A 144,179-nucleotide genomic window follows, 5' to 3' on the forward strand; every position below is an offset into this window, starting at 1 on the left:
ATGCTTGATCATTATGATACAAAACAACCTTTTTGCCATTATTAAGTAGGAATTACAGGAAAAGTTGGCAGAAACCTTGGACAAATATTTAATTGAGAACATCTTGACTCTGAATTTATTATCTTGGTGTTTTTTCTTTTACTTCACATAAATCAGGAGTTTGATAAAGCAGATCATAGTCTAATATATTATTTTATAGCATTCTTAAAAAGAAGTAAGGTATATAATCTAGATGTGAATAAATTTATAATGGAGATTAGATATAGAATTTTTATTCACCAAAGAAGCAAATTTTTAGAGCTGCCTCACAACACACCTAAGAAGGACAAATAATTAGCAGTTCTAATACAGTTAAATCAACTATAAAGGTATTAATTACACCTACACTAGTGAAGATACACTCTTGATCTTGGGGACTCAGTTGTCTACACTCTAAAAGTGATCCCAAAGTGATTCTTTGGCAGGGACCTTCTCGCAATTCCTTAGTATTTCCTAGGATGGTCAGTGAGTTTGCATCAATTGGGGAGCATTCCTCGTCCACCCTCTATTTTGGAGAGTAAGAAAAAGGATTAAATAAACACAAATGATTCATTGTTTCATGGTGTCAGCAACAAAGAACTGTTCTGGTCATATTTTATTTACCATTATGAAAATAGTTGTATAACTAGGAACTGGACTTGATGACACAGAATGTCCTTTCCAGTCCTAACATTTATATTGAGTTATCTTCTTTTAATAAATGTTCTCTTTATTCTTTTTATTAAACACATAAATCCCTAAATCATGTTATTTAAAGTACAGGGAAACTCAAAGGCAGAGAATGCTGTAACATGAATATCTCCATAGAGACTGTTTTACTAGACTGATATTTTAAGGTAGCTCAAGAGAATTCAAGACTTTCTTAAAAAGGAAATTCTTGAGTTGCAGCAAATATGTCACTTCATGTTTCCCAAATGTGAAAATACTGTACTCAGTAATGCACACTATATCTGCAGCATGGCTTCTTGTCTAAGTCCTCTTTTGGCTCCCTCTTTTAAAAAATTACAGGTATTTAGTTGCTTTTTGCCCTTATACTCAAAACAAACAACCAATGTGTAATTTAAATGTCTCTGCATTTTGTACACTAAGCTTAGAGGGAGAATAAAGAGCAATTTCCTTGGTGAATTTCAGAGCTGTTCCAGCTCAGAGTGTCCTTTTTCCTCATCCTCTGGACAAAATTGCCTGAGAAGTACTTTTCTTGAAACTCTGTTTTGGGTTCAAATAGATACTTATTTCAAACAATATTTAAATATGTTATAATGCTTATAACTATATTTCACTTATAAATACTGTTAAGTAGTAAAGTATTATAGAAAATTAGCCAAAGGGGTTAAAGAAATATCCTGAACAAAAGTGAAAATCAAATCAGTTTTATTTTTTGCCAGTGTAGATCTCTCACTATCGTCAGAATTTATCCGTATGTATCATTCAAAAGGGCAATTACCCTGAACATTCGTATTCATCTATTTCAGAATAATTTCTGCTAGAAAAACAGTACTACTGGAGTTTCCCTAATTGTCTTTAATTCAGAGTAATGGTGTCAATTGAATTTAAGAACTAATGTTGATGCAAGTTACGCTGTGATACACTGGAAGCAATGTTGTGAAAGTTAATGGGATTCAACTGGCAGGAAACTTTCAGAAACACAAGCACAGCCAAAGCACAAAATTAGTAATTCTTATATGCGAAGGAATACCAAGAAAAACAAAGCAATGTGAATTCTAAATAAAAGAGAACTGATGTATTTAAAAATGCAACAAAGGTACCTTAATAGTGTGTGCTGCCCTAAATCTATCAGCATTCTATTATTTAATAACTTCAAGTAAAATGTAGGTAACCAGGTTATCTCCTGCAACAGGTTTGCTGCCTAGGAAAACTATTTCTTTTTTTGTGTAAACATATACTAGTCAAATAAAACTCAGACATACACCCATGTTATATGGTATCATCACACCATATGGCATATTAACCAAGGAATGATATTTTTATCCCTTATTTTGTTGTAAAATCACTGTGAGAGGATAATGTGCATGTGAATAAGCACTAACACAAACACTCATAAACACCTGAAGCCCAGCACATTACAAACATCAGAAACTTCATTTTATTTCACAGATATTTCTCAATATTAATGACACTTCATAAAAGATTCACAAATACCATGGCGACTAGGAACAATAAAACCACACATACATAAAGTGCATAAATAATTTTCTATTTCATTTCTGATATGTATCAATATTTTACTTCCTTTTTTTATCACCTGCAGTTCATTGGCCAGAAATTTCAACTGTGATCCCTATTTTTTTCCCGAGTAATTGCTTACAGTTAATTTAAAACCTAGTAATGTGTGTAAGCAGTTCAAATTATTCCTTCCCGTGTTCATTACCTTGTATTTGTCATCAGAGAATTCCATCTGCTGCTGCAATGCCCGTTCATCTAAACAGCACTAATGGCACTGGAAAGCCAGCTACTTTTGAAGCAGTGTAAAATAAACTGTGAAGTAGATGTCAAAAGCTATTTCACCTGTTTTACATTCCAATCCTTGCTCTGCTTCACTTGCTTTGCCTCACTCACTTTGCTACTGAGCAGAATCAATAACAGTATTCATGATAGGACACAGACATTCAGCTCATAAGCTTTCAAGATATTAGCTTTTTTCACTTATGAAGAGTGGATGGGGAGAAAATGAAATAGTTGGCAAATGTGCTTTTCCTCCTTCTCCAACGACATCTCACTTGTATTTATTGCAGTTTGTGCAGATATTAAAGACATTTACTTTAAGGCATATATGCCAGATTTGACAGTCTGCAAAATATGAAGGACAGCTTTTGCAGCTTAAAAAAAAATATTTTTCCCCCTCTTTTTTCTTCATTACTGGTTTTTAGGCATTGAAACTTTGCCTAGGCTGTGTCTTACACTGCAGTTACAAGACAAGAAACATTTCAACAATTAGTAGTATTCAGCCTTGTCAATATTTTCTTGCGTACATAGTTATAGTGTTACCCCTGCCCCATTACTGAGGCCAATTTGCTGTGAGACAGCTCAGATCATGTCCTGTGTTCCTCGGTTTCATCCCCTGCCCCAGGCGTGACACTAGAAAAGAGAAGGGACACGAGATCTTGTTATATTGCTAATTCTGTCTTCTGCTCACCCCCCAAATTATTGCTGTAAAAAATAATGGAGTTTGATGAACTTTGGGTAGGCTGTGGGTGAGGTTAGTGGGCCAGATTACTCTAAAAAGTGGTTAAAATGAACAAAACTTACAACAGATGACAAAATTTAAATCCATGGACTGAGAATCATCATTCTTCAAAATGCACAAAAAGTTATCGTGGACTGCATTCAGTGATTTGCAGGCTAGTGAGGTCAGGACAGTATAACATGATGTAGAACAGCTCAACCCAGAATGCTTTGAAATTATGGTTTTCTGTCTATTTGTTTGTTTTACAAGGCTTTTTACTATTTCGTAGGTTTTGGGTTCCTCATTAAAAGTAAGGGTATCTGTTGGCAGATATTCATTACTTTTTGTTATTCTTTTCCTTCTTCTGACATTTAGAGCATAACAATATAATGCAGTGCTCCACTGCATGGAAGAAAAAGAAAAAACTGCTTAAAAGCTAGACTATATTGGAAAAATGAGAAATAAAAATATATTTCTATATGGATACACCATTCTAAAACAGTATCACAGTGACTTAAATGGTATTTCTCTTCATCTTCTCTTTCCTTTCATTATTTTCTTTGCTATTTCCAGAATACAAACATCCTTGACAGGCATTAAGGTTAGGAGTTATGTTTAGTCATTTAAAAGTTGGGTGTCCAGCCTTCTACAGAAGGTACCTTGAATCAACAAGGGTTTTCAATAAGATTCTTTTTACAACAGGTTTGATTGAACACCAGAGCTGTCATTTAGCTTGGTTATTAATAGAATAAGGAAGAGGAAGCAAACACAGATAAGGAATATATAGACAGGAGGTGACATGAAGAAAGGTCAAGTAATTCACTAGTTCAAACAAGGAAGATGCAAAGTCCTCCTCACATGTTGTTATCAATCCCTTATGAATTGGTTTATTACATTATTAAAATTCTAAAGCCTGGTTTAACACTCCAGCTCTCATGCACTTTATTATAGTTTGTTTTAGGCAATACTCCACTTAGCTTCAAACAGCAGGTTGGAAGTGCCCTTCCTGCACGTGCATCCTTGTCTCATGATATCCTTCCTGTGGCTGAAACAAGTCAGAACCCACAAAGCTGCTTTTTCCCTTTAATGATTACCCAGTTTCAGCCACACTTGCACTCAGTTACACCTCTGCCCAGAGACAGCAAACCACATGGGCAGCTTAGCTGTGCGCCAGGGGACACTTATGTATTTCTGTTCACCATATTATATCCCAAAGGACATAAGGCTTCCTGGCTTTAAGTTTGTGTGCTTTTATCACAGCTCTCCTGCCACACACATTCCTCAGAAACCTTTGGAGAGAAGATGCTCCAAGCCTGTTCGCAGAGAAAAGCAGCTCTGATCAGCGAGCTGGAGCTTGGCTGGGAGCGCTGTGAGATCACTGCAGTGGTGGAACCCATTGGTGCCTGCTGTCTTCCAGGAATGGGCAATCAGGAAATTGGAGTATTAAGCAGCCATTAAGCAGAATAGCTTTGTTGCAGGTCATATTTTATAGCTCCAGAAGAAAGCTGCACTTGAATCACTTATTACTTGCATGCAGCCAAGGAGACATTGGTTAGCCAGTTCCTGTGGTGGATGAGGATCTCATTCTGGTTTCTGCCACAAAACATATCCATGTGTTTTTCCACTAATAACAAATCCATATGTGATTTCCACTTTCTGTTGCACCAGTGAATTTATTATTCCTTATTTCCATATCACCTTTGAAAAACAAGATAAAATTGCTTTTTTTTCTGTACATAATCAGGTTAGGCTATATTAGTTATGTTGCTGACATTTTCACCTCTGATCAAACAGCACAAGAGGATCATAAGTACAAGATTCAGGTGGTGTCGCAGACATTTTTTCATAGAAATTCTTTCTTTGCGATTTGTGCATCTTCTGGGAAACAGAGGCCCCAGAAAACGAATGTAAACAATTGTTATCAGCTGCTGTGAAATGTAGCAGGTGCTCCTGTGATTGGTTCATGTTCTGTGTTTACAATTGGGGGCCAAACACAGGACCAGCTCGGGGACAGATTCCCTGGACACAGAACTTTGTTGTTCATTCTTTCTATTCTATTCTTAGCTTAGCAGCTCTGCAACTTCTCTCCTTATTCTTTTTAGTATAGTTATAATGTATTATATATAATATATCAATAAATCCAGCCTTCTGATCATCAAACAAGATTCTCATCCTTCTCTCACCATGGAGACCTGCTTCAGGTTGGTGTAATAAGGTGGAGTTCTTTATTCTTGCACATATATTCTATGCATAGCCAGAACAGAAAAACAGTAGTTCAGGTGAGGTCTCAAAATCCTTTAAAATTAGCATTAATATCTTTCTTCCTATAATCATAAAAGAAAACAATTCACCCATCCTAGACATGACTTAAAACCTTCCTAGTGTCCACCTAGACACAATTCTGCATTGCCTCTTTCATAGCCATGTCATATTTCATAGCCACATCTTATCATTAACCTGTCCTCCTCCATCTCATTTATATTCAGCATATGGGAAGCAACATAAAATCCTGCCAAGTGCATGACCTAGCATTTTGCATGTGTGTTCAGGGCTGTCTGGCCTGTTCTGCATATATAGTGTCAGTCCTCCCTGGTGCTGAAACTGCTCTTAGCTTTATGACACTATTGACTTTCCTCAGGAAGCTTTTAATATCTATGTGAAATAATTAATGAAACCAAAATTCGATCCTTCAGGATCTCAGCCTCTACTTTCCAACTTTACGCTTCCCTTTCCAACAGTACCCAGTATCATTTCCTTTTTCCTTATTTCCCCACCTATCTTACAGTTCCTTAAATTGTGTATTCAGATCAGTTAATAGTTTTCTATGTGACACATTTCAACCATTGACAAAAATTTTGGTAGAAGAGAACCACTTCATTCTTTGGGTAAAGAAGAAATTGGGGTTTTTATGTTTGGTTGGGGTTTGATTTTTTTTCAGTTTGCTCAGTTTTGAAGTTTTTCTTCTTGTTTTTTAAACCAGAAAAAGCCTGTCATGACCTATTATTGGTAAGCTCTTTTTGAATTAAATTTTCTTTTCTCTGTAATTCTATAATTAACTATTCATATCTTTAAAGTATTATACAAATCTAATATATTTAGAGCATCAGAGTTTTAATACAAGTCTTTATGAATTAATTAATGAATTCAATCTAAACAACAGCATTGCAAGGAACTTGCTCACCTTGTGAATTACAGAGAGGAAATTCCCTCTTGACAAACAGAAGAGGTAGATAAAGTATATCTCCTTCTTGTAATATGTTGCATCATTATTTAAAACACAAAAATTCTTCTTTTGCTGTCTTTAAGTGACCAAAGTCTGGACATAGGGAATTCTATTTCCCTTTGTGGTCTCAATTAAATCAATAGTGTACAGAATACACCCAAAGGTTGGAAAAGTAGCCTAAGGTATATTAGAAGGAACATTATTTATAGACTTTTAAAATTAAACTTTTCATGGGGAGTTTTATCCTCAGTGCTGAATGTCAGATGGTTAAGAATCACTTTGCTCTCTGTTTTTTAAGTGCGGCCCAGTGCTGAAAGGGAAAGTAACTGAGTCTTGTCCAATTTTTAAATTTAATCATTTTATGATAAAATAAGAACTTACGCTCTACATTGTTGCCAGACTTGGACATATTTCATGATTTGAGAAAAAAGAAAACACCAATACTTTTACAGGTAAAAAGATTTTTCATTAGTCAGGGGTAATATACTGTTATTTTTCAGTATTTCATCTGAGACATTCAGCAATACTTCAGGAAAAAATTACCAAAGTTAAAGTTCTCAATAAAAGACTAAACTTCAACTCTTCAACTTTAGCATAAAGCTCAACTATAAAAGGGTGAGATTTAACACTGGAAACAACAGATACTGCACTGAAGAGGGATTGGATTGAAACAGGAAAATCTCATTTTAATGCTGTCACTTCTCTGCTAAACTCCTTCAGGGAAATTATATCAACTCACTTGTTTTCCATTAAGTTCATTCTGTCACTCAATTATATTGGCATAAGTCATGACACGTCTTAAAAAAAGCAACTGAAAAACAAATCACAAAAAACATGTGAAGCAAAGAAGTTAATCACTTACAAGTGTTCCTTTTTTTTCTCCAAATTATTCACCTAAAAGCACACAGTACAGCAATAATAGAATATCTATTTGGGTTGCAATCTGGTAAAATGGTAATCAGTGCTTCCAAACTTCAGATGAACTTACCTGTTCAGTCTGAGACAGCTATTAAATCAACCCAAATTTCCTTCAGAGACTTATGACTAACCCAATCAAGACCAAAATGATCAAATTTGCAATACTGAAATTATCTCAGGTGCACAGTAATAAATCATACAGAATTCCACAATAAAAGTACTAAGGAGAGAAGCATTTCAGTAATGCAGGAGGCACAGTTCATGTTATTACACTACTTAATGTTAATGTACTTTAATAGCTCTAATGGCTCAGCATAAACCACATACTGTGCTACAGCTACATCTGTAGGATGGAGCCATTTGTTCTAACCTCAAATTTGTATTAAACAGGGCTATTAGGATAAAAGTATAGGCTAAATTTTTTCACACTATCAGCGTTTTAGTTTTTGATATGTTCTCTGAGAGGTAAATTTATAACTAATTAGCACATTTGGTATCATTAGAAGAAATAAAGAACAACTTACTCAAAATTTAATCTGTAACTAATTATTTTTTTTCTCTCCTACTCTTTTGTTAGAAATGAGAGATATGTCTATGCTACTTATCATAGTATATATTTAAGTTGCTAAATTCTATCAGCTCCATCAGCTCTACCTTCTACAAATAGAGAACACCACAGGAGTGCAAACAGATGGAAAGCAACTGAGCAACTCAATGAGTAATATGGAAAGGAGGATTTTTCTCAAAAATAGTATATAAAAAAACCCCAAGACTTCTGCATTTGAAACAGGTATATATACACACAGGATGGAATTATATTTTCAATATACTTTAGTGAAGTTACTTTGGATTTATACCAGAAGGAGACATTCAAAGGTTTGAAAGAAAAGACAGATGGTCAATCTTTTCTGACACCTTCATCCACTAAGAGAGCATTTAATTGCCTAAACAGAAGAAAGCCTTAATCAGATGGGAAACAAGGATTTCAATCTATCTTTTAGTTTTCTTCCACATCTGCAAAACAGGTGAATAGGAATATGGATTGAATCACTGTGGAAAAAAAAAAAAAAAAGATGGTCTTTTTGAGGTGTCTCTGAGCAGTAGCCATTAACTTAAAAATTATTCTAATTGTATGCTATTATAGCAGGAATGGATCTTAAGTTCTTTCTCATCAGTAAACTGAGAGGTTAAATTATGCTGTCAAAGGCAATGCACTGCCATATTATCCCCTATTAGCTGGCTTACTGAATAGAACTCACATAAAACTTACATAGATCATGTTTGAGCAAATGTGCTGCTGATGTGGTTTATCTTTTTCTGGTTTTACTTGACAGTTTTGAACTCTGAGCCAGCTTTTCCTATTTTTATTATTCATGACAGAAGCTACAGTAAGGTTATGTCACCATGTGATGGGTTTACCATGCCTGGATACCAGGTGCCCACCATGCCAATCTATCACTCCCCTTCTCAGCAGGAAAGAGGTATGGGTAGAAAAGATAGAGAAAATTTTGGGTCTAGATAAATGCAGTTTAAACAAGCAAAATTAAAGGCTGTGAGTAGAAGAATAGAAAATGAAAGATTTATTCTCTACTTCCCATCACACTATGATGTGTGGATCACTCTGTCTCAGCCAGACCCAATACACACCATTTTCATGTTGTGTTCCACTCCTTGCTTCAAACCTTATAAGCACAGAAAAAATTACAATATAAAGGTAAGTTCCAGAGGTACAAATTATAGTACCATTGCAAGGAGTACATATGGAGGTTTTTTCCCAAGATTTGACTCTTCTAAATACCTTCCCTCAGAAAAAGAGCACTACCTGCTGCATCACTGCACAGGGATGTCTGTTGCCACAGATTGTTATCATGGAGAGCAGTGTAATGTGTTCAAGAATGAACTGCACAATTCAGCGCTGAACACATCCATTAGTGGATATTAAAATAAGAACGTAGATAAAGTCTTTGGGTCAGGAAGGCATTTAGCTGCTGATTCCCAGGAACTGCAAGAGTGCAGAGAAAGAGGATTACCCAGTGCTCACCTTGTTCTTGCATTCATTTTTAAGCCTCTGCAATAGGCCATTTAGTACAGGAAAATTTTCTCATGATGTACTTCCAGTCCTCCAATTGCAAATCTATCTCCTTAAGCCTGCTCTTCCTTGTTCACCTCTCTCTTTCCCACATGCATAATGTTGTGGGAGTCTTGAAAAGAAACAGTACACTTTTAGACATCAAGGAAAATATCAACACAGACTTTGATGCAAGCAGTACTGTAAGGAAATAGATAATAAAGAGCATGTATTACTCTGAGGTTCTTGAAAATGAAAGAACCTGCCTTATTTTAATTTAAATAATAGGGACACTTCCTGACATTACTGTTCAATCTATAATTCCTTTTCCAACACTTTTAACTATGCCAACTTCAAAACAAGCAAGGCAAAAGAAAAAATTTGCAAAATATCCATGAAGATAAAAAGATTCCACTTTTATTGAAACTTTTGGTTGTTGAATCTGTTTTGTAACAAGAGAAACAAATCACATATGTATTACAATACATTTAGAACTTACATGTAATAAGATTGGTCTGCAAACCACATGCTACATATGATTGTTGCACAAAAGACAACTGATGGATAATAACTGAAAATATGTATTGATTTGTGTGCTGTAGCAACAGTATTAGTCCATTTTGAGTTTAAGACTCTGAATAAGATCTTCTATTACAATAACTTGAGAAAATACACACTTTTTCTACAAATTTTTATTCATTTTGTAGGAGCAAGTAAAGCAGATTAATAGATCAAGGTTTAAAGAATGTATGTCAAGTGACCAGATAACCCATTTATTGAATCAAAAAAATTCAAACAGAAAAAAACCATTTAGGACCAGACTTCCTCCTGATTTCATGTTCATCCTTTGGGACACAGCTGGAAGTACACAACACATAATATATAGCACTACTATTTTTGACTAGCAAGAAATCCAAAAAGGTAAAAGCAAAGACATAAAATGTATTTGAAAATTTGGCTTGAGTTTTGCTCTGGATGGATAAAGACCTCTGTCACTGGAACTGCTATTTATTTTGGAAACAGGCTGTCTGTACCTAATTAAAACCAGAACACAAGTAGATTGCACACGTATTGGGTCATATAACAATCTTATGCAAATCACACTCTGACTTCAACACGAATTTCCCACGCACTCCGTGCTGCAAGTTTTTGTCTTGAGCCCTTTAGAAGTATTGGAGGAAGTCCAACAAAGAAGAAAGCCCCATTTCCCTGCCACAAGGCATGCAAGGGTTTGTTTAATGAAAACTAACCCAAACTCTGCCCGGGTTGCCACAGTTGTGTTTCTTTGGCTCTTGATTACATGATCACCTGTCTGAATCAAGACTTTGAAATCCTGGGGAGGAGATAAATAACTAGAGACAGGGTGGCTGAAAGCAGGGTTACTCAAGATCAGATTACTGGATCAGCAGTCAAGGGAGAAGTTGCAGTCAGGCAACATCTTTCATACTCCCACAGGAGAACTCCACGAGCCCCCACTCTTCCCAGCACACACACACACATTTTCTCTGGTGCTCTTTGGAGGCAGCTGCAGCACTGTATTACAGTTTCAAGCCATGAACTATCCTGGCATGCCTGATTGGCCTAAGAGAATTAGAGCAAAATATTATTTCAGTTGAGTGGATTTTGATAAAAAGCATGTAGGTATCAATGAAATTTCCCAAGCTGTTCTTGCCTAGAGGCCTTAGGGCTGATGACACGATGCTTGGCTTCTCTTCACAGATTTGCCACTGACCTGTTTTGTGACCCTCTTTAGTGCCTCCTTTCTTTTCCTCCTGCCCAGATGTCTGCTTAAATTGTAGATGTGTCAAGGGAGAAATTATCCTCTTCCATGCATTTTTGCCAATCAAACATTGGTTTTGGTTGATGGTTCTTTTATGCTGCTAGGAAAGGAACCTCTAACACCCTTGGCCCCAAAATCCCATCACTGCCACTAAAATGACCAAAAGATGCAATAGAGAAGATAGGTTTTACTGGAACAATTTTGTAAATATTTAAATATAGATTTTATTCGCATCTGCATTTAGCACATAATGGGATGGGAAATGATCATAAAAATTTTTCTTGACTCTAATACACTTTAGCACATTATTCTGTTCTCTGATCAATCATTTCACTGTATTAATAAAATCATTCTGCAAGTGTCTTCACTAGCATATTTTTTATGTCTCCATCTCATCAGGGAAAGAAAGCCCTTGTCACCAGAGAAGCCCTGACAAGGCTTGTCATCTTTTTTCTTGTCTTTCTTTTCAGTGTCACTGGATTCGGTTGCAGATACTGATAATTTAATAGCATGTCTTTCATACTGGGATACATCAGATGTTGTCTAGTGCTTCTGTTCTGAGACAAAAAGAAATCCCTGAAGTATAACATATGGTTACTATGATTTTATGTTATATATAAGTGTATGATAAAATTAAAGATCTATCTAACTGGTATAGCTTTCTTTGTTACTTTTCCCCTTCTTTTTCATTTAACACTTGACCAAAGAAAAAATAGGCCTGATCCAAGGAGGAAAGAATCTTAGAACTTCAAACCCTCTGTGAAATGCCCTAAGTCACTAAAGTGATATACAACCTTCTGTTAGCTTGGATCACCCTCTACTCACGTCCATGCATCCATTAAATCATAACTGACTGTAAACAGATCCATGCTACAGATTCGAAAGGTAGTTTAAACACCAGGAGAGTTTATTTTCTGCACATTCTGGATTATAATCTGTGATATGCCATGAAACATAGGTAGATGGGTTTTTAATGCAATCTTTCATGTTTTATGGTTGTTCCATGAAACATATAATGAAATCTTAGTAACTAGTTGCTTTGAAATTCCACAAGAGAAGACCTAAAAAAGGGTTACAATGCTTCCTTGGCAACATTTTTAAAATATTTGTTGCATAGCTCTATCTTCTTTTACTTATGTTGATTTCTTCTTTAAACTAAACAATCCTTCTTTCCATTCTTCCTTGTAAATCTAATAAACTGGCACTTGAACTTTTAAGGGAGACTACAAATAAAATTAATGTAATATTCCAGATGTGAAAGTCTTATTGATTTAACCTGACATTAAAAGAATTTACTTCTATCCTGAACTTTAATCAACCTCACAATTCCCTTTTAAAGCAAAATTCTTGTTGGACAAATAATTTCATTAAACTCCCTACAGTCCAACTATGCCTTTTCATTGAGTAATTGAACAAACACAGGGACCATCTACTAGCTGTTTTAAGCATTTATTTACTCCTTTAAAATACTCTTTGGTCTAAATTTTTTGGGGGGGTTTTGTTTTTGTTTTTGGTTTTTTTGGTTTGGTTTGGTTTTGGTTTTTTTATTTTTTTTTTTTTTTGTTCAGCTGCTACTACTCCTGCAATATATGGCACTGAAACAAATATTTACTGTGATCTTTTCTTTGAGGAGATCTGCTTCTCCTGACAGCTTGGAAAGACTCTGCACTTGATGAGAGAACTGGTTTTCATGTGGGAATCTGATCATGCCCATCACAGGAAAAAGATGTGCCCCGACCTGGACAAGCTGGAAGAAAATGAAAACCAGCAGGTTACAGGCAGCTGTCCCGTTTGCCAGCACAGCTTTGCTGTTGGTGCTGGGGCTGAGCCACCACAGGAGCCCCTGTGCTTGCCCAGGTCCTTAGGAACAGCTCCTGCTGTGACCCAGAGCTCTGTCTCTCCCCCAGGGCTCTCAGTCCCTCTGATGTCCCTCAGCCACCCCAGCCCGGCCCCAGTGCCAGGGCTGGATGTCCCCAGTGTCCCTGGCCATGCTGCTCCTGACTGGGGCTGGGAGTCCCATGTGGCCCCCAGATCCCCGGCCATCATCCTGCAGGATCCCCTGACGTCCCTAAATGAGGCCACAGAGGCACTTAACTGGGAAATCCCAGTGGTGGCCACTGCTGTGTGATGGGAAATCTATGGGTACAATAAAAGAGGAATGGCTGCAATCAGACCCACTGGAGCTGGTCACGTGGAGAGGCAGGCATGTCTGAGCCCCTGCTGGGTCTGTTCCTTCCACACACTTCTAATGTGCACATCTCAGAAACTTCTGCTTCTAAAAATGATACAGGAAGAGGACATTTAATTAAGGTAAACCTGTCTAGATTGTGATCTGCAAGTGTTGCCAGATGAACTCTAGCAAAACAGATCAAGACTTAATTATTTACCCAGAGGACAATTAGTAAATATTTACCATTTAAAGCCTAATTAAAATAGAAGCAAGAGTACAGTCAAGTTAAGCACCCTGTCTTGGAGGTCATTCCAGTGCTTTTTGGCAAAAGACATTTATGGGAAAGCCTTGCAGATAAACAGATCTGAACGTTGACTGTAGCAGACCTTTTTTATTACAGCACGTAAATCATTTAACTCTAATCTCTTTAATTGGCCTTGATCAGACTTATGGTTTTTTCCAGGAAAAAAATGGCATGTTACAGTACCTCCGGACAATTTGGTTTTTGGGTTTTTTTTCTTGTTTTTTTTTTTTTTTTTTTTTTTTTTTTTTTTTTTTTTTGTTTATTTGTTTGGTTGGTTGGTTTTTTGTTTTTTTTTTTTGTTTTTTTTTTTTTTTTTTTTAATAAATGAAGAGATTTGAGAAAGGAATGCTGTCATGCTCATCATACACCAGTGGCAGTGGACATAATGGTTACTTCTGAACATGGTCAAAATGCTGAGAAGGGTTTTCTAGAACTCCAAAAAAGTCATCAGATATGTGTTGCAAGATACATTAGTTTTAAGTAGGGTGTTCTAGAGGTGGGCTTGAGTCAAAACCTTCTTCTGGAGCAATTCCAAACACATCATGGAATATCCTGAGCTGGAAGAGACCCACAAGGATTATCAAAATCCAACTCCTGGCCCTGCACAGAGCAGCCCCAAGAATGCCACCATGTGCCTGAAAGTTTTGCCCAAATACTTCTTGAACTCTTGTAGGCTTGGTGCTGTGACCACTTCCCTGGGGAGTTTGTTCCAGTGTCATGTGTGGAAATTGAATCAAAACCTGAGCTTCCATTACAAGGACATTAGGAATACAAGCATCTTACATGCACACACGTCCAACCAAAATCCAAATCCTAAAAACTCTGTACATTGGAGAAATAATTTTGCATAAATCCTTTATATAACCTTTCAGCCTTATGGACTACAGTAGTGGTTCTTCAACTGAATATCAGTGAGTCTGAATGGATTTATGCCTGAAGAAGTTTAGTGTGTATTTTATAAAATGGGGTTTTGTTGTGATATGTGTTTATCTGTAGGCAGCTAGAGAAGAACACAGACAAGTATACTGATATTTGTAGCTTCTGTCCACTATATTTGTCCTTAGGGATGTGTCTTGCAATTAAATGTGATCGTAAATCTTAATGGAGCTATGGGAGCTGAGGTTGTCCCCCCATCAAAGACACTTGCTGACACAGAAAAGAAATTTTAAATTTCTACTACAGTGAGAATTAAAGAAAAAATAACACTTTACTTTCCTGAATAAATATATTTAAAGTTCTGCTTTGCACTTCATGCCACAGCAGCGGCATTCTGGTTTGCCATAACTTGCCTTTGTACTGACTATAAAACTGACTGTTTCATGAATTTAGGAGAGATTTATGAGGAAATTTAGGACTAAAATCCCATTTGCCAGCTCATGACTTGCAGAATCAAAATCTATGGATCGTCCCAATTACTGAATACCATAGAAGGGAAATTGTAAAAAACTGGTGACTGAAAGGAATAAACCGAGTGACCCCAGGACCGTGTTAAATTGTTAGCACAGAGGCTGCTGAGCCCTTGGGGCAAGTTCTTGTGTTAATGTATATGTAGATCCCATGAATAATGGGTATAAAAATAGCATTTTCATTGTTTCACAAACCCTGCTCAATCTTTTGGTTCTGTGGGCTGAGTAAGTAAAAGGTAAACATGGTCCAAATTAAAGCAGTGAAGATAGCTGCCCTGTCACTTTCCCCTCCCCTTCTTTTTTCTTGGATAGATTCACAGACTCGGCAGAGAATAGGTGGGGACATGGAGTTCCATGTAGCTTTGTTTCTCTCTTGGAATGCAGTGTTCCACGTTATTGCAAGCCCAGGTGCCATTTCAGCACAGCAGCACTTTAACAATAGCCCATTTCCATATATTTCAAGAGGGGAGAAACTATTGTTTATTAGAAGAATTCTAAGTAATTGGCAGCCGTCACAAATTCTCCAGCTGGCCAAGTGCTAATGTGTTATTAGCTGAATCTCTGAACATTTTGTGATCATTATAAATAGGCATAGGGCAAGTTGTTGTTGTTTATAATGGAAATATTAAAATTAGCATACGTATGTAAGTATATAAATACACACACGCACACGTATATTCCAGTAAACATTCACTGCATCTGATTACAGAGCTTCTCTTGTTGGATTGTGCTCTGAGCTATGTAATTGAGGATTTCAGAGGGGAATTGATGTGTGACTGATAAAGGATTTGAAATGCTGTGAGTCTGACTTTAATATGTGAACCAAGCTATTAATGGGGTTTCCTATGCAAGAGGAGGAACTCTCAATATTGCATTGTGGTTTTTTTCTGGAAGCTTGAAAAAAGTTAGATTGTGTCTTTGGTAGCCAGCAAACAACAGTCTATTCATAAAGGCCATAAAAGGAGCAAAGCTACAGCTCTGTTGGAACTGCAAGGCTACAAGTGAGGGAAACAAAACTAGGCTTTCAATTCAGAGTAAGTTCCTTTAAGGCTGATTTCCTTAAAATGGAGTTTTAAGAGAAGGTTAGACCAATCACAGTGGATTAAAACTTGTTTGACCTGGAAAATTTCAGTCTATTTAGATGAGGTGATCATCAACACTTATAGTGTTATTATCTAAGCTTAGCAAATGGAAAGCTAACAACTGATTTCTAGCTTAAAAAGAGGGAGGCAACAGATTTCTTTATCAAGTCAATTTATTGCTTTTTATGCCACCATATTAAAAATTAGTCTCATAATTCCACTATGTTCCTTCCAAGAAACTTAGTAAATTAAATTACGGAATTGAATATCACTGTTCAGTTCTTCGTCTTGGGACCTACATAATGCTGGAAATCTTATTCAGATCAGGGGAGAATTTAAAATATTTTCACCATTTTTGCATTTAATGTGTAACTTCATTGTAAATATTAAATAATTTATCTGAATTTAATCAAGCTTGCAGCCGTAAATTGTAAAGGAACACTCTTCCACTGCACACACTTTTAACCTTACAGACTGTTCTCCTCACAGACCATGGCTGTGACAGTCAGAAAATTTTACTCCTGTCTATTTAAACTGTTCTACTGCCTTTCATATTTTTGAGATCTAGTAACCCATGTTTATAAGACAGTAAGCTCTTTCACTTCAGGTTGGCCTCTATAAAATCAGTTGGTTTTTATAGAATGTATATTGGTCCTATTCAAAATTTAAATAGTGGAACTGCAGCCTTCAAACTGTAATATGCAGGGAGAGACATCTCACTTAACACTGGTTTAAACTGTAATATAAATCTTTGTTAACTTTCTGAAATGTCTCAGTAGTCAAGGGACGAAAGAATTTCAGTGTAATCTATTCTAGTTGTTTTAGGTACCTGTCATAAACTGGGTAACAAAATCACTAGAGTTTTACCCATTTACTAAAGAAAAAGCTGTCTGGCTGGACACACACCTAAAGATATGTATCATGACATGTATACCAAAGAAATGTAGAGACAGCTGAAGATATGTGAGATTATTTTAATATGTGTCCCACAGAGTACAAACCCTACAAAAATTTAGAACATGCAGATTGATCTTTGTTAAGATATCTTGGTTTGCCCTAGCCCTAATCACAGTAATTTTATCTAAATGAAGAGTTTCTTGTGGAAACACCCTTATGTGTGTTGCTTAGATGTCATGCAGGCCCTTAAATCCAATATTACAACACCAGCATTCAGGTGTTTGGACACCAGTTGGAATTTTCAGCCCTCAGTAACACACAAAATATTCACATCATCCAAATTAGATGACTAATTCAGGGAGAATTAAGAAGACAAAGGTAAGGATTAAGCTCCTTTTATAGTCAGTGGGGAGAGAAAAAGACTTTTGTCAAACTCTGCTTCCTCTTGTATGGAGTAATGAAATAATTATTGGACCAAGGGAGAGCCTTAATAGCTTAGAAGCTGGAGAGAGATGTCTCCTGCAAGCAGACTTGCATTTTAAATAAAATGGAGCATTTTCAATGACAGTGAAAGTGCTTACCTGGAAACCCTTAACCTTGGCACTATAAAACAATAAGCTCTTTAGATTCAGTCCTGCAAATCAGAGAACAAACTGGAGCTCCAGCATCATCTGGCTCACCAGAGACACCAGTGATTCCATCTCTGGGAGTTGAGAAAAAGCCTCTAACCATTAACTGGCTGGGCAGAATGAGAGGTGTCTCCCTTAACCACCAGCATAGAGGAGGAATGTTCAGAATTTTGTTATCAGAGAAGGATTTTACATTTTGCTATGGCTTGGGATAAGTGCCAATACATGCAGAGCCTGCATAAACAAGGGCTCACTTGGCCAAGTGCAAAACAACTGGGGAGCATTCTTGAAACTAGTAGGTGCATGGTTTCAAGCAGTTTTGTGATTTTTTAATTTAAGGTACATATAATGAAGGTTTTATGCCTAAATAAAAATGTATTTATTTCAGCAGTTGCACAGTAAACAAAGCCTGCATTCAACACAAGGGATGAGTCACTGCTTTCAGGGAACACCCCTCTCATAGCTTTCCCACGTTGCTGAGTATACAAAGAAACTCCCCTTCCAAATATTTCCCACCACCTGGGAGGGTTAAAACATCCTCGTAGTAAAGGGAGGAGAAAAGGCGTAGGAGATATTTCACCAGAGCTCAGAAACACACAATGCCTTTTCTCCCAAGTTGTTAAAGACTTCCCACAATTTCCAAGAAGCAGCTTGTCATCATTGCTTTCCTGCGCAGCAGATTCTCTGAGAAACAGAAAGAGCTCATGTTGATAAGGATAAGATCAAAGTCTCAACAAGCACTGGTCTTCTCTCCTTATATGACATGAAACCAAATCCTGCAATGGTTTGGCTAATGCATTAGACTAACATTTATAATGCTGATACCAGTAGTACACTGTCAGACTTTTATATTAAATATTGACTCATGTTTTGCCGAAACAAAGTGGTTCTGAAATGGTGTGGTATAGAACAGAAAAAAAGACATATAAAAATTTAATCTTCAGTTTGCTTGTTTACAAGACAAAATATGCTCAGCTTTCTGCAATTGGTAGTTGTTTTCCCCCCCTTTTTGTAATAAAAGTAGAAATGGTTTCGCTTAAACTTATTGCTTTTTACTGAGTTCTTTTACTCACATTAGAAAAATTTTATGAGTTATTTACAAAAATCTTAATCTCTGATAACCTTCCAGATATCATTGTCTAAGTAGTGTTTAGGTTATTTTTTACAAGAAGGAGGAAAAATAAAAGAAGAAAAAAATATTAATATTTGCAGTGTTTTCTGCTTGGTTTAACCCAGAGAATTGCCGTGACCCAGCAGTGAGTTGAGGTCCATAAGTGTTATAACACCAGCAACACAACTAGTTATGTGAAGTTTAATTAGCTAATATGCCTCATGATCTTCTGAAAAATGATACTTTGAAAGGAAAAGGAATTAAGTGATGCTAAGTCATGGGTCACAAAGCAAAGACTGAGGAGAAGGTATTCCCCAAGTGATTTGAATGAGACATTTAAAAAATTTGGGGATTAGTAAAATACTGTGTTGTTTGGATTTGGAAAGGACCATTCAAACTGTATTTTGTGTACACCAATCTCAATCAGAATTTAAGGGCAAAAAAAAATAGCACAGCTATATCCCACATGTTTAAGCAACAAGAACAGCTCTGCAATGTAGGACTTTAATTAAACTGGTGATTATGCAAATTAAAAAAAAAAAGATGATCTCCTGAGCATCCAATACTTGAGTTCATAAGAATGGAAAATGGAGTTCAGTGTCCTTTCATGCTCATGGTTCTCAAACGTATTTAGCTGATACAGCAACAAAAGCATTTTATCCATTCTGAAGAATCAGGAACATCTGGGTCACGTGAGAGCTGGCTTAGCAAGAGAGGCAGAAAAAGCTGAGTTTAATCAAGTGAAGTCCAAGTGGAAATTATGAAGGAATTAGAGATGTCTCAAGAAAGAGTATTAGGATAGCTGCTCCTAAGTGAAATTATTTCTGTCAGTTTTTATTTCAAGACCATCATATCTAATTCTCAAAGAGTTTGCAAACACCAAAGTTACTTCAAGGCTTGTCAAAAGAACGGGGTGTATGGACCATTTACCTTCCTTGACGGCTCATATTTCCTTAGCAGAAAATAATAAACCTTGTGTAGACCCAAGATAACTAATCCATTGCTTAGATGAGTCACCCTGTATATTTTGTTGAAATGACAAGAGTACAGCCAGTCCCCTGGCTGGTTAGACATTAACCAGAAGTTAAATGCACAATTAACTTCAACCTCTATTAGCATTTAGCTCTGAAGAGATCACATTCCAATAAGTACCTGTTAATATTTTGTTTTTGTAAAGTAGACAGCTCTGCTTCCTGTAAGTCAAAGAGACACCTAGAGTAGGAAAGAAAACACAGGAGTTGCTACACAGGTCAACCCAGCAGACTGTTTGCTTGTTTACCATGGTGACAAGCTCCAATTGCTACACCAAAAAGTTAGCACAGAACTGCACCCAGAATGTAGCCTGTTCTTCAGGTGATTTTTTTTCCCTTTTAATTAAGAAGAGGATAGTGTAGAAGGCAAACATTCTTTCCATCCCTTCCAAAATACTTGTTAGCAAACTACCATTACATGTCTGAATATTTTCAGCCTCCAGGACCATTATTTTGAAACCCAAGTTTTCAGGTCTGGATTTTAAGGCATGCCATATCCCAACACAAGGAGATATTTTCTCCTCTGAAGATGGAGGTTAAGGAGTGAAAGATGTAACCCTCCAAAGCTGCACCAGTTTCAGTGGAAATAACTGTATGAGTCCTGTCTCTAACAGAAGAAGATTACAACAAATTAATTTACAAATCTTAGCTTTTCTATTTTCCTTTAGGAGTTGCTCAGATATTTTACTGGTTGTTCCTCTCAGTGTTGTTTGAGAGGAACACTCTGAAAGGACACTCTTGATCCTTGAGCAAAAGCACTGCAGAACACCAGGCATGAGGCTCAAACAACTCAAACAACTGCTTCTTCAGAAGCTACACCCAAAAACTGTGCTCTCGCTCTGAGCAGCAGGTCAGTACTGTGGGCTGCTGCTCCCTCATGGGAGAATTCCTCCTACAACATGAGCCTTGGTGAGATCAATGTCTTTAGGGTCTGAGGCAATTCTTTCCTTAGTCACAGGGTGAATTGGGACTAAGCTATCTAAGATAAATTCTATGGGAATCTGATTTCACACAAACCAGTGAAGAAAGCCACAGAACAAATGAGAAAGCTTTTCTTTATTGCTGTTATCTTAAGTCATAATTTAGTTATACCACTCAGAATGACTAAATATTTGAGTCCTTCAAAAGCAGTCAAACTCATCAGTATTGTTGAGATGTGTTTAGATGGCAGAAACTATATATTGTGCTTTTACAATTCTCCAGAGAATATACCACTATTGTGATTTACTCTCACAGAAAATCATTGCTTTGACCAGTGGCCAACAGGGAAGAATTTGATTTTTTTTTTCCCAGCAAACAAACACTAATTATACAAGTTAATCACCAAAGTGGGCTCAGGAGGTCATGTTTCACTGAATGAAACTACAGGAAATGTCCTTGGAATAACTACAGTCAATTAGATGAGTTTCAATTATAACATAAATGTCAGGAACAAGAAATGCAGATGGATACCCTAGATAAATCAAGAATGCAAGATAAAAAATGCTTTTGCAACCTGTTAAGGTTCAAATATTTTACCTTTCCTAAACAAATATCAGGTTTCTAAAATTAAGGTGGAATTAATGATGCTTACTAAGCCAAAATACAGCAATTCTTCTATCATGATCTTTTTATTTAATTTCTATTAAAGAAACATTGGAGAGGGGGTGTTTTTCCAAGGTTGCTACAAAACTCTTATTTTTGGAAAAAAACTTAGACCCCCAAGTTTTTGTATAATTATTAAAACAAAATAAAGGATTTAATATCATGAGAATTCCAGTATTTTTGAAACACTTTTCCATCCTGCCTTAGACAGAAAGGTAAAACACCAAAAGTTGTCAAAATTGTTCCATGTGTGCTCAAATGAGGAAAGGCTATTTTCAGGAATATAACACTTCGTCAGCCCACGAATCTTTTCTTGTACTAGATTTTTACTATATTAGAGAAGTAGTATCTTTCAATATATTCTAATAAAAAAGGAATTCTACAGCAGAATTTTTCCTGTAATTTGAAATGTCACAGCCACTGCATTTTAGAGTTAATCATGGTGAAGTATATTTCCTAACTAGTTCTATAATTTCCTATATGTATAATCACTTAAGAGTTAGGTCACAGACCCAATCTTAGAAAAGAGATTTCAGCCAATAAAAAGTGCATAGTTTAGAAGAAGTGTCCCGTATTCATAAATACTTGTAGTCAAATGTGGTAAGAGTATGAGTATATGATAGGCTTTAGGTGAAAACATTTTACAAAATTTCTTGGGAGCTGCTCAACTGTTTCAGTTGTCCTTGATGTTTCAGTGGATATGCAACAGCTTGATGTTTGCTGGGCCTGGGCTCATGGAGAACTCATCTATCCCACGCTGCAGTATCTGCACCATGCAAGGATATTTGGGACAGAAACTGGCAAGGGAAGACCTGCTGGGACTGCAGCTCTGTCACAGCACAGAGTGCCAGTGCACAGGGTTTGCTCCTGGCTCCCAAAGTCCCTCCCAAATAACACAAAGGGTGGCATGCCCTGGGTGGCTCACAGGCTGCATGGCATTCATTCTCTGCTGAATCACCACCAGCTCAGATAATAAAGGTCCCGCTGCTGTTTGCTCAAGGCTGTTGCCTCACTTTACAGTTTCTTCAGTACCCAGGGTGTAACTGTGGCCAAGTGGATGAAGTCCTGCCTGTGCACAAGTGAATCATTGCTGTGCTGTGCAGGAGGACGTTCTCCAGTGGCTCTAAGGTTAGGAAATACAATATATCTGACTTTGCTCTGCAGTTCTCAGAGTGATTCATGAGATCTTATCTGCCAGCCAACCCTCCCCTTTACCCTCAGACAAAACAGAGGAGGCAAAATTGGGTGTGTTAGGAATTCCTCTTGTACTAAATACTTTGGGAAATGACAGACAAATGCTCCCCTCTAGTGAAATGATTAGTGGACTAATATGTCAACTAAATGAGTAAAGCAAAAATGTGCTTGCATGTGTGCATGTGCATGCAGATAAACACCAAAATTGCACATCTTGCATCTAAACTGACATCCTCCATGCTAGAACGTTTCACTTTTCTTTGACTTGATTTATACGTCAGAGAAATACTTTGTTAAGAAGCAGTAGTGAATGGCTGAGTACAGTTAATACAAAAAACTTTCAACAACTTCAAAGTTATCTTACCAGTGCATTTCTCATTACTTATTTTTCTTCTGCTTTTGAATGTTCTCTAACAAGAAAAAAACAGCAGCCTGAGAAAAGCAAATCAACATCTTTTGTTATCATAGTGATAAATCATCTTTAATAAGGACTTATGTACTTTCCTGTTAAGCAAAACAAAAGATATTCCTAAATGCTACAAGATTCCACAAGCATTTCAAATACATCACCAAAAAAAAATAATTTAAAGAGAGAAAAAATACATAGGAGCTCTGACTACACTAAAAACATTTGGCTTGTCCTTTACATGGTGTATTTGGAAGTGCTGAGCTTGCAGAAACAAATTTGCTGATTTTTAGATTTTTATTAAAGCAGAAAGTAAAATAAAAGATCTTTTCTTAAAGAGTAGGAAAAAGATATTTTCTTAAAGGGTAAGACTACTCAAGAAAGAGTAGCCTTTCTTGAGAAAGACTATTATTATATATGAAACTGGAGGGGAACATTTTAAAGAATATTCAAAATGGACTTTTGTGTATTATTAATGACAAGACTTGAAAATGTTCCTTTTTGCTTGTAGAATATATACTATCACCTTACAGAGTCCTGGAATTGCCTTTGTACTTGTAATTTGCAAATTTTTATTCTGAGTATTATCCTCTTACTTCCTCATGAATTGTTATTGATGACTGAACAGTGAATACTAAAACTCTGTTTTGGGTTATAATTGATTGTATAAATCAAATGACATAATTTCTATTTCCTGACTAAATACACTAAACTCTTAACATCAGGTTATATGGTTTGGAAAAGCCTTTGAGGGCATGAAATTTCTTAGGGAGGAGAAGTAGCAGATAAAGAGGATTGAAATTTTTTTATATATTTTAAACCTCTTTTCTTTCTAGTCAGTGTAAGCCTTGCCTTAGGGATAGTTCCTAGAAAAATTAGACTACTCTAAAATTGCATGGCTGAGAGCACACCAGTTTAAATTAATTTTTCATTGTCAATCCACATAATGTAATTATATATGCCTGTGTGGTCTCTGTTGTAGAAAATGCAGAGGATTTTAGCATTTTGCATGAAGTACTGGAAAGTTTGACCTCTGCTTGTCTGAGACATTGTTGTCACCAGAAGAATTATTTTCCTTTGATGTTTACCTGAACCATTTGAAGAGGAGGACCAGGAAATGAAAGAGAGGACAAAGGGAAAACCTGCAAGGACATTTTCCATGGGAATTGGCATAAGAGAAGACATTTGCAGTCCATGGGGATATTTCAGGCTAATGCCCCTACATGGCTGATCCATTGAGTGCATTGAGTAGCCGGCCATGCTCACACTCCTCACTCATTGCATATTTTTGAAGTGTGAAAGGGTTAAAACTAACATTGCAATGGACTCATGTACAAACTTAGTAAATACAGATCACTGGCAAAGAGTTTGAAAAGTTTGACCTTGACCACTTGTGACTGTCGAGACCTACACTTTGGTGACTGAAGAGATTTTCTAAGGAACAAAAGAACGTAAAATACCCAGCTGTCAGAAGAAATGTTGAGGACAATTAGATGGAAAAACTTTTTGTTTTCTTCAGTAATTTTTTTTCAAATATCATTCCCACAACAGATCTGTGCTGGAGGCCTGAGACTTCTGTTCTGACAAATGCTTGGATGTGAGTTTAAATGTTCACTTCTGATGCATAACTACTGAAGGAAAATAGCATAGCATATCTCAGATGTTGGCTGGAAATCCATGAATAGAATGTAGCTATAAATTTATTTCATAAATACATAATAATCAAAGGAGGAGGATTTTTGCACTTTTTACTGCTCTGTATTTAGACAAATTCTAACTATTTTACTTTCAAAATCTTATTCTGCATTTTGAAGAGTGTGTCTGTACAAATTACAGAAAGTTTTGTATTTGTTGTTCAAGCCACGAGCCCGTGTGGATTTGTGACTGAATGTGTAGGATAAGGTCCCTACTTGTTTGGGTAGGCCCTAATAGATTTAGTTCTGATGCTTAGATCCATCGGAAATTTTCTGCCTAATTAGTAGTATTACAAACTGAATTTGCACTTTCAAAAATCAAAGTGTTTCCTCAAAATAGTAGTGGTTGTAAGCTACTTGTTAAAGGAAGTCAAATGGAAACATTTTCACTAAGGATGGAAGGCTTCAAGGAGAAACAGCAATTTCACAGGAGAGAGACTTTGATGGATTCTGAATTTCAAAACAGATTTCCAGACCTAATTTTCAAAGGACCATTCAAAAAAAAGCCATTTGAACTAGATGACACCAGAAAATACTTCTATCTTTCTAAGACATAAAAATTAGGTTTTGAGTGCAGTTGCAGTGAAAAAAAAAACAGTTTCTTGGTATAATACAATTTAATTCAATGGGTTTTGAAATCATCTCACAGAAACAAGAGCTGAAATGTGATTAAATTCCAAGAATCAATGAGAACAAGCTGCAGTAGAGCATCAAAACTGATTCTCCTCTTACTTGTGATGGTGTGGTTTGGCAGCTGGTGAATTCATACCAGGACCCTTCTTCAAGGAGCGCTGCTTTGAACTATTTTTTTCTTTTCAGAAAGAGTGTACAGGCAAAGACAGACATCAGTGCATTCCACGAATATAAATGTATTTATATCAGGGTGAGTCTTGGTACTTTTAATGTTTTTAAATTGTTAATATTGTTTTTATTTTAAGCTTCTGACATTCTCAAATCACAACCATTTCTGCAGAATGATATGAAATTAAGTAATCATATACTATGCACCTCCATTTAGAAACCATTGAGAAAAATAGGAACCATTTCTAACTTACCTTAACAGCCACACATCCTGCTGACAAATAGTTTCAGCACATTTCCCCCCACAAGAAATTCCCATATTTCTGATGATTCTAAAAGTATATCATACACATGCACCAGACATTTGTCCTAAGCAAGCACAAACCCCTTCGTTTTTAAGACAGCAATATTATCCTCAGTTTTACTGAGTAAATCTGGCTTGGAAGATTTTGTATTAGTGTCTCACTTCCTGAATTTGATGGTTCATGCGTACATATATTCAATTATCACAAGCATTGCTTTGTTAGCTAGAGCATCTTAACCCTTCATCCTGTGAGAATTTTTAAGAATTTTTAGGAGAAGCTGACCTTCAAGAAGTTATCTGCCCACTGTAATATGAAAAGAGCCTCAGCCAACTAACTTTATTAATTTTTTCCACATATTCTTCTTATATGAACACAACAAAACAGGTGCTGAAATTCATTTGCACCCAGCTCTCACAGCTACACTCTGTAAACTTACTTGAAATATATTAAACAATATATCATCACCATGAGTAAAACTGTTTGCAGAATTTTTTTTTTAATTGGAAAAAGAATATTATACTTTTTAAATAGAAGATATAACGTATTTGTTTGAAATAATGTGATAGGGTGTGAATGAAGTGCCATTAGAGTTGCCAAAAAATGTAGGATTTGGCAGGCACAGCAAAAAAATAACCATCAGCTTGAAATATCACTTTTGGCAGTACTCAGAAGTCATTAGGTTTGTATAAAACTGAGCCCTGCTACTATAAGCAAGCACAAGTAAAGTTTTGTTGAATTTGTTTGCACACAAAGTGACACTTTTTTTTTTGTTGCTCTGAAGTATAGGAATATTTTTGGCACACAGTACTCAAGCTAAACTTTTTTCATAACACCTTACCCACATCCATCTGAACCTATGAAGAAGGGCTGGAATTTCACTTTTTGACAGCACTGCCCTGAGTCCAGCAAAGCATGAATCCTAAAAGTCGTGCTGTGTTTCCAGGTACTTTAAACCATAAATCCATATTTAATTAGAAGTTCATGAAATACTGTAGAAGATAAGATCTCTGTTCTAAAAATGAAATAAAAACCTGGGCCTTTGGCTTTCTTCTCTGACTCTGGGCCATAATTTAATTAAAACTGCATATCATATGCTAAAAATCTCATTGACACGTCTTAGTTGAGGAATTCAGATTCCTTGTGGTACCTCAATCTGTGCTTTCTATTCTGCACTCATATTGTTCCATATTCTTATCCCATTTCCCACCCACCTGCATCATACACTCCTTCCTGTCTTGTTTCTCATTAACAAAGTGAATTCCTTTGAGATTTAATGCTATAATGTCGAAGTTTGAACACTGGCATCTTAATATCTTAATGGATATCTTACTTGACAGCTCTGTGGATTTCAGCTCTCTTCTTTAACAGCATATATTTGTGGGAAAAAGCTGGCATTGAATTTAAGTGCAGGGAGCTCAGGCAGGCTTGAAATGGAAACCTAGCTAAAATAGCTGTGATTTCTTCCTACTGCATTAGAAACTGAAATAAGCTTCAGACATTAAAAATAAAATAGTACATCAATGATGTAACTGGAACCCCATCCTTTATATCAAATACCAAAGTGTGATATTAAGGATTTATTATACAAATTTGTTATTGCATTTATAGCAAAGTTATGGACAATGATGAGACTGAGGTAGATTTTGCCTGTATGTCTGGGAAATTCTCTGTTTGGCTGGAGAAATATCTGTTCTTGAATCCATGAAATAGTTTTCATATTTTGGTAGTGGGAGTCTTAGGAGTGCAGTCACAGGAGTGAAGTTTAGAAACCATCTTTAAAAATCTTACAGTTTGCAAAGAATTGCAGGTACAATAACGTTCCCAGTCCCTAGAATAGAAAAGAGTAGTGGCATTTCATTTCAGACATTTTTCATCTTAGAGGGAACATCTTTAGATAGCAAAAAAAAAAAAAAAAAAAATAGATACTTGTGATTTCAAGCTGTTTCGAGAAACTACTTTGTGTTTTCAGTGTGTATGCATTTGTATCCCTTTTGCTGAGTGGGAATATGGACATGACAGGAGACTGCTCATTGACAGAAGACAGCTGGGAAGCTTGTGTTGTTATTATATATATATATATATATATATAAAATAAATATATATATACATATATATATACACACACATACATATATACACATATATATATTTATATGTAAAATATATATTATGATTTATATATAATTTATATAAAATTATATATATTACATATATAATATATTATATAACAGCTTGTGCTGTTATTTATTATCTATAAAGTTATTAATCTATCTGGGACAGTAAAATAATACTTTCCATATTAAGAAAGACTACTCATATATGAAGGTGATGTCATAGTCTTAATTTACATGAAATTGGCTGTTCATTTGGAACTGGTCTGTAAGAAGTCAATTCACATGGATTTTCCACATAATCACATCTACAGTGTTTCTCAGACACTGGACCCACGTGTATCATTTGCATGAGATATCTTAATATAAGTATTTCACAGCATATTTCCTCCTCACAGCTGTACTTCTGAAGTAGCACTTACACCTTCTGTTCTTGAAATATTGCACTTTCTCCCCAACAGCTGAATTCTGCAAGTAGGAAAATTCTGCCCACTCCCTCTCTCCCCTCAGTTTTCAGGCAGAATCCAAAGCCTTTTTATACTGATAAAAATCCATTCATTGACTCATGGGGCTTCTAACTGTACAACATCTTATACAGTCCCTGGTCAATATTTTACTGTTCTCTTCACACAGGGAGCCTGCCAGGTCAGATATTCAGGATTCATGGCACTCAAACATAACCTGATGGGTAAATCAGGAGGCAGACCCCATATTCATTCCAGTTGAAGCCTTGCTCAGTTTTGCATACACATATGCTCACAGAAATTATGCTGTAGTGAACTCTATGACAAAAATTCTTAAATATTTCTTTCAAAAATTAATGTGCTGAAAGAACTGGTGTGGAGACAGGAGCAAGCAGAAGCAGAGTCTGTCCCTGTTATCTAAAATCAGGGAAGGAATTGAATTGAAGAGAAAACCAGGAAAGGTAAGAATTTTCATACTGGAATAATCTCTGAGAATGTAGCAACAAAGATTTTGACCTTTTAGACATTGGGGTGCTTAAAGGTTAAAACAAGCATTAAATATGATGAATTTTTGTGAATACCACTGGATTAAGAGGCAAGAAATTAGCAAGGTAGTATAAGACAGTCTGGAAGCTTTGCATGCAGCAAGCTCTATTTACATTGGCAGGGGGATGGGGTTGTTATATAGGACACTTTTAATCTACATAGCAATTCACTTTCTGCTGCTAAGAATATCAGTATTTAGAGTTCTAGGTTTGGGTTATTTTGTAATAAAATCCATCATGTGAGAAGTAAAAAGCCATTTTGTTTAGAATTAATTGCAACACAAGGAGGCCCTCACAATGTTTCTGCTACAATGGTTTCAATACTTCTATTTTAAAACAGTATGCAGAATATAATTCTCATGTTTCACCACTACTGTCAGTGCATACTAAAATAATATTTTTCTGTGTTTTATTTTTGGTTCCATGGTATTTTCAATAACTACCTTATCATTACTTTTTTTTCTGTTTTCTTTGATTTTTATTCCATGATGCTATTTTTCTTCTGATGTACTCTCTTCACCTGTACAAGATGCATATTTATCTCTTCTACATGAGGGATTGAAATGGCTGCTATTGACTTGATATCTGTTTATTTCTGAGTAGGAAATCATCCCCTGCCTTTGGAATTTGATTAAAAAGGTTTGCTCAGGCACATGCAGCAATTTCAGCAGAAAGCCCCTGGGTTTCCAGTGACTGTGAAATGCAGGATCCAGTGCTGAGTGAGTTCTGCATTTTCACATGCAGTCATTGGGAGCATCCAGCCTTTGGAATGAAGTTCAGCATACCTTAACTCCAAGGACATAGACCCAGTGGGAAAAAATTGCAGTGCACAAACCCCATCTCCAGCAAGTGCCCAGCAAGGAGCTGAGGTTGGATGTTAAAGGGCTGAGGGTTAATTCCCTGCCCAGCTTCTCTCTGTGACTCTGGACATGCTGCTCAAGCATCCATAATGATAATAGGAGCTTGTTTCCAACCAGAGGTTAACTCGGCCACCATATAAAAGACCATCTCCTGGTGCTCCAAGGTGTGAACACCTGCAAAATTCTGAGACAAGGAGGCACAAGGATCACTGAGAGTGAAAAGATGACGGGAAAGAGAAAAGGCAGATGAAGTAGTTGATTCCATTCTTTAGAAATTATATTTGCCAAACATATCTTAATGTCTGAGATTTCTGATTTTATTGAGTTCTTTTTACTACAATCAGATGAGTGAATATGACCTTGTTGCAAAGCAAGCCGTTTTCAAATTTATTTTTTTTAAACCAAAGATAGCTACTTAATTTTCTACTTGCGCTAAAAACTCCTCTTTTCACGTCTTCTCTACTGTCTTGCCATATAATCAAAGCGAAGGAGTGAAAATATACCCAAAAAAGACAATCATGCCAAAGTGAAGGAAATCAAAATTTGGCATTTTATATAACCTACATTTTATATAAATGTCACAACTGTCTCCCAAATGCTTTTATAGAAGAAAAAAGAAAAGTGGACTTAAGTTCTTCTCAGGAGATGTCTTTACTGACAGCATCTGTGCTCTTCTGCGCTCACAGTGAGCAATGTGGCTTTGTTTTCCAGAGTGATTTGCTCACTTGCAGTCCAGCATTCAGCCACTTGGTATTTCTGTATAAAATGAAGTCTTACTTAAGCTCCAGTTTGCAAGTGAGAAGCAGAACTGGCACAGAAACTCTCTGTAGTCTGCAGTTGCATTATTCAGTAATTTTTTCCCAGTTTAAAGCAGACAGTTGTGCTATTTATCATAGCAAATAAAATAAGGAAGAATTAGTAAAAATGGGTAAATGCCTGTCATTCTCCTGCACATATCTAAAATATTTATTTCTGTGAATTTCATCACTTACTATTTGTGTCTCAGTTGTCTTTTTCTATGACTGTTTCAGAATGAGAACTTTCCTGTTCTTGTCTTCACAGCTCATAACTTTTATTACTAGGATCAACTCTCTTTCCTTCTCACCACATTTTAAAGAAACCAGATTTTTATGATGTGGTAAGTATTACTGAGCACAGTATAAGTGAACTCTTGCCAGAGATTTCATTATGACTTCCTTACATTTACATCCTACATTTACAGCACTGTGTTGGCTTCTAAATTTATCCCCAAAGTTATCTAGGCATTCATGGACAGAAGACCACTATTACATCAAAATTCTTATGAAACTGCTTTCCTCTGCTTCATTTCTACACTCACCTTGGTTTAGGCGTTTTTTATTTATTTTTTTTTCTCCATTTACAAACATATATGCAAGGAACTCAGCAAAGTCACAAGGTGTTTTTCTTTCCTTGTTTTTTTTTTTTTTTTTTTTTTTTTGTTTTTTTTTTTTCTGTAGGATATTATTACATCAAGAGACTGTGGTAAGAAATTACCATCTGATCTGGTATTTGTGTCCTACACTGAGTACCTGATAAAATGAACCAAGTACGTCACCAGAAGATGGATGATTTTGTGGATAAGGCTCAATCCCCCCCCAATGAACTTTATAGCGCATTTACAGGCTCATTGTGGACTGGTATATATTGCAGAAAACGTTGTGCCATGAAGAAATCCTGGGATTAGTGCCAAACCAAGGCTGCACGTCCACAGGAAATAGAGCAGTGCTGGGAGACACATCGCCTTGAGAGCCAGAGCAATGCAGGTGTGCTGGTCAGAGGAGAATGAGCTCCTCAGCAGGGTGCCCCAGCACTGATGGAAATATCATCTCCCACATTTGAAGCTTGCCTGGCTTGAGTCCATCCAACCCAGACAGTCTTGAACATTCCTTGTTCTGTCCCTCTTTCAGGGACTTTTTGCAGTGGTTTTAAACTGTTTCTATTATTGTGCTTCTTATTACTCTCTTGCAATGTCGATTTTTGGAAAATTGATGGAAAAATATTTCCTTCTGCCTGTTCAAGTTGGAATTGATCTATCTAGAAATTCTTTTCTTTTTTATATATTCAAAGAGAGCCATGCATTGTATAATCTAAATATTACTTTGAAAGAAATAATAAATATAAATCAAAATACTCATAGGCTGAGGGTAAATAAAGTCGGTACTACACTGTGAATTGGTGGTCAAAATAGCCTTGGTAATCAGTAAAACATCAGGAAAAAAAAACAGAAGAAAATGTGTGTATTTTTAAATAGATGCTTTCCCAGTTTTGCAAGACAGGAAACAAAACAATATGATGGAATATAGAAGCAATAAACTATGTTATATTTTAACTTAGTTTTTATTTTGTTACCAAGAAAACAACTCACATTACTGCAATATTTAAGCCATTACATGTTTGATTGGTGTTTTTTCATTTGTTTGTTTTTGGGTTTTTTTTTTTTTCCAAGAGGTTAGATAATTCTTTAAATATAACAGGCTGAGAAACTTTGCTCAGGCTGTGCTCTAGCTGAAAAGGCATCACAGAATATCTTTCCATGAAAAAACTGCAGATAACCAAGGTATTTCCTTTGCAATCTGTACTAATTTCCAGACAAAGCTTCTTATAATATTTTAGCCCTTTTGAGATTCAGGGAATTTAAAAAAATCTCATCTAAAAAAATCTTGGAATGATAATAATAATAGTAGTCATCATAACTAAAAAAATACATGTTACATGCATTTCTAATACAATATCATGATAGTACTTAAAATAATTCATTTAAAAAAATCAATTCCTCTCTTCTCAGTAAGAGGCCTCAGTAAAAGTTATCTTGTTCACCTTAGAGAAGGAATCCTTGTCCTTACTGTCCTTAGCTGCCTTGTTGTTTTTTTTTTTTAAACCAGCAATTTCACATTTTTGTGTATTACAGTGCAGGTTGAGATGCACCTCAAAGACCTTTTCAAGCCTCCTGAGCACCCAGCAATGGTCAAAGCCTCAGTGGAGGACACAGAGCACTGCTAAATATTTCCTCTCTTTCCTGCAGGATAGCCTGCTTGATATGAAACAAAACAGGCTGAAGGCCAAGAGACCACTTTGCCACTTTACAATATAATTAGCTTATTATTACTCAGCAAAGCCAGCTGCTTCAATTCAAACCACTGCCACCCCTGCACAACCCCTCCCCCTCACCCCAATTTGCCCAGGAGGGCCAAACTGGGCCAACTTTACTGAAATCATTGTCAGGCACTAGGAGCTCACACCCTGTGTGTCATTCAAGGCTTGTCTCTCCATCAGTATAATAACTACCTCATGGGAAGTGTTCTGGTGCTCACAAGGCATGACAAATCCTGAGTCACCCACACCACTTCTTTTAGTACATGAGTATTTGGGCATTGCCTTTTCCCCTGAAGGTCTCTCTTCTAGGTTGAGTCAAACTATTTTAACATACAAGATGTGAGACCAGCTTTGCTTTTCATATGCTTGCTCAAAATGCGACCACCAATCTTGGGGTCTGAGTTGCGCTAGTCTTTGCTCATGCAATGAAATAATATTTCATCTTCTTTTCTAAAATATACTGAAATTTATTGAACAACCCCATGTGGCTGAGGAAAACCATACTCTTACCTACTATGTTTAGAATTTTATAAAGGGGAAAATTATTTCAGTGCAATAGAACTGCTGCTCAGAGATTTAGAATGTGGTCTGATGAACAACTACCCACAAACCACGCCATTATCATCTCAGCTAAGCAAGGCATTTGGGCTTTTCACAGCAGAACAGCAATGGTAATTGATTGCAGGTGTAGCAGGCACTGGGCAGCACTGGGATGCTTCACTCCTTCATCCTGCCTCAAGCAGCAGGAGGATGCTTTGGGCTGGTCTGTTTGGCAGGAACTGAACTCATGGCATGTTTGGAAAGCAACAAACTCAGAACTTGGAAGATCTTGTTTTTGCTAATATTTCTTCTATGACTTATAAAGTTTGTAACTTTTCCTCTCTCAATAGGGGTCTACTTTATTTAGAAATATGCAAATAAAAGTTTAGATTTGTAAAATGTAGAAGGTGTAGGGAAGTCTTGGGTGTCTGAAGGAAAGGAAAAGGAAAAGGAGAAATATAGGGAGTATTTGACAAGGACTGACAGAGGGGTGTGAGGAAATTATAATGGAAAATCAACTTTCACCATATTTAAATAGTGTAAGGTCCACTTGAATTCTTTGCCTATGTAGGTCCTTCTTAATGGTATAAAAGAAACAATGCTTTGGTTTGTTTGAGAAACAGAACTGACTTCATTTAAGGACTAATATCTCGCTTGAAATAAACATCTAAAATGTAATGAAATATGCCATTCATGTAATGAAATACTTTCTTTAGTCTTAAAAAGCCTTCTTTTACCTTAAAAATATCCAAAGAATACAGGATTTTGACATAAAAATGAAAATCTTGCCCTAGAAAATGAAAGAAATGAGTTGAGTTAAGCAATTTACTTCTGAAGAACAGTAGATGAAGAATAAGGGATGTTTCTGACTCTCATTTGGGCTGGCTGATGGCTGTATCCAGTTGAAGCAAACAGTTTGTGATGAGTTAGTTTCAGGGCTGGAAGAACAACTTTTCTCACACAAAAACGTTTCCTGATTTTGGTTAAAATTTTCAATTGTATTTTTGGTGAGTGAATTAACACAGAAAAAGACCCCACAAATCTATTTAGTCTTCCAGTGAGGTGTGAGCTGCGTGTGCTACCTCTGCTCCTCTGGGGATTCTTTGGAATGCTCACCAGTTCAGAGCCCTGAGTAGGATTCTTCTGTCATCCCTGGTAGTGCACACAGGTCAGCACCATCTCACCTTTTGGTCAAAGAGGGATATTTCCAGTTTAATAACAGCTTTGTGTCCAGCATTACTGGGACCAGTGAAGCGTTGTGGTGTGACAGTGAAATACAAACTGACCTGCTCTAGAGAATGGTTTCTGGATTAAGTAAAATGGCTGGGAGGAAGCATGCAAAGAAGAACGAGAGAAATCAAAAGGTGTGGTAAGAGGCGTACTTGGCTAGGTCCTGATTAATTCCTGCTAAAACCAACAGGGATTTTGCTTACTAATTTAATAGAACTCGAGGAGGACTTCAAGAATTGAAGGGTCACAACAGTAAAAGCAAAGAAAGGGAATGGAGGCACATTAATATCTGATGCTGCTCGGGAAATTTGATGAAGATGAAACAACATGGGCAGAAGCATTTGGAGTCTTACATGCTTTGGCTTTGTGAGAGAACTATGATTATAGGGTATTTTATCTAGGACAAAATGAGAATACAAGTCAGTACACCACGTAGGGGAGATGTAGTTAGTAAATTGTTACCATGTAGCAGAGAATGAATAGAGAAAAAGGAGGATTCTGCAGGCTGGAAAACATAATTCTCATACATTTGTATGCTATAGCTCATTCTCCTTGTATTTTAGCAAGCTGGTACTGAACGTAGAATGGTCACTCATTTGCAATGCCTGCAGCTGCACAAGGGACAAAGTTGTATTATAAACTCTAGCTTTACATGGTTGGGCTGTTTTAAGGTTTCCAAGGACGTGGAAGGTGTGTGCACTCCTGCAATCACCACTCCTTGTGGCCTGGCAGGGAGATCTCTCCATTCCTGGGTTTCCCAGCTGTGTCTCTGGGCACAGGTCCCTGGAGGAGATCTGGATGTGCAAGCTGGTTTGCTTTCTCTGATCCTGGCAGGATGAAGCACGCAGTGTCACTCTGGTTCTCCCTGACCCCCTGCTCCAGGTGTGACACCAAAACAAGGCTATATTGACTAGCACACAAGGCTAAGCCCTCAACCACATGACTTAAAGCAAAAAGTTATATGTAAGATAAACAGATAGCAAAATTTTCTCTCCTGCTTGAACAGCAGCTCCCTTGCTCAGCTGGTTCAGAGTCCCTCACCAGTCATGACTACAAAGGCCAGGGATCCAGTTTGAGCTACATCTGCCAGGTGGATCCTACGGTCTCCAGACCAACTCCCATTCCAAAATCTTTTTTCCTTGGAGTTATACTTCAGGTACAAATGTCCACGACTTTTTCTCTAGGTTTCATAAATATTTAGCCACTGCAGGAGTAGACTGTGAAAATGTAATTGAGAACTCTTTTAGGAATTGGTACCACAGGTGTTCTTGCTCCAAGTTATCAGCCTTTGCAAGCCCAGTTAAGGCCACTAAAACACGTCAATTGCATGTTATACAAGACAGTTGTTTTGTGCGTTTCATGGTGCTCTGGATTTTGGTTGTGGTTGCAGCCTCCATTAGAGACTACAAAATATCTAACCCAGTAAGGGATGATGAGAGATGAATTGACATACACAGTTGTATTAGCTCAGGTTGTAGCATCATGCTAGAAGGGTTGATTCTGGGATCCCCCCTGGATGAGTGTTTAATGTTTAAATGCCAATATAAAAAGCTCTGGCAGAATTCAAAGGTTCCCAGTCCTCAATGTCCTGTGAGTTTTTATACCTCCTCTGCTGAAGCCCAATGACTTCAATGTCAGTTTTTCATCTGTCAAAGTTGCTATCAACAAATATCAAATTTGTTGGTCTTAAATTAAAAAGTTCTAATGTAACTTTAATGAAAGATTTAGTCAGTGCTTGTTACATTTCTCTCAGCTGTTGTTGTGCAAGGCATTACAGAAAAGAACTCTGTTTGTCAAAAGACTTCAAAATCAGAGAGAAAATTAGTACCCAAATTCTTTCATTGATAAATTGCCAAATTCTATTTTGTCATGGACGTTGGGAATTGTCCTGATTTACTGAAACTAAATAAAGATGGAGGACTTCTTGGAATGTTTGATAATACTGTCAGCAAGTGAACTTCACTGCTATAGCTGCAAAAAACAAATACCCACTCAAGAAATTTAGATGTCAAGAGTAAAGGGACTGAAAAAAAAATTGTGACTTTCTGCTTGCATTAGATTAACAGCTCAGCTGTTTTAAGAAAAAAAGGACAAGTTGTTAAAAATATACAATTGATGTAACTTTTATAACTGTAAGTATACTTCTGTAAATCATAGCTTACATTGCTTTGACTTTGTTGCATTCCCATATCTGTCACTCTTTCCTTTTCTGCTTATATAAAGAAATAAGCTGTGTTACTGACAATTTTCTTTATGTTCAATAAAATCTTGAAATCAGAAACTCACTTTGAAACAAGATGTTTTAATTAATGATAACAAAGATGAAGATCATTCCGATGGGAAAATATTAGACGCATTTATTGTTCTCCTCAAATAAGAAATGTATTGCAAAAAAACACCAGAAATTCTTAGCTGATCACCTTCCTCAAATATTCAAAAACTAAAAAACTGCCATTTTTTGAGTAAGGACTCATGGAATTGTCCTAAGGAAACAAAGATGTACTCTTAACACTGCTACATCTGTTGTAGTTAATATGTAAGGCCTTAGATTAATTAAGTTGAGCTCTATTTTCCCTCATCTTTTATTGATCCCACCTGGACTGGTCAGAATGAGAAGTCTCATCAATACCTGTGTGCAGTATAGCTACAGCCTGTACAGAATAACATATGCCTCTGTCACCATAGATGTTACCAGACAGAGAGAAAAACATTGCAAACTAAAGAATAAAGGGCTATTTTTCCTTCAGTAATTCTCATTCAGAAAAACAAATTAGTATGACTTTAATGCCAAGTCAGATGTAAGGAGCAGACAAACCATGGCCTCAACAAGACAAGTAGTTCCAGAATTTTGACTATGTCAGCATCCCCTTGAACTTTTTACTGACTGCTGGTGACAATGGGGGTAGTAAATCAGTGTCAGATCTGAAAACTTAATTCAGAATCCATCATATTATACATAAGATTATAAAATCTTTGGGGATGCTTTATTTTCAGACCACCAAAGTTATCCCGACTACTTTCTTATGCATGGCAAACCCTTCCTTGAGTGTCTGTGAATGGTCACTTTTAGTGTGTCTGCATTGACATGGTCCAGGCTAGAGACATGCTTTTGAAGTAAATATCCTGATCATCCCTTCATGGGACTCATTCACCTGCTATGAGTGCATGAACAGGATTCTTTTCAGATCATGTGCTCCAGAGGGCACCCAGTGTACTGCAAACATCAATGGGCGTTGAATCCGGAGGACCAGACTCATGGTAAAATTCAGATGATCACAGATTGGACACCCAATTCTCAGGACCAGCTGCTCCATTTTGTAGAACCTCCTATTTCCCTGCACTAGTTGCAGATAAAACAGACTTTATATCATTCTCTAGGTTTGCTCCTATGCACCAGTAGCTAACAGAGAAGGGGTGCATGGAAGAATTAGAGGATAAGACTGGATTGTTTATCCAGGGATTATTTTCCAAACCCTCTGATCTCAGCTGCATGACCAAATGTCACTATCCTGAAGAAGTGATAGTCACCCCTTGAAGAAGGGGTGACTTATGAGGTCAAGAAATTGTTCTTTTCCCTGGACACTTTTACAGTGTCCACAATGTTGGACAAGACAGAAGACAAGGATAACAAGATTTTCTAAAGGGTGCCTGTATACTTGATTTAACAAAGCATCAGAATTTTTGCCAGTCCATCTTCATGTAAAAAATCCACTGCTTTAAATAGGCCAAGCCAAACATGCTGTTATATGAATAGTCTCTATAGCCAACACTAGAAAATGCATGGGTTTTTTGTATGATACAACAGTAATTTTCTGTACTCTAACCAGAAAGCTTATGTTAAAACCATTCTCATTGAACCTGTACCAAAAATCAGAGGCATAAATGATAGTGTGTAGATAATTTCAGAATAAGGCTAGATGGCATTTTGCTTTATATTCAATAAGTAGGACTGTTGCTCTTTGTGTGTTTTTAGATTTAAAGTTCAGCTTTATTAATTAAGAATAACAATATCTATAATTATTAACTCTGACAGATAAATACGTATTTCTTTTTCTTTTTTTTTTTTTTTGGTGGGATAACATGAGGGTTTAACATGCTGAGAAAAGTTACCTCATACTTTGGAATCAAAAATTAGAACAACTTAAAAACTGAATTCTGCTCAAGGTTAGACACACTACAGGTGACAAGTGAGAAAGTCACACAAAAGAGAAGTCAATATAAAAATATCTGATTTGGAAAAAAATTGTAAGAAAAATGAAATCAATAAGTATAGGATAAAGGATTTTCTTGGGGGCACAGATTTACTAAGAGGGAGAGGGCACAAGATGAATTAACAGCACTGTCAAACCAGGCTGCTATGCCAGGGGAATGGAGATATTCCTCTACTTAGTAATTCTCTTTTAAATGAGTTGGTGCTATCAAAATCTTTTAGGTTTAGAGCAAACAGCTTCCTTTGGACTGTGCTTCCTCTGCAGGTGTGGAAGCAAGAAAGCCTGAGGCTGCACTATTTGCTGTGGATCCAGCAGTGCAGCCTTAGAGCAGCAACTTGCAGCAAAACCCTAACTGATTTGAGCTTGCTGCTGTTAAAGCTTTCTGTTTTGCTTGAGACTTTGCATAAACATTAGATCTCTTATAAAAGCCGTAATTGATATATTTTTTCTATTTTTTTCAGAGTTATGAATTAATATACTCACAGTATTCCTTTTTTTTAATAGCGAAATGAGGACATGCACAAGAACTGTCTATTATTCATTTTGAATCTTACACTCAGCCTCTTTCCAATGCCACTGGAAGCAAAAGGAGCTTTCTCAGATGATTTCAATATTATGGGCCCATACTAGACTGAGAGATTGGGAGATATTGAGTGCCATTCATTGCACTGAAATTAAGAGCACATCCAGCTTTTCACAAACTGCTAGACCAAACTGATTTAAAGTTTGAATTGAGGATTTTGGAATTAATTTAAAATTGAATCTAACCTCTCATATTATTAGTCTTCATATTTATGGAATTGATTTAGAATCTCTATTTAGAATTAAATTACTTACTCTATCAAACTGCCATTCCTACATGCCATAATAACATTTGCCCTATCCCAGAAAACTTTTGAACTAAGGGCAAGGAATCTGTGAGAAAAGATAACATCATGTGAGATACATGCTGTGGGAAACTGAGAAAGAGGCAGTAGAAAAGTAATATAAAATGTAGTCAGAAAACTGTCAAAGAAAGTAAAATAATAACAAAACCAAGATTATTTTAGAACTTCCTGTTAAAACGTAGCATAAAAGTTTTGGAGCCATGGACACACCACACACACAATCACACACACACACATACATGTATAAAGATTTTTGGAGACGTAGACTGTTTTTAAAATATAGAAAATTTTCTTTATTGAACACATTCTTCCTAATGCTATCTCATAACTATAGGATTCATGCATTTTATATAATGACACATATTTTTCAAGTAATAAACATTTTGTGATTTCTTTTTCTAGAAACTTACTAAAGGGGTCTGATTTGGGGCAAGTGACTTGCCTATACTCTGTAAAAATATAGTATCTTCCCAGTCCTGATCCACTCAAATACACACAACATGCCCACTTGATACATCAGCTGTGATTCTGTTCCATTCTTCCACTTCCAAAGAAGTAGGTAGGAGTGAGGAATTAGCAAAGTTTCCTTCTGTGCCACCTGGAAAGGACTGTGGAGATAACAATTGTCAACAACAGAGAACTGAGAGATGAGTACAAAGACATCATTGTCTTCAAAGTGAACAGGAACAAATTCATGAAATTTTTTTAAAAACCAGATTATTTTTCTCTTGAAAGCATTTAGGATATGTATATTTAGAACTCAAACAGTGTAAAATACAAGTGGAGTCATTGTTATACAGTAAATTTGGTGATTAACATATTGAAGATATCCGGAAGTAGAAATCATAAAATGCTGTCCCCATTACCTCACCAACTTCTGTTTTTTCTTTGATATTCCTTTGTTCCCAGACTTATGTGGATAGTGGCCATCTTCAGCTCTGCTTATGATAAGTTATTAATCTGTCTACATACAGAAATCATTAGGAATGTAGACCTGTAGGGGTGTTGTGTAATCAGAAATTTTTATAGCAACTTTTCTTTGGATTGGAAAATGATACTGAAAATGAACTATTAAGAAAATTAATTTGAAAAGGACATTTGAAAAAAAATTTTCAAATTCTTAATTTATCTTCCTAAATTGTCTTTTATAGTATCTTTAATAAACAAGATACTTCCCCAAAATTTCTATAAAACAAAAAATAAACCCCCACCAAACAACAGCCAAATAAAATCAGCAGTACTTTGGGGCACAAAGTAGGATTCCAGTGAGAAATATCTGCCTGTCTACTGCTGCCACACCACCATGCCTTGCTCCAGCAGAGAGAGGTGTTGTCAGTGAGAACACGGGAACATCCTTGGACTCATTGCTCATGCCAAGGCTAACGCACCTCGAGTTGTGTGCTCAGTTTGGGGCCCCTCACTCAATGACAGACCTGTCCAGAGGGCAGCAGAGCTGGTGAAGGGGCTGGAGCACAGATCCTGTGAGGAGCAGCTGAGGGAGCTGAGGTTATTCAGCCTGGAGAAGAGGAGGCTCAGGGGAGACCTTATCACTCCCTAAACCTCCCTGAAAGGAGGGGGTATGGAGTGGGGTCAGTCTCTTCTCCAGGTAACCAGGGATATAACAAGGGGAATGGCCTCAAGTTGTGCCAGGAGAGGTTCAGGTTGGATTTTAGGGAAAATTTCTTCACTGGAAGAGTGGATAAGCATTGAATGGGTTACCAAGGAAAGTGGTGGACTCACCATCCCTGGAAGTGTTCAAGAAACAAGATGTGGGGCTTTGCAATATGGTTTAGTGGACGTGGTGGTATTTAAAGGTTGAACTTTATGATCTTGGACATTTTTTACAACCATAATGATGCTGTGATAACCAGTCCTTTGGCTACTGCATGCAGGAACTCTTCCCAATCCCCCAAGCAATTTCCTGAGCACCCCTGTCCACTTGTTGTCTCTCCAAAAAATGTAAAAAAAAATGAGGGGGAAGATTCATTCTCACAAGAATGACAGATAATATGATTTTCTGAAGGAGGCCAAGAGGTTCATTCAGGCGTAGTGCAGTTTTATTGTGAATGCTCCCTTTCATTAAATATTTGTTCCTTAAGTCTGCTTCACTTGTGCTCCAAACTGTGTTAATCCCAACAGGCCCTTCTATGACATACTGAAAAAAAAAAAAATAGTAGGAAATCCTTTGTGAGACTTCTGGGTTTCCTTCTACAGCTCATACTGGCCTTTAAGATAGCTCTGATAAATTATTAAATAAAATGGAGAAATCATAGAATTTATTGGGTATTTTAAAATAGAAACAAAAAGCCAAATAAAATCAACTCATTGTAAAGTAGGTAAAGAAAACTCCTTTGCCATTTGTTTACTTCTGAGTGCCCTTTTTTCCTTGACAAAAAGGAGAATGTAATATAAGGGTTAGTAATCTCATAAAAAGTGTTATGTTTTGCATTAACAGGACATTTCTTTGAAACATCATTCCCTTTCCAACTGATCTCTTGTGTTTGGAGCTGATCTTGGATCAGGGACCAAAATGCATAAAGCAAAGCCACCAGCCTTCTTCCCTAGCTCCATTGTCCAGTACAAGGGTGTCCTTGGTGCAAGGCTATGAAGCAAAATCCTGAGCTTCTCCAGTCTCTGAAGATCATGCGTGATGTTTATAATCCTGGGATTTGATAATCCTTTTATCCAACCCAGCCCAGTGAAGTCCAATCCAAAGCACGTTCCTGAAAGAGTGTGAAAATTCAGGATAACCTTTGTGGTAACAAGTTCCAGGCTTTTATGTGCATGAGTTTCCCCCACAAATTAGATTCATAGATTAGTATGCTTATGATTCCATAAATATTTATACCTTCAAGCAAACTGAATAGTACAGTGACTTCACAAAATAACAGCTCTTCATGTGTTTGCACGGAGTCCAGTGAAGATTTTTCCCTTTCTGGAAATTTTTGCCTTTCTTAAGGGGCTATTAAAAAATCATACTCAAGCCATTCCCACAAACTATTGAGCTGCTAAAGATATGTTGATTTTTTAAAAGCTGTCAATTATGCCTGGTACCTGATCCATTTTAGCTGCTTTATTACACTTGTAGCATTGTTCTCCCCGGATTGTGATTCTGAGGGAGACCATGATTCAAAGCATTTAGCAGAAGTTGAATGGAATCATTCACATGACCAAAGTGACTCATCTGCATATGTTTTTGCAAGCTTAATCCTCAAAACCAGATGCTAATAGTTTACCAGCTATACACAATAGTTAACTAGCTCCTAGCAGAATGTAAAACAACACCAGGAAAGAATCTATTATCTTTTTATTAACAGACAAACAGTACTAAACAAACTCTTAAAAGATTTTTAAAAAAGGAAAAAAAACACCAACAATACATTATCCTTTAAATATTCTGGTATCTAAAAGGTTGCTTACTAGACCAAATCCAATGAAATTAACTAGGTAGATTAGCTCACTTCATTGCTTTTAATTAAATACATCCTGAGCTATGCTCTCAATGAATTAGCAAGAACATTTGCTGCTTCTCATTTACACACTTGCTAAAGTAGCAATTGAAGCAACTGTATTCTGACTAAATGTGGGGGGAGAATGGCACATAAGGAGGCAGGTGTAGCTTTTCCAAACCAATAGAATTAATCCCAAGGGACAGGGAAAGATGATCCAGGTGTATTTTAACTTAGAAGTACCATATTTCAAAAGCATGTAATCCACAGTGTAATCCCAAATCCTTCTTAAGGAAAGGCTTTGCTGCAAAAATATTATCCTGACCTTTCTCTTACTGTTGCTATGGAAAGACATGTTTCCTGGCTTTTGGCAAAGGACCAGTAATTGTATTTAAATGGGGTGTTGAACAACCATGGTGTGTGCAGTGTGCTATTATTCTTTGTGGGAGGTTTATTATAGGCTTCTGGTATATTATCTAAATTAGATGTCTGTGGAAAAATAATGCTTTTAAGTTTGGAAATTGTATTCTGTCTTTTAAATTCCCCAATATCTCTGGTAGTCTTTTGAAGTTCTTCTGAAGCTGTAAATGTTATCTATATTCCTTAATCAAACCATCCTTTCAACCAGCTGCAGCAGAATAGCTCTCTTTTATGTTTATGGGAACTTGGATGCAATTATTTTACAGAGATGAACTTGCTATAAACAACCCTATCATTTTTAGACTTTCAAATTTCATTATCTTAGGCACAAATCAACATTGACATTGCTCTAGTCTGGCTCTGATATGCTGTTTAACATTAACATGGGTGGGTGATCTTTTATTCCATTTCATTATGTTAGTGAGTAAATTTAGTGAAGTAAGTCAGCAGGTTGGGGAACTAAATTTTTCAAGCTATTCACAGTACTTAAATATTAACAGATTAGTTGACATAGAAAAAAGGAAACAACCATATTACCCTTGTCTGCAACAGGTGACTGGAAATGAATAAATTTTAGACTGAAGTCCTGGTAACCAGCTGATTATTAGCATCTTGTAGGTTATCTTTCTGTTATCCGTCTTTTATAAAAATTAATATTATATATTTGATTATATTTAGCCTTTTATTCCCCTCTTTAAAAAATAGTTATGTTTACGTAAGTAAATAATTATTCAAGGGGCTAAACCTTCAAGCCAAGGTGTACTTGACTTAAAAACAAAAGTCAGTTGGGCAAATATAAATGGTTCTAGCATAGGCTTCTCACTGAAATCAGATGATCTTGATCTTGGTTTGAGATGTGGGATAGCTCCAGATAGTGCTGTTTCTCTAGACTGTCCTAGTGTCTGCTCACAAAGAAACAGTCATGTGTCATGAAATGAGTGACTTATGCCCATGAAATGCCTTAGAAAAGCAATTTAACTTCTTATAAACTTGCGTATGGTCTGAACTTGTCATGTCTTGTTCCTCTCTCTGTGCCTTTTCACTTGCAGTGACTTTTCAGCAAAGGTTATCTTTCTTGACTTTCTCTCAAAAAACACTTTCCTGCTGTTTCCACCCTCAGTGCCTCTGAAAGAGCCACTTCTGCTACAATCTGCTGTGAATCAGCTGTGTGATTAAATTCAGGGAAAAGGTGATGTATACACCTGCTCTTTTCCATTTTCCCTAACTCTGTTGTACTCAGTGATGCTTAACCAGTCTCCCCTGCAGGCCCACTGACTGTCTATCTTTGGTGTGGACCAGGGCTGCTTAACACAGATCCAACTCAAATTCCAACTTTAATGATCTTAAAAATCAGGAAACAAAAAATTTGGACTCCTGCTCAGCTTCTGAAAGAAGTAATTTTGGCCATAATTACAGACAGGATAAATACAATAGGCCAACAGTCTAACACATGCCTAATTTAATGTCATTGCAATTTCTGTCTGTTCAATGTCTCATGAGTGTAGTAGTGCAGTGTTGGCCTGTAAGCAAACACAAAACTGTTGTGCTGAGTATGACCAAAGCCTCCTCTGTCTCAGGATCTATCTCATGACAGTTACCAGTTACAGGTACCCTGGGCAAGATATAAGAACCTGCAAACAGGTTTTGACACACCTCCCAGGAGTGCTGAGTTCATGCAGCTTCAGGTCTTAACAAATACTGATTTACCCCTTCTTTTTATTTTTAATATTAAACTGCAAACTTCCCAGAAATATGGGCTTTTGTATCAGCCTCATGTGGTCTGGAAAAGCAGTTTATTTTTAAAATTTGGTACTTGGAAGTAGCTTCATTCAAAGACCTCTAGTGCTTGTCTTGGTGGAGAAATAAAATAATTTCTTATTAATATTCTTCATACTTATAATTCCGATGATCTTTAGCAAATTATCCATCATCTCTTTTCCATTTTAAAGCATACTGTTCTACTGAAATATCCCATATATTTAAACACACCATTCTCTTAGTGCCATCTTCTAGTCACTTACACTGTGTTGCCTGGCCATTACTAGTGATCAGTTTTATGCAAATTATCAGAAAGTAAAAAAAAGGCAATAAAGGAATTTTATAAATGTAGAAATCATGGGGAATACACACATCTTCTAATACCAATTACTGGCTAACCTATTTAAAAGTCAATATCAACCTAATTTATCACTACTGAATAAACTTCACCCTTTTTAATAACAAACAAGGGTTGCTGCTTAGTGTATTTATTTTGATCAGATAGCCTGTTCATGTCCTGCCCAATAATTTTAAAGATTGCTCAAGCTAATGGATATTATTTTGTAATTGATCCAGGCTGACAAAGAATAAGGAGTCACTTTCCAAAGATATCTGTCTACCAGTAATTTTTGTACAGTAACTTGATGACTCATGATTACCTGACACACAGAGTTTGGTGTTTTGTTATTAATGTATCATGGGAGTGAATTTGCTGAATAAGAAGGTTCAGTTCTACAAATTCCTTTTCACAGTATTCTTCATAAGGGATTGAAACTATTCCAAAGGTTTGCCGAGTTTTTTTAAATCTTCAGAAGATCATGCATTTTACTGCTGGCATTTCCTGCCTCAAGGTGTGGCTAATATAACTATTTTGTCTTTCACCAAATGGGGCGTAGAGAAAAACCTGAGGAATGTTGTCAAGTTGTGTTTCATTGGCTGCTACAAGATTTCTGTGCATGAGGCATGCCACTGACATCACTCACCCACAATGTATGGTCTGAAGCAATCAGACTAAGGAAATCTGGAGATAAAAGTAGGGAAGCAGCAGGGGGACTAGAGTGAGTGAAGCAAAACATATCAATCTGTGGAAAAAGCCTGACTGCTTCCAATTGTACTGTCATGATCTTCTGATTTATCCTCCAGGGTGGAAGGATTGCAATTATACTGTACCAACAGGTACAGGAATGGAAGGAAAAATACCTCTTGAGCATAGTTAAAGAATTGTCAGTTTTATACAATATCTCCTTTGGTGCATTCTTATATCTGTGTTAAACTCAAACCAAAATTCAATCAAGATTGTTTTCTATGGCTCACAAATGTTAAAAATCACCAAATTTGTATAAACTAAAAAGCCTAAATGAATTTGGATGAACATGCACTGGTCTGGAGTCAAATGTTGGGAACACAATCACTGTAACTCAAAGGTTTGGTAGTGAATCAGATAATAAATACTGTTGTGTTTTACACTGTAAATGTCTGATTCTCACGTGTTTTAGTAAGCTGTGCATCAAGAATAATTCCAAGAAATAAATATAATTGCATAAATTTTGTGCCACTGACAGAGAAGCCATGCTCTCTGTGTTCTGACTCTCTAATAAATATTCCTCGTAAGCCTTCTCTGACCTAGGAAATTATTGTTATTTTACTAAGACGATATTAAAGTAGAAGCAAGCTCAGTGATTTGCATAAGTAATAATAGCATGTCAATGGTGAGGGTTAGTAAAAAGGCACAAGGAATTCCAGTGCTGTAAGTAGCAGTCAGAATCTTTTCCCAGGAAAACTGAAAAGAAAGAAATCCTGCCAAAATTAGTCTGTGATAATTTCTAGTGACAACTGTAATTTCAGTCAAAACTATCAGTCTCTAGTCAAAATGTGGAAAAGCAATTTCAATGGACTTTTAGAAGAAATGAAAATTTATATTTTGCTTAGTCTTTAAAATCCATTCCATTCTTTGATTGAACAAGAAAACACAGGAAAATTATCCATTCAAAACTAGAGTGAAGGAAGCCTCTTTGTTAAAAACATCAACTGCAAACATTTTTAAATTTTTAATGATTGAAACTTCTAGCCAGAAGAATTATTTGGTTTTAATCCAGAATTTTGGAATAAAAATCATGGGGGATTCTCATGGCAATTTTCTGAGCATTTCTTTGAACAATTCACGACTTCAATTCAGTGCTTTTCCTGTACAATTATCCAAATGATGTCTTTGTGCCTTCCAATGAGGATATTTGAATTATACTACTTTCAGTTTTTTTATTTGCCTGCTTCCGTGTACATTTTGAGCCAAACCTCCATCAGCCCTCAGATCTTTGGTCTATTTTGAAACAAAGAGATCCTGCAAGACTGGATGTCCTTCAGAAAATCCCACTGCATATCTTTTCCAATCACATGCTAAATGCCCAATGGTTGATGACTCTGGACTTAAGACTGCCCCATCATGCCAAGGAGGGATTGCAGTAATCATTTCTACTGCTCCTTTCAGCTGCACCTTGCTTGTCCTCATCTGCAGCTTGATTTTCAGGTCCACAAAAAAAGGACACAGTCCTGTGGTTACTCCTCAGTGGTGTGAAGGCTCTCCAGCTCAGCACATCAGTCCTCAGGCCATGCAGATGGACCCAGGTTTCCCAGTGAACCTGGTGAAGGCAGTCAGCTTGAACCCACACACTGATCTGATTTATCTCTGGTGTCAACCTATCAAAATTAGTCACAGAGCTGGGTGGTTTCCAGATTTTAAAGACAAAACCACTTGGGTTTTCCTGAGGCATTTTGCTTATTTTGATCATGTGAGTAGAATCAGGTATGAAATACAGCTGGGGCTGAAGATTTGAAGGGGGAAACATGTCAGAATCTGATGTTTTTAGTAGGAGTGCCATTGGATCTGAAACTGCTTCAAATAGTAACCAGAATAAAGGATGCAGAAATAAAATACGGTCCTTTTAGAAAAGAGGATCCGTAAGAAACCAGTTGTGCAAAGAATGCACCTGAGAAGAAAATCTTGCTGAAAATAGTTCTTGTTTCATCTACTAAGAATCTATCATATTTTCTTTGGAACCTTGTGGTGCCATGAGTTAGACACAGTGAGATATTTCTCAGAATCAGTTGTTTATAGCATAACTCCTATCTCTCAGTGTTGTGTAGTCAAAATAAAACCTCTAAACAACCCTTTCAACTTCCACTGTCATCACCTGACAACGTGACTTTTTGAATGGGTTTTTGTTTTAGTAACTGCTTGAGATGCAAGAAGCGTTGTCATATGAACAGATAAAACTCCTATGATAAATCTCTCTTGCCATTTTGGCAAGAAGGAGTGCTTTTCTTCCCAAGATTTTATTGATTGTTTGTGAACTCATTGATAAAACAGGCTGTGTGCCTTGCTGCAAAATTCTGCCAGCTCCACATGCCGTCTGGTTTAACAATGAATCCAATATTAAATGTCCTATTTATGACAGGAGCCTTATGAAAAGCCATGCTTTTAAAGTAACAAATGGTACTTTGTACATCATTTTAGTGTGGAGATGTTCATAGGAAACAAGAATTAGATTTCCAATGCTGTTTACTTTTTAAATCTAGCAAGCATATTTTGTAAATTCATTAGTGGGAAGTCAAAAAAGAAAATGAAGTTAAGCCTAAAATCATGGTAAAAAGGCATCCAGGTTACACAGTCCTGCCTGGAAAGAGAATTATTTATTCTTTTATCTGATACAAAAGACGGAGAAATTAAAAATCTGAAGCATCATTAAGATTCTAGCTGGAATTAATCAGTAGAATTCCAAACATTCCAAGTATCACCTCGCACTAGTGAGGCTTAGCTGTGTGCACTGGAGTACAGCTAATCTGGAAATATCAGCGAAATTCAGAGTTGCCCGCAGTTGGGAGCAGGAAGGCGCAGCGATTTGTGATCAGCATTTGTCCTCATGTTTGCTGTGAGTGATGGAGGCAAGTCAGCGTAAGCACACCCTCGCAGATAATCACTTACCTGACAGGGCTTTGGATGATGAAAAGTCTTCCCTCTGTCTCCGGAGAGCATGATGCTTATTTCAGATGTTTCCTGGAAGACAAAGGGATGGAATAAGAGCCTTTAGATTTCACTGGGATGACAGAGATCTGCTAATAAAAATGTAAAGGTCAAAAGGCTCCATCCTCCTCTGGTGTAAAACAGCAAAACTTCAGCTCTGACATGCACTTACAGCTGCTGAGGATCTTGATTACCAAGATAGTGTCTCTGTCTGTTTTGCTTTGTTTGTCACACAGCATGAAGGCCATGCAGAAACACAGTCAAGTTCCAGATAAAAGTGTTTGCTGCTAACAAACCAAGTACAGTACTCAAGGTATAATTAGTAGGTTGTTTTCTAGTAGTTTACAGGGAAAAATAAAACAAGAACAAACACCAACAACATCTACAACAGCAGCAAGGATCCCAGCTTGGTTTACAGAACACTTGAAGGGCTCTAACAGATAAATCATAGCTCACATATTTGTCTTTTAGTAGTTTAAATCACCAATCTAAGGATGGGTGCAGGGGGTACCTGAAGGTGGCCCTGGAATGTGAATGACGCATCTAGAAGAAATAAGATATTTTTGTTGCTATCTTATTTGGTAGTATTTGATAATTCCTTACACTTATAATCAAGTGAATCACAGTTCTTTCATTATGTACTTTCATAATTTAAGTGAATGCAAAGCCTCCCTGTTTGTGCTTTATGTATTTATTTTTAAATCAAATGGTTGGAATGGAAAGCACCATTAAAGAGAAAAAAACCCCAAAAAGTAAAAAAAAAACAACAACAAACCATCACCAAAACTGTGGACTTTCAATACTTTTATGCGACATTTAAATGCATTTTATTAAATCCTAGCATGATCCTTTCTTGCTAAATGATCAGAATTAATTCTGGAATGGACAGAAAGTCAATTGTTTTTGCTTAAACCTGTCTCCAGCTGTATTTATGTTGATCAGTACATGACACAAGGACAAAAGGGTGATTTTGCCTTTGTTTTCATTTTGATGGGCTGGAGCCCAAATCTTGCCTTATGGTTTGCTACTGTTGTTTCAGAGTGGGGTTTCTTTTAATGTATTATTATTTGAAGGATGTAACAAATTAAGTGTTCATTAACTGCAGATGATTGAAGATCATTATTCCTACTTTCATTACAAGCATGTCTGATTAGTGCAGGGCTTTTTGTGTTGACCTTCCTGCCACCATGTGCCCTCTCCAGTAGCTTTGAATTCATGGACAGACTAAAATTGCTGATCATATCAGTCCTGTGCTGCCATCCTCGCAGTGCCTCTGTTTGACAGTAGCCAGTTGCCATGGAAATAATTGTGGTGTCACAAATTCACTGTTATGATTTCAATAGACGATTGTGTAAAGTGGAAGAAAAGGTTTGCAAGCGAAGCTAACACAAACAGCAATGGAAAAAATAAAAACATATCCAAGAGGACAACACCATCTGCTAACTGTCTGTAAGGTTTTTCTGAGTAGTCCTTCAGGTAGATTTTTCAGGTCAGATCCCTTTTCTTCATTATTTCTGTTGATGGGAACTCCTTGCTCTCTGCCACATTTTCTATTAATCTGTGGGCAGTCAGATATTCAGTGAAGTGACAGCAGCATTCCACAACAGCAGGTATCTAGGGCCAGACAAAGTGCACCAGACAGCACCTCATTTGTATTCTGCCCCACTTATGGCTGAGACTCTGCCTTCATGAGGCACTGGTACACTGCCATGGCCCTTCTGTCAATCAGCACACGCTAAAAGTCATGTGCAGCAGACATGGAGGAGGGGGACAAGGTGTTTTTCTGCCAGCCTCTGCACCTGGAATGACTTGTTGCATCAGAGACATCTCATCTCTTTGTCACTTTGTCCTTTTTTTGTTAGATTTATTGGAACACTTTTCATTTGAGCTATATCCATGGATAAATTCTGCACGGACATTGGTTGTTGTGTATGAAAAAGCTTCTCGTCTATAAAGAGACACAAACCACCTGTTAATTCTGTATATATCTGTTTATGACAATCTCCATGCTCTGCATTTGCACTTTATCCATGTTAAAGGTTTCTTACCCAGCTTGTACATATTGAGTTTCAGGGGGCATTTTTGGAGGTTTAGCTCTTTAACTGTAACCAGAAGTCCCAGTTTATCTGGGGAAGATTAAGAGTGTTAGAATTCATACATCTGTTCCAAAAAATGAAAATTTACTTTTGGTCCAGGTTATTTTTTTTTTTTTTCTGTAGAAGTAGGGTTTCCCTTGTTTTCACCCTTTGAGATGGTGAATAAATAATTCCTGGAAAGTTTAAATATACATAAACTCCAACTCACTTCTGGGCTCTGATATAGCTCGATGTATTGTAGTTGCACTTGCTTGGTTGCATTCAGGGGTATCCCAATTTCCTGGTGATGAATATTTCCTTCCTGAGCCTGTCCTGATAAAATATTTGGAGGTGATTAAAAGCCATAAACTTGCATGAAGGCATAAAGGATTAAAATATATAGTATTTACAGTAGACATATTATAGATTACTATACAGGAAGTCTGTTAAGGGATATGAAATAGGTCTACCCACTCTTAATTTAATCATCTGTAGAATGAGGGTATTGAAATCTCCCTCCCTCACCGACATATTGTGAGGGTAAATACATTCATGGCTACAAGATACTCATTCTGGTGTCCTGGGACAGCAGAGTAACCAGATAGTATTCAGAGGGTGTGGAATTTCTTTCAGTTTTACTAAACTAATTAATTCCTGGTATAGTGCCATTGATTCTAAACCAGCAAATGTTGTCATTGAATTTTAACAGTTTCAAAACAAGGCTTTGAAGGTTCTCTTGTTCTGCCCACAATATCTCAAACCTATGGGTTAAATTGCATTTGAAATGTGTCCAGGACGTCCTCAGCACATTGCAGCACACTCTGTTTTCTGCACATTTGGGCCAGAGCCATTCTCTCCTGCTTTTTGGATCTGTTTGAAATAATCAACTTTCTCCTTGGGAGAATTTGCATGCAAGAATTAGTTTTCTCATGCATGGAGAGTGTTTTTCATTTCTGAAGGAAATTCAAGGAAAGAATGAGAAATGTTTTGATTTATGCAAAGCTGTGAATGGTTTTGGAATTAATTTTTAAATCTAGCTACAACCAGCTTACATTGATATAATTTGTTCTATCTCTTGTCTACACAAAAGTGTTAAACTAGTTTTAAAAAAGGTGAGTAAGTAACACCAGGATTCTAATCCCAGAACTAATCTTGGGCATAATCACAAGAAAATTGATAAGGAATACATAAAGATTTACTGAGTTGCACAAGCAATATAAATGAAACTGGGGGAGGGTGGTGCGTAGAAAATTGTCCTTGTCAGAAAAACTACATATTGGGGGGTTTTATGGCACTAAAAGTATGGTTGTCAAAGGTAAGTGTTGGTACAATAGCTGGGCTCTAACTCAAAACAAAGATTTAGGAGAGCTGTTTGGCACACAAATAGCTGAAATTAAGGGCCCGAGCTCTGTAAATCACATTTTCAAGGCACAGGTAGGTCTCTACCTCGCATGGGAAAAAGCTAAATTCTCATCAGCAGGAATCCCAAACAACACATGCTGATTTAGAAAATGAAAAACTTCTGTTGAAAAGGTAACAGCTGAAATTCAAAGGAAAACATGAAAAAAGAATGAACTCTCAATTGGCACTAAATGGGCAAGGGAAACATTTCAGGGCATCTTGTAGGATTTGGAGAAATAGTCTGAATTCTGGTGAATTTCAGTCCTGAACTTCCAGTTATAAATGACACAGTAAGTATCTGATCAGTTCAATAAGCACCTATTTCCCCAAAGCTCCTGAGATATTTGATGTAGTCCTGCATGACGTTTTGAAAATGAAGTTATCACTATACAAAAATGAGTGAAGTTCTGTTAAATCGAATAAAACTTACTCAGCTTGGCAAATGATAGTTTGGCAAAAGTACAGCTTTTGTAAGGAGGAAAGAAGCTTTTGATTAGCTACTTTTAAATTTTGATGTTTTTTCTGTTTCTTTATGTATCTTACCATTTTTTCATTGGAAGACTTTTTTTTGGCAGGAATTTTACTTGCTGTTGTTCAGAAAAGTTGGGGAAATATTATTACAATAAAAAAGTATAAAAATTATGTAAGTATAAAAATTATCCAAGCTTTGAAACTAGAAGTCTTTTATGCATACAGTCCTTCCTTCTTTCTTTCTTTTTTTTTCCTTTTTCTTCACCCTCATGAATTTGAAATTTCAGGCCCTTGGTCTATTTCAGGAAATGAAGGAAAAACATTAAATCCTGAATTTTTGCAATATGGAAAAATAATTTCCCATCCAGCTCTAATTAAAAACTTTCTCTAATTAAATCTTACTTAATTGACAAATCTCAAAAGAAAATAATAATGAATCATGATACTATGGAGCTAGTCCCGCTGCAATCTGTTCCTGACCAAATGCTATACAGCATTTTTATCTGTAGTGTTGGGAACAGTCACTGCTAGTAAAATTTGCAGATGACATGTATGGGTGGTATAGTAAATACTGAGCATTATTAACTTCTGTGACCTAATTTGGCAATTCCTTAAGCAGTTCTTTTAATTCAAAACACATGAAAAGACACACCTTTAGGAGAGAAGTAGGTAGGCTATGAATGCAAGCTGAGGGACAGGACCTGAAATGCTGAAATACTCAAAGTAGATGTGGTAACAAAGCAGCTTAACATGAGTTCTGTGTGATGCTGCAGCCAACAGGGCAAAACAGCTTTGGTGTGTGCATAAAACCAGAATATCATAGAGGCATGTGATGTTCATATTCCCCTGCACAGATATTGCAAGGCACTGGCTGGGCCTTGTGTCCACACTGCAAGAAAAAATCATGACAAGATAGGATTGAGAGAGAAACCACGAAGGTGCCACTAGTTCAGAAAATCTTATTGTATAATGAAAGTCTGAGGTGTTTGAGGAGTTTGCTAATCTTCCGTCCAAGAGCTGTTAAGTTGATTATTGATATAACTACAAATCAAAAGATTTGTAGCTGTAGCTGGTTCTTTGTCCAGCAGAAATAGGTGTGATCAGATTTCACTTTTGGAAGCTAAAGTTAAAAATCTGGGGTAGGGAAAAGAAAATTAGCACTGAATGCCAATTAGAACGGCACTTCTATTTCCTGGAGTGTAGTGGCTTTTCTAGCTTTCAAAGTCTTTTACCCAAGTCCATATGTTTGCTAAATTGCATGCCTAGCTGCAGAGAGATTCACACAAGTGTTAATGGGGTGTCTAAGCAGTTTTTAGATGAGGTTTCAAAACACAATAAAACTACTGTAGGATATCTGTGCCCAGGCAGGATGGAATCCATCAGGGGCTTTCCCCTGCCCCTTTTTTCCCTCTCTAATTTTTCTCTCTGTTTTGTGTCATCAGTACTGATTGTTTGGTTGCAGGATGAGGCAGATGAGATCACTGATCTAGCTGGAAAAAAATCTGAAAACAACAAAAAGGCAACCCTAGTGACTGAAATGGCATATTCAGAGCAGCAAGCAATCTGAGACCATATGCATATACACAGGACCTTCTAAACTGGCTCCTTTCCTTGATCAAACAGCTAAAAGTAAGTTGCTAGCTGATTTTGTTCCTGCCACCTCAGACAAAATGGAAAAGTTCACAGTCTGTGTCTCACTTAGACACTAAAGGAACAGGACAACACAGTCCAGACAGCAGCTATAAGAGGATTTACTACTTTCCATTAGGCAATGTGGTGCCCAGAGAACAACTGGACCATGAAGAGACCTGCATCCCAGAATAGTTCCTTGCTAGAGCTTTCTACCATCTCTAGACAGGGCCTTTTTTATTTTCTTTTTCTAAAATGCAGCAATTTGTCTTTATATATTGTGTTGCCGAGGGCAGGGAGAAGAGAGAGGTCTTGCTACTTTCCTGACCTAAGAGAAGATGATATAGGCTCTGCTAAACAAGCACTTACAGAGTCAGCCAAGCCAAAGTGCCTGCACTTCAGGCACAAAAGTAAACCTTTAGCTCACTAGGGAAAGTTCGTGCCACAAAATTTAAATTTAAATGAATATGCTATTTTTGGTTTTTTGTTTAGGTTTGTTTTATTTTTTTGGTTTTTTTTTTTTTTTTTTGTAGCTCACATAAGGTCGGGAAGAAAAAATTGATTGCTATGATATTACTTTGAATTTTACACTAAATTAGGCTGATCTAAACCAATGTGCTGGTTTTGAATGCCTATGTACTGTAGCCATTAGGGATTAGGATGGACATGTGTAATCTGTCATCTCTAACACAAGAACTGGGGGTATCAGTGAACAGGCAGGTGGAAGGTTAAAAGCAGAGATGGTGGCCAAAGATTGACATGGGGTCATATAGACATATCTCTGTAATAAAAGTCCTGAAAAGGCAATTTAATACTACCAAATAATTTCTGGTTCAGGAAGCCCCTAAGCAGCAAACTGCTGGATGTTAGAGGAATATTAACATATTCCCAAGACATACTATGGGAAAACCATATGTTTGCCTCATTCCTCTGCTCTTTTTTAGGCATCCCCTACTACCACTGCCAGAAACAGAACACTGATCTTGGTGAAACTTCACTCTGACTCACTCTTAAGCTCTGGTAAAAACTATTCCCTGATGACAGGAATTTATCATTTGAGAAGGAGGTTCTTGATATCAGACTATCATTTCTGACTATCATCTTTAATTTGACATTCCTTCACAGTTGGTTTGCAATGAGCCACAGCTGTTTGAAATCCTCACATTCTACTACAGATTCCTTGCAACTATTGAATCTAAAAAGCTTCCAGGATTATTCATGGAATTTACTACAAGAATTTTCTTCCCATAGGAGTGGCTCTAAGTTCTTGACTAGGTTTTCCTAGACCCTGTTGTGCCCTGCAGTTTGCCTTATGAGTTTAACACTCTCATCGCGTGACAGTATTGAACAACTGAACTGGAAAGAGAAAAAATACTGGCTTGTTCATGTGGTCTAGAATTAAATCCATCAGTGTTATTCAAAGTGATAAGCAGAGCTTACAAGTACAGTAAATCAGCCAGCACAGCCTGATAAATTATGCTTTCCTCTCTGTCAAAGGATTTTTTAATAACCATTGAAATATTTTTTTGTGGTCAAACCCTGGATATGCAAAATAGATATGCAGGCTAAAAACGTTCCTTGCCTTATACCCTGAGTTAAGTGACAGTGTGGTTTTAGATGCATTAAAGGCTTCGTCTGCTTGGAATCTTTTCTGCTAAAGTAAGGTATTTCAAAGCAACTTGAAGACAAGATCTCCTAATTCAAGGGTGCATAAAACTAAACAACGTAAAGCAAAACACCCCACAACAAAACCAAACAGGCATTTCTGGAATGGGAGTATCTACAAAGAGACACATTCTTATGAGGGAGCTATTCTGGTCAAATTTCCCATGCAGACAGACCTTTAATTAATTCACTGTAAAACCATGTGTGGAAACTCTCATTCTGACTGGAGCTCAAATTATAGCAGTTTAATTGGTTTCCTTAAATTGACAGGTGTAAACGACATAACTAATTTTAATCTGGATACTAGAACATTCCAACATTTCAGCTTTCTTGGCTTTTAGCATCAGTTTTGGGACTTGTCTGTGTTTGCAGTTATGCAGGTTTATTTGAGATTTCAACATATTTAGACAAATCAGTGCTGGATGTTATGCAGCAAGCTCATATTCTCCTCTGCCCAAGTATCCCTTGATTACAGCAACATTTAAACTAAAGAAGAAAAAGGCACTTTTGACAGAAAGACAGAATGTCCATGAAGGCATCTGCATTATTTTAAATAGAACAGTGCAAGCTTGTATGTAGACTCTCACACTTGTTCATCTCTTATTTGTAGATAAGATGAAGGTCTTTAGATTCATGAAGGTCCAAGCTCAGCTATGTCTTTGCTTGGATTTAAGTGATACATATTCAAAAATTATGTTCCACCACATGTACTGTAGGACAGGAGTGGTTAGCTGGGCACAGACAGCTGAGGGCAGAAACTTCAAACACTTCTGTGTGCACAGAATAAGCAATGAGTAATTACGCACCTTGTACATCTTCCCTGAACAGAGCAAAATTGAGATCTATGGTGATGACAACAACATGCCAGCAGCACATAAACCCTTCCACCTGATTCTCACTGTGCTTTAGATCACTGCACAGGGTAGTCCAGACCACGCAGGGCACCAGATGCTCTCTGTGTTTCACACAGCAGCTTTTTTTAACACAGAAATCCTAAGCTTGATGTTATTTATGGGTCATAATTATAATTAGTATTTTCCTGCTGAACTGTTTCAAATGTACTCTCTAAAAGCCACACAGTCAAAACTTCACTGTACGCCTCTGATTTCCATGCAGACATGCAGGCTCACGCTCTGATATTCTGCTCACTCCTCCCATGTGTGAGGATTTTACAAATGAACCTTCTACCCTGATAAGAAAAAAGATACTAGCAATTACAAAAGGTTTTGAGTAGGGGAGTGAGGAATATAAATGAGCAGAAAGGTGCCAAGATATCAAGACTAAACCATTTGAGTTCGTGATAGTTATAAAGTGAATTTTTAATGTGGTGGGTTGTAGTTTTTTTGGTCCTTGATTTGAATAAGATCTGTTTTTATGTTCTGTGTAGCAAAAACCCATTTCAAAAAGGTTAAGTCAGACTAAATTAAACATTTTTAAAAGAGAATTTATTTTTTCAAGATATTTTATGACAAATAATTATACCATCCTGTTGATAGATAAAAAATTGAGAACAAGGGAAAGAAACAGAAGGCAGGAAAAAAGAACACTTTCTTTTCACACTCAAGTATTTGTTTGTGTTTTTTAATGAATTCCTGCATTTCTGCAGTTGAACTCAGCAGAATGCTGGAATGTTACTTCCCAAAATGAACACAGTCTGATATATGAAGGGCACATCTGCAAAAGCTGCTGTGAGTCTGAAAGGTGAAAGCCAAGTGAGAGGCATGAGGGATGAAGAATGAAGGGGAGACAAGGCTTGCTAAGTGAGAAAAGCCCAGTGGGATGGTGGCTTTCTCTATGAAAAGTCAGTTGCATTGTTATACAGAAGGTTTTTATTGTGGCTATGCAGTCTTGGTGCAAGACTTGGCCTTTTATCACTTAGAGCCATGAGTACTGCTTCCCTGGAGAATATCTTACAGGTCTGTGCTGCAGTCAGTTCAATTAAAATCCTGCTGAATGGTATTGTTTATTTTTTGAGAGTGCCACAACTATCAGCAGGAAATCACAGGAATAAGCAAGTGTCATTAATTGCTGTTATCTTGAGTCTGGATGGTCTTGGACACAGACTGCACAATGTAAGATGTTTGAGTGTAGCCTTAGCTGGTTTCCCCTTCTGTGATATTATCTATGACACAAAAATATATTTTTCAAGGTTTAATTGGTATAATGTCTTTGAAAAACTCACAGTATAGTTGGTGCTTTTCTTTTAATATTCAGATGAAAAAAAAAATTGACTACTCCCTAGTCACGCTCTTACATTGCCAAAAGGCATTAAAATAATATCTATTTCTTCTACCTTTGAATTTCTTCATATGGTTTTTACTCCACACTTTAGTGTGCAATTTTCAGGGATGGATAGGTAATTGATAACTTTAAAGTTAATTCTTATTTACTTAAAAAAGTATCAGATAATAACTGCTAATTTCAAGTCACCTGTGTTATCATCTACAATAAACTTCCAGCATTTAACACCTACTCATCCAAAGACCAGTGACAATACCTTTTAAACCATTCATTCACTGAAATTAAATCAGGCTTTTATTCAATACGTTAATTTTGACACAGGGCAGTCTGAAAATTTGAGGTATTGTTGTACCTCTTTGTATTAAAACATGAAAACAAATTTTGTGCAGATTTTTATATTTTTACAAGAGTGTGTTATATGCAAAGACTGCCATCTCCCACAGCCTTTAGAAAAACATTGAGAGCCATGACTCGAGTTCTGCCATGTAAAGTCAGGTGTTTTAAAGCACAATGTCTGACCTCTAGTTAGGTAGCTCAATATCTAACCTTCTCTAGTAGATGGAAAAGCAAATAACTCTACCAAAACTGATACATTCCCTGCTATACTAAGAAATCAGCAGGATGTACAAAACCCTATTACCACCCAAGTTACCCAAGTTAATTCTAGTGCTGACACAAAGTGGTTAACAATGAAAAGAATAAAATAATTTTTTGAATCCTTGTCTCTATAGTATTGGTGAGATTTGAGATCTGAGGATGAAAGGATGGAAGATGAAACTTCTGCTAACATAGACTTTTATTACCTTAGCTGTAGCAAATGGTCTTAAAGCTGGAATTGAGCATTTTTCTTTCCTCACATATTAGTGATATGTGGTTGATTCACAGCAGTATTGGTTCCAATTTGCTCTCACCTTTTGAAATAAAAATATTAATAATTACTTTCCTTCTGATTAAGTTGTTTTAATATTGGAGACACTGTTTCTACAGCTGTGCTTGGTTGCTTATTTAAATTTGGCTTTTCCCAGAAATGAATAGCTAATTTCTAAAATCCAGTCCTTCCTCCTCCACTCTCACCCTGGTTTCTGATGCTGCCTTTGTCTGAAAACCTGCTTTGTCAGGTCCTGTGGCAAACCAGAGGCCAACACTTCACCGTGACTGCCATTAGCTTAATGCCTACCAACAATGCTGAAATCTGGAAACAGGCTGTAGCAGTAGCTGTTGCCTACAGTTAACATGGCTAACAGTCATTTTTTTTCCATAACCTGTGCAGGACTGAGCTTTAGTACATTTCTGGGTTTTCTGGGTACAGAAAAGCTGTATGATCAAAATGTAACCCAGAGTTTAAATGCAATGAACAGTGAATTCAGAAAATATTTTGCATGCATTATTTATACCATAGATAATATCAATTTGTTTTTCAAAGGGTTAAATAAAAATTGATTCAGAGAAACTGAGGGAAAAATGGTCAGGTTCTCAGTTATGCTTGATTTTTTTCTGTGGAGACACCTGGAACTGTAATTTCTATTGTCTCACAGCACAATAAGAATGGCACTGCCAGTACATCGTATTGAACTTTATTGTGAAAAATGCCTGACCTTGAAATCCTTTATCTGAGGGTTGAGCACAACAAAAATAGCCTGCACAGGAGAGGGTAGCTCAGGTGCCTTAATGAAAAAAACACACTCTCCAGGTGATGAAATCAGCTCTGGAACTACCTAGGCAGTGAGACTTCTTTGGGATGCAGCCCTAGCTCACTGGATTCATCTGGAATCCTTCCATTTATAAGAGGTTTGTGAAAATCTTCAGCATGAAGAGAGAGCTACTAAAACACAGTAGGACCAGTTGGTGTTCTGGCAGCAAGAGTTGTTCTGCCAGAGTTCAGGGAGTGTTTGGACAGCGCTCTGAGGGACATGGTGGGGTCTTGGCTCGTCCTGTGCTGGGTCAGGAGCTGGACTCAAAGATCCTGATGGGTCTCATTGAACTCAAGATATTCTATGAACTCTGCTTTCAGCAGTGTATTCCTCTTTAGAAGCAGCATTTCTTTCCCAAAATGAGAAATTCCCCCATTTTCTCAAGTTTAGCAGCTGTCCATGAATTTATCACTGGTTTAATACTAAATACCCTGTGTTCAATAATGCTTTAAATATTTTTGTTAGCATGGATTTAATGTAAATCCCTTCACAATGTAATAAGTGAAAAATAAAGCTAATTTATAGATTTTCTTATTTTCATCTAAAAAATAAATCACCTAATCCTGCAATCGTTTTACATTAAGGTGAACAAGGAGAGCAGACAGATAAAAAAGCCAAATAAATATTCCTGCATTAAGCCAGCAGTGTTTCCACCTACATTTGTTAACTGTGAAAATGGCAGCTAGAAGCTACAAAATAGCTTTTACTCATCTGTATATTGTCTTTGCTGGCATCAGATATACCTCACCTCCCCTTCATCTCAGCTTAACATTATTCACTTATGCATGCACAGCATGTGCAAGTGTGAAAAAAATAACTTCTCTTGTAGGAGCTTAAGGTGGATAAATCTTTGATGTACACTGGTAAGCTATTCTAATCTTTGCAGGCACTGTATGAGATATCAACTCTTTAAAACTTGTTCCTCTTAGAAAGCTGCACAATTGATCTTGTGAAGATCTTAGTAAATCTAGGATTTACTGTTAAAATAAATTGATACACATCTTTTTAAAGATACTTATAATAATCAGAATGCCTCCATAATGGGCAGAACTGCATTATGGAGTGTTAAAAACCAGCATATTTGTCATCAAATATTTAAAAATAAGTGTGCAGAACATATTTCTGCTTTTTGTTTTGAATATACCATCAAGACAATGAACATGGAGCAGGACCTCAGTTGATGAAAATTGATAGGCTTCCAGGACTTTTTTACTAATATTTTTTTTTCAGTTTGGAACTCTATTGGAATTTCAAATAGCCATTAATGAGATATTCCACTTATTATTTAAGATCTATACAGATGGAGACTTTGAAATTCTAATGCATCTCATTATCTTTTAATTTTCTCCTGCATTTTTCTCTATTAGGCAAAAGAAACACCTTTCCTGCTGAAGTGTTTGTACAAGAATGATACTGAAACAGTGTGCAAGCTTTATTTGTATCAGTGCCACCAAAATATTATGAAAATACAATGACCAAGATTGCTACTCTGATACCATTTTCCCTTCCCCAAACTAGACCAGTACATGACTTTAAGGAGTGCAATACATCATCAGAAATTGTCACCAACTGGGTAGTGAAATATGGCTTAATATGCTGTCTTTTTCAATTACTATATACCCATGTAATGGTGTGTAACAACATTTTTATTACAAGTGAAAGAAGCCTTTAGCCCTTGTATATCAAAACCAATGGTGTCTGTTTTGCTCAGTTGCTGTGTTTAGTGCATGTTACAGGAAATCAAAATTGTCTGGGCAGGATCTGCTGCTTTGATCTGTACGGGTGTGCTGCCTAGCACAATGAGGCCTTTGATTCAGAAATGGGTACAACTATAATAGATAAGCAATGAAAGATAATAAACAGTAGGAATTGTAATTGTTGGTGTTTGGATTATTAATGCAGAAACTGCCTCACAGATATTAATCCATTTCACTGGTATCCTCTTGTACCAATTGATCCTCTGCCATTCTTTCTTCATTAATTAGGCAAGGGTATGTAGCAAATTAGGAAGAATTCCAGCTCTGCCCACATTATTTGATTGGTTCCTCCCATTCTCATTCAGCGTTTTATACACTCTTGATGAGGGAGTTGGAATTCATGCATCTGGCCCAGTCGCCTGGATAAATACAACAGCAGACCTCAAAGGATTATTCTGAATGAGAGAGACAGACATTTTGGAAAAAAACTAAAAAAAACCCAACAAAAAAACCCTATCATGGCATAATGAGTTCAGTTGATACAGTAGCTGTATAAGCGTAAATGCCAGGGATTGTTTTTTCCCTTCTGACTTTGCTTTGCTTGTACTCACAAACCTTTCTGGCAGGATGGTTCATTTCCTAAATAATCTCAGTGGCCCAGAAGCAATGATATCCTCAATGAAATCGCACCCTGCTGGTCCCTTTCACATCAAAACTTTGAGGCATTCTGGTTCTTTGTCATTTACAGTTTCTCCACGACACATACAGCATTATTGTCAGTCAAGCCAGACTGTACGTCTTTTGATTTCGTTTGCATTCCTGGCTTGCTCAAGCTGGTCTTATTGAGATCACTGAAGAACATCATTTCCTTATTTAAATAGGATTTGCATTTCTCAGGCTTCTTTAGCAGCCTCTCTTTTGAACATTGCTTTTGAAGATTTGCCCTGACGTTCCTAGCAGGCAGGACTACAAAAGAGCATTGTGGGCTCCGAATGTCCTTCGCACTGTTAGCCTGGCGCAGGGCATTATGACATGTGGGGTAAATAAAAGTTAACAGAGATAACAAGGATCTTAATACAGGGAAGCATTAAGATCTCTAGAGCAGCTCTACTGTAAAATCTCAGTGACAGCCCTGGGTTTCTGTCAAGCTAGAGCAGCTGCAGAAAATTGCTGATGATGTTGGTTCAAATTACAGTAGTGATAAGTCCAGGCAAACATACACCCAAACAGGGATCAGCTTATTGTGCTTTTGGATAAGCTCTCAAAATGCTTAGGCACCATGCTCTAAAATGTCCCCTGAATTGAGTTTCCCTTCTTTATTGGGCTGACTGATATGGCTGGGCTCCAAAACACCTTGAAATCCATGTGAGTGAGTGAAACTTGACACAAAGGCTTACTTACTAAGTTAAACACACTTTCACAATACCAGGTGCTGAGATGAAGATTCACAGTCAGATTCAAAGTGTTGCTTCTTCTCGCAGATCTACCCAAATAGACATGCATCAGCTGGAGTCCTGGGCCAAAACATTTCAAATTCTACATGAATTCTGTTCATACAGAATATTGAATTTCAGGAGTTGAATCAATATACAGAAAGTAGGTCACCCCTGTAGCTGAAAGTGATGAGAGTTCTGTGCTTAGCTCAGGTCTTGCCTAATTGCCCAAACTAGGAGCTAGAACTGTGTCTGATCTATCACATATGTCGTTATCTTTTCAAGCCTTATTCTGCTGTAGAGATAATTCAGGGAATGAAGTCCATAGCTATTAGGCAATTCCTTATTTCCAGGACTACATGACCCACTTTGATCTTGTGGGTTAGTAGGTGGTGGAAGAAGAAATGAGATATTAACTTTATAGCTTCTCAGACAACCTCAGAAATTAAACTATTGTCCTGTATTATCATATATCTCTGTAATTCCTTTGTACTTCTGAACCCCAGGTCACAAACTAGCACACTATGAAGTGTTCAGCAATTTCCATACCATAAATCCTGCTAAGGATGAAAGATTCACTTCTGGGTATTACTGTCCAATTTCAGTAACATCAGGATTAGTTTATTTAGGTAAGCTACTAAATCTGAGGCTCTTTAACCAAAAATTACCCTCAGAGTTTTGGGGAAATCTCTGAGTAACAGCTATTTCCAGCAAAACAGGATTACTGCATTTTGTGGTTCTGTGCTGAAAACTCTTCCCATTACCACTTCCTTGAATAGCAGTGAACAATAATTGGACCAGATCCAAATTGTAGGCAGCATTGAGTATCAGTAATGATTTTTACTGGACATGTTTTTAAATGTGGTATTTGATTTCTAAGGAAAAAGCAAGTTCTTCGTGTTTATCAGAAAATGATTTTTGCTCTATGAAAAAGACAAAAGAAAAAAACAATGAACCAAGGAAATTTTAAACCCATGCAAGTTTGTATGCCTAAACATACAAATATTTCAAGCTGTATACTCTGAGTATTTTGACAACCCCAGATAAAAATATTGATTCAGACAATAACACTTTCAGGAATTATTTCATTTTATTGAAGCAGCTATTTCTTGGGGATGTTTTTATATGATGAAACAAAAAATGAGGACAAACCCAAAACAAACCAAAGCTGATAAAGTATTTTAAATGCCATTACACTAACCCTAACCACAAGTTGCTTAAATACCACAAAAATAAATGCACCAAAAACACACTACTGCCCTGTGTAACTTATTCATGTGTTGTTGGAAACCCACCCAGCCCTATAGAGAAACTATTGCCCAAAAGACATTAAATAAAAATCTACCGATTTATCAATCTCAAGCTGACATTATGTTCATTGTACCTGCATTTCCAAAACAAAAGGAGTCATGCACTTTCTTCTTTAAAAGGGCACATGGAGATTCTTAATGAAAAACTGCTGAGAATCTAAAGTGGTTAAAGGCAACTGTGACTAGAGGAAACCAATTTGTATCCATTGGTTTCACAGCAGGCTGTCATCTCTCTGCCTCTATTCATTTGCTTGTTTTCTGGTTCAGTAAAAACTCTGTTCTACTATTATGATTTAATGGCATGGTAATCTTTATAAACCTACTAGATTTTTCTGGATTATCTTTAGGAAAATTAAATGTATAGGGGCTGGCAGCACAGCCCTTAATTAAGATTCCCCACGCGTGCACACTGGAGTTTGGAATCTAAACCCATTCATGCTTCTTACTCACAAACAAGGCTCTGGTTGGAGGGAAGAGGCTGGTAATGCCCCCTAACACCCCATCTTTAATCATAAAAAAGAAAAAATCTCATCTGGAAGTATTTTAACGAATATTTTCATTCTCAGATATGTCAGTGACTCTCAGAGTGAAGGTGAAGAGTTATGATCCTACAATAGTATGGTCTGGAGTGAATGGGGGTTTACTCAAAGCTGAAAATTCAGGTTGCACTAGGAAGGGTTGAGGGCTGTGGCTGGACTGCTTCTCAGAGATTTGTCATATTATGTGCAATGAATTTTGCTTCTGGAAGAGCATTCTCAAGGACACACAGTTCCAAGCCTGGAAATGCCAGCATCAGTGGATTTCCCAGGGAAAAGGCACTATTTTCCAGAGGTTAAACAAAGGGGACAGAAGAGTACTCTAAGTAACACAGGTGGTACAGTTTCCACTTCTTTCTTCCACTCAGGATAAACACCATGCCAGGACAAAATAGAGAAAAATGAAAAAGAAGCAGAATTAAAAACATTATAACTGTCTAGAAAAGTAAGTGTAGTTGGAATATCCATGACAAACTGCCATGAGGAAAATTTACATGAGATGGGAAAGAGTAGAAAAATTTCTTTATTTTCTTAACCCTTCTCTGACACAATAAAGCCAAAATTTGCCATAAGAGTCTTTCATTTTTGTTTGAGGGCATTAATCTACTGGTCTCTACTGGTTGTTTTTAGTATTTCTTACTAGGTCTAGTATTCTTACAGAAAAAAAAAGAGATGCATTCAGTTGTAAACAAGGCTCTGACTCTCACACTGCTGGCTGTTTCAGGGATTTCAGCTCTCAGTCCCCCTCCTTCCCAGGGCATTAGATGCTCAGGCAGAAATATATAAAGAGGCTTTTCTCACAATTTTTCATAGTCTTCCTAAATTGGCAGTCTTGGGCCAAGGAAGAAAGAGAGTTAACAACCCTACAAAAACTTCCCTAATATTTTTAATCCATACATGAAAACCTATTATCTTGTGAGAACATTTTATCATGCCTTGCCCATGTCTCTAGAAACAGTTTTATAAAATCAAACGGATCACTTTGGCCGATTGCACAGCAAATCAGTGGCACAGCATTACTTACATACCATTCATTGCATGCTTTAAAATGTCAACCTTATTTTCTCTATGAGACAAACAGAACAACAGTCTCAAAAAATGTCAAGTTTGTCTTGTTTTTCATCCCTCTGAATTCACACTGAATGGACAAACAACCTGGTCATGCACAAACTCCTCCTTTGGAATGTCCTGGAATTGTCAGCAGCTTTCCCAGAAATAACGTTAAAAGCTGCATGATGTTATTGATCTACTTAGAAAATGCCAAAAGCCATAAGCATTAATTAAAAAAACCCCAAGCCTAGTCAGAGTCCATGATGCTTAAAAGAAGGGAAAATAAAATCTACTCATTATTCCATATCAGTCATGCAAACACCCAATAAATGTTTGAAGCTTTATATCAATCTCTGGTTCCTTTAGTGTTTTGAATGACTTGGACCTGTTGTTGGAAAGCCATCATAAAACCTCTGCAGCTCATGGGTCCATTTAAGTCAGTTTTTACAGCAATGAATGTCAACAAAGAAATTTTCAACCTGTGAAAACAACCAGGAAAAACCCCACCAAAATTGAAAACCTAAGCATGTTCCTACTGTATTGACAACATTACAAATGTCTTTTTTCTTGCTGTAATTCAATTTACAATTGGCCTTAGGGAGAAAATCAACATGACCAAATTACATCTGGCAAGTCTGAAAAAAACCACTTAAAAACATTCTCTGGGTAGATACCAACCCATTCATAGTAGAAAAGAGAATATAGTCAAAGAAACAGAGGCTGAAATAGTAAATAACTACAGGGAGACACTCTAGCTTGTACTCTGGCCTTTGGCTACTCAGGCCAGATCCTGAAGAAAAGTTTTGGAGTCTTCCTCTTCTAGATAAGATTCCAGCTTAAAGACCCTGACCCACATTCCAGAGAAGCGTCCACCCAGATATTTTCAGAAAAGCAACACCTTTCCCTTCCTGCTGTGATATCACAGCTTCAATGCCAGCAATGATAATTTATCTCTGAACAGCTTGACACTTTGTGTTGGTAAAACCACCTGGGCTGAGGGTCACTGTACACACTGAGCCACAAAAGGAAACTAACAGGGGCACTGTTCCATGCCATGGGCAACAGGAGAATCTGCACCAGGAGAAACAATTCCTCTGTCCTCTCCAAACTGAGAACTAATATCTTCCCTTTTTATCTGGAATGATGCCTGTGCTGATGCCACTGCTTCTTTTAACGCACTTTTTTCTGAAAATGAACACTGTATTAGAAAATAACTAAACACTTCCCCTAGATACAACTCATTCTCTGTATAAAGAGGTCAAAAACCAGGAAACTTCAACCCATCTTTTTCTCTCCTATTTCTTATAAGTGTTGGGAGAACTTCTCTGACTCCACTCTCAAACAACTCTTCAATTTTTTTGTCTCCTCCATTTACCTTCTAGTCAGTAAATCTATTATTGGTAAAATGCATTGGCCTGGGATAAGCTTGTTCCTGTTATCAACATTTCTCCTATTCTAAAAAGGATTTAAATGGTGACTAATAGCATTTGTCTTAATCATTTTTGCAATTAACTGTGCAAACCTATCTAGTTGAAAGATATGGAAATAATTAAAGTGGACGTTTACATTCTTTTTCATTTTTCTTCTTTTCTTCTTTCCTGTTATCTTTAGCAAGACATTCCATAGCTGCAAATACTCTTTTTTTCCTGAAAAAAGTCGCAGGGAAAAAAGGCATTGGGACAATTGTACAGGAGGCTGGAAACCTCCTATTGGTTAAGCTGCAGCATCTTGGTACAATCCAGGGTACTTTTATTAGGCCTAATTCTTACTGTAAATTGGAATACAATCCAAAGTCTCTCATATAGTCAATTATTAATCCCTATTATTTTTTTTAATTTGTTTGCATATCCTGAGTGTCTGAGTCACAGGCCAAGATCCTACTCCACTATGATCTGCCCAGACATGAGATGTGGGCCGGTGCTTTTGGGTGCCTGCCAAATGGTTGTCACTGCCTACAACTTAGAAACACTTAATGGTTTTGCAAGAATAATGGAAATACTTGTAGTTCAATCAGTCAGTCTCTGGTCCCTTTGCCACTTGAACTCCACAGCCCACACCAGAGTGAAGGCAAGTGTCAGACTGGAACGCCCCTGGGCCTGCAGCTGGGCCCTGCGCCTGAGAAGGCTCAGGAGCTGCCAGGGGGCCACCATGACCCTTCCTGCCCAAGGGGGAATGAGAACCCCCTGAGTCTGGCAGGTCTTTGTTCCATCTTTTGCTGCTGTGCAGCTGCAATGTCACCAAAGGTGATTGCTTCTCTTCACATGAGACATTGGATGGCACCCTGGCCGATGCCCAAACCTGGATCAGCTGCAGGATAATTTAGCCCTGCCAGGGGAATGCATGGGTGTGTTCTCAGCGTAGTTAGGGCCTCTGGTGATACCTTCGGTTTTAGCTTTTATATTTTTCAGATTCTGTAATGCTTTAGTGTGTAGTTTTGAGCTTCATATGAGGGGATAGTAAGCTCTCTTTACAGAGCAGGTAGACAAAACAATTCTTTCTCTAGCTGAGGACCAAGGACAAATGATACAAATTTCAGGCCCAAGAGCATAAACAATGGTGGACTGAAGAGGCAAAACCAAGAAGGATGGGACTTTATAAGCTAAAGCTATAATTGGACAATTAACTCCAAAGTGCTAATGGACCAAAACTTATAAAAGTGTGACACCCCGTGACTGGTTGTGCATTTTGTGACCATTTTGGGTTCATCATGGGTGTAGCCCTGGCTGGGCTCTTGAGCTCCCCAAGATGCATACATTGAGGCTTTTAATAAATCCCTACTTTATTTTTTAACTCTGTCTAGCCTCTCTTCTAGGTCAGCCTTCACAAGGCATCACTGGCACCTCCCTCCCACACTGCCAAGGTAAGAAATTGCTCTGCAGGGGGTGCTCAGGGAGTGAGTCTGGTTTGAACTCATCCAGGCAACATTGCAGTCTATCTTATCTCTACTTATTATGGAAAGAAGCCTAGGGAGATTAACTTAACTGACTAACCTTAGCCCTTATGTATCTCTTCCTAAAGTTTTACAATTCAGGTTAGCTTAAGCTAATGCATATTTTTCCTCTCTATTAACTGTGATACTAACAGAATCAATGGTTCCTCCTCTCCCATACACTTTTGCTACAGTCCCTTGCAGGAGGAAAAGTTGTGTCTGTGAGCACATTGCCAGTCAAAAACCTGTAGGTTTCTCAGCACATTAACACACTTCTGAAGGAGCTGTCTCCACACATTTTGGTTTTAGGAATGGTTATATTAAATAAAATAAAGAAATTTTAAAAAAATCTTCTCCCACCTATCTTTTGGAGGTGTGAAAGTCTTCACATGCTTAGCTAGGACAGCCCTACAGTTTATGTCCTTAATGTCAATTTTTACAAATACATTTAAAATCAAAAAGAAAAAAAACCCTTAGCAAATCCCCTTTTTGTCCTATTAGAAAAGCTCATCCTCTCAATCCAATCAATGTCAGCAGCAAATCCATAAAAAGTAACAATATATAAAATATGTCATAGATTTGGCTCCAACAGTTTAATTAATTTAGTCCATTTGGGAGTAGATGACAAGGCTTTTTCTTCAGAAACCTTCATTGATTCCTTTTAAATAGTGCTGACACAAGTGGCAGTAACTCAAATTAATGACAGACAAAGTTTTACTTTGGGTCGAGATTCCTTAAACAGTTCAGACTATAATCAGTATTAATACACCCAGATGTAACACTTGTGTTATATATATAAACAGAATTGAGAAGGGTTTTTTAGTGAGAAATTAAAATAATGAGGGAGTGCTTCCATTCTTTCCTTCCATTTCTCTTAATGTTCATATGATCAAATGTCTGACTCATTCTCTGTCTAATATAAGAAAACCTGACAACTTTCACAAAGATGTTGAAGAGGAATCTGTGAAGAGGAGATCAAAACTTGGAGAATGCACAAATAGCTTAAATTATTTATTGGAAACTGCTCTGTGCCTGGAACTCAGAAGCATAAATTATTTCAGAGAAAATAAGAATCTTACTTCCTTTGATTATGATGATAACTAACAGTTATTTGCATTATGGTAACAAAGTGGGTTTATTTGTGGACACACACAAAAAAAGGCTTTGCCCCAAATCTAAAGTCTCTGCTCATAAGTATAGCAAATTAATATTTTTGTTGACACAGAATTATTCCATTCACCTTCCAAGGATGAAAATGTAAACAGCTCCTCAGCTGAAGTCGGGCACAAAGCATTGGCAGGTGGGAGAAAGCCCAACTTCTCTGTACCTGGTTTGATACTCCCATTCATCACCAGCAAGTAACAAATGTCTTAGCCTGATGCTTCTGCCCAGACTGACAGAAGTAAACACAATAGCAGCTTTGGCACATAACTGACTGCCCAATGAAGCTTCAGAAGGGCTTGTCCATGGAGATGAACAGGACAGGTGGTCTCTTTCTTGCAGGTCACATATGCAGACCCAACACGAGCACGGCTGAGGAGGTACCACCTCACAAAAGTCATCTGCAACAGCAGTGATTTGGAAGAACATAAAAATCCTACTTCATAATTTTAAGGATAGTTTTATAAATATATTTCTTAAGAAAACTACAGTATCTTTATTTTTTTAATGTTTTTTTAAAAGCCTGAAGACACTGTCAGGAGATGAGCTTGAGCTGGTAGAGAAAATGGAGTAACTGACCTCTCAAGGTCTCTAAAATACTATTTCTGATTCACAAACATAGGAAAATGAATTCTGCCTGTGGAAGGAAGCTTAAGTTGTGAAGAAATTTACATGGGAGGGAAAGGATTTAAAGCTTTGCAGAGGGATTAAAGTTTGCTCTGAGCTCCAGCATAAAAGTAGTACTGTTAAGTGAAAACCTTTATACAGTTAAACAGCACCCTCATCCTTCAGAGAAATACCATTTGTAGATAAGAGACACGGACTTCCAGATCAGAGCAAAGGTCACTTTCATGGTGAGTTTGAATGAAGATTTAGACTTGCCTTTGGATTTTCACTTTTTATTGTACCTTCCTGCTTCTCCATTTCATGGGGGATAATTTTTTACAAGACTATTGCATTAAGAAAACATGCTTGAAAAGGTGAAGGCAGCCCAGTGATAGTGCACAGAGCAATAGGAAGCACTCAGAATTTGAAGTGAGTCAAAGGAATCTGAGCTGCGCACCAAGGAGAATAACATATCACCGAGATAAATTCCCTTGCTCACTCCAGGTAGCACAATCATCCTTCATTACACACTCCAGCCCAAGTTTGCAAAATGAGTAGCAATTCCAGTTGCCTGCATTTCTGTCACTTTGGGCTGACCTAGATTCCAAGGAGGATGGAGGGGGGAGAGAAGAGTGAATATCCCGACCCTAGAGAAAACCTCCTGGGATCAAACTTTTGTGAGTCTGGTACAGAGCTATTTTGGGTTCAACAAACATAAAGCTGACACAGTAAAGAATGCTGCCACCAGGTAATTAAAGTTACATCTTTTTAGCTGGCCTAGAAGTTGGTCTCAGGCTGACTACATCTATTGTGAAAGAAAAGTAAAACCAAAGTCTATACAAGAATAGATGACCCTGCAGGTTACCTCAGGTGTGCCACACCAGGACCTGAGACAACAGCACAAGTGAAAATAAGCTGTGTAGCAAATACTTGTGTCACCTTTGTCTTCCCAGTTGAAATTACTTTTCTTTTCCCTCTCATTTATTAACTCATAAATAGCCATGTTTATTGGGAAAGCCTTCAACATGACACTGGAGCAAGGCTAAGTCACATCATAATAAGATATTCTTCTCTGTGAGGCTCTTGTCAGATAAATCATGTTGTCCCTAGTTCAAAACTGTAAAAGATGAATCTGTCTGATTGTTGACATAATTCAAAATGCAGACTTGTCCTCAAATCTTTCCACAAAAGATCCATAGCATAATCTGAATATTCAAGTACTGGTAAACCCCTCTCGAATCTTTGCTGCATAGGAAATGTTAGGATCAGGGAACGTAGCCAACAATTCCAGCCATCTCACACTCTCTTAAAGGGCTGCAGCAAGTCATGAGAATTCATGAGGAGAGCTGTTTAAAAAAATGGATTCTCTTTCTCTCATGTGAAAATTTTTCTTTTTCATCACCTTTCCCCCCCACCCCCCAATCTTTAAATATTTTTTCCCTTTGCCCCAAATATAGATGTTGCTCATAGATCAGTGATATTTCCTTTAACAAAATCACTGATTTTTTGCCAAGATAATCCATTATTTTGCTCCTTAAATAAAAAACCAAAGCAAAACCAAACCAATCCAATATTGGAATATGAATTTTCTGAATAAAACAGGTTTGGTTATGGTAAACAGAGAAGAATAGAACTGAAACTGACTCTTCCCTTTCCCTTCTTCATCTACTGCCTGGATTTGTGAACTTCACATTCTCCTGTACTTCTTTAAAAGAAAGGATAAAAATAGCCCTAATGAGCAGCTCTGTAACTACAAACAGAAAGTATTTCAGTCAGAAAGAAATGTCACTGTTAAGCTTTCAGTGGCTGTTATATATAACAGCAATTTAAAACATATAGTGCACAAATTATGAAAGCTACCTTGACAGGGGTGCTTTTAAATCTGTAAGATTCATGGAAATTTAAAATAAATATTTAGCATGTTGATTTTACATGTAGGAAGGAGTCAAATGCATGCCACTACTAACATCTACCCTCCCTCCCCCACTACTGTCTTCAAAGCAGTGAAAGATACTTCACTGTTGTATGTATTCTGTTATTCCTTTGTGCCTAGAGACACTCATATGCATCATTATTTAAGAATAAATAAAAAAATAAACCTGGCAGATTATTGAGTGGCATAGAAGAGTTCAAATGGAATTGAAAACCTGTTCTAGTCACCAGGTACTTTGTGCAGATGGAGACGGTTTCAAATATTAAATAATGCTGGAGACAAGGGAGCAAATATTCCCTGTGAATAGGTATGGAGTTAATTGAAGGTTGCCCTATTGTTCTATCACTGTAATCCAAAACACACCTGCAAGGGCTTCCTTCCTCTTTTAATTCACATACACAACCATTGGGGGGAGGGGAGGAAGAGGAAGGAGAGAAAGAAAAGGAAGAAAAATGAAGGGAAGGGAGAGGAGATGAGAGTAAGAAGAATCTTATTTTTTCCCCCCTTAATCTAAAAAGAGTTAATCAAAGTAAAACGTGTGTTGCAATATCGGGGGGTGGGGAGAGGAGGGGAAACAAGCTTAAGAGATTAAGTGCATAAATGGAATGGAATTTAGCCACATGCCATTACAGTCAGTAATAGAGATTTTTTTTTTCCTCCCCCAAACAAATATCACAAATAGAACCAAACAGTAAGGGATAATTTGGGGTGGTAGTTCTGAAGTCCTCTATTCAATGTCAAGAGAATGCATGAACAGTGATGCATGCTATCTGGCTGAGAAAAGGGAATTCTAAAGTAGGCTCCGTTCTTCATGGCCAGACAATTTCTTTTTTGTGTTCTGCCAGAACTCTAATTGTAAAGCCCCTTTCAATTGCACCAATCAGCCATGTCTTTCAAGTTGGCTCCCCCCATTCTATTATTCAGCTGACAAGCTGTTATAAAAAGAGAGATTTTTCCACATAGGCAGAAGCTATATGAAGATAAGTGATGCCAGCTACATTTAAATTTAAAAAACAGATTTTTTCATAAAATTTTAGGTTGCTGTCATTCACTTCTTATTTTATCAGCTGGGAACTGGAAACACTTTCTCCCCTTAAACAATAATAAAAGGAGATAAGCTAGTGAAATACCTCTGAGTAGGAGTACAGACAAAAGAGAGTGTTTTCAGAAAAGGACAGATTTTACCCAGCCCAGAAAAAAAGGACTGTAGAATATTTCACACCATGGAAAAAAGTGACTGCACAATCCTAGAGAAAAAGATATCACATATTTTCCTGATTGATAAAAAGTTGAGGCTTCTGAGACTGATATTGCAGCCAAATAACAGCCACATAATCCACATCTGAAAAAAAAAAAAAAAAAGATGGAGGGAAAAAAAACCACTGGGTGTGACATGTTTATTTTGGTTGGGTGAAGTCATATCATACACTTGTTACAAAGGTGTCTGAATTTTCTGAAGCCACATTCTTTGATTTCAAGTTAGTAAATTACTTATTTTATTTAAATGCTCTTATTTTAGATAGGCTCCAGCAAAGAACAAAAAAGCAAGCAGAAGCTGCCAGTTTGATTTACAATTTTGTGCGTGCAATATTCTTGCATAGGGAGTTTCTGGAGTATGGACTGTCTAGAGAGTTGCTGGACAGAACTCCATGAGAATCAAAAAAGGAAGATAGGGTAGGCATCTAAACATCTTCTGTTTTCAAGATCCCAAGGTAAGATTTGATGCTACAGACAGACTCTGGATATTCAAAAATGTGAGACTGGCCATTCTGCTGACTTGAGAGAAAGCACGCTGGGTTTTCTACATTAGTTCAATGGAGAAGAAAGGAAGTTAAACAGGAGTGACTGAAGATATTCCATAAATAAGAAATAGCAGCAAGGTACATTGGAAAGTGTTTTCAGGAGCAGGAAATGGAACTGTTGGACCTTTGCATGAGAAAAAAGAAATGCATTGAAAGAATACAAAAGATCTGCTCTGGTCTGGAAAGAGACCAAAATTCAGGCAGACCATTAGGAGAGACACATTCTAGAGAGTTACATTTCCATTAAGCTCTAGTTGTCACATTCCCAGTCATAGTATGCAGATCAAAGGAGCAGAGACAGCTGGGGAGTGATGAGATATCATGGAAACCAAGAGAACAAATGGAGGCTAAATTCATAATAGATAGCAAGCTATGAAGGAGTTAATGAAGGCCATACCACATAGAAATATTTAGACAGTAAAAATGTCCACAATATTTTCACAAAAATCAGGGAGACGGGGGAGGCAGAGAATATAAAAAGGTTTGGGAAACTTCGGTTTTAAGTACACTGGAAAAATAGTTCAGTCCTAATATTCCCCCCAAAAAATGCACTTTTTTCTACCAAGAATATGTAATCCCAGTATGCATCCCATCAAAGAAAAAACTAAGCCAGACAAAACCCTTACAAAATCCAAATAGAGCAAAAGAACAGGTTTACATTCATGCATTTACAGAGTTAGTTTGCTGAATGATGGTGAAGCCAAAGAAAAATGACAAGGAAGACTCAAGAGTTTAAGGTTCCTAGTGTGTCCTTTAAAACTATTAGACTTTAATTCTTTGACAAAGCTGTCACTATGAAATTAGCCAGAATAGTTCTGGTTCCTACCTTTTATTAAAAATTTATTTCAAATATCTTCCTGCAATTCTCCCCCCCTTCATTTTATCCAAGCAGAATATGCATCTATCACACAAGCTGTAATTGGATCAGACAGAGAAATAGAAAATTGTACTCTGTGGGTAAAGAATTCAAGTCAGATACATTAGAAATTGAGAAAACAACCAGTCATGATTGATTGACTGGTTATTCATGTGAACCCACTAGGAAATGCAACATCACTTTATCAGTATGCTCTTATTTCATAAGTGCTATGGCTCTTGGTTTAAGTGAGCTATTTTTCCTCAAGAGTATTTATTCATTTTTTTACACAGAATTTTCTTGTACAGAGTACTAAGCGCCAGCAGAAATTAGCCTGAAGGGCTCCATAATTCTATTTTGCTTCTCATCATTTCCCAGAGGGCTGTTTTCTAGTTTCCACACCATTTTAAGGTAGCTAGGACATCAGTGAAGAATCCAGGTGTCTGACTGGTCTTGGGTATCTCATTAAGTGGAGAAACTCCTGAAAAGTATTTGATCCAGCTTATCAGTCTCACCTTGATTAGAGAACCTACTGACAGAAACTGTTGTGACACAAAACATGAACTTAGAAAGAGCAAAAAGCCTACAGGTAAAAGGGTATCTTTTTTCAAATATTTTATTTACTTGTCCATCCCACTCAACGCAGCAGCATCAGTTTAATGCCATTTTTTTAAAGTTTTCCAATGTCATGAAGCATCTTTATTTACACTCACAGTTTTATGAACTTTTGGCAGTTCAACATTGAGCCCATGCTGCACCACATCATGAAAGACCCTTAGCAGGACTGCTGAAATGAAAAGGTACTGCAATAGATTGAATCTTTTCAGTACACCTCCAAGATGTTCACAGTCAGTACACAGGATATCTTATGTCAATTAAAAGATCATAGAATCATAGCATGATTTTTGTTGGAAGGGACCTTAAAGATCATCTTGATCTAACCACCCACTAAACCATGTTGTTTAAAGCCCCATCTATCCTGGCCTTGAACACCTTCAGGCATGGAGAGTCCAAAACCTCTCTGGGCAACTTGTTCCAGGGCTCATTACCCTCACAATAAAGAATACCTCCCTTGTATCTGATTCAAACATGCCTTTTGCAGCTTAAAGCCATTACCCCTTGTCCCATCACTACATACCGTCCTTGTGAAAAGTTCCCCTCCAGCTCTCCTGTAAGCCCCCTTTAGGTACTGGAAGATCTCCCTGGAGCCTTCTCTTCCCCAGGCTGAACAGCCCCAGTTTCCTCAGCCTGTGTTCATGGGAGAGGTGCTCCCGCCCTCGGATCATCTTCATCACCCACCCTCTGGATTTTTCCAACAGGTTCATGTTTCTTCTGTTGGCGCTCCAAAGCTGGATGCAGCACTCCAAGTGGGGTTCCACAAGAGCAGGACAGAGGGGCAGAATCACCTCCCTCACCCTGCTGCCCATGGTGAGTTTGATGCAGCCCAGGTCACGTTTGGCTTTCTGGGCCGCAGGCGCACACTGCCGCGTCATATCGATCTTTTAATCCACAAACATCAGGTCTCTCTCTAGGTCCAGTCTCAATCCATTCTCTGCCCAGCATGTGTTTGCACTCAGGATTGTCTTGGCCCAGGTGCAGGACCTTTCACCTGGCCTTGTTGCACTTCATGAGGCTTGCACAAGCCCAGTTCTCAAACCTTTCTAGGTTAGATGATAAGCACAAAGAATTTTTCTGTTTGTGAATGAAAAATCACTAGGGAGAGGACAAAAATCTGTCTGTTAAAGGAAAGCAGACCAGAAATCAGAAAAAAAAAAATCTCAAAAGATGGGAAACTTCTTAATGAACTTGTTTTAAACATCCTTAAAATCAATTTTTTGTTTCTCTAGCTCTGGCTTTCTAGACCTGTCTTGCTCACACACAGGAGGAGAGACAGCACTGTCAAAGATCTTGAGCCTCATATCCTTGCTCATCTTATACCCACTTGTGTGGGTGACAGTAAGAGAGACTTTGGAGAATGGGTTTTGCCAATTTTGCAGATAAGCCTGCTCAGTGCAACTTCACTCCAGCTTGAAGACAAAAGTGACCCCATCACATAACCAGGGAGACCCACTACCCTTCCCCATTAATAAACTTGTACCTCATCTGAGAGACTTCATTCACAGCTTGGGAACAACAGCTACAACAGCTCCTGAAAGTATTTTCACTTGTTAGTGGCAAAAAGAATTTGTAGGAGAGGGTAGAAGAGTGAATGTGACAAGTTTTAACTGCATTTCACTACTGCTGTCAGACAAAAAGGAGGTATGTTATTGTTGGAAAGGGAGCAGAAAACTTAAGAGAATAATATGGAATGACCCATCCCCAACAGAAATGAAAAGTATAATTTGGTTTGTCTGAATGATATGAAAATATTTCCCCAGATAAGTTTAATCATGTAGGTTTTTTGTTGCTCGTGAACACATGCAGTACCGTCCACAGTCCCGCTTACAATCTGCCATTGGCTGCAGCCATGGCTTCCACAAGGAAATCATGAGCTGTGTGAGAAAGTACTTCTGCTAACTGCTTGTGAAAACCATCGGGTACCCTTTGCTTACACTCTGAAAAAACCCAGATAAGTAAAAGGTCAAGATCTGGCTTTTTACATGTACTTTGTGTACATTATAGTGTTTCCTCATCCATTTCCTCTGACAGATTTTTAAAGTTCTCTCTTGACAGGCAAATTGGTATTTTCCTACAATCTGAACAAAATTAGATTCACATGACAGCCTTCCTAATGCTGACTAACAAGTGCCCTAGCCATGCTAATGCATTTGAAAGGAGCATATGTGACTATTTTGCAGCCCAGAAGCATTAATACAGAGACACAGATAGCATTATTTGCTGTGTCCTGGGCCCATTTTCTTCTTTAGAGCCTATAAATACTGTGGCTGTCAAATCCTGACAGTGTGGCAGCATGGTATCAGGATTTCTGTGCAATGAGCAATTGAATGTCATTGGAAAGTGGTGTATTTTAATTAGTATGATGCTAGACGCCACCAGCCATGTTAAACTGCAAAAAGTTGTGGACAAATTTTATTTGGTCAGTCAAGAAGAAAAAAGTGTTGCAAGAGCAATGTATTGTACCTAAAAGTTAATATTTTGCTAGATTTTAAATTATTAATTTATCGCAAGTAGTCAGAGATATTTCTCTATCATATTTAATTTTTTTTTTTAACTGTACCAGGTAATTGGGCTTATTCTTAGTGCTAATGTAACCATCTTTGTCTACAGACAGTGCTATAAACCGTTTACAAACACGGCAAAGGAACCAATGGGAGCCTTTTCCATTTAAGTCACTGCTTTGGAGTTAAACCAATGCCATGAACTTTTGAAACTCCCAGCCTCAGAGTGGCACTGGGCATGATTTAATGAGCATTCACAGTCATAACAGAATCTGATCTATGCAAACAAATAATGCTTAATAAAACAATTACATCATGCATGAGAAACAGCTGCAGCAGCAAATACTCTGTGGTTACTTGTGCAATAAGAAAGGTTTTAAAAAGGGGAATTAGGCACAAAATGTTCAGTAGTTCTCAATTATTTCTTCCTTTATTCATAGCATTACATGAATGCTGTAAACCTAAAATCATTTCACAATAGAACTTGGTACATTTCTGTTTGTGGATGACTTTAAAAAAGAAAAAAGTGAATCTGTACTGTACCAGAGTAATACTGTACTATTATTTTTGTATGTGTATGCACATACATATATGTATGAATAGCAGATGCTATGGTTATGAATGCTTTCAGCCCATCTATTTTCTTTCAGTAAAGCACTAAGATAAACACATGGACACGTATAAACAGCATGAAAAACAAAATTGCATTGCAGTACAAACCTAAGCTAGCACTCATTGAAGAGGCTGTATGGAAGCACTTTATCCTAGGGCAGAGGAGCAGAAAACCCAGCCCTTTATCCCAGGGCAGAGGAGCAGCAAACCCAGCCAAGATCCACAGGGCAGCCAGGACCAAAGAGTGTGAGGCTCCCCAGGAAAAAGAGGGCTTGACTTCCAGCTCTGCAGCACTACACATGAACACTTTCAGCACAGACTGCAAACAGGTCACCTATGCCCTGGGATGGAGAGAACATTTTGATCTGAAAGACACGGGACAGGTTTTAAACTGGTGTTTTAGCATCAGATCACATCACTGACAGCCAGGAAGAAACAGGGTAATTTCAGAGACCAAGGAGTGTTTTTATTTTGGTGTTATATTAATATGCGGTGAGAACTGCTTTGGTATCTCCTGCTTTGGTATCTCAAAGTTGGGGAGACCTTGAACTTTTGGGAATATAAAGCAATCCTAATTAAAAGGAAAAAAGACATTTCAACAGATTATTGTCTTCCTCCACCCCTAAGTGGAGTGTATCGACTGCAAATCTTTTCATATGAAGGAGAGAAATAGGGTAGGAGTATCCAACCCATTTCAGCAACCTGCTCAACAGTTCTGCTGACACTGTTTTATATTGACTAGATTTCCAAGGTGACCACCTCAGATAAATGTTACATTGTGTCTTCATCTCTGGACAGCAGAGTTGTCATTTGTTGACTGGCTTGCAATCTAAGTCATATAATAAAGTCACATGGTGCCAGGGACATATTATGATGGACTTGTAAAAAAAAAAATTAAAAAATGGTTTAAAGAAAGGAATTTCCTGCTCAAATACATGTAGCATTTGAATTGCAAGTAGTTTCCTTTCATAATTATTTAAAAAGAAATAATAATTTTCTATGAAAATATATTGCTACTCCAAGGGTTGGGAAATAGTCTAGTGCAGATTAAAACATTTTGGTGTATTGAAGTGTACAAACATGCATTATATGCTCCACTTTGGACACTGCCAATTTCTGGTGACAAAATGTTCTATGGAAGCTGCAGTTTTGATGCTCTGTGCCCATGGTCTCTCCTGCAGCCTGGCCTTGTCCTGACCCGAATTTCCTGTGGCATCCCACATGGGCGGTTTCCTGGGGCCCATCAGGAAACAGTAAGATTTCCCTTAATTCTGTTTTCACTTAGACTTGCTCACTCTCTCACTCCTCTCCTTTTCCTGTGCCTCACATTAGGAAAGCTCTTGTCTTGACTTCATCTGGGCCATGAAAAGGAAAGCCACCTTTTCCATTTCTCACTTTTTGTAAGGAAGAACCAATGCTCCTTTCTCTCAGTGTGCATCAGTTCAGCTTTTCTTTTGCTGTCCTAGTGTTTCTGTCTGTAACCCTGATGTGAGCTCTTTGCCTTTCCAAGCAGCCAACAACAGCAGCAAGGAAAGAGCAGAGGCCCTGCTGGTCTCAGACATTGACGAGCCTCTGCTGCAAATGCAAGCTCTGCAATCACACAGCAAGGGACTCAAATAACTCATACTGGTTCCTAAAGATCAGGATGACCCATAGCTGAGCCTAGAAAAATATTGTTGTATAAAAAATATTTGGTATGGTGTCTTTTGAAGATCCTGTATGATCTTCCATTTGTTCTTTTGTTTGTTTGTTTGGTTGCGGCTTTTTTTTTTAAGTGAAGAAGGATAACATAGGATAACATTCCTTTTGACATTATTGCTCCTACAGTGAATAAACGAAATATTGTCTTCTCCCTCTGTGGCAACAATATGGGGCAATATGCAGGGCTTATTCCTTCCTCTTCTGAACAACCTGTACTTTTGCTTGGCAACACAATGGTAAAGGGAAATCTGTTCTTGAATTGAGAAATTAGAAATGTGGTAATTTAATCAAGTATTTCGTTCAGGAAGAATGGTTCAACAAGGTTCAACAATGGCTCAATGGTTCAACAATCATAGAAATTAAAGTTTTGAAGATATTTCACAGACCAACTACCAGTGACTGATAAGGTCTCCAAAAACTGTTTTCAGTAAATGACTGTCATTTGTTTCTTCCTCCCCTCACAGAGTCAACAGAAGTACCCTATAACCGCACCAGTATAGTAGAGGCATATGTAAAACCAGGAAAAATTAGGTTATGGTGAAAAGGAAGCTTGCCTTGATATCATTTGGTGAGTGAGATAAAAAGGAAGAACAAAAAAATCAGATTTTTTTTGGCCTGTGCTTTCAACAGTATATATATACTTAATTAAACAACTCATGCTCAGTTGTAATCCAAATTTCCTTAGCACAGCGGATAATTTCTATGTCTCAATTCGTCAACACATAGTCAAAGGAAATGACAAAAAAATATCATTACACAATATGTTATTAGTTTATCAGTGCTTAGGTGAAAGTGTAGAAGCTTTATTAAATTTATTAGTATTAATTGGGCTGTGCAGTCCTCTATGGAATAAAGTCTGTCCATGAACCTGTAAAGGCAAACTAGGATTAATTCAAATTTTGGTTAAATACCAGGTGAAGCTTAAGGTTTGTGGTCTAAATTACTTAATTGAGGACAATGCCTAGGAACAAACCAAGAACAAAGAGGAGCATACAGAGAGTTATGGGCAAAAAGGGAATAAATTTTTATGCTTTCCATGGCTGAGGAAAATTTTCATGCCACACAAAGCAAGAGAAGATATATTATAGTTCCTTGAGGTATAACCTTTCTAAGACGTGTTGTGGAGAAAACAGAGGGAAAATGTCACTCTTCCTGGGAACAGAAGAATTAACTGTTGTTCTCCAAATTTACTTACAAGAGGCTCTTGAGTCCCATACATTTCTTTAGTCTAGTATTGGGGATCACTAGTTTAGGCAAAGCAAGGTCTGATGGAAGGAGTTTAGTATCCACTGCTGTAAAGCATTATAATAATAAAGCAAATTTGAAAGCAATTCTGTTTCAGATTAAAGTGGTCTTGTGTTTTTTTAAAATTTTATTATAATGTTGTATTTAAAAATATATATAAACACTCTTCCCTTTTTCAATTTATTTTTTTTAAGAGTTTATTTTTTCTGGGTTTCTTTTCTGGAAGACAAAAAAAAATTTCACCAATTGTTATTGGTCAAAGATAAGATTAAAAACCAGAAATTTCTGTGAGGCTGAAAAAAATACCTTTCCCTTAAAGAAATTTCAAGTAATGTAATTCTATGATTCAGACTATGGATGAGTAAAAAACAAACAACTTGCCAAAACATTCAATATCTTCCATATTTTCTTCCATGTGGAGCCTTTCATTGGAATATAAATAAATTAAATATATGTTTCTTAATCACAATAAGCACAGTTTAAAATTCATTAATGCTTATTGTCTGGAAAGCTGACATAAAGGCACTTTCCAAAGAGTCCCATTACCAGAGACCTTCCAGCTTGGCACATCCTGCTTAAAACAAGGAAGTGTTAAGATGAAATCACTGTTTAGTTTGGAAAAAAAACCCCTTGTACATATGGGAGGAGCCCAGAGTGGAGAAAAGATAAAATAGTAGAGGTATGATCCTACCTTTTGTCATAAGGATGAGAGAATCTTCTATGTGATCACTTCATGTTGAAAAAGGAAGACAGCCTACCCTAAGCCTTTAAATTTTAAATTTACTCCTTTTTTAAAAATTTTATATTTTTACCTGTAAGGAAAGATGGAAACACCTTTTGCTCCCCAAAATGTAAAGTCAGTATAAATTACCTGAGATCTCAAGACAAGATTCTCTCAAGTTTTTTCTAGAGAAAGAGTCTCTCAAGCTTTATAAAAAAAATAAAAGAAGCTCCACTTCTCTTCAAAATCTAGGGCTTTGGACTTTCTTAACTTTTCTCTTGCTAAAATAAGTTTCCAGTTTTCATTCATGAAATGAAGGCAAACTCCAGCTAAAAGGTACAAAAAACTTGCTAGACTCTTGCATCTATTTGATTTCTTGCCAATAATATTTTTCATTTTTGCTTTTCTCAAAAAAACTTTAAGTGAGATCTACACAAACAGATCCTAGTAGAAGTGGGCAATGTATCTCCAAATACAGCAAACTGTTAGATTGTATGTATTCTGCATTTTGAGATAAAGTTTAAATGCTGACTTATAGCTTCAGGGTATTCTTGTTCATCTAAATTTCCATTTTGTCTTAGCCACGAGGCACATGCAAAGAATTCAAGATTTTGAAAATAAAATATTTTCTAAATACCTCTGGCATTTACTTCAATTTCATCTTAGTTGGTGGAGCATTTCCAGCAGTTCTGCACGACCTTTTGGAAATTGGCTGAAGGTTCAGAGCACTTCTCAGGTGAAGGGTTAAAGCCACTGCATTGATGACTCTTCTCATTACCAGAGAATTCCTTCAGGGATGTGGCTGTGTGAACCTGTGCCATGGCTATGCAAACGTGCAAACCTGCTGAGTCTGTTAGAACAGCCAGCATTTATGTGAAGCTGCATTTACTCCCTTGGTTGTTATTACCACATTCTTCACTTACTTTTTCTAGAAAACTTCGTTCTTGTTCAGATTAAAAAGTGTCATTCTGAAAGCAATTCTACCTTGTACATTATGCTGCCATACAGTTTCATTTTTCAATGTCTCTTGACATTTCTCATGGTTTCTCATGTTTGTGATTAGAAGGATGCTTTGAAGAATATAAACAAGAGTAGGTTATCCAGCTAAAGTCAGAATTATGATTTTTAAAGTCAGAACTATGATTTTTAAGGTGAAAGCAAAATTCAGAGGATAATGTACTCCAGTTGAAAGAAGGATAATTTCTATCCTGGATTCTAAAAGAGAAATATTACATGCTACTGGTAAAGTACTATATTACTTGAAACACATCTAGTGCATCAAACAGTAAACATGTATCTGGAGAACAGTAAATGGGGTACAGATATCTAAAAAACTCGGGGAGAAATTAAATAGACAGGTCTAAAACAAGGTGAAAAAAAAAGACTGCAGAGTAGAAACATTTTCAAAAGCAATTGGACATTGGGGCAAACTGGAGGCAGAATAAACCACAACAGTTCTTTGGTTTACCAAAAACTAACCTGGTTGCTTTCTAGTAGACAGCAATATAGACAGTGCCACGCTCTGCCTAGCACTGTCACTCCTCTGATCAATTAACAAAGCATTCTAACTCACTTACCTGGCACTTAATTTCGATTCTAGAATATGGAGGAAAAAATTAAACTGTGAATTTAGCAAACTGAGTCAGCTGGTTCTTCAGCCAGATGCATCAGAGATGAAGCAAGCAGCAAGAGTTTGCCACTGCAAAAGGAAAGCAAAGCAGGATGCCAAGTATTCCATAGCCACAAACCTGAGATAAAACACCTGATTTCATAGAGGGGAGAAAAAGCAGAATAGATCTAATCTCACTGGGTTTCAATAAAACATTTGATATGCAAAATTAGTTCAAAGGAAAAATAGCACATGAGTTAACAGGCAGATAATGAATATGAAAGCAAGGAGACAGCAAAGGTTGCAATTTTCCTGGCTGGGCTGGTTTCAGAAGCACACACAGGTGGGGGAAGGAGTATCTTTCCATCACTGCATGCACAGCTCTTCAGGTTGTTCTAATGGGGGTTACTTGGACCAAGGCAAACCTCCAGGTGACAATGAAACTGCTCATAAAGGCAATTGGCAAACCAGGAAGATGTGCAGCATTTTTTTTAGCCAGGACAAGGTTTATGTAGCAGCTACAGGAGTTGGGGGAAAAGAATATGTGGTCGGGGAGTCCCTGAGAGAGCTTATTTGTCTTTAAATTAATAGGCTAAAAGGGTTTGGACTAGCTTACAGTTCTTTTTTCATCATGCCATATCTCTGCATTACAGAAGATCTTGATAATCTGATTTGAGCCATTTTCCTCATGAGAATTCAACCTTAATAAACTTGGAGTACATTACTTTATCTGTTCCATTAATTTATTTCTTTACCTCCTATATTCTTCCTTACACATCCATTGAGCACCATGTGATCTTTAAATCATATATTGCTGAAAATTTGTGGGCAGAGGGTAGAAACAAAGTCACAGGAAAAAAAAAAGAGAATGATCAGTGAGCTGAGAATTCTCTCTCCAATATAGCTGTACAGTGTAACCTTGTTACTTAACAGCAATTCCAGTATGACTGTGAGCACAGTTCTTCCACAACACTGAAGTTAGCTCATAACAAAGAAAAATCTCCTTCTCAGATGATCATTCTGATTTAGGAAGACATATTACTAGGGTGTTTTTTTTTTTTTTTTGAGTTCTCTGTGTTTGATGCTGTAATTTGACGCCAGTAGCCTCGTTTCAGAGTATGCATTTATTCCTGAGAGCACAAACACAGTCCCCACTGGAAGTTCATCTCTGTTTCTGTCAGTGCTGCTCTGGATATGGAGGCCACGGCTTAGGGGAAATCTTTTGTTTTTGTTTGCACCAGCACTGATTATGAGCATATGCATCCAAAGACCTTTCTATTGAAGAAATTATCTGCGTTAATCATCCTGTAGACCTCAGGTGATGAGCAACTACATTGGAAGTTTAAGTGATTTTAAACTTCTGGTTCCCAAAGTAAGGGTTTGCTATATGGAGCCAAGTGTTGGCAAGGGCCTTAAAAAATATTCTGCTGTGGCACTTAATTTGCCCAACTGATGAGCCACACTTGATAAACCCAACTGTGCCATTGGCACAAAGTACAATGGCATGGAAAGAAGAGTCAGCAGCAGAAATATTTGAAAATCCTGTCTATATGTAAGACCAAGAATTAATTTTCTTACCAAAACCTGAACTTCTCAAGCAATAGAACCTGTATGGAATCAAGCTGCATATGTAGTCTGATTCAAAAATCTCAAACTAGACAGACACTGACAATTGTTCTGAAGGATTCCATGGCTCTATTTTGCTTTTCAGCGCTTCCCGAGGGCTGTATATGTGATTCTATGATCAGTCCTGACATTCAGTCAGGAGAAGGTTGTCATGCAAACTATACTATAATTCAAAGCTTAAGTTCCTCACTCAGTCATTTTTTAAAAGAGATCTCAGATTTTCACATCCAAAGGACTATCTTTAAATGCAATAAAGTCCTTTTTAGTGAGCCAAGCATCATAAATATTCAAAAGCCACAATTGGAACATTACACATAATTGACGTTACAGAAATCTGTTTCCTCTGGCATGACATCAGAGATTGTCAGATTGGGAAATCAAGAGGATGAACTTCACACTTGCCAACTTTTCCTGTTAATCTGTGTTGAAATTTTTTCTTAACAAATCCCAGCAACACCAGCCCTTCCCCCAGCCCCACCACAAGGTAGGATTTTCCAGGAAGTGAAAGAAAGGCTGTTGGCCCACATCTGTCGACTATCTAAGGAACAGACAGCTATTGTTAAAGATTTTTTTCATTGCTTGTAATCCTGTTTCTTACATTCTTCTTTAAGGTCACCAGTTAGGCCACAAGACTGTGGAAACAGGCATACTGCCAGTTCCATATAGCAATATACAATTGGATTATTTCTACCCTCTCCCACCAAGGAGAAGACAAAGAAAATTAGGGGAAGTTGGATGTTCTCTTTTGAGTCAGTTTATTGACATTCCACATCACTGTTTTGTCTGTGTTTATGATTAATGAGTCAACAGAGGATTAAAGCCCCACAGAGGCTGAACCATCAGTCTCTGTAATTTCCATGAGCAGCACCTGCAGCAGCAAGGCTGCAGCTGAAGAGGTGCACACCAAGTACGTGTACTGTGTCTCATAGTCAGCAATCTGCCTGCACAGCACACACCTACAACCAATTCTCAGAAAAATGGGGGCTTCCTTCCTGCTGTTAAACAATTCTTGCAGAAATGACAGAACTGTGCAAGGCCTGCTACCCCAGCGCCCAGGCTGCAGCTCACTCCCCGAGAAATCCAAACTTTTTCTTCATCCCTTCCTCAGAGCTGCACATTAACCTCTGGGCACTGCAGAATCTCTACCACCAGCCATGCAGGGGTGTTAACCCTGCAGCCCCTTTTCCCACCATGTCTCCACTCTCTCTCTCTCTCACAGGACTCTAAGGAACAGACAGTTTTTCTGACCTGCCTGCAGCCCAGAGAGACAAAGGTGAGCCCATTGCAGCAAGAGCCAGAGCATCCTATGGGAAATGCATCACTTTCCTCTGGGCTCTTCCCCTCCTGAGAGCTGGGAGAGGGAGTCAGATAAAATGTTTTCATTGATGGAAGCATTTATGAATACATAAATTTAAAAAACCCAAAATAAACAACAACTTGCCCAGCAAACACATGTTACTCCCTCACAGAAGTTAAACACTAACCTTCTGCATCCATATCACCACTTTTTGAACCTCCGAAACCTTGGCACTCTTTACATATTACAAACACAGCTTGGATACAAGAAATTTTGCAAACCATTGATAGAGAGCGAGATTCCTCTATAAAGTGAGCTAATACAGCCTGACCAGACATGGCTGGAGAACACAAAGCTGCAAATCAGAAGACCTTTGGCAGTTCTGTGAGCTTGAGCTTACTGCAATAACATTACAGTCACACATACTTACAGTGGCTTGAACTCTCCCAATTCCAGAACAAGCAAATAATGACTTAGTTGATTTTCCTTGAGCCTGATCAGGTAGCCACACTTGAACCACCATACTGTTAAGTGGGATGAACAAGGGTAAATAACTTAATACAGAAATACATTTCACTGCTGAGCTGAGAGACAATAAATAATTGTGCTCTGAAAATAACACTGATTTTTCTATGCACTAAGTACAATTGATGAGAAAAAGCCTAGCTATATATAAGTTTATTTTAAAGAATGTACTCCATTCATGATTATAAAACATTTCCTTGCAGCTGTAATATTTATTTGATGTATTTAAGTATCTCCAAAATTCTCAGAACAAGTAGAAAGCCCTCCTGACACCTGAAAAAAGTCAGATATTCTTTCAACATCATAATAGGTTTCAGCCCCACAAGTTGCATTACAGCAATAAAAGCCCGCAGGTTCCAAAGCTACAAACAGGAATTCCTGCACCTACCACACTCTGCACCCAGGCCTACATAGAATACAGCAGCTGCATAAGGAAACTCAGCAGTGCTATCCAGCAGGAAAACCAGGATTGAAAAAACCTTGCCAAATGTTGCTGAAAGAGGGGAAAAAACCCACAAAACACTTACAAAAACCCCACAAAACACCTACAAAAAAACCCACAAAAATTTTCACAAGCACAAATCTTTGTTACCTCCCGTAATGGGATTTTAGCCTGATCTCCAGCTGCAGATTACCAATATTGCTTTAACTAACAAGCCTTAAAATTACCTAAAATTTCACTAAGTAATTAAAATAAAATAATACAAAAATATTACCCCATCCACTTCAGCACTGAGCAAGAACAAATTCAAAAGACAAAAGACAACACTTCATCCACCTCTGCTTAGTCAAGACCACCTGCAAAATCTACGTTCCCTTCATGGCCTCCAAACCCCTCAATTTGCTTACGGTGGTTATTTAAATCTTTCATCTGGGGGCTGCACCTTGAAGCAGGTTCTTCACACCTGGATGCTGCCACCCACATTATTAAGAGGTCACACAAACTTTCATTGACTATTTACTCAACAAAGGCAAAAATATCAGAATATGGTCTAAAGCAAACATACATCAACTGAGTGCTTAATCCTCATCTTGTTTACTAATGCTTATTGTGATGGCTTCTGTTACATATTCATGAAATATGAGGCAGTTATAGTACACACATTTTACTAACCAGTAAATAAAGATGCAAAATGAAAACATCTTTACTGGGGAAAAAAAAAAAAAAGAAAAACCAAAACCACAAAACCTAACGAAAACCCAAAGCCTAACAATAAAGACAGCTGAAAAATCTTTGTCCTTGTTGGCACATTATCAGTGACAAATTTCAAAGCCTCAAGAATTACTTAAATTCCCAGCTGTTACAGCAGAAAAGCACATGAGACCAGCAGAAGATTAATAAAAGTTAGAATAGGACTACACAAAAGAAAAAATGCAAAGTCAGAATGGGATGTGTGCCAATAAGAACAAAATTACAGTAATTATTTGGATGGGTTACAGGCCAGAGATAAAAACACGATAAATTCTCAGAAAACCGGATTACTAAGAAAGCTTTTTGTAATTAAAAAGCAACATAAATCAAAACAGGATGAATGACATTTGGATAATATTATTTGACTGATTAAATTAACTTTTAGTTAGAATAATGTGGTAAAAAAAAGAGATATAATAACTATAAATAATTTTTACAGCCATAACAGAACAGAAAAACTTCTAAGCCTGATGTGAATCTCTTCATTTATTTGAGCTGTTTATTATTTCTATAATGCTTTTCTTTATGTTATTATTTAGGAAACTGTTCTGAAATTATACCTGTTTTGATGGTAAATATGCTTATATCTAGATCATTGCTGAAATTATTTGCTTAAGACAAGACAATTCAGCAGAATATTGAATTAATGTACACTAAAATTGCTTTTTATGAGATACCAGTAGATTCCCATTCATATTTCATAGACATCAGATTTGCGAGAATTTTCTCTTTTAAATTAGTTATGGAGAATATGAACAATCAGAAAATTTGTCTCTAATATATATAAACATTTGCATCCCAAACCTTCTTCATTTATTCATGTTAAAACAGTATCACATAAATTATCAATTCAACCAATGCCAACCACACACTTCAGATTCTGAATAAGAAATTACCATAACTGGTTTTGAGCCTGCAGTAGCCAGTAAATTATTGGCAAATTATTTTCAAAGAATAAATAGTTAAAAACTAATTGAAGCATGTTCAGAGATAATTCACAAATATAAAAAAGAAACCTAATTTGTCATTATCAATTTTTTCCTCCAACTTTTTCTGTCAGCTTTATTTAATGTGAAGGAGTAATGAGCAAGAATGAGATCTGAGATGAGATTGTCTTTCTCCTCTGGAAATTAGACAGATGCCAAAATGTTATATCTTTCTGTTCACCTCTGATCCACTCTTTGATGTGGTGGCAAAAGGTCAGAATAATTCTGACTGCTAATGACCTCAGGGATATAAAACAGACATAACTTGAGCAATCTCTTGGTCTAACCTAGAGAGGACAGGTATCTAAGTGACAGCAAGAGACCAGCAAGTGACCCCACTGGTAGGCAGCCTAATGAGAGGGCTCATGCTTCTGTTAAGAAAAAGGATCAGACTGGGAGATTTTCCTAAAATCATCAGCAGAAACACAAAATTCTTTGTGAGATAGTTCATCGTCCTGATACTCCTGTGCTTATCATCAGTGCATGATGGGTTCTTTGTTGTGACTGCGGTTTTCATAGGTGCTTGGAGTTACCAGTGGCTTTTTTTTTTTACTTTTACTATTAATTTTTGAGGTGTTTAGATAATTTTTCTTCTGTTGCAGATAATAAAAGAGCATGTTTCTGCTCCAAGAGAATTCAAGTCCTTGGATTAGAGTGGAGTGGTCCAGTACAGACTGGAGACCACAGGAGAAATCCCTGTGGGCAAAGAGGAAGGTGAGAGCCTGCTGCTTGCTCACAGAGACACAGAGGGACTGTGGTGCTGTCACACATCTCCAGGCTGGGCAGGGCAGGAGGGGAGGCCACATTTGGCTTCCCCTGTGCACCCATTCCAGGCTGCTGCCCTGGCCTGATCTAGGTGTTCATCTGCCTATCTGCAAATATATCAATAATGAATAGGAGATAAGTGGATGATGGTTGTGGCCATTAAAACAGGATGAGTTTTTTTGCATTACATAGCTGTGTGAGTCCTCCTTGGCATCAAATCTCAACACAACAGTATTTGTGGTGCTACAAAAGCCCTGTAGATATTCATCCTTTTAGGGGAAGGGTGATGGGTCCAAAGTCAAAGACAACTGCTCATTGAGCTGATGCACAGTCTGCAGCTATCTCAAAGTGAGTCACTATTGCTGCCAAGTGTAAAAGCTCCAAGGATTACATACTACAGGGAGTAGAGCAGCTCTGAATATAAGAGCATTTTTGCTTTTACAGGAAAAAGATTTATCAAACAGATATTCATGTTTAAATACAGTAATTGTGAAAAAAAAAATCCCTCTCCATTCACGTTGTCTTTTTCTTCATTAAATAGTTCTTTCAGAATCTTTTTAAATCATGTGAACTGCTGCACCAAGTTGTTATGGCAACTGGAATTTTGAAAGTAAATTAATTTTGCTATAAGATGTTATTAAGACCAGGTAAGGATGGCCTTGAATAATAATATCTCCTTTTGTTTGGAGAGGATATGCTATCTCAAACTTTAACACTGGTTTTTACTTAAGCCAACACATGTTATTACAATATCAATGATCTTTAGAACAAATGCAAAAGGAATTATTTCATTTTTGCTATGAATTCTTGAATTAGACCTTCTCATCAGCAGCATCATCCTATAATAGCAGGGATTCTGTGATGCTTAAGTAATTTGTGATATGCATAGTAAAAGCAAACAAAATCAGTTTTCCAAACTGGAATCAATCTAGAGCAAGGCTGCTGATTTCACTCTTAGTGGAAGTGAGAAAAAAAAAAAAAAAAAAAAGAAAACAATAGCTTTCTTTTAATTTTAAAAGTTGGATTTTATCCTGTATCATTAAAAATCTGTCCAGTTCTTGTTCTATTCCAGAGTGATGTCTGCTGTATCAACCTACTGACATTGGATTTGGACCTCCCTTACTTGGCTAGTATAATACTTTCCTAAAGCAATACTCTCCTTGAAACTGCTGGAATAAAAGGACAGAAGTGTTATCTCAGTTAATAATGCAGGTAATAGAACAGGTCTGCTGTAATTTTAATTTTGTAGGATTTTGGAGATTGCCTAGAGACGCTAACTCTCTCCAGATGCCAGCAATGGCTCCGACTGCAGCTTGTAGGATGTGGATGTGCCACCATAAAGGACACACCTTGGCTCTGAGACCCAGGCTGGTGTCTCAGTTCTGCAGTGTGCTCTCACAAACCTCCTCCCTGTCTAAAAGAACCCTGGTTTGATGCACTCATTATCCCTGCCTCTTATTCCTGCTGTTTGGCAGTGAAAGAACACACCTGCAATTGGGTCATGAAACAAATTCTGTGAAATTTAGAATACATGCATTTATTGATTTGTTTTTTTATGGGACTGGTATTTTGATTAGCCTGCTTTGGGGGGAAGTACAGAAAGAACTGTCCTGCCCCCAAAGGCCAGGCAAGTGTCTTGAGAGCCTTGTCACTGTAAATGAATAAATGAGAGAGGCAAGCTCCTCCAAACAGCAATCATGAATGCCACATTAGACAACTGCTGCTTTAGTCAAGTGCTCTGAATCATCAAAAGCATCAATTTCCTTTCAATAAACAATCAAAGACATGCCTAAAACTTCTGCAGAGTAACTCTCTCTTCATCCTCTCTGCTTATCAGTTCCTTTTTGAGGTATGTAACACTCCTAGGAGCATTTCAGGAACAAATACTTTAGACATTTTAACTTGCTGAGATATTGAGATAGTGAAGAGAAAGTACTATAGGGCATGGTGTTTTGTTTTGTGAATGGCCAGGGTAGACAATGGAGAGAATGCTCCAAATCACTGAACATAGATGTCCCTCCATAATAAGGAAAAAGGACATTGTGCCTTATCCACCCTGGAATATTCTCATATGGGTTCCCATCAGCTCCCTCGGATAGACCACGTCTAATTTTGTCCTCTAAGGTTTTAATTATTTCAAATACAGTCCCACAGATTGAATAATGTGGCTTCTGTTTTTTTAACTTCTTTTTGTACTCTGAAATACTGGAGTTTATCTACAGCTGGAAACAGGCTGTAGGTTGATGTCTGGTGCTATTATTGACACTAGATCCTCTCAGATTTTGGGATGAAAGCAATCACCCCTTTGAGTGGAAGGAAAGAATATTTCCCTTATGTCATACAGGTGGAGAATGTTCTTTTCTCTTTTGGCCTCCTTAGTAGCAGGGATAGCACTTCCTTCTTAGCATCACCTGGGAGATTTCTTTAGTAAAATAGATACTTGTAAAGCTCTTAATCCTGCCTCATCACCTTCTGCAGTTGGAAATTCAGTCTCTTAACTCAAGGATAATGCCTCCTATAGGCTGATGGTGAATATTTGGTCTATGATGTTTGTGCTGTGCTGTGCTGTGCAGAAGAGGAAGCTTCTAAAGTTGATATTGACTGAAGTTACTTACCATTTCAGGGAGGTGGACTCACAGACCTGCAAGGTTCTATCCAGACCAATGCTCATATGTCCCATTTGGTTATAGGAAAATGTTTAATATCACTTAGAGTTAAGATTTTATAATTGTACATGCTTGTGAATTGTGATCTTTCAGCTAAAATGTTATCATTGAGGTCCTGCATACTTTTAATGGGAACTTTGACATGGAGGTAGTCAGTTTGGTTTCAATGTTTAGATGCTTATTATAAATTTCTATAAATTTATCCTAGAAATAACCTAAAATTAATACTTTGGCATAAGAAAATTCCTGACTTCATGCTATGGTAGTCTGCATAAGTCAGTCACTTCATGTTTAATTTAATTTCAATGAATGTTGAGTAATGAAGTTTATACACTTGAAAAGGAAGTGCGACATAAGGTAAGCAGATTGTTGGACAAAAATTAATCCAGGTCTGGTCCAACTCTCATTAAATCAGTGGAAACTTTCCAAATAGGAGTAGGATGAGCCCACAATAGCATAAACCCAGACTGAAGTCAGTGAGCCTACTTCGGATTCACACTAGTAAAAGTGAGACTGCACCTTCATTCCCAGTGTTCAGCAGCTGCAGCACAAAGCAGGCTCTGATGTTGCACCCAAGGTGGAGTTTTGCCCCGTCACAGTGACTCACAGATATCCCACTTAGTCACTGGGGGCTCTCATCATCACTGCAAGTGCACTTTCCCCAGTGTTTGCTCAGGCAGTCAGCGTGGCACTGACTAATTTCCTTTGCGAGTCTGGGTCTCACTGCTGGCAGGGGCAAGGGTGGAAAAGCAGCCAAACTATAGAAGTTACCTTTTGCACACATAATGAGTAATAAATGCAAAGGATTGGACTCCACAGAAAGTGGTCACTTGGGGAAGCTCCATGAATCCCACTTTAACATCAGAAAAACAATCTACCAAAAAAATAACCCAGCAAAACTATATGGGAGAAAATTTATTATATGTTTTAAGCAGGAAGTAATAAAGCAAACAATATAAATAGAGTAGATAAGCAAAGAACAGTCTCAGTCTAACCACAGCACTTTAGTAAATCCCATCAGGCAACTATTTTCACCTTGAAACAACTGAGTGTTTTAAAAGCACTCAAGTTTTATTGAAGGTGAAGAGGACTTGGGCTTTTAGATTAGTCAGGATTTCTCAGAAATTCCACCCATCAGGCTTACCTTGGAAAAGATTTAAAGTTTTGCATGGAGTCCTATAAATCAAGGGAAACTCAGAGTAATGCAGAACTTCAGGACACACCGAGAGAAATGTATCACGTGTCCCCAAACAAAGAGACTTGGAGGAAAGGCTGAACATATAAATGCTCTCAAAAACTTTTTTAGACATATATTTAACTGTGATGCTACAATTAAACTCATGAAACTTAGTTTTATGCCTGTAAACAGCATGTTCAGCACTCAAACATGACAGCAGAAAGTCAAGTCAGTGCACTGTTTTGATTTTCTCTGGTATTCTTGGAAGTAGGCTGTTTCAGACCCAGCATCATTTTTCCCAGCTCCAGAAATGTAATGGACTGCCTACACATTCAGCTTTGTTTCTATGGTTTCTCCTTAACAGTAACAGAGAGAGGGTTAATTGCATATCTCCACATTTCCATTTGCTACAGAAGCAAATGTGCAGATGACAGCATGGTGCCCTGTGTTCCTGGGAGGGGTTCCACAAATAACTCCCCACATGTATGTTGGATGAGTTCATGCTGAAGTTAAATTTGTAAGAAAATATATTATTAAGTCATTAGAACTGCCACCTGGAACTTATCATTCTAGGAATTTCACTCTATTCCATGTATTTCACATAGCAGGTGTAAGACTGGGCTTTGCTAATATATTTAATAGTTTAGTGGGAAACCTAAAAAATCTCTCCGTGGAGTGGAAACCTCAGGAATTTAGTAAGTCCCACTGTAAGAATCAGCAGAAGGGGCTTTGGTAAAAAACAGATATGTTCATATACACATTTCAAATAAAAAGTATGGCCAAAATTAAACTGAAATGTTGAATTTAATAGGCATTAATATAATCTAATCTACTAATAGTGAATATTTACTATTACTCTTATCTTGTTTAGCTACTGAAATATTTTTCCTCTGGGTTGGGTGTAATGGCTTTTTTGAGACCTAGTATTGTCCAACACCTTTTATACACTCTCTGTTCAACACCGATATTAAAAATTCTGTAAGTTTTCATTAAAACACCTGGATACAGCCTTGCAGATGGTTTTATACTGAGATAATACTTTCAGTCATATTTGCCTTTCCACGGGTGGGTAGTTTATATTCCTTCAGTGTCTACTGAACATGTCCATGAGACTCATGCCTTGCCAATTTTTGTAAGTTCCTGTCTCATGTTCATAAATGTGGTATGCATGAATCACCAAAGATTACAAGCTACAATGAGGGTTTCTTTATTCAGGACATGCATTTGCTCCCAAAGACGTGAATTCTTCAAGGAAAACACTCTGAAGCTGAAACATCCACTGAGTTCTATTGTATTGAATGTAGGAGGTCTTAGCCTCTGCATGCCACTCATCTCGGTTATTTATTCCACATATATAATCCTTCTAAGCAAAGAATTTATTAGAATTAGAGTGTAGGTAATTCAGATGCAAGGAAAGTGATTGTGTGCTGTAAAACTCGAGTTGTATGAGCAAAAAAATGACTGCCTTAGATGCCAGGCATTTATTATACAGCACATACAGGGATGTCAAGCTCTTCCACGGGCTCACAGCTGCGAACACAGTGAGCCAGCCTGCCTGAAGTCCCGAAGAGAGAATTTATTTCAGAACACATTTTCTACTTGGACCAAGTTCTTATCTGATAGCTGCAGCTGGCTGTCTTTAAGATAGGGGAAATCAGTGTCATGTCAGGGCTTAGATAGCATTCCTTTCAATAGTTCACTGGCAGAAGCGTTGCCTAAGTTGCAAAAATGGCAAGAATATTTTTCCAAAAAATGTAGTGCTCTGAGTTGAGACCCTAATTTAAGGGATTAAATGAACACCACCCCTTTTGAGGGACTGGGTCATTTGAGAGACCCAAGAGATCAGGAAGAAGGGAGTCTGGCTTGAGCCTGGCTTCAGGATACTTCTGGAAGCTCACACTCCCTGGATGCACATTGCTGTTTTCCAACAACCATTGACAACTGGAGATTTCTTCCTTTTCTGTGCACAGAGTTCTGGATCTCCCCCTGGAGGGAATTTCAGGGTGTACTGGGCTGTAGCCTCCATAATGGCTGAGCTCATTTAGATCTCTCCAAATGGCTTCAGATTTGCTGGCTCATAGATAACAGTGAGAGTGGAGCCACAGCAGCTCCAGTCTGTGGTAATTCTCTGGGGGTTACGAAAAAATCCAGGAAGAAAAGCAGATACTAAGGAAGTGAGGCTATTATAAACCAAAATTAATTACTATCAGACCCACTATTGTAAATTATAGGTTTCATCAGTGCTGTCCACAGCTGAGGTCAATCCTAAACATCTTCACATGATCCTGATCTTCCAGGTATCACCCCTACAGCTACGCCTAACCTGACACTTGTCAGAAGGACAGCAAAATCCCCTTACAAGACTTGCACAATGGGGTTGTGTAGTTAGGCAGATAAAAAATAAAACTGGAAGACAATAATTAAAAACAGGAAGCAGAACACCAGGGGACCAGAAGGATCACCATTATGAATATGTGCTGATGTGAGAGACAGCACTTCAGAGAGAGACAGAGACCACAATCACTTGGTAAAACCGAACAACAAAGAATATGGGACCTGCCACATTAACTGAAATAGCAGATGCCCCATTTTGCTGATCTGGAAGAAGATGAAAAGTACTTGACAATGGGATAAAAATAGAAGATATAATTAGAAATACCTTTTTTACTTTCTCTTCCATTTTTGTCTATTTTGCATAAATTACAACGGAATTATATCCATGCTTTATATAAAAAAATATTTTAGAAACCCTTTCTTTTCACCACAAAGTACAAACATAACACAAATAGGGACAGTAAACTACCAAAGACACTTCAATTCACTTCCTCAACCTGGAAAAGATATACTAAATCACAACTGATTCATGTCAGCTGGGGAGTCAGCCCTTTGGAATGGAAGAGACTAACAGGGTAATTAATGGCCCCAGCTGTGGGTTCTATATATTAATTGATTAAACCTTTCACACCACAAGAATTTTTCATTTTGGATGTACTCATACTTGTGCTTTTTAACTAATTAGAAAATTGAGAGATGGAATCTTCTTGTTTGTTATCAGCTGAATTAATTCAGAAAGCCATTTGTTTGGGTTTTTTTGTTTGTTTGTTTGTCTGTTTGGGGTTTGTTTTGTTTTGTTTTTCTGAGGCTCCCACTCTGAAAAAAGTATGTTTCTGTTTCTGGTGAAACTATAGGTAGAGTTTCTGATGTTACAGAGTGCTTCTGATATACACCAGAAAACAAACTTTTTACTTTAAATAAATATCCCATACTGCCTATGGGAGTAAAAAATAGTACATGGCCCTATTATTAAGAATTATATCACAATATGTTGGTACTGAAGACTGTATTTAAACCTTGCCTGTACAACTTTAGTTTGTCATTTCGTGACCTTGGAGTATCTTACTTCTACATATGCATAGGATTGGTGTGAGCGTGGAAGGTTAAAGTTATGATCATCTCCACTTCTGTACAATGAAATAAATAAAAAACAATACAATGCAATTACATCTTCCCCCCATGTGCTAGGCTTTTGAGAAGCCTGTCAGGCAGACTGAAATAACAAATCCATGGAAAACCTCAGTCCCTGGGGACATACCCTTAAGTGATCAGCAGGGAGAGTGAGGAAGGGTAAACAAACATCTTCCACTCCCTTCTTAATAACTTCACCATTCCTAAGCTCATAGGCCCTTGTGTTCAAAACCCATAAGGAAGTTTTTCAGGTAAGGGAAATTCTCCTCTATTTACCAGAACAAGGGTAGCAGGAAATGAAGAAAGATTAGATAAACCATTAGTGCTAGAAGCAATGGAAACCAAACCCTAGTAACCCTCAATTCACAAAGTCTTCTTTGTTTATCTAAATATTTATTTATACAATTGATAAACCAGGATATATTTTTGGGGTTTTTCTTTAGTGTGAATTGTACTCTTTTTATGTTACTTTGTTTAAATAAAGTAATAGAGTCCTCTATATCTCAAGAAAAATACAAAATAGTTGATTGGGGTCTGTTTGACATTGAAATTTACCTAATATTGTGCTGATTGTTCTTCACACCTATAATAACTGTCCCGGCAAAAGTTGTGGTTTGTCTTTTCATATTACAAGCTTTATAAAGAGTTTGTGCTTTCTGCTAAGCATAACATGTCACAGTAATTTAACTCAGTAGTAATAAAGATAAGGGTTTATATATATGTACCAAATAACTGGTGTTTTACCATTGCCATTCAAAGCCTTTGACCTTGATGGAATGGTTCCCCTCCTGCAAAAAAGGTAGCCTTGAAAGCATCTTTTAATAAGATAGCATAAGAAATTTGTTGAAAGAATAGAGTTATAATATTCAGAATACAGCTCTATTATATGCAAGTAATAAAACACCTGGAAAAATCTATTGTTTTATCAAAATTGGGGAAGAATTCAGCTGTTATTCATGACAATTTTTTAATCACCCATAATCATAAGTGTTTCATTTTTAACTTACTTTTTGTTAGCTGTCTTAGCCTGAGAAATGGGAATGTCAGATAAAAAGTAAATTGAGTCATGAAAACAAAATTAAAGTTAACTTGATAGTTTAAAATGAATGTCATACTATGCTAAAATGCAGAAAGACCTGAAGGAATGTTTTGAACTTTTCTGAAAGAATAAACTGGGTCTTACAAACCAGCTGAGTTGAGTGGTTTTTTTGGCCAGCATGTTATTAATTCATTGCAATGTGTGGATAAGAATTAAGTAACTATAAAAATGATCCAAAACCTCATTGACCAATAATGTTTATTTGGTCATTAGTACAGTAGGTATTGTCCACAGGAGCAAGAAACGTGGCTCAATAGGAGGAGAATTTATAGTTATTTAATGTACAAAAGGATTACAGACTGTTCAAAGCACTGAAATGGAGAAAGATATATTAAGAAACATAAAAGTGATGAAAGTATCCTTGTGTTGCAAACAGCAGTTTTGTGCTGAGATCAGTAGACTGAGTTTGCAGTTCCATTGTATTTTCTAATCTATTATTTATTTGGGATTCATTTTCCACTGTTCAGTTCTTCTACCCCTTGGGCTTCCCCCATCTAAATTAGATCTGCATGACATGTCATCTGTTTAAAACCTCCACCACAAGATGGAAAGAACTTTTTGTTTTCCCATAACAGAAATTAAAATAATACCATTTAAGGAAAGTAAAATTATCGTCCCTTCCAGGCCTCTTCATAACTACATATGAAAATTGACCTTTTCAAATCTTGGAGTTGAATTTATATTGCAGAGCTGTACAAGATTTGGACTTGAATTCACTATTCAGAAGACCCCATATTCAGATAGCTCAGATATATACTCAGTGTTCTGTTTAAATTTAAGTCTGGGAGACAGCTGAAATAAATTCTTAGTTCAGCTTCCTGACTGGCTGCTAACTGGAATGTCACCCCAGAATTCCACCGATGAGTAAGGTTTTGTAGACCATAAAAGCAAGACAAGGACTCATTTTGTTTGTTCCAGGACATGTGCAGCCTTTCAGCGATCTGAAGTGTTCATTTATTACATTTTACTTAACACTTAAAGAAATTTGGTGACTGTTTTCGTGGATCCCATCTTGATATTTTATATAGTGAGAGGAAGGACACATCCAAGGCTGTCCTATGGAAAACACTAAAGAACAATGGACCAGGAAAAAAGAAGTTAATTCTCAATATCACTACAGAAAGTAGTTTTTTTTTACACGTTATTGCTCTGGTAGGGGTGATTCCTTTTAACAGGATCACCACCATGATTTGAAAATTTCCAGTTTGCTCTTTCTGTAATATGGAAAGTGGGAAACAATTGTAGCTATTGAGGATGAGCTAATGTTCATACTAATGATCTTGTTATTAAATTTTCAAAAGATATGCCTAGGACTCCATTTTAGAAGGCTGAAACAGTTGTGAGAGAGGATCCACGCTGACATTTGTAAAAAATCCCCTTTTACTGATTATGTTGAATGCTCAACACAGGTACTGAGCTTATAGAAAGACCAGATGATGAGCCCCCCCAGTCTGAGCACTCAGAGCTCCCTATGCATGCTCTTGTTTGCTCTCTCCCTCTCTCACATTTGTTCTTTCTCTCTGAGCAGGACAGGGGACACATGTGGTTGATTGAAAATTGGAATAACCACCTCTCATGGTAAGGGATGCTGCTGGAATTTCTAATTTCCTGTTAGGTTTCCCTTGTGCTTCTGCATTTATCTCAGTCTGTAGGCCTGTGTTTGCTTGCACTGTGCATCCCTAACAGCTGTGCCCAGGGGTGACCCCAGAGCTGTCACATGGTTCAGGCTGACATCTCCTTTCCAGGAACATGACACCTGGTTCTGCTGCCACACCACCGTGAGACTCTGAATTCTTCAAATCTTCTAAACCAAGCAGCCCTGTCAGCTGAAGTGAGAGATTGTTTTCAGGCTTCTTTTCTTCCTATTTTTTTGTAAATGTTTTCACACTTGATAAACTGAGGTCTTGGTTCTGAAAGGGGATGAAGATCTGGTTACGTGCCAGTAGAGCTGGTCCAGGGGAGAGCCACTAAGTTAAAGTCTGGAGAATGTCTCTTGTGAGGAAAGGCTTGTGCTGGGCTCATTCAGCCCCAAGAAAAGGCAACTGACATGAGACCTCCTTAGTTTGTACAAATATCTGAAGGGTAGGTGCCAGGAAGATGGATCCAGGCTCTTCTCAGTGGTGCCAAGCACTAGGACACGAGGCAATGGACAGAAAGTGATGCAAAGGAAGTTCCACTTGAACATGAAGGAGAATTTCACTGGGCAAATGACTGTGCACTGGAGCAGGTTGCCCAGAGAGGGTATGGAGTGTCCCTCACTGGAGATATTCAAGAAGCCTCTGAATTCAATCCTGTACCATGTCCTCTGGATGGCCTTGCTTAAGCAAGGAGGTTGGACCAGATGTCCACTGTGGCCCCTTCCACCCTGACCCATTCTTGTCCTTGAAATGAGACAAATCTCCCACCTCTTCCTGTAAAGTAGCTGACCTCAATGGAAATTAAACTTGCAAAGGTTCTAACATGATCAGGTGTGAAACACTGAAGGGTTGTCTGAAAAGTTACAGAAACAGTGATTTGCCTGCAGTGGATTTGCCTGCAGTGGATTTGCCTGCAGTGTAAGCAGGGTACAGGCAGCTGAAGCTCTAAGCATGTTCAATGTATGTCACTCACATTCTGCTGCACATGTATTTCTCAGTCTTGCAAAAGTTAAAAAAAGTCACTACCAATAACAACCAGAAGGAGATAATTTCTCAGAGGATAATATTCCCTTAACAAAGATTAAATATTGCTATTTATATAACATATATGAATAAAAATTAAAACATAATCTCATGTGATAGCTGTCAATACTGCTGTGGTTTAATCCCAGGTCGCAATTATTTTGTGAATTTATTTTCTATGCCACTTTGGCACCTGCAAGCATTATTGCCTCAACACATGCCTGCAGAGATGTTTTTATTTTCCCATTACTCTGGTTATGAGTTGGAGACAAAAGTATTCGCTGTTCTAAAGAGAAATTCCACACATTTGAACAAGATATGCATTGCCATGGCAGAAAATTACAGTAATGTAAACAGCACATATCTCAGCCTATTTTCCCTGGACAATACTGCTCCTCACCATCCTGTCTGCTGTCCATAGCTGTCACTGTCTCAGGATCTCTCTCAGGAGTGCACCCTGCCTTGGGGCCCGTGAGCAAAGAAAGGTTTCAGCTCCATGTTCACAAGCACAATTTAACTCACCCTTCTTGGGTGAATCCCATGCAGGGGGATTTGATGTGCCTTGTGTGGGGACCAGCCATGTCCCTGCCTCGTTGCTGAGGGACAGAGCAGCTGCAGGATCTGGCTCTGTGGGGTTCTCCAGCTGCACTGACCTGGGCAGCATTTGTCCACCCAGGATGGATGGTGTGAGAGGGTCAATGGCAGCTCCAGGCTTTCAAAAGCAGGAAAGTGAAATTGCCTTAATACTCCAGCTCCTCTTCCATATTTGCCATACACTTTCTCCCAGGTTTCTTTCCAGTCCTGTACCAGCTCTGCAGGTTTTCTGATCATCTGCCAAGATAATTCAGCTTGCTAACCCTGCAAAGAGCACTTTCCATATTTTTGCATCTCCAGCGGTCTGTCAGTGCAGCAGTGGGAGCCCGTTGCTCTGGGTCAGACAGACAGCAGTGCTGGGTGCCTGCAGGGAGAGATCCTGCAGCAGAGAGCGAGGCAGGGGTGGCTGAGGGGGAGGCAATCCATCACCTTGTGCAGCAGCACTGAACTGCTGAGTCTGCCCCTCTGTCCCCCCTGGCCTGGGTATGGATACCACACTCCACCCCGTGGAATCTGCATCTCATTCAGGGAGTCCTGGTCTTATGGAAATGTTACAAATGGGATTGCACTTTGGATTTAAACATAAAGATGGGAGACTCTGTCCCCTAAGTGGCAGAGCCCTCCTTTCTGTTTTATATTGCTCCTCTTATACTAATTGGAGGAAACTCTGGGTGCTTTCCAGAAGAGCAATAAGCAATGGAACTAGTATTTGTCATGTGCTCATCCTCTCCACAGGGAGAAATCCATGTGCAAGGGAATGGTCTATCTGAATTTTTAAAAACCATTTGTACACAGACTCATATCCAAGCAGACAAACATATTTATTTTCCTCTTAAGGGAAGCAAGGTCAAAAAGAAGCTTGGGATAATTACAAAGAAAAGAGATGAAGCTGCCAATGATGCTGTTTGTGCCTCTGAAAGTTTTTCTATTGCTTTAGTGTAGTTCTCTTGGAGCATCCTTCACTGAAGCTGTGGGAAATAACATGTGCTGAAGAAAAAACACATTTGGAAATCACCATAAAATCTAGTGTGCATGTACCACATGGCAGCTGTGCCAGCTGCAATTACTTCACCTCTTTAAATAGTTCTCTTACTGAGATGTTGACTTTTACAAGCACAGCATTTCCATGTTATTATTAGTACTACCAGACATCCCCCACAACAGGGGATTTCCTATATTCCGTTTGGAAGACCCACATCCCTTGCTGACATAATTTAGGAATCACTTTGTTAATATTTTTGGCAGATACATGGGAGCAATCCAGGCCACAGTGTTGTTGGGCTGGCTGTGGGCATGACAGCTTGGCCTCTTCCCCAGTGGCAGGATGATGTTCTTAGAGAGTGGCAGCATCTTTCTGGTGCACCTCCTTCCTTCAGCACCACTGATCTCCAGGTCCAGTTCTGTCCACCTGGGCAAACTTGCGTTCTCCTCTAGTTTCTTATTCAAGGGCTTCAATGGCATCTCAGCAAGTTTCTGACTCAAGGAGTCAGTAAGCAATAGGTGGGGGTAAAAAAAGGGGAGTCTTGTTATTGCCAGAACAGGTTAAATGGTGACCTCAAAGTGGAGAGCTGGAACAGTCTTCATGGATGGATCATGATCTGGTTTTCTTGCATTCTCCAAATCATGACTTTTTTCAGGTTGCCTTTTGGTTTTTATTTAATACATACATCAAACTGTGGGATATGTCACCAAGGTATGAGAACATCTTCAAAGTCATGACTGTGCCAATACAGTCTGAACTTGCCACTCCCAAAGGAGCTAGCTGCCAACAGAGCCATTCCTGGTACAGTCTGGTGCCTGGATTCACTCTGTGCATCCTCCCCTTCACAGTTTTGGATGGACATGTCCATCCTGGCAGAGATCATTCAGAAGCTGAAGGTGTTTCATGGATAAACAGAGAGACACTGCTGGAAACTTTTGTGGTCTCAGCTGCCAATGTCTACTGATGGTGGGAGTCCATGAAAAATTCATCTCCATTTATTCGTGTCTAAGAATACCACTTTTTAAGAATACCACTTTTTAATAAAATTTTAACACCTGAAAAAATCTCAAGAATATTTTTATCTTTATAATACGGCAATAAATGGCTAAAAATGGTGACTTTCTTTAAAACAGAAATCCATCTTTGGCCAAAGACCAAAAGAGGGAAATTTTATACCAAAGGCTAAATAACCAGGAGGTTAACTGTATATAGGTCAGCTCTTGATGTTCTTTATTGCAGAATGCCCAATTTTCTTTTAAATTTTCTTTTAAATTTCAAGGCAAAAATTGAAAGATTTTATTCTCATTTTTAAAAGAAGCTTTTATCCCTTGGATAAACAGAAAATATCAACAAAGTAGACAAAGCCCAAAGGTTGTTATTTCATTAGTAACTCATACTTTTTCAGTTTAATTTTGATCCATTGCTTTAGGCTGGAATTAATTTTTTTTCCACTGGAATGGAATGAAAAATTAGGGACTGTAAACCAAAGTCTCAAAAGCCAGAGAAATGCAAGTTTTTTCTCATTCCTTTCTTCTAGAGTTGCTTTATTTCCAAAGTCAAAATACGAAGACAATGCAACTGCTGTTCCTGTACCCTAACTGTAGCACTCAAAAGCTGCAAAGGAGACAAACAAGTCTTTTTCTTTTTAGAATCCAGTCCAGCTAAGCCATAACAGGAAAAAAATAGCACCTTCCCTGCTAAAGACCTTACATCTTGCTTTTGAGAGCATTACAAAATAGGCTCTGTCTGGAAACCATTCCACTTTACATGGGTATGTTCATGCTTTCAAAATAAATATTCCTAAACATGAAAAATAGTGTACTTTAATTGAAATAGTTTTCAGGTAATTTTTTTTTTCTTATTCACAGGGGTATTAAACTCACAAAATCAGACAGGATATAAAAGCTTTTTCTCCCACGAATGTAATTGAAGCATACCCATAAACACCTTGGCCTTGGCCTTTTTTGTAGAGCTACTGAGTGTTCAATAAACTGAACAACAAATGTTATTAGTATTTAGTGGCTAATAAAGTCTTATTTATGTACTAGTGTTAACAATAATCTGCTTGTAGAGTATGCATACTTCCCTGTTAGCAACTTAGAACATGATTTCCAAGAATCTTGCATTGCTTCAAAGAAATAATAGCCTGCCTGTGGTCTAGGCTTTACTGGAAAATGGATAGAGTGATCATTGCCTTAATTAGCACAAACATCACCTATTTCACTGCTTAAAAGCTACAGAGGAAAGGGGAGCTCTAGAGATTTTCCCACTGTGAAGTAAATCAAAAGCAAACATCAAGAGATTTTTTTTAATACTTATGTTTTACCTGCAATTCCTTTTCTTTAAAAAAGCATTCAACAAGAAGATTCTATACAAATTATTCTGAAAATGCTTTGAGAAATGTACTCATAAGTTGAAGGTCTCCATAAACACATTCAGATAAGCTGTCAAAACAGATAAATTAACTGTCCAGACTCCTGTGGCAGTGTGGAATTCATGATGGTTTATGTCACAAAGCTCATTGGAAACTTTAACAGCTCTGTCTAGAAAACTTTAAGCCTGTTGGGAATCCAATAGTGATATCCTGTCACGGGCCCAGGCTAGTGATGGTGGATTGGCATTCTGAGAGGCAAACAGGCAGATTCCTGTGAGGACAATGACTGGCTTCTGAGGAAAGTGGTGAAAATGGTGCTATTCCAGAGTCAGCAGAAATCCCCGCCAACTCCTGCCACATGGGACACTCTGGGCTGCTGCCGTGTGCAGGAGAAGGACAAATGGGGCCTTGCAGGGAGCCCACACCACACACGAGGCTCCTCAAGGAGGAACTGATGCTCCTCAGCAGTGTAAACTTGGTCATCTGACATAACTGCAGCCCTGCAGCTGTTTTGGCCTTTCACTGGTATTATTATTTATAGTTGTCTATCATGTGTCATATCCTAGTTACTCATGTCCATCTTTTCTCTTTTTCTTGACAATTAGACTTGCTTGTACTTGCAAATCAGCCTGGAAGAAGGTGTGCTAGTTTAGACAATACTTTATTCATTTGGACACCCTGAACCATCTAATGCTCTTCCAAGTTCCTGTGTGTACATCTTGCAAAAGAATAACTCAGTTACATTCAACTTTAACAATAATTCAGACCTTCTTTCCAACTCTTGATTAAACAAAAAAATTTCTATGAGTAATAAACTGAATGAAATCTGGATTCCCAGTCTTTCTAAATACAGGGCTTGCCGTGTTTATCTCTCTTTTTATTGATCCAAAACTCATTTGAGTTTTTTTTCCTCCATCTAGATGCAAATTTCTCTTTTGTCTGAGCCCTGCTGTAACCACTAGAACAAGAGTTCTACTCTAGCTTTTCCCTCCAACAAGAAATTCAGTAATGAATTTCTATTACACTTCATGGGTATCATATGCTGCCATATTACTTAAAATTTGACATCACATTAAGGAATGAAGGAAAATAGACAGAAAACACACTTAAAGCCTGTTTTTCTTAAGAAAATGAGAAAAAAAATTCTATCTTGTAAAAAAATTATAATATCTTTAAATATATCCAAATGAAAAAAAAATTCAGTCGTAAACTTCACAGAGAAATGAAAATCATAGAACCTTTTGATTGAAAAGATTTTTGCTCCATTTTTAGCTAAGATTAGCTTTAAAACTAACAGAAATCAAATGGTGATACTCTGAATTGGCCAGGTATTAGAGGCAACCTCTACAATTTCTTTTTTTTGTGTGCTGAGTTGACATAACCCCGTGAGATGTTTTGATAGGAAAAATAAAAGCTCCATGTAAAACCCAACAAAAACACTACAAACTTATATATTATTATAATAGAAATGAGAACAGTGATTTTGCAGAGAAAGCTCAAAATCACTACATCAGGGAGGAGGTCTTATATTTAAATCTCCTTTGCAGTCTGTGGCTTCCCTTGCAGTCTGGATTTCAGTGACTCATGGGTTTATGAGTGGAGGAATATTGTGATGGAATATTCTGATGAGTCCCCTCTCAGAAGGGCTCTTGCCATCCCTGCTGGGGTTTGCTGCTGTCTCCCCTCTCACCACCCTCTCTGCTGCCTGGGCTGCAGTCCTGGCTCTGACTCTGCTCCTTCCCTTGAGCACTCCTTGACTCTTTTTCTCCTTGGCTTATCCTAAGCTGGTCACCAGGGACAGCCCAAAACAGAGTTTCTACCTGAGGCTGGCATTTTTGTCCAAAAGAAATGCACCGTGTTAAAAAGGAGCAAACATATGAAAGAAAGGATTTCCTTCTGGGTGTGGAGGACTTGGCAGTGTTGGGCTGTGTGCAGGAGCACCCCTGGCCTGGGACTTGACCTGGTTTGCCGTGTCCCAACCTGGGAGCAGCGTCACACACAGCAGCTCCAGCTCTGTGCACTCCCCAGGAGTGTGTGAAAACTGAGGAAGGCAGACAGGAGACTCACATTTATTTCTTGGCTAGCAGGCAGCCAGGGCAGGGGATGCAGAAGGACCTGCAGCCCCCCAGAATTGGGTTTTGGTTTCCACACCAAATGCCACTCTCCAGTAAGTCCCAACCACAACATTTTAAAATTATGTCTTTGCAAACTGCTTGCACTGCAAGTTCTTTCTGTTTTAACAGAACTGTCTTCTGACTGGAAAGTGTTTTATATGCAATTTTTAAATTATCCCTAGTAAGCACATTATATGCTAACTTACTGCATTTGCTCTAATTGATACCTGTTTTATACATCCTGGGACAGAAGATGTATTTCTATCACTTTATCTTCTTATGCTTTGAAAACAATATCTTATTTTCTATTTCTTTCTAAAGGAAGGTAAATTTAAATCCTTCTGAAGCAAAACCGCTTGACCTTAATATTGATCCTCAAGTAAAAACAGGAAAAATTAAACAATCATTCACACTGATATTAATCTAACTAGATGTCTACTCCATGAACAGGCTTTGATTAACAATTATTTGAAAAATTTCTGTTCATTTCTATATTACCTCAGTTCCCAGGTTCTTGGGAAATGTGCAATTTTATTGGCTTGTACACTTTATGGTATATAATAGAATTATCTTTCCTTTTTCACAGTTTCCAATTTTATTATTGCAAAGTCAATTTATTTCCTTTAGCATGTGCCTAAATTGAAAAAAAAAAGAGAAAGTATCTCTGTGGAGGATATCAAAGATTTCTTTTACAGGAGCTGATGCTATTTTCTCTGAATGTCCAACTTTCATTCAATGATGTACAGAGGAAAACACCTCAGAAAGATCAATGTCTGCTTAGTAAAGACATCACAAAATTGACAAATGATTCAAAATCATTTGAAAACCTCTTATGAAACTAATTTTTCATTAAGGCCTTCAAATAGAGAATATGATATTTTCTTGAAACAGAGATAGTCTGAATTTTGAAAAGTGATTTGGAAAAAAAATTCTTTTAGAGACGCATTCTTTTCCCTTTTTGGCATTTACCTGTGATAAAATATTTGTGATATCATATACCTGTGCTAAAATATAATACATGGTGCAGAGAAACATTTAATAATGTCTGAAAGATCCCCTTGGTTTTGGACATACACACTCCTAATGCTGGGCTTGAAAGCAAAGTGGAAATTTATCTCCACTCTACATTCCTCACACCTGTTTTGTTTTTTTTTTTTTAATTATATTCAAAGTCATGCTGTATAGAGTTCTTGGAAAGCTCTCAATGATCTCGAGCATCTCTGACAGGATGTAATTTTCTGAATGGCCATGAGGAAGGTTGCAGGGGTTTTTATTTTTTTACAAGGTACAGGCTATTGAAATAGATATGAACATATATTTTTCAAGAGAAAACTGGTAGGAAAGGATCAGGTATTCAGCTGATTTGTGCCAAATTAGGGAAAGGCAAGCCAATTTCCATCAGCTGAGTATCTGACCTGATAGCTCTTTGTTTGGGATTACACACATTTTTCTGACAGGCAGAGATGTAGCCTGATTTAACAACTTCTCATGCCGCTTCTCTCCTTTCTATATTTGTACTAAACATCAGTTGAATCCTTTGAATATTCATATTGAGTTTACATGTCCTTACTTTTCACATTCAGGTTTTGAATAATTATATTCTGAGAACTTCATCAGAGGCAGCAAAATAATTTGCAAATCTGAGGAGCCTTGTGTACTCCCTGTTACCTTGAGGCCATAGTACTTCAGTTCACATTTTCTGAAGCTTTTCTGCTGGCAAAAGGTAAGATTTTCAATAGCTTCATGTTCCTTCATGCTGTGACTTGTTTTCTTCTTGTGGAGCTTAATTGAGCTTCCTATGACTCACAAGATAGTTAAGATTTTTTTTAAATTGTTTTCTTGGTTTTTTTTCTTAAAAACATATTCTGAGTAATGTACACGATTGCATATAAAAAACCACTTGTCTATGCAATGATAAAACTCAGGTAACCAAATAATATATGACTAAATGTTATGATTTTGCAAATAAATGTTGTTGTCACAGTATAGGCCATGCCCAAAATGTAGGCAGCTCTCAGGAAATGAAATTTTGAGATGCTGGTTCCCTGGAGGAAATCCAGGTTTTGAGTTTGTGTCACTCTAGTTTTATTTGAGAATTTCAGTGGGATATCCCCCAAAACCTTTGGCATCTGAGGTGTTCCTTTGGATCTGGACCATTTAATCATATCCAGCCTAACCAGAGCAGTTTTCTGTCAAGAAAGCTTCTTTATGTGCCCTAGACCCTCTAAATTTTCTAGATCATATGTTTGTGAATCTTACATGAACTCCATAAACATGATGTTTATCTCAGCAAAAACACCACTGTGGGGCTGATGTGAAAAGAGACAGTGAATCTCAGTTAAAACCCCTTGTTTGGAATGCTCAGTAATAGGAAGCTAAGGGGGAAATGGGAAAATTCTAAAGTTTACTTTATTTCTGGAAGAAACAACTTGTTCAGCTACATTTTACTTCTACACAAAGAGAAATTTAAGTCCCAGGGCCCATCTTAGCAAAGAGAAATAAATTCATAAGCTTTATTCTGACCTGAAAAAAAAGTGATTCCTGCCTTCTGAAAAACATTAAAATGACATTACATGGAAGAGTTTCCTGAGCTTGTTCATTGAAAAGAAGTTCAATCTTGTTCCAAATTTTGAATCTAAATTTTACACTCCCCCCGCCATCACCCCCATAGTATTTTAAGTAGTCTCAGTCTAGTAGTCAAACATTTCAGTTTTTCTCTGTGACTGACATTCTGCAAATGCAAATGATGAGTTCTTGGGAAAGCTGTCAACTGATGGAGGGACTGAAAGCAAATTGTGTGCTACCCCAGGAGGCCACGGCTCTAGAGCCAACCTGTGCATGACCTCTCAGCTCCTTGTCTGGCAGAGCTGCTTCTTCTGGCTCTTTGGCACAGCTTTTCTCACCAGGATGGGTAAGGTTCCAATCTCAGGTGGTAATTCAGCATAAATCCTTCCCTGTGCCACTGCTTTGCTGCTAGGCACTAAATTTATAATCTGGCACTGGAACTTCAAATGCTGGCTGTTTAAGGAACTTTTAGAAAAAGGTGGGAGGTTTCTAGGCCAGTTGTGCAGTATGTTGAAAATGAAACTAAAGAGTGGAAGGAGTAATTGTAGTGAATTCCAACCCTCTAAGAATAGAAGCAGTGCTAGGACTCAAGGCAGGGAGTGCACAGTAAAAATATTGCATCTGACAGTCACAAATTAATTGAGATGGAGTAGAAATGCTTGTGAGCAGATAAGGCACTTGAAGTAGTCCGTGCATGTAGCAGTCACTTTTATGTTTACATTTCTGAAGCTTATCTCCATGTAGTTATAGATCACAGTGCTTTGATTTTGCTGTCTGCAACCCAAACCAAAAATACCCAGGAGGGAGAGATAGGACTGAAGATTGCAAACCTTCCAAAGAAATTGTCTTTGCATGTAATATGTCTAAATGATTGCTGCACAATGCAACAAGTATAATCTTCTGTAGAAGAAAAATATGTAAGTCATTTTGTTGTAAAAACCACAAACTGATTTAGGGACTGCTCCAAAGCCCATGAAATCAGAGGGAGTTTTTCCGTGCATTCCAATGGGATCAACCTCTAAAGGTGATGCATCTTGCAACAAAGGCTGTGAAACCCATGGTGGCAGTGGGATCAGTAAGAGTCCAAAATATGCACAGAAGCCACCCATGCGGTAACTACTGTAAGACAAAAGACAGTATAAATGTATGTTTTAGTGGATATTGACTAGGAATTCTTCTGATTTCAAGAGGATGTCAGATTTCTAAAACCAGTGAAAGAAAAGAGGGCACATACCAGGTTCAAGGCAGGAAGTTTTCTGATCATCTCTTAAAGTCATCATTCAAATGGCTCAGAGGCACAGATTATCAAAGAGACAACCAGAGAAGACAGGAAAAATAAAGGAGTCTGGAAGTGCATTTTTGAATGAGCACATTTTAAAAAGTGTACTCATCTGGTTCCATCTGTGCATGACTCAGTTCTGCTGCTGAGTCCTGCCAGGCTTCACAACTACATATAAACCAAAATGAAGGAGTGCAACATGCCTAATTGGACATCCCTTATTCACAAATGAATCTCTGCAATGCTTTGGAAAGGACTTTGTAGGGGTGTATTCAATTTCATTCCCAATTTGTCCTGCTGATCCCAGGGGACTGGCAATTATAACAGTGCTAGCTTTTACTTCCCAGATTAAGATCTTTTTTTACAATATGAACTCTTTAGACAAGAACTATTTGGTCAGTATTTGTACAGTCCCAAGATGCCTTGAGAGTACAAACAAAAAATACCATTTGTCTCCTTTCTCATAATCACACCCATGTGTGAATGGCTTGTCTTTGTCCTTTAATATCTTTTACTGAATCATGATGAGTAACTGGGATATTATTTGGTGTGCTTGCTAGCACTGCAAGACCTGAGAGATGACTTTGTAGAGAATAATCTACTAGAAAAGGTGCTTGAAGGGCAGATTGTTATGAATCTTTTGTTTAAGTCATCCCTTTATCTAATGAAGGCAGTGAAACAGGTTTTTTAAGACAGGAATTTAATACAGTATCATATTTTCATATAAACATTCTACAGAATTCTCCACCAACAAAAGATCTTCCACCGCTGAACTAACAGTTCAAAACAATCTACTCTTTCAGCATTCCTGAATGACATTTCCTAATCTGATAGTGTACAAATGGTGTCAACCTTGGCTGGAGAACAGCTCTGCAGCCTCTTCCCAGAAATGCTTTGGGGACAGTTGTGTGAGCTCCTGTATCCTGGTGGTGGCCTGGGGCACACACTGAGCCTGGAGTGGCCATGGGCTCCATCACAGCCAAAAGGCTGGGAACTGCTCTTGCACTGCAAGCTGGGGAAAGCTCTGAGAGCCTTTTGGTGTCACCTGTTCTCAAACCTTGACAGTGAAGGAGGTTCCCTGGCATCCCCAGTTAATTATTCCTGACAATGTGTGTATGAGTCTGTGTGTCTAATGCCTCTGGGACAGGATTCCATGAGGTTCACGGGCAATAATCACACTCAAGGATGATACACACACAGCCAGTAACTCAGCTGTGTCCCACCTGCACTCCTCAGATGTCTGCAGGTGTCCCACAGCTTATTGTTATGGTCAGCAATTTCTCATTTCTCACAGTGCTCAGGGAAAGCAGCAAAATAAGCAATATGGATGCATTGCATTTGTGGGTTTTGGAATAAAGAAGGCACCAGAGACTCTGAAGATCCCTGTCTAGTTACATATCTTAAAGAATATTATAATGTGGTTTTTGAAACCAAACAGGGTACTAATCTAGCTGCAGCAGGTTTATGGAACCAGATTTTTTGTTCAAAAGGTCCAGGCAGACTAAAGATGCACTCAGTAAACTGCAAGGGCGAGAGTGGGGGAGCAGAAGTGTATGATACAATATAGCTATAATCATAAAGCACAAGACCTACTGAGCTACTATATGACCTTTTTCTTCTCCAGTGAAGAAAGCCTTAATAAGTCACTTCTGGCTGTGCCAGTCATGAATTACTGCTGTCTGCACAAAGGAAGATAAATATTGTAACACATCATAGAACATCTCTCCCTTTAAATACTGTAAATGGATAAAGATATAAAACCCAAGAGGAACCTGAAGTAATAAGTGAAAAACTAAGCCAAAGAACAAGAATGTAATTAATCCAGAGTGTATCACTTTGAAAGCAAACCTTTGATATAAAATTTCTCCTTTTCTAATGATAAATAGGGACAAGACTAGAAGCACATCTATAGTTGTCCAGAGCTGACAGTGAGTTCTCCCACTGAACCTGCAAAGGACATCTTGTGGTACTCTCCAGTGTTTGTAGTTACCAGTCTATTCTCCTTGCTCAAATATTTCTTTCACTGTCTTGTCTGAAGCCTTCAGCATCCTCTCCTGCTCAGCCCCACTCCTCAGCAGGAACTGTCTCCAGCAGAACAGGCAAGGAGCTGCTGGTGTGAGTAATTCTCTGACCTGTTTAACTGGCCCAGGTCTTTTCAAATGAACCAGGTTTGTAAAGAGCTATTTAAGCTGCTTAAGTAAATATGGCTTGTGTTTGCTGAAAAGGATTAGGAGGAGCAGCAGGAACAAGTGGCAGGTTTGAGGAGTTTATTGTAGGAACAATGAGAAGCATCTCAGGGAACAGTCCCCTTCTCAGCCAGCAAAGCTGCAGCTGCACAAAACATCTGGGCAAATACTTCCTCTCATTTGCTCAGCAGAAGACATGTTAATGCCAGTGTATATCACAAAACTGAAACAGAAACAGCAGGAGCCCTAAAAAAAATAAATCTAAAAAGTAGAAATAATAGTTATGTCTGATTTCTGTGGAAACTCCACCTAACCGCTCTCCCGAAACAATAGTTAGGAAAGTGTGCTAGTTTTGGCTGGGATAAAGTTAATTTTCTTCACAGTGGCTGGTGTGGGGCTGTGTTTTAGATTTGTGCTGAACATGGGTTGATAACACAGAGATGTTTTTGTTATTCCTGAGCAGGGCTCGCACTGAGCCAAGGCCTTCTCTGCTTTTCATTCCCCCACAGGAGGCTGAGGGGCCTGGGAGGGTGGGAGGACACAGAGCCAGGACAGGTGACCCCAACCCACCAAAGGGACATTCCAGACATACAGACGTGTGTGACAAAGTGGGGGGATGAAGGAGGAGAGGGGGGAGATTTGGAGTGATGGGGTTTGTCTTCCCCAGTCACTGTTATGTGAGATGGGGCCTGCTCTCCTGGGAATGGCTGAACACCTCCCTGCATGGAATGGATTCTTTGCTTTACTTTCCTTGTGTGTCAGACTTCTTTCCCTACCTCAACCCAAGTGTTCTCCAGCTTTCACCTTTCCAATTCTCTCCCTTATCCCACTGGTGGGGGAGTGAGCCAGGGGCTGTGTGGGGCTTGGCTGCTGCTGGGGTTGAACCATGACAGAAAGAATCTCATTCATGGACACAACCTTGGACAAATATCTGTGTACCAAAACACCTCAAAAACACTGGTAAGATGAACTTGCTTATAAATTTACAATTTTCATTACTTTGTGAGATAGAATATTGTCAAATACAGAAAGAAAAAACTGGTATGCTTAAGAGATTGAGATTAAAATTAAAATAAAATTGAAAGATAGTAGGAGTGAGATTTAAAATGACACATTAGTAGTTTAGAAATAAAAGTTATTATTTGTTAATATTATTTAGAAATAAAGGTTATTAATTATCCAATGTTCGCTAAATATGTTCAATTTCTAGTGTTCAGTACTATTCAGATGGTTATTAAATAGTACTCAGGCATCTGACCTATAAAAAAGAAAGTTTTTGTTTAGTTTCAAAGGAAGAGGGAAATTTCAAGGAAGTCTTATAGAGATATATGCTCATACACATTCTTAATGGAGCTTCTGGTTTCTTAGTGCTACATATGACAGATAAATAGTTTTCATTTTAAAGCATGTTTGGGATTTTTGACATTTTAGAGAAACAATAAAACTGTTTTCCTGAAATTCAAACTATAAAGTGAAACTCAAGGCATTTTCCGCTGTTTACTTTGAGCAGGGTGTTGGATCAGGTAACTTCTAGAGATGCTTCCCTCTCCAGTTCTGTGATTTTACAACATACCAACAAAATGCATACTGGAATAACCAGTTTTCTCTTTTTCTTTCTTTCTTTTTTTTTTTTTTTTTTTCTAAGAACTGTGTGAGGAAAGCAGAACAACCAGAGTTACACCTTCCCAAGAGACACTGTAAAAAGACTCTGATTTCTCCTTTTCACTGTGGTGGAGTGAAACATTGTGTGCTGCCCTCTGACATCTCCTGCTCTGCCCTGCTCTGCAAACCTCTCTCCTCTCTCCAGCTTGGGCCCAAAGAAATGGCAAAGGAGAGAGATATCCCCAAAAAGGGCATGCAGGAGTATCCCCTTGGTGTGTACCACAAGGTACACCTTAGGAAGTTTTCAGAGCAGTTGAGTTTGTTGGCTAATTTATCAAAATATTTAAGCCTTGAAAAAGGCAATAATGTACAAGAAAATTCAGCGTTTCATATTTTCCTTACCAAATATATTTTTTTCTCTCCTTATCATTAACTATTTCTATTTTTTTAAATAACCATTCCCTTTCAGCTCAGTTTTTCTATGACTGTTATTAGTCATATATCCAAAATACTCCATTTTTGAAAGTGTTATCTCCATCGAGTCATTTCATTAATTTCAAAACAGTAGGAGAACTACCTGCTCTGTATAACCTTGAGAAAATGGTAATCTCTCACGCTCCCAGATATTCTTTATCCTGGTCAGCTTGAAATCCAAGCAAACACATGCAGATACAGGATGGTCAATTTCCTTGCACATCCATGAATAATGCTACTGCAGGCTGATAATCTATGATTTCTTTGATAAGTCTTCTGTAAAAACAAGGACAGTGATGCATCATAATAGCCTTCAAATTTCAGATCACATATTTCTGTTTCTAATGTAGCAAGGAAAATTTGAAGATAACAATAAATTTTTTAACATTTAAACAACACAACTTTCTGATCTTTAAAACATCAATAAAATACTTTTTAAAAAATCATACATTACAATGAAGCATATGGCTGGTGTTATAAAAGATACATCAATGTTATTTTCCTTAGGTAAATTCCCAGAGGTGAGTTTCATTCTGATTTGTCTTGGGATCACCACAGGAATGTTCTTAATTTGAATGGTGAGTTTATTCAGATTATAATGGAAACGGGCACCATGTGGCTAAACTTATTCAAGCAAATGATTTCATCATTATGGTTTAGAAAAAGATCTTCCTGATCTATTAAGAATATTTCACTTATTGTAAGGACAATCTCAGTGACACAACTCAGGAATTATGTAGCCTCTTTAGAAAGTGATTAATTAGAATAAAAGGAACATGCTGAGACAGTGATCTCCTACAGTTTATGAAGAATTGTCTACATTTCTCTTTAGATCTATTGCTTTATGTTAAAGCCTAGCTTAGCCAAAGGCAAAATTTAATATCTGTAGCTTTACTAATTCATAATGCTATATATTGAGATGTTTGTGGGAGTTTTGTAATTTGGTTAATTTTTGCCCTTTTTAAAGTGTAAACATTTTTCCAATTCCACCTTTTTTCTCTTACATTCCTAGACAGCCTAATTGCAATTTTTTTTTTTTCTTTGAATCAGGTGGTGAAGCTGTGAGCATACTGGAAATATTTGGGCCTGAAAAGACAACACTATGTTTACCAAACTCCTATGGTACTTTGTACAACTCTAGTGTGCAAAAAAGTAATAAATTAATTTTAAATAAAATTTTAAGAAAGGATCTGTCTCTGTAGTGAATCTGGAATTCCAAAGAGTTATTTAGTCTACCAGGCTGGAATTGTCTAACTCTTTAAGATAACTAATTTCATTAGGTGCCAGAAGCATCCTCTGAGAACTTATTTTTTTTCAACTGTATATATTCTAGGGAAAGCTATATTTATCCCTCAATAAGACCACACCTACGAGAAGGCTAAGTTGAGACACACTCAATTCCTCAAAAAAAATTCCAAGAAATGCAAAAACTTAGTTGTCATTGCAACTGTGATTAACTTCATTTAGTATCATCATAGTAATAATGGTGATATTCACCTTTTGTTTAGTAATCCTATGGCCAGAACACTCACAGAATTATCACCTAGATAAAGATACATTTCATTATCTAGCCTTAATGGAACTGAACCCATGTTGTTTGGAAAATGCCCTCACCACAATCCATGAGATATCCTGATAAGGACTGCTCTTCATCTTTATACCTGAAGGTATTCTGTTGAGTGAACAGATGGGCACAAGTCTTTGCTCCAGCAGAGAGGGGAAAAGGAAATATGATTTTAACCTAAGTGTTGAGACACTCAACTGGAACAATGGTTTTGCTGGAATTCTATGAATTGTACATTATATTGTGTCTTAGAAAAAAACAAAAGCAGTCCTGGAGAGAGGAACCCAAGCCAAGCAAGCCTTTGCAACCAAAACCATAGGTGAGAATCAGGATTGTCTTTGCCTGTATTCATTCTGGATGTGTTCTTCCTCATCCACCAAAGGCCCAGCTTTGATCAGATGGATGGACACATTCTCCCTAAGGACAACCCACAACTCAGCTCTGGTGGCCTTTTGAAGGTTGTGTGGATTCAACTCCTCCCAGTGCTTACTCTCTGTGTCTCCCCAGGTCTCAGGTGAGTGTGCAAAACCACTCAGACACAGTAGAAAATCAAGTACCAAAAAGAAAAATGTTAATAATTTTAAAAGTTAATGTCAATCTTGTAGTTTCTCTTCAGAGTAGAGAAAGATTGCTGCTATTTTGGTCAATGGTGTGAGAAAGGATTTAAAGCAAGAGAGCTGGACTGCCTCCTTCAAATCTGAGGAAGCACTTCTGTCCCCATGGATTTAGGACTGCATTCTGTTATATTGCTATTGCAACTGGGAGTTGGGTATTTAAGAGTTTTGTGAGACTTTGTCCAAGTCAGGCACCAAACTTTGGTGGGCAGCAGCCTACCTTTGCCAAAATGTAGAAGAAATACTGAATTTGCCAGCTGTATTTTAAACTATTCTCACAGGTCTAACCCATGAGACAAAATGATAATCTGGCTATTTGTTTAAGTTCCAGAACAACACATCTGTCACCAAAGGATGATATTTATAGAGTTCAAAGATTTGAATTTTACTGAAGATTAAGTGGAATGCAATCAAAACACTGGGCTAAGATTTCAACAGTCATTGCCCAAATAAAGCAATATTTTGTATACAGGTACCATAGTACTAACTTCAAAAATAACTGTTACACAAAAGAATGTGTAACAAAAGTGCAATTAAGTATCCTGGTTAGCTTTTCTTTCTGGTTCTCATTAAATTTATGGGTCCATAAATGCCACTGAATGTTGTTCATGCATGTCTGTGTGAATACATACATATACATATACATATACATATACATATACATATACATATACATATACATATACATATACATATACATATACATATACATATACATATACATATACATTTATTTCCTCTTTAGCTTCTGTGGAAAAAGAGGTGGGATGCTCACATCACTCTACACATTGTAAGGTCAGAGTCCAGGGGTGCCCCACAGCCTTATAATGCAGTTAAACCTTCTGTCCAGGAGATGAAGTCCACTCATGCATTGCAAGACTTGATGAAAACTGAAGTGTTTACAGGAGTGGTTGTCCAGTCAACCTAAAGAGTTTTATGACTCCATAGGATGCTGAAGGTTAAAACCATTTCAGTATTGTATTTTGCTAGAAATATGCTATTGATGCTGTCATTTTTCACAATATCAGAACAATTTCTATTAGATGATCAATGTATTATTTTCACTTTAAATTACCTCATGAAGTGACCCAGGGGCTAAAGAAACCAAGATTAATTTGGCAGTTTCCTGTCAGGCAAGCAAAAAACACAACATCTGAAAGGTTTGCCAAGGAGAGTTTAATTTTAGACAGTGAGCATCAGAAGCTCTAAGTAATCCTTATAATTCTGATACATTTTGTGGCTAAAAAAATACCAGAAAATATGGGAAAATAAGGGAGAGAAGATAGAAAGAAAAATAAAATTAAATACCAAATACTTGTGTTAAAGCCCTGCTATAAGATTTTCTAATAGCTTGAACTTTGTGTTTTGCTGTTGAAGATAAATTAATCTGCTATCTGTAGTCTAGAATCTGAAAGTGGATAATTTAAGAGCAAAAAAAGAAGAGGCCTTTGTTCTTAGTGATCATTTACAGAGTTCTAAAGGTCTTTTCCACATCCAGGCATAAATATGATGTTTGGGCATAAATCAGAGGTTTGGGACCAAGTGTACACGGTACAAGACCAGAAATGTTACTTGGTGTGTTTCCAGATTATAACCCATCCCATTCTGGATTTCCTAAGGGCTTTTTCCCCCAGTCTAATTCAGTATAACTTTAAAAAAAAATCTCGTGCGTCCTCTTTATCATCATACTTCTGCCTGAGATATTTTTGTAAGGCAAATGAAAAAATCTTGTCCACGAAGAGTAAATTCCAAACTAAGTCAAGGCATAAGATTCATAGATGCATGAAATCCACCAGAAACTATAAACTTTTAGCAAGTGACCATGTTCCTGTGTGGTGGAATAAATCATATAACAGATTCTATAGCTACCACTTACAAGATAAGCTGGATAAATGGGAAGAAATCACATCATATTTTTCCCTGCTTGCTTATAATGGAGCATTGAGCATATCTGGGTTTGGGCTGTGGTCTGTTGACTGAACAATATATAGGAACACTCCTGAAAAAGTGTTCAGTAAATACATCCTTAGTTCAGATCTGTGTGATTGTCCTGGAGCACATCATGGCTGTTGATTTCAGAAAACACTTTTCTATATTTTCTGGGAACCAGGATTTAGGAATGGGAAGGTAAGGCTACACCAGTGTCTCATAGTTTACACCACCTTCTCTTCTGTTCTCTATTCATTGACTGATTCCTTGAGAAGTCAATTTTTTCCTTCAGTTTTCTTTAACATTTCAGAGAATGAAATTTTACCTTACAAAACAGCACACAGAAGCAACTTTCTGCTCTGTATGGTAAATTGCACATAGATTCCCACACTAACAGAGGAAAACACTAGCAAATTCAACTAAGGAATAAGGAATATCTAATCTCTTACTGTGAATTTACCCCTTTTTCTTAAAAGAAAAACAACACATAATGTTTAAGTTGAGGTAATATTTTAGGATAGCAAAACTTCCTTAAAGTAAATATCAGCTGTCTCTCTTCACTAACATTCAGACTAAATTTATATTGTCTGCTTGTACTTGTTCCTGGATAAATGCACAAAAATTGTTTGTTGTTTCAGATCAGTAGCAATAAAATCCTGAACTTGATCAGCTTTGTCATTACCCTGCATCAACATGAAAGATTGGCTGCTGGCCATATTTTAATATAGCAATAATAATACTTAACACTGTTCATCTCAAAAGCAATTTACACACATTAACTAATTAGGCCTCAGAACATTTGCATGATAGGTGACTAGCATTCATCCTTCTTTAAAGTGGGGTAAGTGAAGGAACAGAAGATAAAGTCACACTTGCAGCAAGAGTCAGTGACTGAATGTCCAGCTTGTGACACATTAATTTAATTTTCCGAAATGTTGAACACCTTCAGCTCCAGTTGAAGTCAAGAGAGGTGGACAGTGATCTTGACCTCTGTATATCAATATAAAGGTGCATTTTGGCTGCCATTTGCAAAAGGCAGCCTTCAGTAATTGCTTTGGAGAGTATTCATTTTCATGCAGATTCTCTCTGATCCCTTGCAGTTTTCTGTTACTGATCTTGCAGGTACTCAGAAGTTGCTTCTTGTCCTGTATTTTTGCACATCTGCAGAGCTGGGAGATTTAAGGCACAGATGCCCGAGGACAAAGTCTAGCATGAACCAGGAATAAATAATTGACATTATTGATACAACTGAGGGTGTAAATTGACAGCTATAAAATTCTTCTTTAGGGAAAAAAAAAAAAAAAAAAAAAACAAAAGCAAAACAAAAAAAAAAAAAAAAAAAACAAAAAAAAAAAAAACCAGTAAAAGGCACCTCCATTTATTTACTTATTTAGGAAAGAATTTCCCTACTTTATGGGTTTTTTTTCTGCGATGATACCAAGATAGATTCCAGAGATAGAACTTGAAGTATTAGACTTATAATAGTAAACAATAAATGACAATGCAACAAAGTCACTATTGTACCTTAATACTTTCCAAGTCACTATAGGTCACCTTAAGACTTTCCAATTCAAAGCCAGGAGAAAGAGATGTTATAGCAAAAAGCAAATTAAAAAAAAAAAAAAAAAAAAGCCAAGCTCTGGATAAAGAGAATTGCTAATTCCTCCAGACTGACACAGAGGCATTTATTCTTGTCTTTGGAGTTCAGACACCAAGGAGACTTGTACTTAGGTGGACTCTTAGAAGCTGGCCCTGCTCTGCACTTTGTTCCTCCTGTCACACTTCCCTGCCTGACGTAAATTGATTTTGAGACTATAATACTGGCTGCTTGCTCTTTTCAAAGTGTTAACATTCTCCTTCCTTGCTCTGCATTCAGCAAAAACATCCTTCTTCAGTCACAGGGGATGCTTCAGCATTTTTGATAGATGGACATTCATGATGCCAGTGTGCTGCTTACACACCACAGATAAATCTGCCATAAGCAGAGTTCCACATGGAGAACTGCCAGCCTCCGTGGGCAATAAATAAAAATGAGGAGATGAGAGCTCACCTGGTACTGCTTCACCATGATCAATGCTGTGCTGAGAACTGGCTTCCAGTCCATCCCACCACATAGGAAACAGCTTCTATTTTTCAGTTTGGTTTGGTTTTAGTTGTTTGGGTTTTTGTTTTTTTTTTTAATGAATCTTCTGGAAGTATTAATCTGTGCTTAATCACATATTCTCTGCCCTTTCATTTCCTGACAGATAGATAACACAAATGTTTTGACCCTTCAGCTTTTGTCAAGGTAAACACAATAATGTCTTGAAGTTCAGGGTAGGAAACTAGAGGGTTGGTGTCAGTCTCTTATTGTAAATCATTTAAAAAAGGAGAAGATTATTTAATTAAACAAGATCTAAGTCTTCTTCATTCACTTTTAAAGGAAACATTACTCATTGTAATGGGGTGTGCTGGCAGAAATCCTTTGGAGTGCTATATAGGCAACATAAATACACCTTGAGAACACTTGTTCTATTGAAGCTCACTGGCAGTTCACAGACTTTAAAGAATATCTTTTGAATTCTCAGCAAAAGAAGCCATTTGTTGCAAACCCTGCACTGGTTTAAGGAGCTGCTGACACCTCACGGAAAACATTAAGATTCATCTCATTAAAATATCCCGCCAAATTTATTTTTTAGTCCTGCTGGGCCTGTGTCTTGCATCACTGTTCAATTAAATTACTAAAGGCTGACAAAACACAAACAATTCTAAAGTGCTGAAAAAAGCCTGCTGGGGTTTGTCTGTTTACTTAGATGCTGGTTTTAGAAAATATTTGTATCCTGTCTCCAGGGCATATTTTGTGATTTGTACAAAGCCCAGGGCTGTGGGTGCCCTTCAGGGAGTGCACAGGAGGAGACACAGCTTGCAGACTCTCGGTGGCATGAGTGGAGTTTTATTGAATTCCCAAGGCCAAACAAGAAGTTCATGCCATGACCCCAGAGGTCCTTCTCACTTTCTAGAACTTACTGTGCCTCTGATGAAATGAAAAGTGTGAAGAAATCTGTCCCGTTTTAGGACTATAGACATCCTTACAGGTACACACTGTTTTTTTCAAAAGTTGAAAACCTTCATTGGTGGGTTTGTCTCCAACCCCTTCAGTTCCTGTCTGTGGTGGTGGTACCCCACTGGTAGCCTGGCTGCTTTTCAGTGTGCCTGTCAAGTAGGAAACAGATTTTTGGACAAATGTAAAACCGGTGCCAGGAATGGGGTGATAGCCCTAAACATGGAAGAACTGAAACACGAGACTGTATTCACCACCTTTAGCACTAAAACAAAGAATAACTGAAAGACTAGACCATATTCATCACCTTTATATTAGAGAGTAATAGTTCCCCCTAGTAACAGCTGAAAAAAATCCAGGTTCCAAGTGAAAAAAACCAAAAAACCCCAAACAAATACAGAGTTTTAGACCTAATTTCTGCTGTGCTCTTACTCCAGGGTGGATCCTTGCACTTGCATCCATCCCTCCCTTGTGCAGCTGGCACCCACCCCAATCTCTTGTTCCAACCATGCAGGAGCTCTGAAACCTGATGCTGGGCACTGAATGTTGTGACCCGGCAGGGGGGCAGTGCCAAGCAGGAGTGAGGAGAAAACTCCTTAAAAAGATGCGCACCTGTCATTGAAAAGAAAGTCTCTTTTGCTCTCATGCTTTCAAGAAAATCAGAAGGAATCCAGTAAAATGTAGGACAGCAGGGGCCTATGGAGGTTATTCAGCACATTCGGTGCCTACGTGTTCAATTGAATGTATGTTCAGTTTCCTGTTTTAGGAAAATCTCCACTCTACACTACTACACCAAGAAGGACTTCTTAAAAATACATTAAAAAATTAAGTCATTATGTAAAAAGATCAAAATCCACAAAAAAAAAAAAGAAAACCAAAACCTAAAACATTAAAAACCAAAATAACAACAACAACAAAAAAACCCCAAACAAAACCAAACAAAAAAAACCCAAATTAATCCCACCACCTACTATGTGCATGGGAAGAGACAAGGAAAGCTCACAAGTCTAGCTGGTTGCCCAACTCCCTCCAGCCACAGAGAACAGCTTTGGAGAAAATCCTCAGAAGAAAAGGGCCTAGGTCACCTTCCTGAAATAGTGGCTGCTAATAGGATTTTGGGAAAAATGTCTTTCTAATGACAAATGGATGACACACGGCATGTAGACCATTTCGAGTCTTCCTGACATTTTTGGGAGTGTGAGTACTGCACATTCAACATGTCACCTCACACCTCTACACCACCCAGGACTCACTGGTGGAAAGCCCTCAATGAAATGCAAACACAGTACTACAAATTCCATCAACAAATTGCAACCAAGATTTCTGCCAAGCCACAAAGGGACCACCAGCAAAACAGCTACTCAGAAGTTTTGTGACAGCTTTTCATTTCTGTCTCTCTGCAGTTTAAAATTTTGTGATTCCTTGACATGGCTGGGGCACTGAGAAACACAAGTGAAACTCGTATGGGCTCCACAGCAGGGGTTACAGAGAGGAAAAGGGAGAAAATTTCCTTTTTCATCTGAAGAAAAAAGCTGCTCTGAGTAGGAGAGAGCAGCACAAGTAGAGACTGAAGCAGGGCAAACAGAGAAATAGTAGGGGCATGCTAGGGGTGTTATCAATGACAGAGGGCAGTGTGACAACAACAAGGTCACAGAATTAGGTCAGAAAGTATGGATCTACCCCTGATATTGTTGCTGCCCCCCAGCACAGGACATTTTTGAGAGAATGAGACCCCAAAACTTCATTTAATGAGCCCCTTGTCCTCAACATCTCTGTAAGCTGAGTTTTCTAGCAGTGAGGCTGAGTCTGAGCCTGAGCCAGCCCAGGGTCCCACAGTCTGGATTGTGCCATGAGTTTTGTTGTTGCTGTTGATGTTTTTTTAAGAAGTGCCTCTGCTATCCAAGCATCATGTACAAGTTTGACCTATATAACAGACCAAGTAGGTCACTGAGTGCACATTGGACCATGACAAATTGATTTTGAACCATCACTTATCTGGCTCTGTTGCTGTCAAGGAGGATACATCAGTGTGATTAATAAATTATTTACCAAATAGATAAAAGCATGCTTCCCCCACCAGAGATTCTGGAGGGTTTATTGTTTTGAGCTGCTGCACTAATTGGGCTGAACATCCACATGCAGTTCCAGGAGAGAGGAGCATTAGAGGAACAATGCTCTTTACTGCACATGGTGGTGGCACAGCAGAGCATCCCATGAGCTCCTACAACAAATGATGCTCAGTTTAGTGTTTTCCTGGCACAATTCCCAGCACCCCCTCCTTGCAGCAGCCTCCATCCAGCGCTGCCCCCAGCACAGGGAAGAGAACTGGCCTCACAGGGGCACTGAAACATTCTACCTCAAGTTCCACTACGATGTGAGGGACAGCTTTGAGATTCCACTCTTTATCTTTTCTCTATTTTATCACAGAAATTATGCTAGATTGCTCCCCCTGGGATTTAAACTGTCACAGTTGGAAAAGCATCCTAACAGGCAAGAGGAAAAAAGGGATAACACCACCTTTTCCTCAGCCAGGAAGTTTTTCTTCATCCCCCTCTGAACTAAAAGCAAAACAGAAACCAAATAAACAAGACTAAATAAAATATATTCTGCAGAGAGGAGGAAAAAAAATACAGGAATGCCCTCCACTCTTAAGGTATATGTCATCTGGCTGTAGGAAACCAGTTAGTAATGCTGACTCCTGAGGGGTTATTCAGACACTTGGGTAGAATAACACATCTCCAAAGAGGCTTAAAGTAAATGAAGCTCTTAGCAACTTGGTGGGGGGTTTTGGAGGAGGAAGAAGAAGGAAAGGCAGAAGAGAAGTGGAAGGGGGGGAAAAATTATGGAAACTACATTTCTAATTGTAGCAAAGAGATAGTAGAATGTCTGGCCCTTGCCAGAAATTTTTCACAGCATCCAAGCATTCTGCTTTCTTTTTGTCTTTATTTTTTTTGCTTGTCTTATTTTTAATTTTTTTCTGCATTGCCTTGAAAACCCTTACAAAGAAATCCTAGATGTGTCTCTCACAGCAAAGAGAGACTACTTGGATTTGGGGTTATTGAAGAAAAGTGCTTGAGAATCACAGTCCAGATAAAGCTGCATAATGTCCTGGCACTTGAATTTAAATGTATTTATTAGCTCTTTTTTTAAACTCTATTTATTAGCTCTTTCCTGTGGGGTATCCACTAATCCTGAGCACTAGAGAAAAAGACTGTATTATAATGATTCTTAATTAGATACACATGCAACAGATTGATTCATTATTTCCATGGGCTGCTGTCAGTGTTTTGTGCAGTATTTTCAGTTTCATTAAGCTACTCTGCTCAATTCCTCCATGAGCTGTCTCTGTCAGCTAAAACAGCCCCTCCACCCCCAGCAGCACTTCTTGCCCCTTGCCCAAGCATCTCTGCTTCTGATTTCTTTTGTAAGCCTTATCTGTGGAATTATTCTTTGCTGCTGTTGTTTTATACTGGAGGACAAATTTTCACCTTCAGAACTTGAGTTTGTCCTCAGTAATAAAATGAAAAAAAAAAAACTTTTAAGTGAGAGAAACTGCAGTGTAATCTAAAATGCATTTTAATGACTGCAACTAATTATGAAGAGTGGTAAATCAGGAAGGGTCAGAGCTGCAGCACTTCACTCCAAATGACGAACAGTGGTACAGCTGATTGTAATGGGATTATTCCTGTGAGTAGCTGCCCATTACTTTTACTAAGAGATTTAGAGTCTCTTTGAAAAACTGTCTGAAAGATCATTAATAAAATAATAATTAACAAGGAAACTGAAGCCATTATAGCAAGAATTTCTGCAAACAATGGGAAAACTTCATTTATTGTGGAGACAGTGAATCAGAGCAGTGAAAATCTGGGTAGCTCTGTTTTGCTGTCTGATACCAATAGGCATAATCTCATTTTGGGTGTGGGCAGGGTAGGAGAAAAAAAACAGTTTGTTTACATATCCATGCATGAAATTGTTAAATTGGAGAAGAAACCAAATATGAAGACAACAAATGACCTTTAATAGGTGTTAAGTACTTTGGCTGTAATGAACTTTGAAAGGGACCAGATTTTTTCAATCCTCATTACTTTTGAGAGAAATAACATCTATGATTTTCATTGAAATAAATGAAATGTTTGTGAGAATCTTGTATTAAATAAACTGTCACTGTCCCAAGGTAGGGAACCATCAAACCCCAGCACAACTCTTCTGGGGGCAGCTCAGAAGAGAGGAGGGTGAGTTCCAAGGCAAGCTACTCAAGTGGAGCACCCTGGGCAGGCAATCCAGGGCTTCCCAGGCTGCTGGGCTCCATGAGGGGGAGCAGCACCTCTCACGGCTGGGGTTTATCAGCTCCTGGGCAGTGCTGTGAGAATGCAATTGCTCTGTGCCTCCCCAAAGTTCTGCCCTGCACCGGGGGCTGTTGCCTTACCCCGAGCAGAACCAGCCCACCGCTGTCTGTAGTCACAGCTGGAGACCTGCTGGCAATTCCCACCTCACAGCCTGTCTCCATTATCTCCTTGCAACATGAATGTACCAAAACCCAGGCAGACAGACACGAGAAGCCTTTACACAGGTTACATCCTATACTTTCCCAAAGGTTCACAGGTAGAGGGGGGATGTGGTGCTGGATGGAGCACCCCTGATGCCAGAGCACCCCCCCAGTTTAAAAAGGCACAGGTTGATCTGTTCAGCGGGCTTCATGCAGGGTGACACGAGTACAAGCTGGGCAGGGTTGTGAGGATGCCTGGTCAAGATGCACTTAAAATTTATCACCTCTTGCAAAACAAATATCAGACGTTCCCTTTGACTTCTCATCCTCAGGGCTCTGCACATGAGGACCGAGAAACTGCTTTGGTTTATCGCACTCTTATTTAATTTTTGTCAACGATGTTACTCTGCCTCCTACATTTCACAGAACATTTCTTGCTGGTAAAGTGGGAAAGGAAAGTAGCCCTTTGTCAGCAGAGAAAATTCCAAAGTGTGTTTCCCTGAGCCCTGAGGCTTTGCTACAAACACATGTGGAGATCTGAAACACGTATTGCTGTCACCAATGACTGCCACTTCTGTGTGCCATGACCCAGACTGGTGTTCAGACATTTAAAATAATGAGATTGCATAATGCATGTGATCTTGCAACCTTACTGCTTAACAAAACACCTGAGACACCTGATCTGGAGCCCTGATTCAGTGTGATATGCCAGAGTGTATTTGTACCCCTGGGGCTGCATGAGGTATCTGCCATATTTCCCCAAAATATCTGCACAAGGTTATCTTCAAACAGGGCAGAAAGAAATCACAAGGTAATTCAGAGGTAAATAAGTGTATTATTCTTTAAAAAAAAAAAATCAGCTAAACATATATATGTTCAGCCTGGACAGGCTTCACATCTAAATTGCTCAAGATATTTGCCTGCCTATTAAACTCATTATATGGATTTCATGTACAAGTCTCTTAAAGATTTGTTCTATAATTAAGAACTTTTGTGGTAGATGGTGTTATTTGTTCCCAGTGCTGTTTTCCCTGAAGTTACTGCATCAAGACAAAGGCATGAAAAAGTGAGCAGCAAGGGGAAAAAAAAGTGCCATTAGATCTCTTCTTTTGTTTATTATGTTTGACTAGGGAGTTTACCTTTCTTCTTTTTTAATCTTGATTTTTTTTTTTTTGTCTTTCATTAAAATGCAATGTCCTCTAGTTGATAGCGTTTGGGCATCTTTCCCAAGTCTGCCTGACAACATCAATGGCGAGCTGTTGAGCGGCAGTGACCCCCTAAGCAAGCTGTCCTCTGCTGTTTTGGCTGCACCTACTATTACTCAAGCAGTGGGAGCCAAACAAATGCGACACTTGGATCTTTCTTACTTGTTCTGCAGAGCAGCCCCGCCAAGCCCGGAGCACGGGCACGCCGCGCACGGCATCGACAATTCCCCGCGACTGCACAGCGGGACACGAGCGCTGGCAGCAGGGCCGAGGAGTTAACTCTGGGGTATACAGGGCTGACAAATGCAGAGACATATTGATCCTCAGCAGTCTGCCTCATCAGTGAGGTAGTAATGGGCTGCATATTAACACAACCGCCTGTAAGGTGACAAAAGACAGGGAAGGACGCTGGAGCTCCGCGCCCGCGGGATGAACGTGCTGTGCCAGCACCACACCCGAGGTGGAAAGGCAAACAGCCACCACTGCTGGGCTCACAGCCTCACCAAGGCTTGGTTAAGCAAAATAACCAGTTTTGGGGAAGGTTTTGTGTCAGTGTTTGTGAAATGTTGTGCTCAGCGCCCAGGGGATGAATGTGCTGTGCCAACACCACACCCGAGGTGGAAGGTCAGACAGCCACCACTGTTTGGCTCAGAGCCTCACCACGGCTTGGTTAAGCAGAAAGATTAAAAAGAACCACTTTTGGTGAAGGCTTTGTGGCAGTGTTTGTGCAGTGTTGTGCTCAGTGCCCGGGGAATGAACGTGCTGTGCCGGCACCGCATCCAAGGTGGAAGGTCAAACAGCCACCACTGCTTGGCTCAGAGCCTTACCATGGCTTGGTTAAGCAGAAAGATTAAAAAGAACCACTTTTGGTGAAGGGTTTGTGTTAATGTTCGTGAAGTGTTGTGCTCAGTGCCCGGGGGATGAACGTGCCAGCATCACATCCAAGGTGGAAGGTCAACCATCCACCACAGCTGGGCTCACAGCCTCACCAAGGCTTGGTTGAGCAAAATAACCAGTTTTGGTGAAGGTTTTGTGTCAGTGTTTGTGAAATGTTGTGCTCAGCGCCCAGGGGATGAACGTACTGTGCCAACACCACATCCAAGGTGGAAAGTCAAGCAGCCACCACTGCTTGGCTCAGCCTCACCAAGGCTAGGTTAAGCAGAAAGATTTAAAATAACCATTTTTGGTGAAGGCTTTGTGTCAGGGTGAGCAAGACTAGAAAGAGTGAGTAAATTAAGGGAAAGGAAAATGAGCTCTGCAGGTGGTGGACAGAAGAACGGGGTAAAAAGGACTGGTTACAAATCTGCTGTTGCTGAATGAGCACACTTGACTTCAGCTGACATCAAGGGCAGAAACAGCTCTCACTTGGTTCCGAGACATGTAGTAACAGGCACTTCTCTGCCTTCTAGGCACAAGCTGGAGGTGTCACTAAAAGCCAGCCCGGTGCCAGGAAGTGCTTTGGTGGCACTGAGGTGTGGTGCTGCAGCCTTTGTGGTTCAGTGATTGATGCTGCAAAATATCTCTGCACTCATCCTCCCCTTGCAGAGCCCGTGTGGCTCTGGCAGCCCTGCAGGAATCAGCCTGCACAATCCAAACCCCAGAGAAAAGGTTTAATTGCTTCAGAGGTGTACACATCTGTCCTTCACCTGCAAAAAGAGGCGTACGAATGGAAAAACATGATATCCTGTGAAATTTTAGGTTTCTATCAAAAATCCTGAGTGGTTTTGAAATAATGCATTGTGTAAGACAGTGGGTTTTGACAGATTATTCTCACAAAACGAGAGCACTAAAGTACCTTTTTTAGCACTACCATTGGAAGCAATATTATTTTAAAATAGGAATACTGGAAAATGCTGTTTTGTCATATATTATAGGTCATATATTATTACTATTAAGATAAATAACTTGATTAATAATCGTGTAGCACTTTTAATTCTTTAATTCTTGATTATCAGTATCTATTTTAATATCCCTGGTTGTGTACTGTTAACACTTTCCATTACAATTTCAGGATGCATATTCATTATGCCAAAATTTCTCATGAAACTGAAATTCTGTTTCCTGGGAAACCCCAGTCTTTTTCTGGTTTTTTTTTTTGGTCTTTTTTTTTTGTTTTTTTTTCCTCCTCCCTTTGCTTCTCTTTATGATTTTTCTAGAGGATGTTAGGCACATTTTTGTGTAAGTTGTCTGAACTCCTGGCTTAAGAGGTTTTCAGGTTATTTTTAGGGTGTCTAAAAATGTGGTTTATAGTTATTGGAGCTATATTTGTTTTGCCACAAAAAAAAACCAAAAAAACCCCAACAAAACAAAACCAAAAAAACAAAAAAAAAATTAAAAAGAACAAAAACTGCACACACACAAAAGAAAAAAAAATATAAATAAAACAACAGAAAAAAAATTTTTGAGAATTAGATAACATTGAAAGAAATTCTTCAATAGATCACAGTAATTCTGGCTGATGGTCAGGGCCCTTTATCACCACACTCACATAAATAAAACCCACCTGCACCAGCAGCCAAGTGCACCTGGGACCTAAATTAACTTCTAAGTACATTGTGAGGACATTCTGCACTGGATGATGAAGACAAAGAAGATGAATTCACAATTTCATTATTATTTCAGTATCGCAGTGCATCACTGATATTCTACTACTTTGGAATGCCAGGGATAATGGAAAGAAACCAAAAATATTTAAAAAGGACTATATTTAGGCCTCCTGAGCAGCCTCACTATATGTAACCTACATTTTTAACATCATCATATCCCTTGCAGTCACTGCTGGCTTCTGCACTGGTGAAACTCAAGGGCCTCACTGTACCCAGCATCAGGAAGAAAAACCTCTTGAAACAAGTGTGGAGGGAGGATTGGGGGCAGCTTGATGCTGTGCCCTTGCTCCTGCTTGCAGACCCCACAGGAGGAGTGCAGGGAGAGGATCTGGCTGGCAGGGCTCGGGGCAGGGCTCGTGTCAGGGCAGGGAAGGGCACCCTGTGTCCCTGCAGTGTGCCCTGGCTCTGTCCCGTGGATGTGTCTCCCATCAAAGCCCTTGGGAGCTGAGGTCAGCCCATTTTGGATGGAGTTTGTTTACACAGCCCAGTCAGAAATATCCTCCAGCCCACTCCTGTGGGTCTTGAATTCAATGGCAACATCTCATCTGAGACCAAAATCTGCCCTTCTAGGATAACAGAGATTTTTAAATTGTATTTCTATTATGCCTTTTAATTTTAGTCTTGACATTTTCCTCTACTTTCATTATTTTTTTAAATAGAAGCAAGAAACAATGCAGTCAGTTGGATCAATCTCTACAATATAGCCAATAATATTGATCATACCATATTTAGTTAGACACTATCTAACATTGATAATGCTAACATTCAACACTTATTGGATTTTTAGTCATATTGATAACAACAAAAAATATTTAATAATTTAAAGCTCAATTTCATTGCCAAAGAAGTCAGTTTACACACCCCTAGATGAAATCAAGGCTCACTCAACATCCTATTTCACAGGTCCAGTGAAGGAAACAGTGGAATAATCCTAAAATTTAGATTCTTATTGATTGTTTGCTAGAAATCTGAAGAGTAGCTAAAATCCAGTTGTAATTAAAAAATGCTAATTTTTTTCTTTTTTAAAATTTTGTTTAATTTGTGAAAACCAAATATTACTCCAGCAGTAGGAACAGAAACCCATCATTGTTATGAGTGGCATTTATGGTGCAGAGCAACTTCTTGAGCTCCAGGGGATCCTTCCAGACCTTGTGCTTTAGTGTCTCCTCCCCTGGGGGTGGTGGGGTCTCTCCCTAAGGGTGATCTATGCCCCTTGGTGAAATCGTTGTGTAATTTTGCTCTTGCCTGGCACACAGACACTGTGCATGCTGGCCCCCAGCCCAGCAGCACAGGACACGGGGAGCCCCTGACCAGGGAGTCCCTGCACAGCAACCATCCATCAGTGGGGCTGCACCCAGGTTTGCAGGGATGGGCAATAGGATCTGAGATCAATGAGGGGCACACAGGAAAAATTCATGAGATCCTCTACAAGTAAATGGTTATTTTGTTTTTTCATATGAGTAGCAACAAAATATTCTCACTGTGTTGCTTTTTCTTTTTAATTAATAACCTATGCTGTTCTTGTTTTATTCAATGTTGCTCTGTGAAGCTGCTGCATGCCCATACACATCAAATACTTACATATTGAATTCTGTGTGACTGCACATATACATGCACAGAGAGTGCACCATGAAGTCCTCTGTTATGAGCCCCAGAAACTAAGAAACATTAAACCTGTCACTGATTCAGGTGACAGTTCTAACTACCAGACTAGTCCTTACTCAGACTAAATTACATCTTTTCCTCCATGTCCTCATTTTTAATCTACAAAGTAGTCTTGCTATAACAGTGCCTTCACCTCAGAAAAGCCTCAAAGCCTGCTCAAATATAGAAGCATCAGTAGTTTTGCAAAGCACAAAAGGTTTATGCCATTTTTCCTTCCTCTGTCAGTGCTGCCTGTACCTTACCCTTTGGCTCTGCAGAGGTTTAAAGTGGCCATGTGTGAGCTAACAGGCATCAGGCAGCTCTCCCCCTGAAAAAGCTGCCTGTGACTGCAGATTTATTTAAATGTGAATAAGTAGCTGGTCTCCTGCATGCAAAATAAAGCAGGTGCTAAAATATTAAACTCTGCCACTGTCCACTATTCATTGCATCCAACTGGTGCTGTCAGAAGCAAGCTGCTTGACTAACCAGGGCCTGTGATTTAGTGTGACACCCCAACTCTAATTACTCCCTCCTCCTGATTCATTTTCTCAGCCTCCAATTTTCAGATTTAGAGAGCCTGTATTCAAGGGGATGTGGGTACAGTTGTGTGCAGGAGAGCTGGAAATGCACTTGCCTCTGAATGCAGAACATAATTAAACACCTTGGGGCCCCTGATATTATTTGCTACACAGCTAAGGCTTTCAAGGGGCAGCTCAGCCTGCTCTCAGGTGTGTTTGAGGTGTCCTGGAGCATTGGTCAATCTCACACCCTGGGCATGGGTGCAGCTGCTCCCACCCTGCTGGTGGCACTGGCCACTGTCCCCAGAGCCTGTCTGTGGCTCTGCCCCATCTGCTGGGCACAGACCTGGCTTGTCCTGGCATGGAGCAGCACGGCAGTGACTGCACTGGTGTCACTCCCCCGTGCTGTGCTCAGGCTCATGGCAGGAAATGGATCAGGGCAACCCCAGACCTCCTTGCTGCACCTGGGCCACAAGCAAAGCACAGAAAAACTGCAAATAAAATAATCAGAGGTGTTTTGAATAAATACACGCTCTGCTGCAGCACGGTTGATCTGCTCACATATCTTACATTTCACCAAGAATAGTCCTTCATGTCCTATGAATCAACAGCACAGGCAATAAGAAACAACAGCATCTTTAAGGCTCTGTGCAAGATGCTATTTTCCCTAGGAAAATATTTTTCTGTGCTGAAGAAAGTGAATATTTTGTTGACCTCAGTAAAATATTTTTTCTTTTAAAATTTGCCAGTTAAATCAGAAACAACAGAGACTTTCTTTTTGAGAAGAAGAAGGGGAATAAACCCCCTACTTCCTTTTATTTCTTGTTTGCTTTTCAGAAGAGAAAGGCAAATCTTGAAAGAGTTTCCCAGAAAAATGGAAACAAGACTTTCCAGACTGTTAAGAAATGTTCTACCTATTTTTTATAGGCTCCACACTCCTTAGAAGGTTAAAATGAAAATGGTATTCAGGTTTGACTTTGGCTGTTTGGCTTGTATTAATTATATTTTCCCAACTATTTTAGGTTTGGCTGATTTATGTGCCAGCTAACGTGCAGGAAGAGAATACCTTTTTCCTAAGTAAATACATCTCACAGGCCATTAAAGCTGCCAGCTGTCAAGCAGTGAGGTCTGGGACCTGGGGAGTGTCTCCCCAAAGTGCTCATTTCAGGTGAGGTGACAGGAGCATGCCCCACGTCAGGTAAGGTAATAGATGGCATGCAGAGTGCCACTGCTGCGTGGGCTCACCCTGTGGAACACTTCCCTTGCTGCCTGCAACTTGCCAGGTCATTGTAAATGCTTCCTGGCACTAAAATATCTTATTTACCTTTCACAGATCCCTTCCCAAGAACTGCTGCCCTGTGAGCGCTGAGCGCCTGCCTTTACTCCCTGAGAAATCCAACCTGCCGTCCCTCCTGCTAGAAACATTGTGGGATGTACAAAGCAGACTTTTCACCAAAAATACTAATACTAATACTAATACTACTAATAATAATAGTCTGCGCTGCTAAAATCTGCCAATAAAAATTTTCTCTGTAGAGCGCAACAGCCCGGCTCGTCCTTCTGCCCCTTCTGAGAGGCTCTGGACACCCCTCATTTGCCCCTTTTTTCAGATAGAAGTGTGTCTTTGTAACCCATAAATTGCTATTTTGTCCAGCTGTGACCACCACTACATGCCTGCTAAGGAGTGTGTGCAAGGTGGAGAATTTCTCAGAAATCAGGGGGGATTATTTGCACACAATTTTCAAATTAAACAATTGTAATAGTAGTCCCTGACTAAAAAGGTCACGTCAGTCTTTTTCTGAAGTCAAGACTGCATATTTCCAGTATTTTCTCTCCTATGTGAAATGACTCACAGGACATTCTTTCTTCTTTTCTGTTCTTTTATTTCATTCTTTATTTCCTTTTTGGCTTTCTCTGTGAGCTCACTCATCCTGTTTCCTCTAAAACACTGATGCTAAAACCAAAAATTGTCAATAACTTCAGTTTGAATGGATCAAATGGAGTAAAAAAAATAATTCCTCTAAATTGAATTAATTTGTTATCATTATTTATTAAATTCAATCTGACACTTCTGAGGATTTAGTCAAGATAAGGATCTTTTTTTGCTGTGCATTTTACAAATATACAGCAATATATTGTTCCTGCTGCAGAATATTTATTGTCCAGATAAAAAAAGGACAAGGCAAAGCAAATAACATACAAGGAAGTCAAAAAGGAAAAAAAAAAAAAAGCCATGAGTTGTGGTTCTGGCTATTTATATTGTTTAGGAACAGGATTGTGTTTTTGTTGCCAGATTGGAAAATAAAAGTTTCTCTCTTGGCATTTGGTCCTGTTAAGACAAGTAAGAGAGACATCTACACCCATTTTCTGCTGTATATTTATTTTGTGCAGTGGCTTGTGAAAGAAAGTGCTGACTGCTTTTTCTAGCTCTGAAGCCATTTCTCAGTGTGTGTGGGAAACAGCAGAGACTGAAATTTAAGTCTGTTGATGAATTTACAAATACCCTTAAATCCCAAACTGTAGCACCCGTTTAAACCTTGGCCAGTTAGAGGGGGCTGGGCAGATTTATCGCTCTCCTCCCTGGTGCCAGCCCTAGAATGGGGTTTCTGGGTGCCTCCAGTGTGCAGTCAGCAGTGTCCTCTCCCCAGGGCAGGAATGGGGCTGGGGCTGCTTGCAGCAGCTGAGCTGCCATGGGTTTGCCAAGGGGCTTGGCAATTGTGGGGGTTCTCCTCCCCAGGCAATGGAGAGGTTCTGGGGTGACCCTTGATGGCTCTGCCATCCCACTGTGGATTGTACCAGCTTACAGGAGGCTCTGCACTTCCCTTCCTGACTGGAAATGTTGCAGGAGAAAGTCCTCTCCTCTCCTCTCCTCTCCTCTCCTCTCCTCTCCTCTCCTCTCCTCTCCTCTCCTCTCCTCTCCTCTCCTCTCCTCTCCTCTCCTCTCCTCTCCTCTCCTCTCCTCTCCTCTCCTCTCCTCTCCTCTCCTCTCCTCTCCTCTCCTCTCCTCTCCTCTCCTCTCCTCTCCTCTCCTCTCCTCTCCTCCCCTCCCCTCCCCTCCCCTTCATCCCAAACCTGTCATATGGCATATGAAACCAGCACTGACTCAAGATCAAATCTAAAGCCAAAAAATCAGTATTGTGCTCATTGTAACCTGCCTAGCCTCTGTTACTGTGTGCCAGTCTGTATGTTTATAAACTTGATTAAAAAACACAATACAAATAATTTAAAAAATTTTACTTCCTTTTCCAACAATATGGCATTGTTATATGATTTCTAGAAGGTACTTCAAAATGAATTATAGGGTGTTTTCTTCACATTTTTTGTTGCAAGTGAACTACTGAGCTTAGTATTGCCTTCTGTAAATACCATTCCAAAGAATCATGAAACATCCTATAATTCAATTATAAATAACCTCTGTGAACCATAAAATGATATATTCTAGGTTAGTGACACAAACAGATGTATTCACCATCCTGACTGTAAAATGAAACCTAAAACAAACCCAGCATTTTCACTTGCTTTTGATCTGCAATGTGCCTCTGTGCATGAGAAGTACAATGGAGCCCATACAGACTGTAACATTCTCCCTGGAATTAGGCCTTCTCAGAAAAACAAAGTTAAAATCAGAACAATACAAAACACTCAGTGTATTTCCCCTTAAAAAAAAATAATAAAGGCCTTACTCAGCAGAGGCTGAGATATAGATATACAGGAAGAATTAACAACCATTGCAGGAAAGGATGCTTTTTTTTTAGCACACTGTGTTTTCTCACACAAAAATCATGATGTAGCATTTCTAAGGATGGTGTTTTACTGTTACTTCTGTATTAACTTCTGACATCTCTTCAACTTGATGCTTGGTGCAATAAGCCTTCTTTGTAAATGGCAGAACAGAGTTTTAGAGTAAATGAATATTGGGTGAATGAATGTGAATATGGCAAACCTAACCTGGGGAGAAGGACTGTCCTTCATCAGGTGACCAAAAGCTCTATAAATCTGTGCTTAACTCAGATTTTTAAAATACAGAGGCACTGTTACTGCTGTTTAGCTCAATGTTTGGAGTGCTCAGATGGAAAAAGATCTGCAGTATTAAGATCACACAAGACTCAGAGAAGGATAAAATTTTGTACTGTAAGGCAAAGTTCAAAAAAGAGAAAATAAGCAGAACCCAGGGTTGCATTAGGTTAATGGTGGTGAGAGAACTGAAACAAGGTGGAAATCTGTATTTTGTCATAGTGGCCCAGCACGTGGTGTGGAGCTCACACAACATTAACCCCGGGCTCTGCCCCTGCAGCATCACCTCCACCTCCAGCACAGCCTGAGGCTCTGAGAGCTCTCAGATCTGCTGGAGAGAGCTCAGGAGCATGAGCCTCACCAGGGTGGGTGGCCATGCATGGGGACAGAATGGAGCTGCCACGTGTGGCCCGTGCCAGCAGGGCAGAGCACATTTTGCTAAGGTGCAAAGAGACAAGCTGACTAAAGTACAGGATAACACACTGGGCTAGGTGGGTTTGATTCCTAAAAACCCTGGATGAAGCCTCACAAATGTGTCATCTCAGATGTCACTGTGGCACCCAATATCATCCTCCTTTTTTTTTAGTTCTATCACTAAGTGGGAGGAATAAAATTGATGATCTTCTTCTAGTGGCTTTGATAAATAAGTGCAACTGTTTTCTTGCAAGCACCTGTTTCCTTCCTACATCTCCTCTTGGGAGATTTTTTAAAGAATTTTTTGCCCGAGAAGCAGCTGAATTCCAAATCCCAGGTCACCCCCCATCTGTTTGCAGAACACAAGTTAGTTAATTTTGGCAATGCTAAATAAAAGTTCTAAAAAGCCTCTTTCACATTGATGCTCCCCAAGACTGGAAGGCAAGGCATATGGGGGAGCAGCAGTTGGTGGAACAATTTTATCTGTGGTATGAGAAACTAGATGAAAGTGTTCTTGTGAGGACACATGATAAATGGTAAAGGCAGATTAAATGATCACCTTTTTCCCCTTGGGCTTGTATTACCTGCACGTTGTGCAGCTGGTACTGACAGCCAGTAATGTGTGTCTAGATATTTTAATATTCACTTTTGGAACGGGGTGGCAGAGACTCCCCGTTTTGTGGTTTTGTGGCTCTGTAGGTGTTTGTAACTCTGCAGCTTTCCATCTGCACGGAAATTCACGCTCACTTCTGGGCGCACTGTTGTCAGGAGGACACAGATAAGCCGAAGGGAGCTGGGAGAAAAAGAACAAAAGTTATTGTGAGGCTGGAAGGAGTGATATAAAAAAGAGATAAGTATGCACAGCTTGACTAAACAATGACTAATTGCTAGAGCATAATAACAATTCTGAAAGGAGTCTTAATTGATTTATCTGAGGAATGCTCAAGGCTTCTTTTAAGATGCTTTATTATTAGAATTATTTGTCTGCCTAGGTTAAGGATACAATTGAAGACTTCTGTCCTCATTTGGTATTTGAAATTAGGGAAAACTAAACACACACAGAACCATAAGCATCACAAGGTTATTCAGATGCCAGAGGCACTTAAAATATTCTTTTGTGAATAGTCGTGTGTGTCACCAGAGGAAGCTAATGGGTATCCTAGCGTCTCAGATGGTGATAAACAAGGACATTAAATGATAATGGTTACAGGAGTCTTAACAGTGACTTAGTCTAATCCAATACACAAAACGACATGGCCTGTGAATTGCTGTATAATGAGGAACACCAGCGATGAATCCCGGCTAAGGTGGCCAGCACAAACTGTGCAATGAAACTTGCTAAATGTGAGGAGAAAGGATATGGTATTCCTTCCAAAAAGTTAAAAATATTAGCTTGTAATACTCAGATGGTGTAAAATGTCACAGCTTTGACTTCAGCGGCACTGTGTTGATTTGCATTAGCTGAAGTTCTGTCTCTAAATTCTTTAAGAAAACCCAAAATGAAACTATAATGAATTTATTTCTGGAAGGACACCATCTGGTGTTTTATTGCTAGCTGACAAGAAGTAGGAAAGGATAGTCTGACTGCTGGTTGCAGGAGCAGTGCAGGATTTGCATTTTACACGGGCTAGTGAGGATGATATTTAACCAAATATCTCTTTTAACATGTCCCTTCACAATAATCTACAAGCTGGAGATGAATTCAAACCAAATTCAGTGACCTGGATATCATAAACTGTCTCTCTTTAAAAGTGATGTAAACTAGGAATAATGGCACAATTCTGTCACGCTTCAGAAGGAAATTAACCCCCTGTCTAGATCTGTGTGGTGCCTTACCAATCATCTCCATTTAATAGCTTCAATATTTCTGCTGATTATAAAACTGGCTCTGAATATAAGTTGTCACCTTTCAGGATTTATAATTCTATGTAAAACTGAGTAACCTTAATCCTTACCTGTATGCTGATACCATTGCATACTCTGATTCCCTTCATTTTTTTTCCACCCCTCTTCTTCTACACAATAAATAACTCCTTCTGTTTTCCCAGCATATAACTCTCTATAGAACTATCCATCACACCACACACAAGCAAGACAAAAGTAGCTTTTGTGCTCTGCTGTTGATTATTTTTGGGAAAACAATATTTAGGGTTTATTTTAGTTTGGATTTTTTTTTTTTAATTTTGGAGCTGTGTCAGACACAACTCCTTTTGATTCCATTCAGTGATAATTTTAATAGAGCCTTTAGGTATAATCCTCAAATTAAGGGACTGCAGAAGCTTTCTGAGAAAGATTAAATGATGGTGCTCTGAGAGGCAGTCAGGTTTTTCTTCACCTCAAACAACAGGCAGTCACAAAGCAAGATTGTCTGAGGAGATAAACATGAGTGTGAGCTTTTCAGTAAGGGGGAGTGAAGAAAGCAAAATGCTGTATTTGCCTATTTTTATAACAAAATGCAGACATAACAAACGGTGGGACTGCAACAGAAACTAAGGATAAAACTTCTTTTATGGAAGTGCATGTTTGGTAGAGGTACAGCAAAAGAACCTTTGTTTCACAGCATTTGTATTAATTTGCATGATTAGCAAGCACCTGTTGTGTGTAGCAGGTAGTGAGAACAAAAGCAAATGTGAGTGCTTGATTGAAGGCTCCTCATCTGCTTGTGAAGCTCAGCTTTCCCTGAGGAGACAAGGATTTGCTATTCTCCACCAGCAAGGGTTGGCTGAAGGTCCTTCTGCTGCTGAGCCCGTCTCTGCTCCTCCCTGGCTCTGCACAGGAGCCCTCAGTGAGGACCAGCAGCAGGGAAGAGCCATCCCGAAGGCTGGAGCTGTGACACACAGGCTCTGCCACACTGGGTTCCCTGGCCTCCGTGACAGCAGCTCTGAGGGGTTGTGTGGCTCTGAGCTGGATGGGAAGGCATTTGCTCTCAGGAGTCCCTGAAGTTGTGGCTAACCCAGGTGACTTTGCAAGGACTAATATGGCAAAATTGATGCTTTTCTTTCCTAGACACTGTTCTTAGGCTATTGGGAGTTAAATTGTGGGCAGTTGCCAAAGAAATGCCAGACCACAGGATATATTATACATATACATATACATATACATATACATATACATATACATATACATATACATATACATATACATATACATATACATATACATATACACATACACATACATATACACATATACACATATATGCATATATATACACACACACACATATATATATATGTATACACATATACATATATATATATGCAGTCAGGGGACTGTGTATAACTTCTCTTTTCTAAGGAACAGACACTACATAAGGATAATCCTATAGCTTCAGCATTAAGACAGCTGATATTCTTATTACCTTTACTTCCATTAATGTTGCTTGGAAAATAAAATGTTGATTTATAAATGTAATCACAGTAGGTTGTCAATTATAAATAAGGCCATGAATAGTTCTCAGTCAGATTCAGGGATACAGAAAGTGATGTGCCTGCCCTTCTGCATTAGCGTACTTAAAAGGAGATAGTCCCAAGAGAAAGCAGCCACACAGACACTGAATGGGTGAGGTAGACAGAGCCTAGTGTACCTCTCCTATCATATAAATCCAAAATTCACAGCCAAGGAAGAGAGGACACAAAGCACATCTTCCCAAAGGCAGATATAGAGAGCCAAGCTCCTCTGTCCATGGCACACTGAAACAGGAGCTGTATGCAAGCCTGGTTCGAGGGCACAAGAGCAGCTGCTCATCAGGCAGCAAGGCTGCAGCCACAGCTCACATGGCTCTGGGCCCAGCTCACGAGTCCTTCTGGAACCAAGGTGTATCAGTTTGGCCACCACACAGAGCCAACAAACTGAAGTCAAACTGCAAAATGAGCTGGTGAGAACATAATGCACTGCTTTGTGCTGTTAGATTAACTGGCTCAAGTTTCCACTGCTCTGCACTCCACATGCTTCTGTGCACAACCCCCATTTAAATAACAGGTTACTTCAATAATTAATGTGCTTTAATGTCTCCATGACTTTGCCACAGAATTCCTATGTGCCCTTGGGCAATTAATTTTGCCTCTCTGGCCTTCAGTTCACCATTTTTAAAATAAATGTGAAGCCAGAGCTCAATTAACAAAGATAACAGGGAAATGGGATGACCCAGAGAAAGAGAAAATAGGGATATTTGAGTCCTTGTGGTGCACCACCTGTACAAAGAGAGGATGGAACACAGAAGATCCATGACAATGCTGACTGTGAAGTGCAGGGATTCCCAAACCAGCCTGGAGCTAAGGCATTCAGCCCAGCCTGCACTCCTGCCCAGGCACAGCCACAGGAGTGCATTCTGACACAGACCTCCCAGGGTGTGCTGCACCCACAGAAAGGGCAATGAACATAAGGATACTGTGCTGAAGGGTGTTCCAAAGGTACTTAAATACATGGAAAACATAGATAATACCATCCTGTACTTAGCAGTATTGTGATCCAGATGTCCCAATGCATCAGGCATCCCTCTGAGTGTTCCAATGTTCTTCTGCTGCCAAGAACTTTATGAGAAGTAGTAGATGCAGCAAACAAGGCAGACAGACTCTAACTGTAGCCTTCCTGCATGTGAGGCTGATGACCTGTGACAGAAAGATTTCCCTGAAAGTGAAGTTTTTTACTTTCTATCCAAGTACATCTGTAAGTTACACCCTATGCAACAAAGACAAAAAGAGGATATATTGTCAACCCTGGATAAATGGCTGAAATGAAAACCTTTTCCATGCAATGAGTGATTTAGAAGCTTGTGTATGACTTCAGTGTGGGATTTATGGTCACACACTATTATATATTGTATGCACATAACAAAAATGTTATCCAAAAGCCAAAGTCAGAGAAAGAATGAGTGATTAAGAGAAAGAATTCCCAATATGCTGAACTATGATTAGGCTAGTGGGAGTGCTGCTGTAAGAATTAAATTTACAACAAAAGTAACTCAGTTTTATCTCTTCTGAGTAATTCAGTACATTCTCACTTTGCTGTTACAGCTAGCTGTAACTTCTTTTTCTCTATAATTTATTCAAATATCCCAAAGGGTCAGATAAGAAAATTGCTTTCTTGGAACCAATCATGAATATGGGGTCAGTCAATGTAAAACAATGAGGTATGTTACCAACAAATATTCTTCATATCAAAGCAATGTCTGTCTCTAAATCATGTTTCCATTCCTTTCAAAACTGGAGAATATGGGCCACATTCCCCATTTGTAGACTTCCTTTTACAGATGTGACACTTCTGCTTACCCTCCTCATGCAGCCTGACAGTCTGCCTTGCTGAGGAACATTTCTCTTCCCTTTTTGAAACACAGAGCATAATCCCACAGACATATTAAAACACCCTTGATTTGTAGCTGGACACTTCCCACACTCCCAAGCATTCCTTTAAAACTGAGGGTTCTTGGTCACAAGGTGACCAAAAAAATGGAAAAGAGTCTTAACAAAGACACTTCTAAATAGCTTTGAGGATGCTTGCATGCTTAAAACAAGCAAGACTTAGATTTTTTTTAATACAGAAGTTCTTCATGTCTTACCTTACCCTTACTGTGATATCAGCAAAACCTAATT

At 38.2% G+C, this 144,179-nt stretch overlaps 1 long non-coding RNA gene across 2 annotated transcripts; it reads right to left on the reverse strand.

The window, feature by feature from the left end:
- Positions 1–40,154: 40,154 nt before the first annotated feature.
- On the reverse strand, positions 40,155–77,339 carry LOC134429284 (uncharacterized). 2 transcript variants are annotated; one of them, XR_010030569.1, is made up of 3 exons: positions 77,219–77,339; positions 49,395–49,466; positions 40,155–40,396 (listed from the first exon to the last, which is right to left on the reverse strand). It is a non-coding gene; the product is annotated as an uncharacterized LOC134429284 (long non-coding RNA). The 2 variants fall into 2 exon arrangements; XR_010030570.1 differs by having other exon boundaries at positions 77,058–77,339.
- Positions 77,340–144,179: the final 66,840 nt, after the last annotated feature.

Source organism: Melospiza melodia, chromosome 1 (assembly GCF_035770615.1).
Source record: "Melospiza melodia melodia isolate bMelMel2 chromosome 1, bMelMel2.pri, whole genome shotgun sequence".
NCBI lineage: Eukaryota > Metazoa > Chordata > Aves > Passeriformes > Passerellidae > Melospiza > Melospiza melodia.